At 36.0% G+C, this 136370-nt stretch overlaps 6 protein-coding genes across 12 annotated transcripts; 3 read left to right on the top strand and 3 right to left on the bottom strand.

Annotated features, from left to right (window-relative positions):
- Positions 1–25: 25 nt before the first annotated feature.
- LOC139812807 (translation machinery-associated protein 7 homolog) lies at positions 26–1255 on the bottom strand. Of its 2 annotated transcripts, none has more exons than XM_071777902.1 (2): positions 922–1255; positions 26–407 (listed from the first exon to the last, which is right to left on the bottom strand). In XM_071777902.1, the coding sequence occupies exon 2, from the start codon at positions 404–406 to the stop codon at positions 212–214; it is 195 nt and encodes a 64-aa protein (XP_071634003.1). In that variant the 5' UTR covers position 407; positions 922–1255; the 3' UTR covers positions 26–211. The 2 variants fall into 2 exon arrangements, with proteins under 2 accessions (XP_071634003.1, XP_071634002.1); XM_071777901.1 differs by having other exon boundaries at positions 979–1255.
- Positions 1256–1438: 183 nt separating this feature from the next.
- Positions 1439–5443, top strand: Dhfr (dihydrofolate reductase). Of its 2 annotated transcripts, none has more exons than XM_071777898.1 (6): positions 1439–1706; positions 4035–4155; positions 4226–4381; positions 4455–4572; positions 4818–4927; positions 5009–5443. In XM_071777898.1, exons 1-6 carry the CDS (start codon positions 1670–1672, stop codon positions 5082–5084), a joined length of 618 nt encoding a protein of 205 aa, XP_071633999.1. In that variant the 5' UTR covers positions 1439–1669; the 3' UTR covers positions 5085–5443. The 2 variants fall into 2 exon arrangements, with proteins under 2 accessions (XP_071633999.1, XP_071634000.1); XM_071777899.1 differs by lacking the exon at positions 1439–1706 and adding an exon at positions 3256–3394.
- Hint1 (histidine triad nucleotide binding protein 1) lies at positions 5231–6526 on the bottom strand. Its single transcript, XM_071777900.1, has 2 exons — positions 6200–6526; positions 5231–5656 (listed from the first exon to the last, which is right to left on the bottom strand). Exons 1-2 carry the CDS (start codon positions 6416–6418, stop codon positions 5387–5389), a joined length of 489 nt encoding a protein of 162 aa, XP_071634001.1. The 5' UTR covers positions 6419–6526; the 3' UTR covers positions 5231–5386.
- A 1170-nt stretch (positions 6527–7696) lies between these two features.
- On the bottom strand, positions 7697–23607 carry LOC139812804 (cyclin-dependent kinase 4). 4 transcript variants are annotated; one of them, XM_071777897.1, is made up of 5 exons: positions 23321–23607; positions 9254–9948; positions 8705–9064; positions 8168–8328; positions 7697–8079 (listed from the first exon to the last, which is right to left on the bottom strand). In XM_071777897.1, the coding sequence occupies exons 2-5, from the start codon at positions 9926–9928 to the stop codon at positions 7857–7859; spliced, it is 1419 nt and encodes a 472-aa protein (XP_071633998.1). In that variant the 5' UTR covers positions 9929–9948; positions 23321–23607; the 3' UTR covers positions 7697–7856. The 4 variants fall into 4 exon arrangements, with proteins under 4 accessions (XP_071633998.1, XP_071633996.1, XP_071633994.1 ...); XM_071777895.1 differs by lacking the exon at positions 23321–23607 and adding an exon at positions 20019–20735 and having other exon boundaries at positions 9254–9944; XM_071777893.1 differs by lacking the exon at positions 23321–23607 and adding an exon at positions 20019–20733.
- A 13285-nt stretch (positions 23608–36892) lies between these two features.
- On the top strand, positions 36893–57631 carry Pwn (calcium-binding EGF-like domain-containing protein pawn). The gene is made up of 16 exons (XM_071779168.1): positions 36893–37461; positions 49121–49436; positions 49765–50103; positions 50385–50620; positions 50796–51653; positions 51937–52110; positions 52537–52732; positions 53224–53465; positions 53540–53667; positions 54030–54300; positions 54565–54781; positions 54849–54974; positions 55067–55149; positions 55234–55358; positions 55710–55952; positions 56553–57631. Exons 1-16 carry the CDS (start codon positions 37398–37400, stop codon positions 56658–56660), a joined length of 3726 nt encoding a protein of 1241 aa, XP_071635269.1. The 5' UTR covers positions 36893–37397; the 3' UTR covers positions 56661–57631.
- A 9809-nt stretch (positions 57632–67440) lies between these two features.
- Positions 67441–123880, top strand: LOC139812547 (uncharacterized). Of its 2 annotated transcripts, none has more exons than XM_071777423.1 (10): positions 67441–68071; positions 102174–102247; positions 105444–108711; positions 109162–109351; positions 109665–109790; positions 112858–113025; positions 115298–115540; positions 118633–118899; positions 119221–119535; positions 119784–123880. In XM_071777423.1, the coding sequence occupies exons 2-10, from the start codon at positions 102202–102204 to the stop codon at positions 119835–119837; spliced, it is 4677 nt and encodes a 1558-aa protein (XP_071633524.1). In that variant the 5' UTR covers positions 67441–68071; positions 102174–102201; the 3' UTR covers positions 119838–123880. The 2 variants fall into 2 exon arrangements, with proteins under 2 accessions (XP_071633524.1, XP_071633525.1); XM_071777424.1 differs by having other exon boundaries at positions 67503–68071; positions 109683–109790.
- Positions 123881–136370: the final 12490 nt, after the last annotated feature.

Raw genomic sequence — 136370 nt, 5'->3', positions numbered from 1 at the left:
AAACGCAATTATATAAGACTCGTGGTTAATGCTATAAAAATTTAATGGAAAACATATACATAATATTTACAAGTTTTAAGCATCTCTCGAAATAAAGGATTGTCGAAAAAAAAAAAATTGCAGTCTGGTGTAACGACGGATCAAGTCCAAAATCATAGTTACAATCGGAACATTTATGGGCACAGATCACGTATCTCATTCGTTATTACAATCATTTTTTCCCAGATTTTTTTATACCACCAGTGACCAGAGGACCCTTCTGACTAGCTTTCTTTGCTGCTTCAGCCAGCGCTTTCTGCGCTTCCTTTTGTTTTTGCTTAAACGCTACGTCCTCTTCATCTAAAACCCTGGACTCCTTCTTCGGTGCCTTCAAGGGCTTCTTCTTACCTCCGTCCCGGCCAGACATTCTAAAGTACACAAAAATTCATCACACGTGTCTGATTACACTGTTTAAAAAAAATTATTTTTTTTTAGCACAAGAACGAGAATGATCATTTCTTATAATAACTCATTGAACGCTGAATACGATCCAGCTGTTTGTCAACTGCAATTTTCTCAAAATTATGATGTGATAGAGCAATTTAGCAAACGGAATCATATTCGACATCTAAAAAGCTATAAGAAACGATTATTCTCGTTCTTGTGCATTTTTTTTGTTGAGCAGTATTATCTTTTAGAAATAATACAAAAAAAAAAAATAACTGACAACAAACATTAAATCGATATAACCTCTGCCGAAACGGGAAGCAATCAAATCACAAAAGAGTTCAAATAAAAATTATTCTATAATAAGCTATAAAGGCGTTAATTATAATGTTAACACAAAATTAAATCCACAAGTTATCCAATGTTTAGAGAATACTTCAAAATTATAGATGCGATATATTCATAGAGAGAGCAATACGTATACTACGCGAATACCTCTCTTAATTATGACTACGGGATTCCATTCCATCAGTATTCGAGCTCTCGACTTACTTGCAGCTGTACTAAATTTCCAAACTGGATTGCGAGGTACAAACGATAGATGGTAGATTCGGAAATTCGTTCCGGGTGAAGGTTGACAAAATGTTTACGCGGTACGACGAATTTTTCTCAAGCTGATCGTACAGATTGTGCAGATTGTGCTGCTGCGGGCCGTGAATTCCGAAGCTCGACGACCTCAGATCTGTTCCTTGTAGCTGAATCTTCTGTGTATGTATGTGTACATACATACATACGTAGAGACCCTCAAATACGTATTTTTCTATTCTTTCCTCTTTTATCTTTTTATCTAATCAGAATTCAGGTTGGAATTCTACTTGTCGTAGACTACAAAACGTCTGAAGAATGCACACACAGATATGTTAAAATGTACATACATGTGCAAATGCACAAAATACATGGCAAACCAAATTGTAAATGGAATTCTGTCCTGAAATCTGATGCAATTAAGTAGTGCGGCGCATCATGATGCAAACTATACTTCGTCTAAAGCAAGCTTTGCATGCGACTTTCATCTTAATTCCAGAAAATGTAACATAATTGTAAAGAACAGGCCTACGATGCCTTGTGGCTTTTTTATATAAATAACATCGGATTATTCGGAAAAAACCCGAAGATTCGTCTGATTGCGATACGCGGTTTGTAATAAACAAAAGTCTTATTTGAAATTGGAGGATTCAATACAATGCTGTTCAATCTTATTGTTAGCGGTGGACATGCACGTAAGTTTTATTGTATACATATTTAATAGGTATTATTTTTTATATAACAGCGAATTCGATCGAAGCGGTTTGAACTTGGGAGCAAGTCCTTTTTTCGTCACATTTGATTGATAAATGATATATCCATGTCTCTGAATTAACACTAGACCTAGCAAACACAGAATACACCGAGTGCGTAATTTGCTATTAAATGTGTTTGCTGGGAGAATTATTGGAGATTAAACTATATTTATTTCTTCTAAAGAAATCTTAGAAAAGAAAAAAAGAAAAATTAAAAAAATTAATTGGGGATTTTAATAAAAGTCATGGAAAATTTCAGAAATCAATGTTTTAAAAATTATAATTAGTAATAAATTATTTAAAAATGTCAAACGGATTATTTTGACCTCCTTAGTAGTTCTAGTATTAAAATGCAGAAGTTATAGCGAATTTAGTTGAACGCATTAGTGCGCTGGTGGATATTAAAACCGTTGCATGTACTTTTTATCTAATCTAAAAGTGAAATGCAAATATCTCGACTGATAAAATGCCCAATACATATTTTACCAAACAGCACAGTAAAGGATTGTATTGAGGATTTTACAGTTTAATCCGTTTATATATGTATATTTATATAAACATCTTTACGTCAATTTGTGTACTTTAATGTGCATCAGTGCGCACTAGTGCATCCAACCGAGTTGGCTATTTAGATATTGGGCCAATTCCTTTTAGGGCCAATTTCACCAACCACAGTTAGCTTAACCGATGGTTAAAGTTAGCAGAATTGACCAATAGAAATGAATCCACCCTGCTTTCTATTGGTCAATCCTGCTAACTTTAACCGTCGGTTAAGCTAACTGTGGTTGGTGAAATTGGCCCTTAAGCCCCTTGCACAATGCCAGGCAACAGGCAATAGGAACAGGGAATAGAAATCAGAAATCATGTATAAATGCAGAATAAACAGTGACACAGGCAATAGACACAGAGTTTCCGTCACGTTGGAAATTTTGTGCCTATTGCCTGTTGCCAACCAATCATAGCATTCAAACTTTTTAGGTTGTAATTAACGATTTTTTGGTTATTTCCTGTTCCTATTGCCTGTTGTTTGGCATTGTGCAAGAGGCTTTAGTGACACAAGTCGACACAAACATCATTCTATCCTTTTTGGCATTTAATGAATAATAAAGATAGAACGACACTAGTGTCGACTTGTGTTACTAAAAGGAATTGGCCTATTATTGAGAACATGAGAACGATATTAATATATTCTCTACTCTTCCGTTTTGTCCAGAAGTTCGAGCGTTGGTAGCATTGATGTCATTATAGGAAACCTAAGTCCAATAGTTTAAAAGTTTCTCTCCTATATCTTTTATTATATGCATACATCACACGTGAAAGGTTTTTCTTTCTTCTTCTTACATTTTTCAAGAAGTAAAGAAGTCTATCAAAAAGAATGACTAAAAATATCGGGCATCTTTATGGGAGCGTTTCCTTTAAGAATTACAAAACAGAATGGTGGGGGAAAGATATTCGAATGAATGGCTCAACTCGCTCGACCGTTAGTGTTTGCTAGTTGGTTGGCTTCGCGGTAATCAGTAGAGTGGTGTTAGAGCAAATAGAGCAAGCAAATAAGTTGACTTGAGAAGATCATTGAAAAATTTAATACGTGGCGATCAACATTGAAGCAATTTAGACCTTCCGTTCACGTAACTAACATGATTATTAGTCTATTTAAGAATCTCATACTAGTGAACTATGGAATCTTGATTACAAAACATAATAGGAATTGTGTAAAAGTATTTGTATGCCAACATCTTCTGTAAAAACCAAACGGATTTTTAGTATAACTGAGAAAATATCTGATAGAAAATTAAGAATAGAAGTAAAAATATGCAAATTTTTCTGAAAAATCATAAATTTTAAGGCTCTTGCCTCAAAATATATGATTGCTAAATACAATTTATAAATTCTTTTATAGTTATTATAATATAATTAGAGAGATAAAGCTTATATTTTTTCAAGCAAATTTTCAAGAGACTTCGAGTTATAGCAGTTTTGTCATTGACATTGACAAAGTGAAAGGAATTGTAATTTTCTTGATTGCTTGATAAGATATAAATTAAAGCGACTATGTTATGATTTGTAATCGTATCTGATACATCTGAGTGATTGTCGCTTTTTTAAACTCGTAATTACATTGAAAAATCAATATTAATATTTCGTTTTTTTCCTATACTAAATTAAAAATTTTACTTTAATGGAGTAACAAAACTGCAGATAAAACCTTTTTTGCCATTATGATTTAAAAAAAAAAACGGAATTTAATGATATTATCGCATGGTCCAGGACTGTTGCACCGGATTTACTCGAGAGTGTATCTCAATATGCCACCTAAATTGGAGCTAATCGCTGCAGCATGCGAAAATATGGGCATTGGAGCAAATGGCAATTTACCTTGGCGTTTAAAGTAAGATTGTTAATAAATTATATACGTGACTGAGCTCGAAGAAACATTTAAACCAGGTATTCGTACGTAGGACGGAAATGGCGTTCTTCACGCGCATGACGACTGACACAAAGGACAAAAATAAAAGGAACGTCGTACTTATGGGCCGGCGCACGTGGGAGTGCATCCCCGGGAAGTATCGACCTCTGAAGAACCGCATAAACATGGTGTTGACTTCGCAATTATTGTAATTATAGGTGAAATGAGATATGAAGAAATGTTAATTCTTCAGAAGATAAGAGATCGTATATCAATTTTAGGAATTGCGGAGACGAGGCGATAGTGTGCAAGAGTATACCACACGCTCTTGAAGTGATTTCAGAAATGCAGAATCAAGTAGAAAGGATATGGGTAATAGGAGGAAGTAGCGTGTACAAGGTATTTTGTACAATGAATTAACGTAATTTTGAAAAAAATAGGTCTGTCCTTTTTAAATGCGATGCTATAAATATTTTCTACATTTAACTTAAAACGAGTACTCGCGACTCAAGGACAGAGGAAAGAGAAATAATTTTAAGAAAGTGCGACTAAAAGAACACAAATCTAATACGGTAATGAAGGCGTAAATATTAGCAATATAAATTTAAATTAGATATAACAATTATTGTATAACTTTATATTAGAGCGCTATGGAATCTCCACACTTTGGACGATTGTACCTGACGCGTATAAAGAAAAAATTTGAATGCGATACGTTCTTTCCCCTTATTCCGAATGACTTCGTGTCAATTGAGTAAGTATTAATATTTCTCTGTTGGGTTTTATGTTTCACATTCATATGTCACCGTCTTTCAATAGCTAATAATATTTCCAGGGATCCAGCGGTACCACAAGGTACACAGGAAGAAAATGGAATTGAATTTGTATATGAAGTGTATGAAAGAAGATAAACAACAGAACTACTTCTTCCAATCATTAAAACCATAAATAAATGAGGCCGTTTTTATAAACATATCTTTTGCATCTGTAAAAATAGGATATCGCGAGAAACGCGATTATAATATTAATGATATTGTCAATCATATTCTCTCTAATATATGTATAAGTACATAATAAATACATATTATTGATAATAATACGTATTTTATTATGCAATATCCTTTAATCATGTATTTTTACTTTTATCGATACTTATAACAGAAGATAAAGACTTCATAATGGAAATCAAATTTATGTTCAAATGTATAACACTTTAGCCGGGTGGCCACTGTAACTGCCGACCACCAAGAACATGCAGATGCAGATGGTACACAGACTGCGCACCGTGTTTTCCATCGTTGACAACCAAGCGAAATCCATTCGTCAGACCTTTTTGCTTGGCAACTTTTTGAGCGACGTTCATTAGGTGACCGAGCAAAGGTTCGTCCTCATCTTGAGCTTTCGAGAGCTGCGGAATCGGCTTTCGTGGAATTACCAAAAAGTGCACGGGTGCTTGAGGACTTACATCATCAAACGCAACACACTGTAAATCATAAAACATCTTAATATCAGCGCTCTATTAAATAAAAATAACTGAATATAATTTTTATTAAATAAAAATGTGTTATTTAAACGATTCATTATCGTCGTTCATTAAGCGATTACCAATATATAAAAAAAAAATAGTTCATACATATAACATCTATGACAATATTTCAATCTATAATTTTTCTAACATAACAAGTCAACATCTTTACTATGATAACTCGGTAGACTCGAGCAAGTGTGATTATGTAATAATTTATAGACAGAATAGCAAATCATTTTAGATAATTGGACGCAGAATTTTTGCTGCATACATACGTAAATGCGATATACTTTGCGACTACGACTAGATGACATATAATACAATCACTCGCTTTAGCCACACTTTTTGTATTAAGACAAGCAATATCGCACCAAAATAACGTTTGATATTTTCGATAACAAGCTTAAATGCAAGCGTCTGAATGACGCCGGTAAGTCGGATTTGTCACGTAATTCGACAGAAAGGACGTAAATCTTCGTGTGCTATGCCACTGCTTACCTGGCTGTCCTCGTAAATAAAGTTACATGGGATTTCTTTACGTATTATTTTCCCAAATATCGTGTCACCTTCCGGCGCGGCGGCCTGCGCCTTCTCCACCTCGGTCGCCATTTTTCTGTAACTGGCGGATCCCGCGGTGCCGGCGGTGCAGACCTGCAGGTTACCACCAACTGTCAAATGTTTGCACGCATTTGCGATGACGTTCGATAGCAATCTCATGTCGAAAATCGCTGTCGCGACTACGACAGTCAGTAACGTGCGTATCGTCAGCTTCGCGTTTACGTTTCGATGCCTTATTTACTTTATCTGGATTCCATTTTATTATGGTCCGAAGGTTGCGACGTTCGCGTCCATGCAGCCACGATCGAGATCTCGAGGCGCGAGTTTCAAATCCAGACTACTGCTGAGAACCAACTAAACGCACGCTCTTTCCTTTTTCAACAGATCGCTTTCCACATTTCTTTACGACATTGTAAAAAGTCGGCAAGTTTACAGATGAACATATCACGGGGAGATTACAGACTTACAGGCCAGAGTCCTGCATGTAAAACTATAAAACTTTTATTTCATAGGACAGTCTTCTCTTAATAATGCGCTTATCCATTTTCGACATTCTTAACACAATAATGCACCCTAAGGGCACATAAATATTATTGTTACTTATTGCTTTATACACGTGTCGTCGATATTGTACAGTAATAAAAATACGCTATTAATGATTGCAATGGCTCATATGGTACATACAAAGTATAATGGCAGTGCGCTTTCTGGTTTTCTTCGGAAGATCTTTAAATCATTCCCGTGTCCCTAATGGGTCGCAAAAGGCCCCAGTCTTAGAAAAGTAATTCTACTTATATAAAAAAAATATACATAGCGTTATCTTACAATTAAATTTACACTAATTTCACATCGAATCAAAACTTAAGTTAGGTATGTCATACATATAATCGCTTTTTTGTATCTCTAATAGGATTTGCCGCAACTACGCGTATTTTACGTAACTAATGCAAATGTCGTGCATACAATTAAACTATTAACCGCTAAGTAATAACTGCTGTGAAATAAAAAAAAAAGTTACTGAGAGGTATAATTCATAACGTCATTATAAAAAGACAACTGACTGAAACGTTAAGACATTATTATGTAAATAAATAACATATCAAAAATAATAATAATAATCGTCTCATCTTCACATTGTACATAAAGGTACCTAGGATAAATTAACTTAAATATTATGGAGCTTATTTCTTAAACTTATTAGGTTATTATATATTTACTGTTAATAACTTAATTACGCAAGGCTAGTTGTGTAAAAGTAAGGGATATGTATAATGACTATTTAATACGATATAACAAATTTAAATGCTAATTGAATTTATAATATTGTAGCATTTATATGCACGAGTGATCGTTAATACTCGGATTAGATATTTAATAATCAACGTGTTACTAGTAATTCTACGTGTGTACTATAATATTTTATACTGTTGTAGTAGGTTTAAATGATATATATATATATATATATATATATATATATATATATATATACATAGATACATATACATTATACATATATATATACTTCTCTTCCTGAATATAATTATGTCAGTCTGAGTTTGCCAGATTAATCCAGCAATAAGTCTACATAACTTCACAGTCATTGTACGCCCTCCTCGGAAAAGTATCGGTGTCTTACGGCTTGAGCTGCAGTTATACGACTATGAGGATCAAACATGAGCATATTCCTTATTAAGTCTAATCCATGTTCGCTGAGATCTGGTATTATTGCACCGAGAGGTCTGGGTTGTCTGTATGGGAAAGCTGTCCAACTGAGCGATACATTCTCTGGCCACGCTTGCTGCGACGGAGTACCCAAAACTCTAAAAAACGGAAGGGCGCGAAATGTATAGAAAAATATTGGAAGATGCAAATTTTATTCTGAAAAAAGTATAGAAAAGTGTAACTCACTGGAAAATTCTGTCCAGTTGATCGCCTTCACTGGTACCTGGGAATAACGGTTCCAGCTTGCAAAGTTCTGCCAGTATGCATCCGACAGACCAAACATCTACAGGAGTAGCATAGGAACATCCTAAAAGTACTTCAGGTGCTCGATACCATTGGGTTACAACCTATAGATGTACAAAATATCACAAGGTTTTATTAATAGCGATATTAAATAATACATATATCAAACATTGCTTATTTTCTTTAAACTACAGCTACCAAAGTAAAACACAAAACGGCGATTGTCTTTATACATTATTATTGATAAATTTAATATTTAAAATTAAAAAGTTAAAATATAAATATATGTATAAATCAATAAACCAATATTTTTCGATTGATTTTAAATCACTTTAATCTCATTAAAGAAAAGATTATAATAAATAAGCTCAATTTTAATTTTAAATATTGTAATCAATCAAAATATAATCTGAATTTGTCGAGATATTTGTGGTCGACATAATTTGTAATACGTTGTATATGCTATATCTGTCCACGTACCACGGAAGTTAATCTCATCTCAAAGTCGTAGGTCTTAGCCAGACCGAAATCCGCGATCTTGATTCTCCCTTCCCGCGTTACCAAAAGGTTCTGCGGCTTCAAGTCCCTGTGTATTATTCTATGGCTATGTAGGAACTCTACCCCGCAGAGTATCTCTTTCAACATTTGCCTCACGAGATACGGCGGGATGCCCGATCGTGGCGAGCTATTCCGATGCTGAGCAATGTACGAAGCGAGATCTCTTTCAACGTGTTCAAACACCAACCAGAGGGTGAGACCACGGTCCAGCCTTTCGGATCGTTCACCGTCACCCGACGGTAAATCAAGATAATCTCCTTGGCAGACGTCCAGTAATCTGACCTGGGAAGAGAGCAAACATATATATTGTATTTACGTTACATTTACGTTATTAAGTATTAGGAACATAATTAATGAATAACAATATCCTATTTTTGCTAGAAAATGCAGAATATTGAAGATTTCGCAATATATTCGTGGTACGTAGTTATTTTATTAATAGAGATTATATTGTGATTAAAAGGTACTTACGATATGTGGGTGCTCATATCGCTCGAGCGACTTCAGGGCGGCAATCTCTCTTAGCGTGGACATAGGCAGACCGTCCTCCGTCAAAGGTATCCTGACTTTCTTAAGTGCTACGATTTGACCGCTAGTCTTATCCTTAGCTTTGTACACCGTCCCGTAAGCGCCGTTCCCGATAAGGGACAGGTCCTCGTACGACGCATGTTCGCGCAGTAAGAAACTTTGTATCGTCGTCTCCTCCGATCTTTTCCCGGACGGACCAGAGAGCTCGCCCTGATCGCTGTACTTCATTACAATGGATTTCAGCGTGCCGAGCTGTTCTTCGGGTTCTTCTCTCGAGGTACTCGGGATCGGCGCGGTCTCGCTCTCTCGCTCGGGGAGATCCGTCTCGGTCGATTCCGGGGGGGACGTTTCGCCGATCAAAACCGATTGCTTCGACGTTCCCGCCTGTTCCTCCGTAACATCTGAGAGTCGTTTGTCCCCTTCCCGGACGAGCACAACCTCCGCCTGCAAAGATATCTCACTCGTGGTCGGCGGCGCCTCGGTACTTTCCACTTCCGTTAAGTGCTCCTCTCCAGACGATTCGGACGAGGTTTCGGATTGCTTGGGTCTCTTTGGGGCAGTTGGCGCCGATAAATCTGGTTCGAGCTCTGTGCTCGAACGTCGTGACCTACCAGCCATCACAACATCTCGACTTCTACCTGAAACAAAATTTTTTCTTATTGTCGGCGGAAGTAATAAAATTAAGTAAGGAAACACGGCAATTTCTTCAACAAGAAAAAGAGAAAACCTTGACACTTCTATTTCAATTTTTCTAAGTATCTCCAAATCAATAGAGAGTTCAACAGTTTCGTGTAATAAACGCGGCAAACATAGACATAAATTTCCTAATAGCACAAGAACTGTATGTTTCAATAAGCTTTCAATCTCCCTGCCAGGAATAATTTTACAGAGAGAGAGAGAGAGAGAGAGAGAGAGAGAGAGAGAGAGAGAGAGAGAGAGAGAGAGAGAGAGAGAGAGACCATATTATTCTATATAAATTTTAATATAACTTCTATATAATTTTAATATAATTATATAGAAGTTTAATTTTCGAATGCAAATCGTAAAGAAAAACTTAATCTTCTAATGCAAATCGTAAGAAAAAACTTATATTTAATAAGTAACCATTTAAAACAAAGTAGTTAGAATCCCAGCGTTAAGCCCGAACCTTACGACAGGTCTTACTTCCGCTCGCTGATTCCGATCACTGATTGTTTAGTTTGTCTCTACGAGATCCTCGACATCAGATCCGCATTCAAATCTATGCAGAAATGCGCGAAGACAAGAATGCATGGCGCTGAAACCGTGTGTGCATGCGTGTTTGTACAGTCGCAACACCCGGGTTCGCGTCGTGAGGCAAATATACGGGACCGGCTAGCTTCTCTCTTTCGCTCGCGTTTTATTAAAATTTCGAGAGACGCGGTACCGCAAGCGGGACGTGCGATCGTGGCGGGCCGTCTGCTACGCGACATCTGCACCGACACCTGCGCTCATATAATAGCCCGCTACGCCGGCCTCATCGTCGGCTTTCCAGAACATCTTGTGAACGCAAGGGAGGCCCTAAACCCCACCACCCGGGGTCCTTGCCCTTTGTCTTCTTCGCTCGGGTCCAGTGATAGTAAATTGGTTGCGCGAAAAATATATCGATTGAACCATGGTGATCTTAACAGACTAGCTGTTAAGATCAGTCCGTAACAGACGGAAATCCAAGAAGAAAAAGAAGAAATAGATCAATCGTGTCTCCCCGGATCATTCGGATTCGGCTATTTTCTTTAAGAACTTTAGAACTTTAAAACTTTACTCCTTGAATAGTTCACTATCTTTTGCGATACATAACGATCGGAGAGCAGATATAACTTGGCAAGTGGCTACTTTTTATCATAACGCTTATTTCCAACGTGACACCTGATGCTATCTTCCTTTACGTTCAAAATTGATCTCGAAATTTTCGGCGAACTACGTAAACTATTAATTATGAATGATTCGTATGACGCGGATGCGTAAACTTGGTTTCCGCGGAAAACTGTGATGAACGTGTCGAACAAGAAAGGAAGTTGGAGATATTGAGCGGCGCGAAGAGATACGAATCGAAGCTACGATAGGGGAGATCCGTGTGGCATAATTCAAATGGTTTAAATAGCCGGATGCCGAAAAAAGACGCCCGCCTTCGTCCAGAGGAAATAATAAACTATACGCTGTTATCACTTCGTAATTTCTTAGTGGCACATGGCCGTTAGATGCTAGCTGTGGGAAAAGGCCGGGTATAGATAATACAATGTCATTGATTTAATATCACAAAACATATATTCTTTTATGTCAGGAGAAAATCCTAAACCAATACGTTTAGTCGAATAATGATCATATTAATAAAATATTTTCACTGTATTATGTTAAACAGACATAATGTCGAGTGACCCATATTGGTGGTTTCGGAGAAGAACGCTTCGTAAACGGATGTACTCTCGCGGCTTTGATTAAATTCTTCTATCAACTTCCTCTTACGATAAGAAATTCTAAAGCCGAGCGGAAGGAAGGAAAGAGCGAGATGAACGAACGAAGGAAAAGAAGTTAAACTTTTACATCGTGAAAAATTTTTTTCGTAATATCTGACATCAAACCTATAGAGAAGGAAAAGAAACGGGATGCCCCTAGTGCGTGAAATTTCAAGGGGCTATTGTGGAAAAATTCTGGACGAGATCTGTCGCAAAGTGAAAGAAGCGAAAGGGAAAAAAGGGAAATGTATGGGCGATTCACGGAATTGGAGAAAAACGTGTCTTCGTTCTGGAGGCGAGCAGCAACTTTTTATGTACAGAGCGCGTTTTCATATATGCGGCATTATCTCGAGACCACCTTCCTGGAAGAGGCAGATGTTTCTACGGTTTCGTTGGACACCAAGAAGGAGAAACAGTGAAATTGATGAAGCATATAGTCTAGCAATACTCTTTTAACACGGCGTTTCGAGAAGATGCAGGCCGTGCAGGCGTGTCCTATTTCGTCTGTCTTTGTAATTACTTTTCGTTCATATTCATTTCTATTAGTAGGCGCAACGGTGCGCCAATAATTAATTTTCACTGGTAGTATAGTGCAATGCACTTTTGTAAATAGTATTTACGTACTTTGCACATGGTGTTGGAACACATAGGGGAGACTAAGAGAAATACGTCACTCCATTATCATGTATTATAGTATTAGCAAGTTAGTTTTTATTAGCAAGTAGATAATTTGGATAATCGTACAAATAAGAATATTCTCTTTCTCTTGCAAGTCTCTAAAATTGTGAAACAACATGTTTGATCCTTATTTTATGTTTTATCACTGCAAAGAATTCCATTCACTTTCAACTCCATTTTGCAACACAAGGCCACAATACTTATCGCTGCAACACTTTTCACGGGACTTTTGATAAATTCATCGATCGTATGATCTCCAAAAGTTGCCATTTACGTCGTAAAATATTGCGTACCAGCGAAAGTTTACTGAGCGCAGTATTCTTTGGGCACTTTTGCAGCGTTTGAACGGAACACATACACAACAGACACCTCCTTTCATCCGAAAAGTCTCCGTTTTATTGTCCACAGAATCTTTTCTGTTCTCGCGCTGTCGCGAGGTGCGGGAGAGGATACGATATTCTTCCACATTGTTATATACATCCAGGGTCACGTAAAAAGGACGAGAACGGCCCAAGAAAGTTGACGTAGCAGATAAGCGGTCGGAACGCTTCGCGGGAAAAACTGATAACTCGAAAAGTATTCATGCTAGATAAACAGCTGTGCACGAAAGAGGATACCCCGATGGAGTACGAGAAGAGGTTCAACTAAATTTTGACTTGAACCGTCTTGACTAAACCGAGACGTACGGCGTTGACGTATCGACTCGGCGCGGCGTGGCGTCGAGATGTAAAATCGCGTAATGCTCGTCTTAGAAAAAACACGACTTCCGCTGGTAAATTAGATAACGTAAGAACTTTCGAACGTCGGAATGCCGAATGTCGAGTTACTCAATCTTCTTATCGTATTGCTCGGCAAAGTACACACGATGGATATATACACTCAGCAAAATTTCCATGTATAAATAGATCCGAAATTGAAAAAAAAAAACCATGCAAAAATAGGCAACGTTTTGATTTGTATAATACGATACATGTCAGCGTTATTTTAAATGGTACGAATTGTCTTTCTACGTATATACTTCGGGATGTAAAATGTTAAAAAATAGAAAATAATGCAAAAGCGCAATTAAGAAAAACGAGGCTATTAAAAAATTAATTAAAAGACGGCGATACGAGTCAAGCGCGGTACGTGGTGCGCAACTAGAGAATTAATAGTTACAGAAGTAACGAATTACAATGTATATACGTATATACATATATTCCAACTTAATAAACTGCGCGCCGATTATTTGTCGGACTTGAAACACAGCTATCGTTGGAACATTAATACCCTTCCCTCCCCGGAATTAAATCTATACGATTTAATTATTTAAAAAACTGTAAAGAAATTATTGCGAAAAATATTACCTCAGCCAGGATTCGAACCTGGAACCTCCCTCATTCCGTGAAGGGCGTGGTACCAATTCGATTACCGAGGCATGTGGTAATATTTATCGCAATAACCGCGTTGATAAGTTTAACAAGCGCATGTTTCAGCCTGCGTAAATTCAAATATATCATTAGACTCGTGAAAATGTCAATAAATTAAGTAAAAGACGGCGATACGAGTCAAGCGCGGTACGTGGTGCGCAACTAGAGAATTAATAGTTACAGAAGTAACGAATTACAATGTATATAACGTATATACATATATTCCAACTTAATAATTGACATTTTTCACGAGTCTAATGATATATTTGAATTTACGCAGGCTGAAACATGCGCTTGTTATTAAACTTATCAACGCGGTTATTGCGATAAATATTACCGCATGCCTCGGTAGTCGAATTGGTACAACGCCCTTCACGGAATAAGGGAGGTTCTAGGTTCGAATTCTGGCTGAGGTAATATTTTTCGCAATAATTTCTTTACAGTTTTTTAAATAATTAAAACGTATAGATTTAATTCCGGGGAGGGAAGGGTATTAATGTTCCAACGATAGCTGTGTTTCAAGTCCGACAAATAATCGGCGCGCAGTTTATTAAGTTGGAATATATGTATATACGTATATACATTATTGTAATTCGTTACTTCTGTAACTATTAATTCTCTAGTTGCGCACCACGTACCGCGCTTGACTCGTATCGCCGTTTTTTAATTAATTTATTGACATTTTCACGAGTCTAATGATATATTAAAAAATTGTTTAAAAAAAATTATTTTGCTTCAATTTTCTTTTCTCTCGTCCCAATTTTTGCATATCACGAGAAAAAGAAAAAGGGGGTGCACTGTTAATAATGCCCTCAGTAAATTATTATCGCGTCACATTACTTCATAGGAGGATTGTTTCCCATCGAAGTCGTTTGGTGTTAGGCTCATTAGGTCTCTCGATGACAGAAACGCCGAAATTTTAGGTCGCACGAGCTACTCCGTAAAGTTACACGTGTCACGATTGTTTACGCACTATGTAAGCGCGTAGCGTAAGCGGCGTAGTAAATCACGCGTCGCCGCAATTGCAACATAATTGAAGCACACATTTACGGCCCATTGTTTGCAAAGTCGAGCGTCAACATGCGTATGTCCGTGCTGGATGAATGAACGGCTACATGTGAGTGTAAAACACACTGTGCGCCATTAATTCATGACAAAAATACCGCGCTCCGATATCCACTTTGTTAAAAATCTCAAATCTTGTGTTATCTCACGAAGCGATTCTCGATCGAGTCTTTATTAACTTTGGTCAATCACTCTAAATGCAAGATTATCTTATCTCAATACGGGCATCCGCGCTACAAACTTTGTAGTGAGAGTAAAGATAAAAAAGAATACACAAGATTACTCTTTTACATATCAAACGATTATTTCAAACAAAATGTAAAATTTTGATTGTAGGTAATACGATTTAATTGAATCTATCAATCAGAAAAATAATCACAAACATGAAATGAGTATACAAAAAAATGTGTGAAGTTTCAGAGTTATGCATTTTTGTGTATCAAAAATATTGTTATGCTTTTTAAACTAAAAATGTTTAAACTATAACTATATTGGAAAGCAATAAGTATATATCTTCTTCCTGATGAAGAACTGATGGACAATCGTATTTGTATTATTTTGTATCAATTTGTAATTGTCAATTGGATGGAAAATATCAGAAAGTATTGTATAGAAAAAGGAATTATTATTTTGTCGAAAAGAAAATAAAATGTTATTTGAATTGAAATAATTAACAATCGACAAAGAACGCCGTTCTTTGTGCGGGGAAAACTTCCCTGCGGAGGAATGCAGTGACGGTCTAATTAGGAACTCGAATAATTTACGGGCACTACGCCGGCCCTATTCAATTAAAAACGCTGAAAATACACACGAATCTTTGACAACAATATTCCGGGCTCTCGTTTGCTACGCTAGACTACCGAATCGAGTAAACAGGGCGTTGCTGCTTTCGGATTATTATCCATGGAATTGACACTACTATGTACTCAAGTCTTTCACACAACAAACACCTGCTCAACGCTCTCATTCACTTCTATTTCTAGAACGAAAAGTCGAGCGTAAGCGTACTAGAAGAATACGCACACTCAGTATCGTATATCGCTTCGATGGAGCACCAGGAAGCTGAATACAATCTCTCTATCTTCAAAAAAATAACATCCGTTCTATAGAAAATAATGTTTGTTAGGTCATTCAATAATATTGCTATTCAAAATTAATATTTCTTTTGTAGAAATAATTCGTATGTATATAAGAAAAATTAATATTTTAAACAATTACAAAGTTTTATTTTATAAAAAAATTATTTTTCATTTTTAATTAATTAATAAAGTAGTAAATTTTCCTTATATATATATATATATATATATATATATATATATATATATATATATAATATATTTTCAAATATGCAATATTTTTTTAAATGTATAAATATTTAAATGTTTATAAATATTTTACACAAAATTTAACTTTATTATTTTCTTGAAATTTATAATTTAAAAAAATTGTACTTATATCACTTAAAATAACAAAAGTGTATTTTTACTTCAAGCTATGTTCATTGGAATTTTTATAAATGAAGGAAATTGACGATAATTATTTCGCTGCGAATAGTTTTGTAATTATTGACCGATGTCTGTAAAATTCATATAAATATATAGGTTATCTACAAATGTGCAAGTTCATGCAGTGACGCCTTATCGTGGGAGAATCATCATATTTCTCAGAAGATACAGAACTGCAAGCGTTGCACTTATTATGTGTCAGAACTGCAGATTTGAATGAATGTGAATGCAATGTAGGTTGCGGTTTTCTCGGAATATTGTTCAGCACAAATTATTCATTTAGGAATAAGCCAACAGAATTATTTTCTATGCTAAACGCGTTTCGTTGCTTGAGTAACATGCGCGTGTCAGTAGATAGACAATGAGGAATATGTGAAGAAAATAAAATAAGAGTTATTTCGACGTTTAAACATCCGCGCTGATTTTTTAAATAATTTATCTCTTTTTCATCCACATTAATCAGTATATATTAATTTCCAAAATACAAATCGCTTCTTCTAAGTTGTCGTGCAATAAAAACACCCTAAATATGAAATTTTTATCTACGCGACGAAATGCTGCGATCTAGCTTCTCAAGGATATCCCATGTTAAAGATATCACGTGGTTTCTCTACGCGTTCTCTACGCACACCGTTCGTAAACAAGAAGGACGCACAATAGCGGCGGGAGCAGGGCAAACCAACCCCGTCGCCAAGCTGTCGCTTCTTGTCTTATCTTCACACACGCTGAAGCATTCCACACACTCGTCTTGCGTTTCATAGATATGCTATCCGTAATCCCATTGAAGTGCATTTCTCACGATGTATATTACGAAACACGGTGATAAATGAAGACCGTATGTCTTGCGTGAGAAGAGAGAGAAGTAGGAATTATTTCTTTAGACTTTGGATATATTCTCTTGTAAAGATTCGTCACGTTTTTGAAAATTTGCGGGTATTTGGATGACACGCAATAAAACAAAATAACAAAACGATGGTATTTATGAGTACTCTTTATGAGTAGGACGAGAATACACCGGTTGTTTATATTTTGAGAAACATAAAAGAAAATCCATAAGGTTTAGATATCGAAGCTGTAACATATTTGAAGCTACAAGAAATAATTCGAGAGAAAGATATAACTTCGGTACATAAATATATATCTCCGTATTGTAATAAAAAAAAAACATTCCGATTTATCAAGAGACACGGTAGAGTCTCGTGCCAAGTACACGCAGAGCGATAGATTTTTCACTCGCGCGCAGAAGACTATCGAATTATCCATCCATGCGTTAAAATCCTCATTACTCAACATAACTCCGCGTTCAAATCATGTCCACCTATCAGATAAGAAATCTACGAGCGATTCGGTTGGTTTGACATTCCGGAATTTCCATTCGTCAGCGAGATCAGCGAGAAAGCCCATTTAAATCGCTCCGACTCTCTCTCACGCGCGATTTTTCATCGGAGCTCCGCGGAGAAGCGATTGACGAACATTCGCCACGAACCGTCTTCGACCAATCGTTACGCGGATTCCGGTACCGGCAGCTTCACCCGCGAGATACACGGTGGATCCCCCGCGTTGGCCGCCAACGCAAAGAGAAGAAAACTACCGAAACCGGCCGCTCATATTTTACCGCGAGCTCTCCTTTCGAGAGGCAATGGAAGGCTCCTCTCTCTCTCTCTCTCTCTCTCTCTCTCTCTTGATCTTTTTCTTTTTCTTTTGGGAGATCGGCATCTACCACGTTCCAGCGGTAGCAACCCCGAGAGAATCCCACATTCCGCACTTACCTACCAACCGACGCTGAGGTGCTGACCTCCCGCGAGAAGAGCGAAACAGCGGAAACCGCTGCGTATACTCCGCGAAAGACGAAGAAGAAGAGAATGAAGATAAAGACGAAGATGATGGTAGTGAAGAAGAAGAAGAAATGAAGAAGAAAATGATGATGATGGTGATGAGCGCACGCAGACGATAGAACGTCAAGAGCTGGACGGACGGGTGGACGGACGAACGGGACGCCGCGCGGCGAGACACACAACACACAACACAACCGAAACTGTATGCACGGTCCCGGCGCGCGCCGGAAACGGTATTAAACGAATGCCCCAGCGTACGCACTCGCTCGTAAGCACTCGCGCGAGACACAACGGGGGTTATGAGCCGCACACAGGAGGCGACGACACGTCACGTATACACCAGCCCGTTCGCCACTCACAATCGTGGCCGGCGCGCGGCCAACGAATCGTCAGGCCGTATCCGGCGTTGAGGCGGCATGGGACCCGGCACAGGCTGAGCTGTGGGTCAGGCCGTAGAACAACCGAGGCTCGTCACGCCGGCCTCAACGGATCCGATCAGTTGACGGCGGGCCCTCGAGCGGGTTGGCCGGTTTCCGAAGAGTTGTTCGTGGCTGCGCGTTCTATGCTAAGGGAGCCGCGACCTCTCTTCTCTCTGCAGCTGCCCGTCCTATTTTCCAGCCCGAGCCACGATCGGATTACCGGAGAGTAAACGCACTCCGTTGCTCCGAAAGAGAGGGATAGGGGAGACCTTCGAAGATAACTTCGAAAACCCTTGCACTTGGAGTGGGTAATAGTTTCGAGTTGGTATCTCGATCCTAAACTTATAATCCCAACTAAATGAAATACAATATTCAATAGGGCTACACTCTTATTCATTGAACAATCCTATGCAGGATTGTTATTTATCGTACTTTGACATCACTATTGAAATATTTACCTAATTGTAAGGCTTTGTCTCAAGTTCGTTATGTTAGAAAGGAAGATATTGATCCTACATCTCTCGGTATCTCTATTTAAATGACTGAAGAGCGTATAGTTTTAATATCAGACCATCTTAAGATCGTTGTATCTGAATATTGCAGATTTCTGTACCCTTGAATTACTCGAGGAATTGTGTTGACACATGATGCTATTTATAGATACACGCCTTTCGCGAGTGAATGCAGACTCGTGTAATCGATAGATAGAGATGATATTTTCAATCTTCCGCGGTGAATGAATTACAGGCGCCAAGTCTAAGCGGTAATTTATAATTTGTCGTTACGCGTTTGTTACGTCAATGACATCGTAATTTAAAACATACAGACTGATGCAGGAAACCAGTTGAAGTCTGTGCATCAACATTATCGATCCATGGTCTATTTTTATTTACCTAAACTAATAGTGGTCACTATATATATTATGTACACACACTATGAAATATATATATAAATAATAAAAAATATGTAAGCAGCAAAATTATTCATAAAATATATATAAAAGCAATAAAAAAAGCATCATTTATGGTCTATCTACTAGAATGTATATGTAAATGTTTACAACAGAAATTAATAAATTCTTTTTCGCTCCGTTTTAAAACAAAAAAATATCTCCCAAAGATTATTAATATTATTAGTAAGCTTCAAATACACATTTAAGATTTCCAATTCTTCCCTTAATATAATCTAGCTTTTCTAATGTTGTATTTTCCTTGCATTATGTTCTAAATAAGTAAAAAAGTGACTGAGAAGAGAGAGAGAAAGAGAAAACAAACTCGTAATATACTGAAGAGCAAACAGAGTCGATATTCGCCCGTATGTACTTACATATTTATAGCCGCAGTAAGTGATCCCTAAAGCGGACGGCGCGTCGTTTAAATAGGCTTTACAAGCGGCGGAGAACGTGTAATTTTTCGTCATCTCGCGGAACCCTAGTTTGGCTGGGTAGAGAAAGGGAGGGCGCACCGCCGCTGCTCCGAAGACTCAGGGTCTCGGTGAGTTGGTGTTTTGAAGGGACGAGAGACGCGCGCCGCCGCAGCCGATGTATACGGTGGCTCGTTCGAGTTACTGAATGGCCGCGCACGCGATACACTACGGAGTTTTATATGAACGGAGCGAGATTATGATTTCCCAGTGAGTACGTTCGCGGAAACGATCATGACGTTTCAGCGTGTACTACCTGCCTATACGGTAGTGGAATGTGATTCACGACGCTCAATCAGCTATCCCGGAGTAACACGTCACTCCGGTTAAAGTTTCGAGCAATATAGTCGCGGGCGATTCTTGGACGATACCCAAGCACGTTGGATGCTGTCGGATTCTCTTCTGGGAAACTGCAAGTTTGCAATCCTGATGGGCGTGGAAATGCGGATTTCAAGCGTTCCGGATAGAGAACCATTTGTCAAATGTCTGCCGATTATTCTCAGTATTATTTTTCTACCACAAGAGCGCAAAAGTTATAATAATCGTAATATAATGTGTTTTGAAGGATAAAATCAACACGAAGAAATATGTATAATATCTCAGAGGATATATATATAAAAATAAATTAAAACAAACTCGAACGTGTTAATCACTAATTGTAAGTTAAATAATCGCTATTTATTGTACTGTATTGTATTGTACTCCAATTATTATTAATAAAGAGAAGATCAATACATTTTTAAGCTATATAAAATGCCAATATATTATTTATATTATAGCAATTGCAATTGAGTTTCCAATGTTTATTTCGTCTGCATAACATAAAAAAATGATACGTTAATCGGCGTACATTTTTAAAACAAATGCAACGTTACACGGGTCAGTGATTCTGAAAATCCCGTTTAGTAATCTGATTTTTTTTTCCCGTTACTTATACAAATTTTTCAGAAAATAGAGTACGTCGTTAACACGACGCCGATTACTGACAATGAATACAGAAACTGATTATTATCGTGGGAATTAATGTACGCTTATTCAATGCAGGATCATGAATATCTCGTTGTTCCGCGAATGATGGTAAAGTCCTGCCGAGTATATGCAAATATCAGCATACAGTCTGAAAATATACACTGGTAATGTGAAATGCTTAACATGGACTCGCTAGTGTATCTAATGTGCTATCTAGTATCTAATGTATCATCCGTTTTCCGAGTCATGGCTTATATAACGAATAATTTGTAGTTTACGAGATGTACTCTGCATTATTCGAAACTACACTATGGAGTACATTGTGCGATTACTGGTCGTCTAATGAAATTCGGGTTTTTATACCGGGATGAAAATAATAATGAGTCCGTCTCGATATTACTTTTGACCTGCTAAGTAAGTGGAAGTCACAGTTTATTGTAACTTTTATATTCCGCTGCGACGTTAAACGATCAGGACGGCCCGTCGTTCGTCGTAGCCGCAAGCTACGGGACTTCGGTATCGTCACACGCCGGCGGAGTCGTATGCATATTCCCGGGAAAATTAGTGGCGCGACATTACACATTCGTCATCCGCGCCTGACACTATCACCCACGGAGGGAAGCAAAGGAAGTGCGGCGGTTTCGACGACCGCGCGCGCGCAACGACCAGGATTCCCCGTCCGTTATTTCAACATCCGTGTCGTCGTAAAAATTGCGAGTCTGTCGCTCCGTCGCGCCGGATCCCGCCGTGCTTTCGGGAGAATCCTGTTGGAGGAGAGCGCCGCGCGCCGCCACCGTGGAGGAATTCTGATGCACGGAGGCTGCGCTGAAACGTTTCTTTCGAAAGGCCTTCCGGAATATCTCTTGTCGAGAGGCATGCATATGTATATATAGATTGGCGATACACGACGGGACTATTACATCGGACGATTTAAAGACGATAATCTTTTATATATATATATATATATATATATATATATATATATATATATGTAGGTCTAGAGGTATGTTCCGGGACTGTTTACGTTTTTTGAAATGTACAGTCCTGGAATATAACGCATATATATGTAATCAGATTCAAAAAATTGTCCCGAAACGTGCCGTAGGACATGAATTTTTTCCAGGACAGTCCTGGAAACTGCCAAATGTCCTGGAATATACCGATGTAAAAAAATAAAAGTCCCGGAACATACTTCCGGACCTACATATATATGTATATACATATACAAAGTGAGAGTATACTGGGGAGTTCAACAGCCGCGTTAGCATGCGGAGGATGCGCGATGGTTATGCGCTCTGGAGACGAAGAAAGTCTCGGGGTGACGGTCGGTTACGAGCTCCACGGTCCGTTTTGCTAAATAAATAAGATTATTTACAATAGCGCCGCCGGCCTTTGCGATTCACCGGTGCCGGTGAATGATTTTAAATCGGCCGAAAACAGATATGATAGAGATCAAAATATGTAGCCCGATATTGGAGAGATAATTCGCGGACTGAGTCATATTACCGATTACGGTTTTATCGGACGCGACAGTGCCGATACGCGATTTTAACGTGGAAATAATATAAGATTATGCTGTTCCGCTAATTACATTACATAATTACATTCCGCGGTCGCGACAAAGGTCGCGCGATCTGAAGTTCAATCGCGAAATTTCTTTTAATTCCGCCCGCAAAACGAGATCCGGGAATCTCCAGACAACACAATGTTCAAAATCGGGACATAAGACGTCTTAAAGACGTCTTATATTTCTTAATGATGTCTTTAAGACGTCATATCATAAGTCGACTTGAAGGCCCGATTTTGGACACTGTGTTATCTGGAACTACACGTTGGCCACTCGGAAAATCGAGAAGAGCGGGAGATTTCCATGGCATTCTAATCGGCGCCGACGCCGACAGGACAGACATCTCTCGCTGAACGTTCTACCATTCTAAACCACTCCGTCTTTATCAGTAGCACAAACATCGTGATAAACCTCTTAATCAAGCCGTTATATTTACAGACACCCAATTCTCTCTCTATCTCGAACTAAAAGTGAGATAATACGCCGCGCGTTATTATCTTCACACCTCCCTGATGGACGTTCGCACGGAACTTCTCCGTCAGTATACTATAAAAATATTCCGTCCGTATACCGTTTCTACCCACGATCCTCGCGAAACGCGCGCAGGACGAAAAAGCGGTGTAAAGAAGAGAAAGAAGAGCAGAAGAAGAAGGTAAACAAAAGAACGCACCAGTGCAGCTTCACTGCATCCCCGAGACCCGAACACACTCAGCGCGGTGCCCATCAGACAATAACGCAGGACCACGTGCTAGCAGGCGTTGTTGGACGCGCTTGCAGGTCGGATGGCTGACGTTCCTGGCGAACCCGTCGATCGTCATCACGGCCGTCATCACGGCCCGTCCGTCGCTGAAGGCGGCCCACCAAGTAGCGAGGAGACCCTGCGCTTCTCCTCGCGGCACGGCGGGATCCCGAACGACCCTCACTTTCTCGTGGCCTTTTCTCTCTCTCTCTCACACGACGCGGTGACGAGCGTGTTGCGCGCTCCGAGACATGAATGGAATGCTTACTCCGGCGGGCGATGCACGCGAGAGACGACTACGGCTCCGGAATGGAATGGAATGGGCCGAGAGGCTCCAGCACGGGTCTGGCCCCAGGAGTGGGGCCGGCTCTCGTCGGGCCCTTTGCAGGGCTCGCTTTAGCATCAGGGCTGTAACTACTGTTTTCTGTGTCGAGTCGCATGTTCGAGCGTGGACGTGAAGTGTCGAAAATGCTGGAAATAAAACCTTCCCACTTGTTGCCGAGTGAAGTGATAAAATAACGAGAATGTAGAGAGAAGCTCCGATCGTGAACATAATGACAGAATCGATGGATATCTTCTTTTTTTTTTAATTTAGATCGTGATACTTCATTCCAATGTGCTCGCATTGTCTTTCCGATAAGATAAATTGATTGTTTTATTAACGAGTGAATCGATGAAAGCTATCCGCTTGCTAAAAATTGCTAATTACAAGTCATTTGATCGCGTATATAATTATTAGGTTTTTAAAATGACTATTTTTTTCCAAATATAGCAGTATTTTTATAATTCTTTTCAGAATATTAATTCCGTTATCGTTGACGATGTAAAGAAGCATGTCGGCGGAGTAGAGAAAGGCCCTCGCTAATTTCTGAAATTTATGGCGGAACGTTCCTTCTGCTTGGAATTCCGGAGCACTTCGATCGCTTCTTTTATACTTCATTTTACAACCACGGCTTTAAAGAAGTCGCCACGCGGAGCGTGCAAGCATATATAGGCACAATATTTAATTGGACCTGTATTTTTGTTAGTTCTTCATTTGTGTTTGAATTTCCGGCGTAGGAAAGTATGTCGTTGCATCCTGTCTTCACGTGATCGGAATTTGGTGCTGGTATAAGGGCAAGGCGTTCGGCGTCGAAGGTATAGAATTAAAGAGTCCTACATGCGTCGTATTATTGATTGACCTAAATGTGTTTGATTTCTTGATAATTTCACTCAAGTGTTTCTTTTCCTTCGTATTCTATGTCAACGATCACAATAGAAGATATTATCACGAGCAATACTTTACTTTTTAAAATATATTTTAAATATAATCTTGCAGAAATTCTGTACGTTTTGCAAAAATATTGCAAATAGCATAATTATACGTTCTTCTAAATTCAAAATTTCCTTAAATTATTAGACAAAAGTTACAATTTTGTAAAATATTCATCTAAAACCGCGTAATTTTTGTACGCGTACCGATGTGAGGATAACTCGAGTTCTTTGGCCTGAAGTCAAGAACACACTATAAATGGTCAAGAAAATTATTCTGTTTTATATATCTGCGAATGACTAACGTTGGCGCCCGCGGATGATGATTAGGAGACTTTTCATAAGCGTCACTCGGTTATTCGAGCAGCTTGCGCGGAATTATCTCGTGTGACGAACCAGTGATGCATCTAACGCTGCTTGTTTCTACATATAAGTGCAGTAACGCAGTGACGCATACTGTAGCCAGATGATGTATATGAATCAATGACCATTATTGCCGCCCGACGAGCTATACTGTCCTTTACGCTGTTTCACTTAGTTACAAATCCAGCAAGTCGATTGATAATCAATAGAAATCCAAATAAACGCGTGTAGAAGATACTCGATCCCTTGTCATTTACGTTCACAAATTATTATTATCATTATTGTTATTTCTTTTCTTATTATTAATCGATGAGATATTGTAATTAATAACAAATAATTAATTTAAAAATCGTATCTATTTTTGGCGTGGTCCTTTCAGTTCAATTATCATATTGTATCAAGAAATACAATGGAAACTTTGCTATTCATTAATGAGAGTGTCGCATTTTTGTAGGGTAATTAAGGCAGGGAAAATTAGATGGCGAGTCTTCGTAACAATAGATGCTGCTGCGCGCGACACATTCCACGTAGAAAAATACCTGGCGACTCTGGAAATAGAGGAGGATTGAGTTCCGTTACGTGCTGTATAATGAGGACCCGGTGCACCGACAAAGTAACTATTTTTTTTTGCCGCAATGGGTTCTCATTAAATTATTCAAGCCACTTAGAAGGAGAACGCACATTTTACTTGTAGATCGTTTCTAGGAATGCACACAGTGGGAACGTGGATCTAAATGTACTTTTCGTTTCTGAATGGAGAGAGAGTTAATTTTCGGTTTAATCTTCAGGCCTATCGTTTTCATTTAATCGACAATTGAAAATCGAAGGAATAATTAATAATTACTATTCTTACACACTGCCAGATAACTATATATATTAGATATCTGATTGATCGACACAGAGAGATCAGGTTTGAAGTATTTTATTTGACACAGTGAAATAGCCGACTGAACAATTTCCAAAAATACATCATCAGGATACTTTCAAGCAAAAATAATGAAGACGATAATGCCAGGGTTGTCTTGACGTTGCACTGAGAAACACCTGGAGACCGTCTACACCTGGTTGCTTATAGAGGTCCTTTTATCGCATTTTAGTGTGCTACTTCGAGAGGGACGGAGAAAGTACAATGAACCGACTGTACGTAGTCCTGGGAACATGTCGATATTGCACTTCAGCTTCTTATCGTGCGTTGAAACGTCGCGGCTAGCACTTCTTCTAGCGTTTCACGTTGGCTAGCGGACTATTCGCGCGACTAAAGCGACTAAAACACGATGTTGTCTGTTAAAATATCTCACGCTAAGAAAATATAAAACTTCGTCAGCCAAGACTGTCTACATCCTAAGACTTGGGGAGTAGGAGTCGAGCCAGTCGTACGGAGGAATGTCAGCGGGCGTATCGAGCTAATAAAAAATATATCCGTATATACTCTAGCGCAGCAAAAGGCAAAAACTTTTTTGACGATCTGACGAAATAAGAAACCGTCTAGATTACTACCCGCCCGCGCTCACTTCTTTGGCGTCTTGACCTTGCACCTATCTCGTACCAACGTACACCAATTTGACACGGGGGCCGAGCGTGTGCTCGTTGGCACTGCCGGTGTTTTCCTATACAACGTACGCGAATAGGACGCGGTTAGCGATTCCTTTATTTTTCGTTCCAGCGCGGACCGAACAATGGGGGATCTAAATTGGGCAAAAACCAGTCCGACGTCTAGTTTGGTGAGGTCGGAGGCATTCTGGTGCACAGTGGGACCAGGAGCAGCGCCAGGGGGTTAGTGAGAAGGACAAGAGGCAGGAAGGGAGAAAGAGAGAGACAGAAGGAGGCACGTCGATAGTCTCACAATGCAGCCGAGAGCCGAGTCGGACAAAGCGACCGGGAGGGATCTGCGATCGATCCAGCGCGGGGACCGTTCTGTTCCGATGTCCTCGGAAACCTGCGAGCGACCGGCTTTTGCGGATAAAAGTGGCAATTAACACACAGCGACGACTGTGAAGGAATGTCCCGTGCCTATATACGCCATTCCACTACCCGACTAGTTCGTTGCACCCTCTCGGTCAGTTATGACACGCGAATTTCGTTTTACTTTTTTACCCTTTCTTCTCGTTTGTTTTTTGAACCCGCGCGCGATTCTTTCCCGATACTGTTTACGGCATCGTTTTTTTGTTCGACTCGCCAGCTCGCGCCAATGCAGCTGTTTCTTGGAAGAGTATCCGGGTTGGTCGTCGTTTAGGGATGGACGTGTCGGAATGTGGGCCTTTTCGGAAGAAGGATGCGCCGGTCGGGCGCGTGAGCTATGTGTGTCGGAAACGGCGGATATCTTCGCCGACAAGATTATTCGTCAAATTGATTATGTTGGAAGAGATAAGCGAGGCAATTTACGAAATTAATATATCATTCGAAATGAACCATATGATTCGCGAATATTAATCGCGAGTATTATGATTATGAGAGAAAGCAAATATGAAGATTATTGAAAAGTATGAGATTATAGACTGTCACTTCTATTTCGCGATGCATTTGACAGCTCTATGATATAATTGTAGAAGGTTGTTTTTAATTTTACTTATAAAACACATAAAGGATTAATATGAACATGAAATGTATTGCTAAATTATCATTTAACAAAAAACAGTAAAAATGCGTTTGTTAAATTCAATGTGCATTCTCTCGTCCTCTTTGTTTCTAGAAGCCACCAATTACCCGATAAAAACAGTCACGTCACATCCACGTCGAATCCACGTAATTTCGTCGAATCCACGTCGAATCCACGTAGCAATAACGTGGATTACCACGTACTGTTTTTATCGGGTATTATCAGCGTCCAACAAGATCGCGCTCTTCTACGCGATCCTTTCTTTCTTCTCTTTTTCGAATCTTTTTTTAAACATAATAGCTTCGTCTGGTTGCTTATCTTGCACTTGTCTCGTTTTCTTCCATCTCTGATTCCATGTCCGGATGTTCGTTTTGACTATCATCGATCGGCACAACAACGCTTAAAGGTGCGATTTCATTGACGCTAGAAACCAGCGGCAGCGTCAAGAAAATGTAGTGGGGGAAGAAGTTCCGTTGAATTTTGCGGTACGCTAAAAAGTTGAGACGGTCTGAACTTCTTCCCCCACTACATTTTCTTGACACTGCCGCTGGTTTCTAGCGTCAATGAAATCGCACCTTAAAACGAAGACAGTAATTGCGCGCCTGACGCAGACGACAACGTCGTTTATGCTCCTCTCGCCTCGATTGAGCGTACTTAATAAAATTTTGACGCCTGGTCAATCCTTTATGCTCTACCGTATCGATACTCTCTACAATCCGATTATCCTATTATCTTATAATTATTTACAGATTTTAATAGCATTATTCATTTACGTATATTAATTTTTTGGAATTAATATTAATAAAAATATCGATTATCTCTTTAAGAAATTTTTGCAAATATAAAATATTAGTTGGATATTAAGATTGCATTATTGCAGTTCTTGTTGTATATATACTTTTGGTATATATGGTAATCAATAATAGAATATGTATGTATGTATAAAAGTATTTTTATAAATATACATTTTTTGTAGAGTTCGTATGTTTATATATCTACTGATGGTAGATAAGAAGTTCAACTTGTTAGTTGAGTTCCTAATGTATTTCATATATCATTTAATGTATCGAGTTAAAATGTAGATGTATCAATATTTTATATTTTTCATTATTTGAGATAATTAAGAGTAACTTTCTGTTTACTTCATTTTCAAGAAACGCAAAGATTATTATTATCAGATTTATCGATTGAACGTACGTAACCAAAATATTTTTCGTTGTGTATTAGCTGTGTAGAATTATAAATGGTCTTACAAAATAGAAATATATATATGCCAGCGTATTTTCGCAACTATTTCATACATTAATTGACAGTTAATATAATATTCAACTGTCATCTGCGTCATATTTTCTTTGTATAAAAATTTCTCGAATTAATAGAAATATAAGATTATTGAGAGATGCAAGTGCATGAAAAACACATTACAAAGCTAGAATATGATTTACAGGGGAATAGGAAAGAAGACAAATTCGGAGCACGTGCGTTGTGTAATAAATACAGTAAAGAAAAATAGTAGTATATTCTTGAGTATCGCTCTAAAGGGCGCTGCAATTTTTTTTTACACATAAACGCATTTGAAGACAGTTATATATTAAAAAAAGATAATCATACTATTTAGCCATCATTTCGGAATTTTATGAAGATTTTTAATCTATAATTAGTTATACATTTTTATCGAAATTATTCAATTTATCTATAAGGCTATTATTACTTGTATTTTTATAAAATATACATTTTATTTATTAATAAAAAAAGAAGTATGTGTATGAGTTATTCATTTTCTATATTATCAACTAATGGTCAAAACTAACGAGGAAGCATTCCCAATTGATACTTTCCGATTTTGATGAACTTTATTAACTATAGATACATTAAAATAATAAGAAACAAGTTTTTTTATTCTTAATTGCATGTTAATAGTTTAAAACTTTTGTCCTTAAAGTCAGTCCAAATCGATTAATTTCTAATGCAGATCGTTAGAGATCGTTTAAGGTGAACTTGAGGTGGTTTGGCTGTACGATCACTGGATGGCTCGACTGCCTCGAGGATTGCTAAATTCCAAACTCATAAATATGAGGGAAGAGATAATTTTCAGATTAATTACGAACCATGAAGTTTTTACATGTTTTTAATTTGGTATATACACAACATAGTTTTAAATTAATTAAAAATGTAGATAAACAACATGTACATTTCTAAAATTGAAAATTTCTCCTCTACACCGCACATGCAATTCTGTAAATTTATTTAATTATTACATACATTTATTAATTACAGGAAGTAGAAATTTGATATATGCACTGTAGAAAAATATCCCAGCGAAAATTTCACATGTTTTAAATTTAGCAAGTAAAAATTACGGTTCAACCTGCAGTCCTATAAAATAAAAAATTAATGCAAGATGCTTATTGTTAGTAATAAGCGCAGAGCTTATTTTTTAAATATCGTAAATTGTTATGCCAAAAATCAGCATGCTATATCAACTAGCAATAAGTGCAAATATTTCACTCTAAAATTAAACTTAAAAAATTCAAAATTTAGAATTTAGAAATCTCTTTTTCTTTCTCTCTCATTTTGTTTCAAGGAAATGTTTAAATTTCTTAAAAAATGTGATGTTAAAAATTTATAAATAAATACTTTTTCTTATTTTGTTTTTCTCAATTTGCATTTAAACATACAAGTTAAAATAATGATAGTTACACTGCAATAAAAGTAGTAAAGAATATTATTATGTATCTTACTTAAATATAATTAAATACAATTAAGCTGGGTGATATTGTACGTAATTCTTATAAGTACTATATTTTACGAAATTGGAAACCGCATCTCTTTTCAACAGAAATGATGGATGTGATAGCAAGTAGTTATTATCAAATATTTAACCATTAGAGAACGGGCAGGTTTTTTGAAATAATTTTTAATGATTTTTATTTATAACTTTCATATATGTTATGTATAAAGTATAACTTTCATATGATGTGTTCAGGTGTTATACTACGAAAATAAGTGACTCCCGTGGAGCCTAAAAATAAGCTTCCCGTCTGGTGCATTAACATAAATGGAAAAATTGAATAAAATATTCATATAATTGTAAATTTCAAAAAAATTATTATTTATATTTAATTTTAAATGAGAAATATGGAAATATTTTTTGTAAAATATTGTTATAAAAATATATTTTAAAATTCAGAGCTAAAAAATGCAAACAAATTTATGAGAAAAACTTTGTGAGAAAAAAATTTTATTTACGAGTAAAGGTATTATAGAGTAGAAAAATAGTAAAGGTAGAAGGGACATAGTATTTAAAGGTTTCATAAAAGAGTTCTAACAAGATAAGAATAATCGCTTCAATTCTCAGAATTGGCTATTTTCACTTGTTTCCCTTAGATTTCCTTACAGTTTCCTATCAAAAAAATCTTATATATGATATTTTAGCGCATAAACAGTTTGAAACAGAAAAATAGGCTTCCTGTCCTCTAAAAGATTAAATATGGTGATGTGGGTGAATACATCTAATGAGCAAGACTCTATTTCCACTCACGCAAAGATAATTTTCTTCATATTCTATTCTTCTTCTTTCCAGATGAGAATCAGTTACTGACCGAGCAATTTCATGCGCACTTGGCCAGGAGGCTGCCCGTTACATAGAAAATGCAATTTTAATTCTCCGTGCGCCGTATAGTGCAATGCTGATAATCCCACTAAAGTTCGTGTAGTCGCTTATAGAACCGGGTGTGCCGATACGTGAGGTTAATCGATAAATAGATCCTGATTATTAATGAAAAAGTGAAAAAAATATTTTCCGGTCAAAATAAATATCTTTTTTATTTAAAGCTCGACTTTTTTATCCTGTTTTTATTTAATTGCTCGATATTATTAATTAATGCCTTAAATTTACACTTTTTTAGAAAAAAATTGATTCTAAGGAATTTTTAACAAAAAAGGGTATTATATTTTTATAAAATCCGTGTAATACGTAATGTAATATACAAGTATTATTTCTATATTAAATATGTAAATAACTTCTAAATTACATAAATTTCAGTGATGGCGTTAAATCAATATCATTTAAAATATTCAAAACAACTCCAAACCCGTTTTTGTCGTATTGGGAAAGAGGAAAAAAGAAGATGTGCAATTAAACAGGAAAACACATGGTATTTATATCATTTGCCAGTAAAAATAATACAGAACTACCAGAAAGAAATACAGACGTACGTATGATATACGTCTTGCAGCTGTCAAGCTTTCACAAAATTAGCGAGTCAGAAAAGCAGGCCAGCTAATTCTACATATGAAAGTAATATTCCGTCGAATAATTCCATTTAAGTAACGCGACAAGTATTACGCGAGTAGAAATATTTGAGACAAATAATATGCGTGAGTGTTTCTTAAAGTTACACACACACACACACACACGCAAAACCTACATTATGTAAAATTATAAAATTTCATAATACGTATAAAATTATATGGCAAGCTTTAAGAATTTTTTAACGTAAATAAGTGTATAATTATGACTTTTAAAATATGTTTGGTATACTAAAAATTCAAACAGACTTTTCCAACCAATTAAACTACAATAAAAGGAAAACCTGTTAGGAAAGGATACCTGTTACGAAACGACTTGCCGGATTCGAAGGACAAGATCGAGGATTTTCAGGTTCTTATACACCTACCAGGAATCCACCGATTCATCACGAGAATTTTTAGGGGTGCTCTAATGGCACTTTAGAAATCTAAAGTTACGATATCTCTATCTATATCTCCTTAACCACGTTTTCTGGTTAGCATTATTTATTTCTTACATTTACTTCATATTTTTTTGAGTTTTAGTAAATGCAGTCTGATAATAATTGATTGTATTTGAAGCTTATTTTATCGATTTGAAAATTTAAGAAATAAATGGAGAAAGAGCAATGTTTGAGAAAAGGAATAAAGAGAAAGAGCAATGCTTTAATCTTATCTATATTAATCTATACTAATATATATAAAATTCTTACGGGTGGTGTATGTTTGAACGTTTTTAACTTAAAACTATTGGACCGAATTTTTACCAAAAGTATATAAAATAAGGGTAGAATTTTCCGGGAAGTGCTATAGAGTGTATAGTTTTTCATTATCGATCTTTTTGGGAACCAATATCCGAAATTTTTCCAATTTTTCGGGGAATAATTGACTGAGTTTTAAAGAATTGTATATAAAACAGGGGTTAGAATTTCCCGGGGAATGCTATAAACTGTATAGTTTTTCGTTACCGATCTTTTTTGGAACCGGTATCCGAAATTTTTCGGGAAATAATTGACTGAAATTAAAGAATTGTACCTATATAAAACAGGGGTAGAATTTCCCGCGGAGTGCCATAAAGTGTATAATTTAAAGTGGTATATATAAAATAGAGGTAGAATTTTCCGGGGAGTGCCATGTGTATAGTTTTTTGTCATCGATTTTCTGGAAACTGATTTTTCTAATTTTTTTAATTTTTCGGGAAATAATTGACCGAATTTTAAAGAATTATATATGAAACAGGAGTAGAATTTTCCGGAGAGTGCTATAAAGTGTATAATTTTTCGTTACCGATTTTTTGGAAGCCGGAATAATTTAATTTTACATTAATCTACCGATTTATTGATTTAGTTAAAACCGGTTCGCTTTTGTTGAAACAGGTTCAAAAATTTTAATGATTTAATTTTACATTAATCTATCGATTTATCGATTTAGTTAAAACCGGTTCAAAAATTTTATTAATTGTTCGAGAATGGGTTTAATTGCCAAATTAATTTTTGGGGAGTGCTATAAAGTGTATAATTTTTCGTTACCGATTCTTTGGAAGCCGGAATAAGGATGTTGAAACACAATTGAAGTCGTTTGAAGAAAAACGACGCCCGGGCGAAGCCCGGGTAACCAGCTAGTCATTATCTAAAGATATACAAATTCTAATTATATTTGTACAATTATCTAAATGGTTTAAATATTTATTTAAAAATTACGTATTTAGTGTTTTAAAATAGAAATGAATAATTAATCATAATATAAATATTAAATTAATTAGTTATTTGATAAGTAATTGTTAAATAATAAATAACTTTATATATATATAATGAGACGAAATTATTAAATTATTTATTATTTAAATTACAAATTTACGTTAATGTTGATCAATTTACATGATACGATACTTCGTGACAGTAATCATGCACGATTGTAACACGGACGTTTGTTTGAAGCGTATAAAGAGATGAGGTAACGAGTATGAGCACGCGATTTATCATAACAACGGGAGAAATAGTAAGGCATCGGTACATCTTGTATTTACTGAATGCAGAAAAATATGCCTGTGCGTGCGAGATGCAATGTACTTGCGAGATTCAGTTATGTTGCACTGACCACTTCTCAGTTTACGTTATATTCATTAATAAAGCAAAATGCACACGGATCCCGTGCACTCGCTACATTTTGAGCAGCGGTAAAATGAGAAGTAGATTCTACAATACGATTTAAGCTGTATTAATTTGTTTAAAAGTGTTAAAACGTGTTCCATTATTCGTAAAAATACGTTAATGTACCTTTTAATTGTTTAATTTTTCAGCAAAAAAAAATGTTAAAAACTCTTTATTTTTCTTTTTTAAAATATATAAATCAAGCTACAATAAATAATGAACTGCATAGAGTAAAATTTTGATCAAATTTTCTTTGGAATGTAACATGTACCATATGTTTATTCCTCAGTTTATTACATTAATTACGTGTATTTTAAGCGTTAAAATTTAGTGTTAGAATTAGAGCTTTACTTTCTTCTCAATAATAGAGATTTAATATTTTATAAATTATTATTCTGTATATTACTGTACTTCGCACTTTTTGTTAAAAAAGTTAAACAAAAAAGAAAGAAAAATACGCAGAGGCTTACATAAAATTTCAATTTTTGTAACAACTTGGGAAGGAAGTAACATTAATGACATTTTGATGCAATTGAGGCTCCCATGCTCACGATGCATCGAAGTCCCGTTAACAATATATGTGCGCGACTTTGCGCACGTTACACAATTACTTACAATTACTTGATTGTACATGAAGTAGAATTTTAACGACATTTCTGAAGATAATAATCTTAAATTGCAGTACATTGTTTCTTATTTCCATTTTTCGTAACATTTTATTCCATTTTGTGTAATTTGTAATGCTTCAAAAGAATTTGCTAATAAAGAACAGATGGCACATTGCAAAATTAACATAAATTGTAAAGAATTATTGTTAATAAAGCATAGTAATTATCGGAATAGTATTTCAGAATAGATCGTAAGTGTTACGTACTCTATCGTCTTTTACAATCACAAACACTATTGAAATAATCAGTTTTACTGTAAGTATGGAACATAGCACAGCAGAAGTTACTGAGCGGATAGATATAATAGTGTACACTTAGCAGCTCTTGGCAGCTCTTAATGAGAAAAATAGTTCAGTGTTGACAATTATGTAATTAAAACTATACGACTGAAATAATTGATAATATCATATAATTCCATTTTATTATCACTGTTATTATTTTTTAGTTATAACTGACTTGAATGTGAAAGTATAGTAAAAGCTTTATTGTTTTCACTTTTAAATCTTGTTCTATTAATGAAGTATGTTTTTATTAAACAATAACATGTATTAACAATAAAGGTCTTCTGAAAGATGCCTGAGATCTTTCCCAACAAAATATTCAGTAATAATTATCCAGTTTATCACATCGTAACTATAATTTTACATGTTAAATGAGTAAAACTAGAAAGTCTCGAAAAACGAGGTAGAAACCAGGCAATTCCGCCTAGCGCTAAACATGTTATTTAGTGTGAATAGCGTGAAACACGAGGAATACTCGGTACAGTTTACTTTTCGTAGTCTTATTTAAAATAGTTATTAACAAATACTTTATAAAACTTTTGATAGCGGTTATTTATTAAGACTTTTCCTATCACAAGATACTCTAATTTCCTGAACTTTAAAAAAAAGAGCGTCAGCTAATTTTGATTTCCATCGTAAAATTTTAGAGTCTCAGTCTTGTGGTTTTCAAGTTTTATTGCATCTAAGAATTTTTTAAGAGAGAAGAATGTGATATAGCTTAAAATATATCAGTTTAAAATGATGAAAAGATGTATTCTCAGATTTGAAGGGTTCAGTCCCACTTTGGCTTTCTATTTCAGTTTTCCGTTTCTCATCGTCGAAAGCATATACCAGTTTCGGTTCAGAAAACTGGATACACATACCATGGGTAGAAGTTATATAGTACTATACGACTATACCAGCCGTGCAGGTAGACACGCTTCGCCGCAGAAAATGTTGGGAGAAAGAGAGAAAGATTCATGGGAGTGGGGATGGGGAAAAGGACTGCTTTAGAGAGCGGGAATAGTGGTAGAGAGCCACGGCATGGTGGAAGTCAGCCAAGAAGACGTGACGTACATACTCGGCGGTGTACAGTGTACCCATAGCTATGGCATAGTTAAAGTGGGAGAAACCGTGTATGACCGTCCTCAGCCTGAGCCAGTCTCGTGTGAACGACCGTGAAGTGAACCTCGGATGGTGCACGCTCAAGGACCTTGAGTTCTTTTTTCGCGCTGGAACTCCGGAGCTTCGGGATAACCAGTGGCTGCTAGTTGACGGAAGTGGACTGATCGTCAGTGCGCTTTTCCGTGCTCGAATTTTGACAGAACGAAAAAAACGAAGGGGACCGAGCTCCCGCTGTCATTGATGATTTGTTCCCCAGAAGAAATTCGTGTTGCTCCAAATACTTCGTGAACCGTATTCATTGTGTCTTACGGATGTCTTTGGTGTGAACCGAGTGCTCGGATATTGTACCGAGGTATTTTAAATGTGAGATATAACATTGAAAAAACCTTGTTGTTTGAATGATATTTAATTTGTTGACTGACTTGTTATTCCGCATTGAATTGTGAACATTGCTTGCAAAATCTTGACCATCATTTTGCAAACTTACTGCCTTGTCATATTATTCAATATAAAAGGTACTTTATATTTTGATCAATCTGTGAAATATTTAAATTTCTACACGACTTCATCATAATCGTGAGATTGAAAAATTAGTTAACCGACGTTTTCTAAAAGAAGCGATACCTATTACTGAAACCACCTTGTTAAATATAATTGTCAAACAGTCTTGTATTTTGAAAAATTTATAAGCAATTTATTTTGGAGTAGTAATTAAAAAATGTTTTCTCTTTGAGAATCAAAAGAAAGTTGTCTGAGAAGAATTTTTGACAAAAAATAAAATTCTTTAAAGCGCAATTCAAAGCAAAATAGCAAGATAAAATAAATCTTATGACAACGGAATACAGTCAGTTTTGTAAAACGGGCTCCTATCTCATCGGATATTAAGTTAAAGTCCGGCGCGGCACATTGGCCAAAAACCTGACGTGTACACCGGTCTGATCCGCCGCCAAGTAGGTCAACCGGCGTGTGCGAGAGTGCGAGACTGAACAAGAGAAAAAAAGAAACACCACGAGTGGCAGGATAAGGGGTGGAGGGAGAAAAAGAGAGAGAGGCGAGAAAAAAAGAAAGAATGGCGTGCCGCAGGCATCGCCCGTGAAGTCGGCTCTCCCGATGTCCAGCGGCTCGTTGTGTAGGCTTGTGATTCAAAATGGCGGACATTGGTAGGCACCACAGCTCGCTTCGAATCGACGACGACCGATCCGGATGCGCGGAATCCTGAAGAAGGGATCCCACGCGACATCGCGTCCTTGACATTAGCAGTCCTTGATCTTGCTAGGAAAAGCGCGGGGGTTGCGAGAGCAGTCGATGATCATGGCGGGACCAGTTGGGTCGAAGGTCCTCGTGACCTTGACGATCCTTGCACTGTCCGGTAAGTCCGGGAGAGGAAAGGTTGGGATAGGGTAGTGAGCCAGGAGGTGGAGATGAAACTATTAAACATGGAGTTATTTGTGTTAAATGCGATGGACTCCTAAAGCGTAATGGAATTTATATTAAAAAATTCAACGAAATATTAACTGTATCTCATTTTAATTGTGAGTCTCTATTTATTAATCGGAGCAGCAAAATTATATATATTCGAGCGTGTAATTTGATCCATGATTATAATTCCGTTGATTGTAAAAAATAATAAAGTACAATTTAAAATATAGTTAGTGAGAGATAAATTTTCTATTTAGTTACTAATACATCCCGCCTAACTCGTGCGCATTATAAAGAATTATGACAGAGCGCAAGATTCGGTGGAGATATCAACGATCGCAATGTAATGTCGTCACGGTGACATTAACGCTCAGCTTAAGTATGTCGGCGTCACGTCATTTACTCGCGAGATAATTAGTATAATTTACAAAAAAATGCGATCTCTTGAAACGTATCTCGAACCTGTCCGATAGGTTTTTAAGCCAGCGGCGTGTCGGCATATTCGAAACCGGTATCTTGACCTCCACCGAAAAATTCGGCGGGCTCAAGAATGCTATAGAATCGAGACGCTTCATCGAATCGCACGTGGCTATTAAGTAATTAAGAAATACTTTATCACTTCCCCGTTGGACGTAATGTTCTGTGAACGTCTACGAGGGTACCGCCAGGATAATTATACTTATGCATGATGAATATTGATTTCCATTTTTTTTCGAGGAGCATGTCAAGAATTTATGCAAATACGGTGCGACTGCGTAAATAGAAATACGTCCGGTTTCGCAGCGGTGTACGCGTCAATGCTACCTGGAGGAGATAAGCGCTCCGGCATCCGTGTCGTGCCACTGCACGTCTGGTTTCGATACCACGTAAATCCCATCCTGTGTAAAATCATCAGGCTCGCAAATTTACACACACACACACACACACACACACACAATCCACAGAATATATACACGCTTATAAAGCACATACGGATGGCGAATTCAAAACAGAGATATTAAATCAGAATTTTATTAATTAATATCTCGAATTAATATTATAATTAATATTTCGTTACACATCGCAACGAAAACAGCTACGCAAAAAGATAATTGCACCGACACCACTCCTCTCAAGAATTGAAACATTCGGAGGTCTTTACATTTCAGATTAAAAAGCTGGCTACGCGGTTACGAAACGCGTACACGCATACGCAAAATTTGTCAATATAGTTTTAAGACCCGCATAAAATTGTAGGAATCGAATAAGTGATATGGCCCATATTTTCTCTATTCGTCTCTCACCACCTGTATCCATATCAAACGGAAACAAACGGAGGAAACGTGTAACACTCTTTTTACCAGATTTGTAGTCTACACGAGGCAAGTGTTCAATATTCACGAGTTATTTTAAATTCCTAAATGCGTTGTTTAAATATTGATTATTATCTATATATATAAAAGAAGATGTCCTGACTCACTGACTCACTCATCAACGCCCAGCCCAAACCCCTGAACCGAATTTTTACCAAAAGTATATGAAATAGGGGTAGAATTTCCCGGGGAGTGCTATAAAGCATATAATTTTTCGTTACCGATTTTTTAAAAACCGGTTTTTTTAATTTTTTCAATTTTTCGGGAAATAATTGATTGAATCTCAAAGAATTATACATGAAGTAAGGGTAGAATTTCCCGGAGAGTGCTATAAAATGTATTATTTTTTGTTACCGATATTTTTGAAAATCGGTTCCGGAAGGGGGAGGGGGAGGGGGAGAGAGAGAGACTATTTGCGTGTCTTAATACACATGTTCTTCGGGGCGAAGCCCGACGGGGCATGCTAGTCTTGCATATTACGATTAATTGTGTTTCTAATAAATAGACCGCAAAAGTTTAGAAAGTTTATAGATATATCTTGTTTCTTTCATTAATTTTATTATTTCAAAACCACTGGAGTATAAAACAGACATTTCGGTATGTCAAAAATATTTAATCATCGCTGAAAATTTATGCAAATCTTATGGATTTAATTTTGTACATTTTGACACTCGATAAGCGCAAGTCATTAAAGCTATGTGACCATTATTGCATTTCACGTATTTTCGCTAATTAGCGTTTACACTCTGTAGCATTAATATTGGATTCCGCGGCGCGTCTCTTCACGTACATATTAATGACTGACATATTGCAATCCATTTCGCGCTCATATAATTAACAATGATGTATAGAATTATGAGCTAATATATTCTCAAAATGTTGAAATATCGAATTGGCATCGTTATCAATTTACTGCGCAATATCGATACCCTTGACGCTCGATGCCGTAAGAGCATTCTTTTTCACCAATGAAAGAGTCATCGACTGACGCATCACTCCCGTAGCTTTCGTGAGTTTTACCGTCGTTATATCGGGCTTCCCTTTTGCGCAAGGAAAGATATTTGCATGAAGCTACTAACGTCATCGGGTGTGCACGCGCGGGAGCAACGACACCGCGAGACGTATATCCGGCATAGAGTTTCATCACTCCCTGACTTTCGCCCAACCGCACAAACCGTGAAAGTGTCACGAAATCGCTGCCTGTGCAGTAGAACAGAAACAGAAGACTATAGTTCAGGCTGCTCGGAGAATCGCTATTTCGAAGATCGACCGAGATAAGAATCCGTTTATCTGCTGAATTTTTACAAAAGCGAAAGTCGAAAGTCGAATTTTAAGCGAGAGTGAACTTTACGGCACGAAAGATGGAAAAGTGAACTATAACACTTGAATTGAAAGCAGGATAATGCTATTCATTATATTATAATATTTGAAATAAAGTTGAAAAATAGTAAAAACAATTGTTGATTTGAATCATTAGTCGCGAAAGATTGTAACACTCTTAAAGCGCAATTTAAAGTTTTGCTAATCTTTTGCCTCGCGGATAACGTGAGAATTATTTCACGGTTGACATTTATGGACTATCTCGCGCGGATATACGGAATCGCGTGCGCTCTCGTCACGTCACGACTACCAGCTTTTGTAAAGCAATCCATACTCTTTTGCGGTATAGTGTCACTTTCACGTGACACGTCGATTTGCGTGTGCGCAACATCGATTTTACAGCTCCGCATAATGTCGAATCGCACCGCGCGGATACGAAATGTCGCGTTTACCGGCGAAAAGAATAAATATTGGGCTGGAATGGGATACCGTTAAGTCTGCCGTTACCGCCTCGAGAGACGGCACATAGCACGGTACACACGTACACGGGTAACCTCTGTCAGGTTTCTTTCCTGTCCCTTTATGGTTGCGTTAGATGAAGCTTATCGACGACAAGTCAGTCCAAAGAAAAAAAAACAATAAAGAATTGGAAAAAAACAATAAAACAGAGTGTACAATATTTAAAAAAATATTAATATATTTCGTTTGTCTCATTTTGTTATTCGCCGTTAATTTAAATATGTGTCAATTGTAAATCGGGGAACCAAAATAGTGTGTCGAAAGAGTGGCGCAATAGTGGTACTCGAATTAACTCCGCTCCGCGAACAATAAGAGATGATTACTCGAGATTTAACGTAAGAACTATTATCGCGCGCGCGCATTATGGGAAATTCGTCGGGGCCGTGCGAACCGGATCGATCTTTTGAATTAGATAGGACAGGTCGGAGACTCCCATGCTTAATCGGCCACCTGCACCGCTTCTTGAAGTCACCCGTGCGCCTAATGTCGCGCTAATACCGGTTTCGGGTTAGTATCATTATCGCCGATAACAAGAAGGTATTTGTGAGATCGGTAATATTTTTACGTTTGCTCCTCACTCCCTCTCCGTCTCGCGCGGACACGATGTAGCGATTTCGCCGTTTTGAAAAAGGCGTTTCTATCTTCTCGTGAAAAGAACGTCCGTCGTCCTCTCTTGAAAATATGCGTTACCGCCGAACAATTACCTTGTTTTTCAGCATTCAGTTCTTTACCTACAAACCGTTTGTCGTGCTAACCCTGGTAATCTGCGGTTTCTACAAGTAACTATAAAAATCTTATCTTTATAGTTCTGTTTATACCCTGCCGTTGTCTTTTACACCATTGCGCTTTTCTGTACTGCTAACAATAAACTGCTGACGGAAACTGTTGGCTAATATTGATTTTCAACTTTTTTTTTAAGACAAAAGTTTATCACATGAAATATTCAACGTATATATGTAAAATTTTTGAAAACTAAGTACCTATAAGCTAATAGAATATGGGTATATTCTACACTTTCTCGAAGTGGAAGTCGCATAATCTCATGCACATATATTTCTCTATTTTGAACATTATCATATATCTCCTATATTATAGGCATAATACCGTTTTCATTCCTTGAAACAATTTCAATTCCTCTATTCGCGTTCTCGGACCGAGCGCGTCAGCGTAAGAAACGTTCTGCAAGAAGCTAATTAACGAAGTAAAAGTACCGCTGAAGAATCGTTGCGCCGCGTAGGTACTCTCTCGCACATCTTGCCCACTAATTATTTCGAGTACGATTGCATGCGGGCGACGCGACGTTTCGTCTCGCCCGGCCGAGAGGCGAGAATCGCGCGGTTTCCCGTGTTCCCGTCGAAGATGCAGAATATTCCGGTCCCCGCGAGAGGCTCGGCGGGACTGCATTCCGTTCGTTACGACGGCGCGGCGGCGGCGGAGCTCGCTATGCGATTCACCTACATTCTCACGGCTTCCCCGGCTTGCATTAGAAGAGATCGTAGTGCCCGTGAACTCCGTTACTTGTTTACAGCGCGCAAAACTGTAAAAATATTCTCCATTAATGCGCGCCGATAAAACGGCCGCTTCGCTGCGTGGAACGACCGACTGAAATTTTAAATAGACCTCAGACCGTTTCAACAAACTTATTCTGATCAATGTCGTCGGGTCACTTTGATTAGGCTTTTTCGTAGGAAATTCTCAAGAAGCCTTTATCTCTTTTGAAATTAATTGTTAACAAATTGTTATTAATTGTTAATTGTTTTTTCTTACATTAAAAGTGCTTAAATAACGATTTATCTTGTATGGCTGTAGTGATATTGATAATATAAGCAACTATTGATGTATTTATTTGATACCCAATATTGTAATAACAATTGCGTAATGGAGCATCTCCGATTGATCCTTTGTCTACGTGCGTGTCCAACATTTTTATGATTTGACACACTTTCGGAGAGATAACTGTGTAGCAGTCGAGAATCTTATTTACGCGCGCACACGTTGGGCATTGTATTTTAATCAGAACTAAAATTACACTCTCCCGCGCGCATGCACGACCAATTGTCAGCTCCTCCGTACAACCCAGGAGCGCTCGCTTGCAATTACGGTGTATTATCCTGTTACGCGGAATGTCCTACTATTGTGAGCATTAGGCTTGCAGCTGCAGCCGTATCTCGAGTTGCAGTGGATAGTTTGTAATGCATATATTACGCTGGATGCCATTGAGGGAGGATACCGTGAGAATCGAGGAAAATTGTATAGTCGTCGTTATTCCGAGAATGTCCCGTAGAGTCTGATAACTTCTATCAGTACACGCGGAAGAAAGCGCGGAGAGCGCGCGCCGTGAGCTTTTCCAGAATTTCTGCCGACAGCCACACGTTTGAATAATGTTCGAGCTTCGTGCGGAAAGGAAGCCGCGCGAAGGAATCTTATCATTAAGTACATCCACTTCCGCATCTTTTTTCTCACACATCTGAGATTGCAGTAATATCTGTATATATAAAATAAATAATAATTTTGTAACAGCATTTACATCAAATTAACTACATTAACGAAAGGAAGGTAACGTCGGCGACTTCTTTGCTGCAATCGACGCATTATTATCTCTTATCGAGAGGTTTCATCAAGAGAATTCACCAGACAATTCATCATACGGAATTTAAGATTTCCATTCTCCAATGAGAATTCCATTGAAAGTCTTAAGCTGTATATGCACATAATAATTTTGCACGTAACACGACCTTCTTAGAAAAAGGACAACGATATTCATTTACACGTAAAGGAACAAGCTCAAAGTACTTCAATGAGAGTTAATTTAGCGTACTTCATCTCACTCGTGATTTATCGTATCCTAGTACCATCAGTCGTTTTATCATTCCTTCGCATCAGCCTTTAGTTGATTTAATTAACGATAACAGAGCATTGTGCGCGCAGCAACGGTGTAGCGTAATGGAAAAGAAGTCTACATCGTGAACGCGCTGAATGCAATCCCAATCGTCCTCTTAGAAAGGGGCTTCGCATTCAAAATCGCGGCGTGTCGCACGTCGTTCAATGATTAATTGGGAATAGAGACGATGCGTGGCGGAAGTGAGGCCTCGCGGAAGAATAATACTCGCAAACTAGCCGCGGCGAACCGATTCGCGGAGGCACAAATGTGCTTTTTACCTGAACGATCGGGCACCTTCGCTAATGAATAATTAATAGTTGACGCGGCGGTCAGTCAGCGATGCGAACGGCTTTATCCGCTCGGCTGGATCGCATGCCCCCGCAAGAACATTAAGGTTCTTGTGCCCCCTCCCCCCCGGAGACATGAGGCTTAGCTTCCTATTATTTTACAGTACCGCCTGGACAATGAGTGCTGATCGTCTTCATGTTTTATCAATTTCCACTTTTGCGATACGCTGGATGTGCGATACGTGATCGTAATGACGACATGAAATGTAATTTTCTTCATATATGCCTGTCTTTCATGATAGGTACCTTGTCTTGTAATTTATCTCGTTGAAGGAATAATTCACCGGAACCTAGTAACGCAAGTAACAAATCGATTGCTATTATCTAATTTTCCAGCATTGCCTGGTAATCATCTCATCGATTCACAAACTTCTGCTTTCATTGTACGATCGCGGTATCAGTAATCACTGTAAATAACATGAAATTGAATCTTCTGCTAGCGTTTTTTTTTTTGTATTGAATTATCTCTTATAATTTCTATCATTAGGATTTCTGCTTGGAATAATTGAATAGCGGAGGATACGCGCTATTCAGAAAGACGTCGCGAATCTTGATACTGTCAATCTCGTTTCGTGCCATTGTCGTCAACGGTGAAAGTCGCGACAAGAGGGAAAGGCTCGTGAAAAAAAAATGGTTCTCTAATATGCACACTTTCTACGCGATAAGTCCAGATGCGATCGATGGACGCGTCTCGCCAGGGGTGCGAAGATATATTTACGTGGTCATGTATGTACATACGTTCCGCGGGATAGGCGCAATTAATTGTTTCAACCGATATATATTCCATATTTATGGACGATATTCAGGTCGGCCGTGGCCATTATCGAAACGTCGTGATCTAGGTATGCCGCGGCGCGTCTTAGTTTCACTTAAATTGCTTCGCGCGTCGTTGCATCCCCGCGCGGGGATACGCCATTGTCCGACACGTGTACGAAATGCAACGCGCGGTTAGTATTATATCCTCGGGAGAGATCCTGCTATCCGAGAGTCGAATGTAAACCAGTTGATTTGAAAGTAAAGTAAAACTAGATGCTATATTATGCGCGCGTTCAGACAAATAAATTATATTAATTATATCCGATAAGAAATTATAACTAGCCGACAGATTACATCACGGATGCGAAATAAAAAATCTCTGTTTGGTTACGGTTAGAGTTCGATAAGACAAGCTAGTGGATGTTCCGGTTTCGGTTTCGATTTCTTGATTAAAGAAAAAACCGGAACCGTTTAAATTACGGTACTTCTCAATTACAGTTACGATATCTTTAGTTCTTTTTTTCTGACGTTTTCGTCTTTTAAGTAAACAACGTAAGTTTTCTTTCTATTCCTTCTATATAATATTCGTTAATTCTGCTCTTTAATGCAATTTTTAATTTCTTATACGTATTAATTTTTATGATAACACTGTTCAACAAAAAAATGCACAGGAATGAGAACAATTATTTCTCATAGTTTTGTGAACGTTGAATGCAACGATCCCGTTTACTAAATTGCTCTATCACGTTACAATTCTGAGAAATTTGTAATTAAATTGTAAAAAAGGATTATTTTAGTGTATTTTGGCATATTATAACTACCAGAGATGTGCATTATTTGAAATAGATGCATTTTAAATGGAAATACAAAATGTAAAATGCCTATTTTGTATTTTGCATTTAAAATACTTTGTATTTTGTATTTTGCATTTAAAATACATTTTTTCAGAAACTACTTTACATTTCCATTTAAATAATTTTTATCTACCTATTTTCTATTTTTCAAATTTATTTTTCTTGCAAACTAAAAATTAATCGCGATATCAATAACACTGTTTAACAACAACAAAAAATGCACAAGAACGAGAATAATCATTTGCCATAGTTTTTTGGACGCTGAATACGATCCCGCTTATTAAACTGTTTTGTCACTTCACAATTTTGAGAAATTTGCAGTTAAAATTGCAAAATGGATTATTTTAGTGTATTTTGGCATATTATTATAACTATGATATGAGACGTGCAGAAGTCTATTAAAATCAAAATTAAGTATGTTGTTAAGACTTTTAGCCCTTAAAAAGAATTTGTTGTGTCGATTATGATTAAAAAGATATTGATGATTAACGATAGAGTCTATTTCGTCAAAGTTGCGATCATTGGGATCTATAAAATATTTTTTAATTATGTTATTTAAACTCTTAAGAATTTTTAAGTTGCTAAATACTAATCTGATGTCAAAATTGATAAATCCAATATGGCAGATATAAAAATTTAAAAGGTCGAATTTTTTTAGCAAAAATAGAGCAATTTGATAAACTGGATCATATTTAAGTCCAAGATTTTTTTTATTTTATTTTATATATTATTATAAGAAACGTTATTCTCGTTCTTGTGCTCGAAAAAAAAGTAATTTTTTGTTAAACAGGGTAGTTATAGAATTTTTATATACACTTAATTACCTAGTTTAGTAGATGGAGAAACATTATAATCATCGAATTTGAGTTTGATTTTATAATCGGGAATGTTGCGTTATTTACGTAACACGTATAAAAATTTTCGTTACATAAAACGAAAATGCGTTATATACAATTTTCCTGCAGAAGCAGGAGTATATAATTACGGAACAGAAAAGATCGAACGTTGCTTCCATTGTATTCGTTTTCACCCTTTTTGGTGCTTTTATTATGTAATTATGACATTAAAGAAGTAAAGCCTAGAAAATTACGAGACAGACAGACATTTCATTTGCAGTGCATTTCTGTGTGAAACAGATAAGCGTGTTACGATAATATTAAATGCGTTATCATCAATCGTATGGGAAAGATCTCACGGAAACAATTCAACGCGGCTGTCTTACCCTCCTTTACGCGATAAATTAGTTACTGAACGCGCGTTATTTGTTCATCCCTTGAATTATACAATTAACCTGCGCTAATTTCTTAATTCTTCTACAATTTTGGTGTTATTTGTATACATCATGTGCAGTTTTTAATTAGATATACTAGTTTTTTTAAGTTAGAATGCAAGACAAGAGTTCAATTCTTAGGAGCGTCTTGTATTCAAAATCCAACTACACTGCTACCGTTATAACGATTTCTCATTCTCTTTTTTTATAGATCTTTATTTTTTTGTGTGTCATTTCTGGATGTTGACTTTAAGGCACGGAAAATTCCGTATCTTCAGGTACGGAATTTTGCAAGCCATCGACAGCAACGTGCGAACGTTCACCTTCGCCAACTGTTTCTATATAATTCTATAACGTTCAATAAATGTTTTATTTTTTTTGCTGCATATCTATTACATTATAGCCAAGTTGAGACTCGCGACTGAGAGCAGTCAACAAGAATTAAACGGCCATTAAAGTCGCTTGAACAAGTGTCTGCCTGATCTTCTAAACAAAATCGATTTTGCTCCTTTCGGCTCGGCAACAAAACTAAATCGCGAGTAAAATCGAGACAAGTGGCCGACCGTGGTAGCCACTTCCGTCTATTCCTTGATTGGCTTTCCTATCGAGAGGCGATCTCAGACTGCCGATCGATTTCGATGCGGCGAATCGCCGACGATGCGCTCGATGCCGTCCGTCGATGTCAATGAACCTTTTTACCTTCGATCGAAAGGCGCAAGGTGCTATCGAGGTGCACGAGAAGGAGAGGAGAGGTGAGCAGAGGCCGAGGAAGCTGGTGAGGTGAACAGAGCGCAATCGTAATTTCATACCCGTCACGTTCGCGATTGGTCAAACGAGGCTCGATACCGGCCTCGAGAATGTCAACCGCTCGAGTACCGTTCGTCTACCGGCGCGGCGGATCGACCATGGAACTCGACTGTTGGACCTTTTTTACAACGGCCATGGATCGTCGCGCTGGCTGATCCACCCTTTCGCGAGAAGGAGAACGCTGAGATCACCTGACTAGTCGAGGGCAGGGTCACGGATACAGCCTCTCGATGGTCTCGAAAGTTCCCGCTCGCTCGGCCCAACGCGACATACGTGTTAAAGAATTTTTCCTCAGCCGGAGAACGGTGTTTCCTCTATTTTCTAATTGTTTACACAAATATTCTACTTCAATTTTTAACCGTCATGGTAACGTAGTGACTTTTTTTTATTAAAATATTTTCTTACAGTTTTTTTTTTACACATAACTTCCTTGAATTTATAAAAGAATAAAATTTACCGTAAAATTTCCTTGTTGTATAAAAATGTACAAACCTCAGAAGAATTATGTGTGAGAAAGAACATTTACATTATGCGAAATTAATTTGTTGAGGAAATGAGACTATTTACGGTACGACAGGGCAATCAGAATTACAGTAAATTTTCGCTACCCCGCGTACACAAAGGGCTATTCGCTGCGTATCTTCAGCATCGTGCGAATTTAACAGTTCCTTCCGGAATGAGGAACCTTTCTCGTTTAATAGGGCCGAGAGGTGCGAATCGACGATAGATACCGTAAAGTACCTTTTCAGTGTACCGTTTGAGTGCGAAATTATTTCATCTGTGTCTCGATCAAAGAAGTGCACGAGATCTTTCTCACGCGAGCATGGCAGGGCTAATTACGCCCTAACGACGATATAATTATACAATTTTTTTACGCGGCGAAATGAGGAAGTGACCATTGCAATTTAGCATGGTTTCTTTTTTCTTTTCATCCGCTGCAACAATCATTCCCGAGCGGCCCTCTTGCCCAGCCTCTTTATTTCTTACGCGCCGACACGACGCAACGATCTGAAGATATGCAATTTGGCCTTTTGTGAACAGCCGCGTTGATGCAATATGCACGAAAAAGGTTCATCAACCTTATACGCAAGATATTATATACCGCAAGTACCTCGAGCATGGCGAATATTCCTTATATGACCGTAGGTCTAATAGTCTTCACTTCAGTGGTTTACCGTTTTAATATTCGCGTAAAGTACGAGCGTGCATTATATTTAGGTTTATCGCCCTCGCGTATGAGATCTGCAATATAATCGAGCATAAAGCGTGATTTCCTGTAGCGTCCTATTATCGAGATCTCGATGGTGGAAAATCCTAGCTTGAAACTCGAACTAACAATTAAAAGCGCGCTACGTTACATATGTTAATTATAATATGTAACATTAATAGAATATTTTATGATAAACTATTCTTTCTTTCATATTGTGGAAAACGTCGAATATTGTTGGAAACGTTTTGATGGAATGTGCGAAAAAGGTGACACTGGCTTTCGTTCATTTGCAGGGGTGTCGGCCATACAGAACGATAAAACGTCCTCTCGAGTGTCCCGGGATAATATCGTGTTGAGCGCGAACGCTTACACCGGTCCCGAAAAAACATCCAGCGGGAGTCAGCCGGACGAGTCCCGGACTTTCCAACGGACCGTTCCAGCGTTTCAGCTGGAAAGCTCGAAAAACGTCAACGATTACGACAGGGAGGAGACCAGGCTCGTATTCAAAGATACGAGTCGCGACGAGTCTATCGACGAACTAACGTCATCGAAGCACGTGGCCCATATCGACGGTAATAACATCGAGGCGAAAGCCGGCGAGTACTATCAGTAAGTTTCATTTCCGTTTCTATGAATACTAATATAAGGGCGAATTGCACGCGAAGGGTTATATAAACGTAAATGGGTTCTCCGTATTGACAATAGTGTAACTATACGTCCTGCTCCAAGAGATGTCGACATTTATTAAAGTTTCAATTAACTCTGTGTTTTTGCTCTAAATGCGATCCAAATTAAATTAAAGTACTGAATATGTTATATTAACAATTAAGGCACGCGTGAGTTTCGTTTAGTTAGCGTTAATTTTGATTAAAAGCTCCAGTTTCGAAGTACGAAGGCGAATCTTCTAAAATCTAAAATAATCCGTTGTCACAAGCAGCATAGTGCCCACCACCAGCGAGTCGATGTCGGGGGAAGGACAAGGGGCTCCGCTGAGAGTAGATCTCCTGTCGGAGCCCCATCAGCTGGTTGGCGCGCCGAGGCAACAAGCACAGCATTCGCCAGTAACGGATCAGCAGCGGCGAGGTCGTCAAGAGATCCCGAGGATCTATAGCGAGCACGCGCCGCCGCCGCCGATTCTGCAAACCGCCGCGCCAGGTCATAGACAGGCGAACCCCGATATACAGGACATCATTACCGGAATCGTCAAGCTGCTCAATGGCAACGTGAACGTAGCCGCGAACACGGTGAGGCCGTTGAGGCCGATACAAGCCACGAGGTAAGCTAAATATCAATTTTTCTAACAGATATTGTATTTTACATTACAAAATATGACGATGCAATCAGGTTCTTTTAGCATCAGAATCATTACGATAATTTTTGAAAATTTTATGTCATCTACATATTTCCGCGTATATTTATAATATAAAAAAAATACTGAGAAACACTGACAGAGAAAAGTGCCTTTATATAAAAAAATTTGTATCGTATTAATTATACATTATCTGAAAAAAGGCATACAAGTATGTCTCATTATTGGCAATGACATCGAATTTGCAGGATCAACAACAGAGGACCACCCAGAATATCGGATGTGCCACCGTTGCTGACGGACTTTGACACTCCTGGCATGAATCCACCGCCGCCGCCGCCGTCGTCTCATCCTTATCCGTTTGAGAAGCCCCCTGCACCTGACAGACCGCTGTTGCCACCGGAGAGACCCATTAGGCCCTTCATCAGCGGAGTGCCATTACCGGAGCAAGTTGTGCCGCCTTGGAGTTGGGATTCTTCTCACAGTACGTTCTTCATCCGTAAATAATTGTGCACCTAATTAATCATTTATTTTGCATGGCTGCTTTAACACAACGGGACGTGAATATATAAAACAAAGTAATTTTCCGGGTAATTTTAGTAAAATGAGAATTATTTTATCATGATTATCCGGAAAATTAATCTGTTTTTTTTTTTAAGATGGAAACAGACGACCGGCACCACCTTACAAACCCTCGCTACCGTCGCTGGATTCCTCCTTCCATCGCGACAAAAACCTTTCGACGACGGAGAACTCGCAGTATGATTTAAAACCGGAATCCGAAACGCCCGACGAGAGCTCCACGATAAAGAAAGATGCCAGTCATCGAGAGACACTTATCGAAGACGACGATACTAAGAATCACACGGGCAATTCTAGTAAAGTCAGTAAAGATCGAGTCGAATTCACGGTGGCGACCGATGATTCAGCTATCCAGAACACGACGAAGAAACCGGAACTCGAAGAGTCCACCAAGAAGCACCATGTTACAATTCATAAGTATCATACACCATCGAAGGAAAACAAGATCAACGGCGACGAGACACTGATCCTCGGTCTCGCCACGGACGTCATTCCGACTCACTCGACGCGACATTCGGAGTCCTCGGTAGTGCCTTCGAACGGTCAGAGCAAAGTTACGAAATCTTCGAAGAGCGAAGAAAAAATTTCCGCGACGTCCAAGGGGGAAAAACCAATCGAGAAAACCACCTCGACCGCCACGAAGACTTTCTCGACCAGCACTTTGAATATCGAGACCAGTTCGTCGGTCCAAGTGATCGAATCTATGTCGACTAAAATTCTTCTTCAACCGACCGCGACTACCGTGAAATCAAGCGTCGATGCCAAGTTTGGTGTGAGTTTGGAGCCTAGCAGCGCATCAGACATTGAGTACATAGAACCGACGTCCAGCATCTCGACGCCGACTGATGGTCTGCCTACGACTTACTTGAAGAGCTCGGCCACGATGGAGAAGAGCGTCGTTCATCCCACCATTTCGATTTTCACGAAAAATACAGGCACGTAAAAAATTAAATAGAAACATATGTACATAAATATATCCCAGTTAACAAGGTGACGTTTAAGGACGTCTTAATGATATATTATTGACGTTAGAGACGTCATTAAGACGGTATTAATACGTTATTTGACGTCACCTTGTTAACTGGGATATTATTACGTTATTGTTATAAGAGTGTGTTTGTGCACCATTGTGATTATATGCATACTGATGCGTAATTCATAATTGATATCGTTTATTTATTAAAAATTAATAAATAATCTATAAAATAATTGTAATAGGATCCACTGAACGTTATCGTCCACGACCTGGAATTGTCTTGGATGATACTTTAGATTATACGGGAGCGCAAGGAATGCCAAGTCAGAGGCCTTACGCACCTTCGAGACATCCATCCCCCGGTGACGTCTTTGACGTAACAGTTTCGGCAATTCAGGGACCCGGAGGAAGTTCCGGTAATTTTTATGTCATTTTTTAATCCACGATCTACAATTCACGTCAGAATTCACGATAAAATATTATTTTATGTATCGTGTGCAATATGTGAGAACCATTTATAGAATTAAAAATACATTACAAGTATAAAATATAATACTAAAACATAAACATACATATCGAAATACATGGTATATAAAATTATAAATAGAATCCTATCGTAAAATCTGACGCGAATTATGGATCGCTTTATGGTATCTTTTTAGTTATACGTGCACATTAAATCATTAATTTAATCAATTTTTTATCAATTTTTTTCCTCAATGTGTGGAAATTTGTGAGTAACATTTTTTTTAACATGTGGACAATTTAATTATAGATTTTCACAAATAATTTTCTTTAAATGACTAGATTTTGACGACTGATCATTTTTTGCTTTAATTTAGGGGAGAGCGTTAGAGTATCCCTAAACTCAGGTGGTGATGTCATATTAACTTCCGCAGTGGGCGGAGAAGGTTTCGTGAGTATTGACGGTAAAAGAACGTATCTGAATCTGTTTGATAACACGGAACGGACGCCCGGACCCACTCATGTACAACCACAACCAACTAGAACTCAACCGCCACCCATCGTCGGTAGTGGGTATGTCTCGATTTCGTGATCTTTTTTGAGAATATGTCATCATTCAGAAAAAAATATGACAAGCTTTTTCGACGATTCAAATCTTTTTCTGCCAAATATTAGACGATTTATGAGCAATTCCGTGGTGAAAAATTTTTCCATATTTTCTCAGAAATTTTCTAAGAATTTCTTATATTTTAGATTTATGAAAAAATATGTCAAATTTGTCAGATATTTTCAGAAATAATTAGATGAGGATTTTTAGCGGGAAAAATTTCACATTAATTTGTCTGAGTTTTTCTGAAAAATGTTCCAATTATAAAATTCGTATAAAAAAAATTTGAGACAATCTTAAAATTTTGATGAAGTCTAATGTAAAAAATTCTGAGACATTTTTCCACCAGGGTTTCGTTTTCTGTCTTCGGAAAAAATTTCAGGCTGGCCTCCATAAGATGGACGATTTGATCAAAGATAAAAATGTTGCATGACAAATTTCTATTTCTCTTGCCCAGTCTCGCCATTCCACAACCGGATGCTCCTCCTGCCACTTCTCGTCCGAATGGATCAAATCGGAGGCAGCCACCGTTATATCGAAGACCGACGCAGCCACCTGTCAGAATAGACACTTGTATCGTGGGCGACACGAGCACATGCGATGCAAGTCAACATGAGGCTTGCGCGACGGTTCAAGGGGTATCGGCTTGTCACTGCAAGCCAGGATATGCGAGATTGCAGCATTCGCTGCCATGCAAAAGTTAGTATACGATTGATAATCGCGAGACATGTTGTTACGATCCATAGTTTGTATATTCCATATTTCTTTTTCAGAGATTGTCAGTATCGTAGTGTCAATTAGAGTTGACAAATTTTACGACAAGAAAGTCGTGTGGGATCGAGGACTGGCTGACAAGGACACGGAATCTTATCAAACTCTTGCTTACGAGGCCAATAGAGCCGTAAGTGCAAATTAAATTATTTAATTATTACTCGAAAACTTAATGAAATGTTTGAATAATAATTTCAACTTTTCTTTTAATAAATTATATATATTATAGCTAATAAAGTAATTAAATGGTTTATTAATATGTTTCTGACATACATTGTAAAAATTTTAATGCCGTATCTATATCTAATTAATAAAATAAAGAAATATGTATAAAATGCGCTAGAAACACCTCGACCAGTCACTTAATTACTTAATTAGTCAGAATACAATTTATTAATTGAGAAATTATCTAACCATCTATCTTTCTCCATTTATTAAATATAAATTGAATTATGTTATTTATTTATTACATGTATAATTTGTTCCGTATAGGTGGAGTCTGCCATGTCTATGACACCATTTTCAGACGAATATATGGGGTCGCTGATAAACAACATTTATCAAGGAGACGTAAGTCAAGGACAAGGCGGAGTTTTCGTGAACGCAACTCTAAAACTTACTTATGAGCCGAGAACGATTAGGCCAAGCTTAGCCGGTGAACTTCAAAGACATCTGCTAGGTGTTATTCATAGGAAAAATAACAACATCGGAAACAGTGCTCTGTACGTGGACAGCCCACCGGGATCTATATCAAACTTGCAAGGTAAATGCTCGATCGTTAATTGTAATTAGCAGCTATAACTGGTGCAATTCTAACAAACATCAAGTAACATGCAACTTAATTACATGCAAGCAAGATTGGAAAAGTTACTTTTCTAAAATAACTAGTTACCGATTTAAAAAAAATAACTCGTTCCCATTATCGTTACTAAAAAAGTAACGAATCGTTACTATTTTCGTTACTTTATTTAATTTAAATATATTTTAATAAGAATTTGTAACGTAAAGCATTTCTGGATTTTTATAGATCTGGACGAATGCGCCTCGTCGGAGTTGAACGATTGCCATTCATCCGCCAGCTGTACCAACACCTTCGGCGGTTTCACGTGCTCCTGCCACCCGGGATTGAAGGACCCCCATAAAAACGATCCTAATGAATCCGGCAGAACGTGCTTGTCGTGTCCCTCGACCTATTGCAACAATCGTGGCACCTGCTCTTATCAGGGAGACCAGATGCAGTGCACGTAAGTATAAACACGAATCCTGTGAGTGTTCGTCAAGTGTATTGAAAAATTTCTTCTCCATCTCCAGATGCACCGGCAATTATTACGGCGCGCAATGCGAGGTCGACGGCGAGGTCTTGGGCGTCGCCATAGGCGCGTCTGTGGCCGCATTAATAATCATAGTTTTGACTCTAGTCTGTCTCGTTATGTGGAGGTAATCAACGTTGAAAAAAAATTCGTTTCTTGATACAATTGTTATTACTATACATTAATGTGCGTGAACCCAACTGTACGTATGTTTTGCAGTCGTAAATGGTCTCGTGAACAAAAGTCAGCGGGTTCTCCGGTGTACGGTTATATCCAAGGTGGAATACCCGGTACTCTTCCAGGTAAAAATCAATTAGCAGCTAAATATAAACTTGATCTTTCGCTAGAGGATATATACATTTAAAGATTACGCGAATAATTTATAGGGACCTTAGCGAGGGTCGGCTCTGTGGGCACTCTGGCGTCCGTGAAACAAGGACCGCCGACGAATTTGCCACCTTACATGTGGGCTCATTTTGGGGAGCACATGGCTACAGCAAATCTATATGCGGTATGCATCTACTTTACTAATTAATAGCTATAATAATAAATACCAGAGATGTAATGAGAATTTTGTTATTGAAGAAAATATCGCGTAATTAAAGTTGAATTCAAATAAATGAGAAAAAATAAGAGCACGCATAAAAATAAATTTTAATGTGTTTATAAATAAATGGACGATAGGCGATATAAGCTTTACCACGTAAAGAAATATATGATCGTTATATAAGTCTTATCATGTGCAAGATACTAATTCTTGAATTTGCAAACTGGATGATTTCTACGTAATAAACTATAATTAGTTTTGCTTGTCGGCAATAAGGAACTGATCGAAACTCATGAACATTTTCTTTACTCGAAGACCGAACCCATGGGTCCTACGCGACCAAGCTCGGCGATGTTCGGTTATCCACCTATAAACGTTCACGGAACATTGCCTCCGATCCCATTACCGCGACTTCAGGCCCCATCACGGCCGAGACAGAGACCCCAACCAGATCCGGATAGCTCGGATTCCGAGCCGCAAGATAAGGACAGAGCCGACCTAATTCCTCAGAGCAGTGGTTTTCATGTGCCGAGGCCAAAGTCGAGATCTTCATTAGCGGTGAGTACCATTAACTTAACGAGTATACATATATATTTTATTTCGCGGAAAATAAAAAATTAAAATATATTGTGCGTGTATGTGAAAAGGATTATTTTCAAATTAAATATTTGATGCAGGGGATCAAGGATTAAAAAATGTATCTCCCTAAAGATTTAATAGTGCATTTTATTAAACTTAATAGTGTAATTGAATGGCAAATATGGAATAAAAGAAGAATTCACATTGATATATAACAGTTTTGAATAAAAATTGTATATTAATAAAAGATCCTTATAATCCCTTCACGTTAATTGAAATATAATAAGAGATAGAGATAAAAAGAAATAGAAAAAAATTCAATAATTATAAAGCCAATTCCCAAGACCGAAAGAAATCCAATAATACCGCAGAACAATTTTTAATTAATTTATTTTAAATTGCCATATTTTTGCGCAGATACCTCGTTCTGATTCTTTTCCGATTTTTTCCTTTCCAATATAATTTAAACTCTTCAATTTAATCTTAATCCGATTCATTTGTATTATCGTTTAATTACAACAACAGTAAAAACTAATTGATTGCTATAGTTATATATCGATAAATTGACTTATATTTCAGAATCAAAGCGGTATCTATAACGACGTGGAGTACGATCAGGGTGACGTTCATCATTTGTCGAAGAACAACATCCCGATGTCCACTTACAGGCCGTACTACAGAACGTGAAATGTACATCGCGAGAAGTAATACATTCGCGCACGTGTCAAGGGACGGTGCTAAATAACCCATCGCGAATTTATCGTCTAAAGTGCTCAATAAATAGTGCATTAGGACACGGTGCTGCTGCTGCTGCTGGTGCGACGTAATCCCACGATGGGAAGCTACGAATCCTTCCAGCGTCGTCGTGTGAGCAAACGTACCGTATGTGCGGAAGATTTGCACATGTGGACTGGAAGTGAGCCTATTCGTCTCCGCGCGGGTTAAGCGGATTAGATCTTGCTCGCTGTAAAGTCGTGTTCTTGTAGTCACGCGATATCGTACTTGCGATAGATCAAGTAATTTTTAGCGTAATACGCCGATATTTATTATTCGTTATTTGAGTTCGGATATATTTTGTAAAATCCAAAAATTTGCTTACGTTAGATAGTTTTATTAAGAGAGACGTGTATGCGACGATTGCATATATTTCACTATTTTAACTAACTCGTTATCACTGTTAGCTCAATACTCAGAATAAGAGTAATTTATAAGAGCAGATATATCGACTGTTTATGATTAGAGTTATAATTGTTAAGCAGAAAACTAACTGTTGCGTTATGAGTATTAAACAATTTAGTACAGAATTTAATTTTTATGTTAAATTACTTTAAGAATTTAAGACTATAACTGTATTAATATAATTACAATTAATTTATTAAAATCTTTTTGAAAGAGGTACGCTGAGATTTAAGGGCAGTAAATAATTATTTTCTTACGCATCATAAGATATTAGTATTTTAACTTATTAAGCACTCAATGTAATTATATATTGTAATTATATATTTTTTAGATTGAATACAAATGTCAATATAAAATTTAATTTAGTCTGTTTTTATTTTTTTAACTTGTTAATATCTGCATAAAGTAATAGACAGCAGAAAATTAATAGAACATGTACGAACTGCGAAATTAAAAAGCAATTATAAATAATTTAGCAAGAGCGATTAATTGAAATGTAATTAAAGTTTAATCAAAATATAATTAAAGAAAAAAATTATCATTTTGACATTAATTATTGAACAAAATTATGACAAAAAAAATATAGTTCAAATATAAAATACCAAAAATATAATTCAATATTTTCGCAGAATATATTACAGGTATACGCGATATCGAATTACGTGCAACGAGAGAAATAAAATGAATAATACGGATTTAGCGGACAAAACGTTATTTATTTCCTAGCAATGTGTGAAAATTTAAATGGTTTTAATTTGGTTGTTTCAGCGAGGAAGTCGCGTCGCGCACGTCAAGTGCCATCGATCCGCGTGACACATACGCGGTCGAGACAACATTGCATTGGCGGGAATAAAATATTTAGTCGGGTAAACTACCGACGAATGAACACTAGATACGTGCGTATTGGTATAAGTAGGGGAGGTGAACGACCTCGATCGATTTCCACCGAGAAAGCTGTAGTTGACTGCTCAATGTTTCAAACGTTTTACTCGCTTTTAAGTCAGCGAGCGACAGTCGGAAATCGCGACAGTTTGTTCGGGACAAACTTTCGTTCATGTGTGTGTGTGTGCTCCTAATGTAAATACCGTATTATCTTCCATCACTTTAATTTCGAACCCGATGAGATCAATTTATACGCGCCATTTTTTCGCAGAATCTTAATTTTAATCTTAATGTGATATTTTCCGGTTAGTTTCATCGAAGTGGGGAAGGGAAATGGCTAATTAAATTGCTTTTTTTTCTAGCGGAACTGCGCACTCATTTGGTACTAATAAGCTGGATTTATGTCCAATTAAAATCTTTTAATCAAAAAGAATTAACGGAAGGAACAGAGTGAAGAAACGGCTTGCCGTATTCACGCCAGGGCTTCTATGTGCTTTTTTGGTATTTTTGTTCGCCGCACGCTTTTGAATGCTTAATGGCGCAATTCTTCCAGTCTTTAAAGTAGCCCCAGTAGGGAAATCTCTCATGAATCACTGTCTCGCGGTACAATGCATTTCACTTTGCCTACCTGCGTTTATTGCCCGATATTTTTGCGGACTTATAAAATTGTCTCGTATATTATCATAAAATTACGGAGCTTTCTAGGAATATATATATTATTATAATATATTACATTCTAAAAATTTATATTATTTTAAAAAGAAAAATGGATTATTTGTTATAATGTTACTGCAATTAACAAATCCTCGCAAAACATTTAAAAAATATGATTAACAGTTTTATTTTAATGGCAATTATAAAATAATAATTATCATATTTTATAACTTATTTATATTTGATAATGGTCATGGAATGTAGGGTTCGAACCCTGGCTGGGAAGATACTTTTCGCAATAAATTCTTTACAGTGATTTAATGAGCATGCTTATTAGCATCAAAATTTAAATCGATTATTGATTTAAGTACGTGGATTTACTGTTTCAACAAGGAACTGTGTTTTAAAGATCGATAAAAAATCGGCGCACAATTTATTGAATTTGGAAAAAGTATACAAAAATTCACAATATTATTATTAGGCCAATATATATCTCCAGCGTGGACCATAAATAATATTTTTCTCTTTAACTGATAGTATCTCATAACGGTCCTGTTTCACTTATTATTATTATTATAAAATGATAAATTCACAAAGATAAAATATAAATTCTGTACTTTACATTCACACTGACAATGAGTAATCAAATTTAATCGTCTTGTCAAGATCGAATAAAAAAATAAAAAAACGTGCCAGTTTATTGCGATTGGAAAATACTTGTTACATTGAATCTCGAATTTTTTTTAAAACCGCAATACTTGTTCGTGTAAAAAAGACTGCGGTTTAAAAAAAAAATCGAGATTCAATGTAACAAGTGCATGTGTGTAGGTATGCGCTATGAGTAAAATGTATTTGTTTGTAAAATGTATTCGTTATATTTCATTGCGAGCATTTGGTTGTTCTTTGTACATTTGCACAGTGATATATATGTATACAAAGACGAAAACGCATTTGTATGAGGAGAGAGAGGATTACTTTGAAATATTGCTTTCATTCCTGGCGCTTCACGCTCAACAGTCTCTTTACTTTTAATTTAGTTTCATTGAGCTCGAACAAAATAAAAAATGTTATAAAATAATTCTACTATTTTGCGATATTAATGCAAAACGTTTCATGTTTATCTCTTATCGTTTTTAAAAATGATATGATCGTTACCGATTACTACGTAATAATAACATTTTTGTGTGTGGTATTTATCTTTACGCACCATTTTCTTTACGTTCATGTATTATAGTTAATTAATTTAGCTCTACGATCAACAACGATGCCATAGTTTGAATATGACGTTCGAATATATGAATCGACATATTTTTTGAACCATATATATAGAGTATTGCTTGATATTTCAAGCAGGATGATACGCCCCCGGGATAAATTACAAGTTTTATAGTAATAAACATCGTGTCTGGACTGAAAGTATTGAATTTCTCTATATGTCGCGTCATTTATCGGACAGCAGACGTTAGCAACAGTTGGAATCATGCGATAATGACGTAAATTAATTGGCAGCAGAATATTTTAATGCTTAATTCATGGTTTTTCTTCGAGGGGGCGTATATTAATAATAATATTTATAGTGGGAACACATATTTTTAAAACTTTGCAGCTATGTCTCGGAGGGACAAAATAGATTTTCGCTGTCGTTACGAACTATAACTCAATTAAAGCGCGGACAGCCTGTGTCAAGGAAATTGCCCGGCCGCGTCCTCTATTAACCTTATTGAGGCGAACTGGGCGACAACCTTGCCTTGTAATTCTGTAATCCTATAATATTGCAACTTGATTCATGCCAGTTGCTCCTTCGCCATAGAATTAACCGTGGCTTTAGCCCGATCTCAATCGTCTATCCAGCGCCAAAATGAGAAAAATGAGCGTGCGATATCTTTGCAAAGTGTCTAACTATAGAGAATGCAAAAATGGAGTTTTTATTTTATGCCAGAAATTAACACGACAAAGCGTCTTTGGACTAGCAAAACAATCGTGACAATAAAGACACAATGATTAATGTAAAGTATATCTTTTATATTATTTTCAGAATTGATTCATAAAAATGACCTTGTTTTCAAAAACTCTATTTCCAACTAATCTTTAAAGTAAAAAGTAGCTTATTTAAATATATAATTGTAATATAACATTTCTTAATTTAATATGATCATAATAAGAATAATGTTATAATTAATACACAAATGTTTTATTAAGTAGCATTATTGCAAGAGACAGTAATTTTTCTAAATCAAAATATTAGTTCTTATTACATATTACATATAAACCTCATTTATATCAATTAGAATAATTAACGTGCATTAATTAAGATAACGGTAGAATTAGCATAGGGATTTCTCGAACAATAGTGGTCGGTGCTGGCTCGTATGTCAAGGAAATCCTCTCGGATTTTAACCTCCGCCTCTCTAATGTCAGAAATGGCTAAGCATTGCGATTTCCTGGGAAACCTTGGTCTCGTTTATCGCGAGCGATTAAATGGAACGTGATTTTTGTGAGGACAGAGTGACACATTAATACAATATAGCTTTAAAGTAAAAAAAATACATGAAAAATATGTATAAACATTGTTGATTAGCAAAAAAATAACACTTTTGATTTGGAGTAGATTAAGTTTTGATTTTTACTTTCTAGCGTAAAGTAATGAATTTTAATTTAAAAAAAAATATATATATATATATATATATATATATATATATATATATAGTAATATATACATATATAATTTTGCGCAATTTATTTATATAAAACATGTATTTATATAAAATATATTGTTTTATATATATCGTAATACTCTAAAAATCTATTTCATCCAATTTTTTATTTCTCTTCTCGCTTACCACGAATATATACACGCATGAATTTTCTGTAGAGTTACCATTTTTTTGTACGTCGACGGGTGAATCATGTATAGTGGACATGCATACATTAAACTGTGACATATCTGGTAAATTTTTATCGGTCGGTGTTACCGATAATTCGGTGAGGGGCGTGTGATCGATTTTATTTATAGCGCATACAGTGTATATTACTCTCGCTCTTTTACGATTAACATGCATGTCTTTCTAATATGCTATGTCACAATTATCAAAGATATGCAGAGAAAGTTCGTTTAGATAATCTGCAAATAATTATTTCATGTGTTGCGTAAAATTGGCGTTATGTAATTTATATGTATAAACATTTTATATTTTGCTTATAAAGTCCACTCTTTAGATAATTTGTAATTCCTACCAGATTTCAATTTTATATTTATATAATTTTATATGTATGTATATTTCTCGTTCTTCAAATGTTTTTATAATTTTATTTCAAATTCTGACACAAACTTTAGATCGTTGAAAATGGACTTGGAACTTTTCATTGATTTATTTCGTCAGGGCCGAATGCATCTGCAATGGTATACGCGAACGATAATTAATTAAGTGAGTTGCGAAGCGCAGCGAGGTAGTTAATAATTCCACATAACTTGACGTGCAGGCTCGCATCGATATACCACCTGTGGTTCTCGCGTTTACGCGATATCCCGGTATTAGCTTTAAGAATCCCCAGAGCATAGAAACGAAATACGTTTCGTCAGGCGAACACGCCTCGTCGGAGTTAAATCGAACTCGACTGGTCCAGCTTTCCAGCGATGTGAATTCCCTAACCCGAGTTGTAATCCCGGGAAATTGGATTTGCAAGTTTCATGGGGGGATATACTCGCGCGAATGAAGATCCAAAGTTTATTCGCGAAACATTATAGGCGTAAGAAGGATCGACACAATTGGTGCTTTACAAAAGTCTTTACTACGATACTCAAAAGATCTCAAAAAAATCCAAGAACATTCTGTTGATCCGCGAAATCGCGCTGTTATACATTTTGCACTATCAAAATGTTTAGAGAAAGTCTTGATACCTACGCGCTTATAAATCTTGTATTTGCGCGTTATAAGAGAAATATCTGTTTTACCAAAGAACCTTGTTGTATAAAATTTGAAAACCATACTCTCTTTTGTTGAATTCTGTTTCAAGAATAAAGTATAAATTAAAGAAGTAAAGAAGTATCTGTTTTACATCAAAGAATCTTATTTTGTAAATCTTTTAAATGTTGAAAACTACACTCTCTTTTGTCGAGTTGAAAGGAAGTAATTATAAAAAGTGACATAAAAGATATAATTTACATTATGTAATGAACAGACATCTGTCATTGTCCACTTGATTAATTTGAAAAATCCCTTAAATGAACACCTGCGGCGTATAAACACTGACTCACATGAGTTAATCGGTTGTGCCTACATAAATCAAGTAGCGAGATTGCATAATGAACTGACAATTCGCTCGTCGATGCTCGTCAAACGTCAAACTATTCGCTTCACGATTCATTTCGCGTGATGTATATTGTATAAGTTGAATTTGCGTATCTACTTACGAATCAACAAGCGAACGAATTAGTCTTCTGTTTTTACTTTTTACCATGTAAATTAGCGGCTACTAATTCGAGCTATTCAGTTATTTTTTTGGACTTACTTTAGAAAAGAGAGATCAAACGAAACTCTTATTTTGCTCTGTTGCCTTATGATTGCAGCAATCTTTAAATAAAACTATACAAAAATGTAACTGAGACTGTAATCGGTCAAGTTACATTTTTCATGCTCACCGACGCCGCTTGCATTACAGCTGTCGGTTTAGTTCATAGAAAGTTAGCAAATAGAGCTCACGTAACCTTAGTTAAATACAACAACGAAGTAACAAGTACAGTGAAGTAACAAGCACTGTCACTGTCTTAACATATACGTAAATACTTTAACGTTTTTCTCTGGACGATGTTTCAACTCTCACGAGTCCCTAATGTATAGTTAACAGGATATTTGATGGTTTTGGACTTTTGGAGCATCTTGTGTAACGAGTATAACGAGAAATGTAGTCGCAAAATTGAATTTCATGGGAAAAAGAACCATTAAACTTTTCGCCGACGCGTAATAACCGTAAGAGGAAAGTTTTAGTAGTGTAATAAGAATGATATTTAAAGGTCAAAGGTCGTTTGTAAATTTTTGCGTCGGTGTCAGGCTTCTCAATAGTAACTTATGATGAGCAATAAATATAATGTTTAATGTTGCTTAAATATTAGAATTAGAAAGACTACTGGAAGAAAGAATAGATTATTGTGATCACATTAGTACATTGAGAAGAAAAGCAGTTGCTTCAATTAAAGTGCTATCACGGGGTGCCAAAAACATAAGTAGTTTATTCAATTGTATTATATTAGACCCAATATCCGGATTAAACCGGATTAAACCAATAATTAAATTAAATTATTGGTTTAATAATCCAGATATTAGGTCTAATAATAATACAATTGAATAAACTACTTATGTTTTTGGCACCCCGTGATAGCACTTTAATTGAAGCAACAGCTTTTTTTTCTCAGTGTAGTGTAACATATTAATTTAATTTATTATTATATTTTAATAGTAGTAAAAATAATAGCAATAATAATTTAAAACGCAATAACAATCTAATTTCCGTAATACTAAATAAAATAATACAACAAATGTATATACATGTACTTAAAATTGTAACAATAATAATAATAAGAGCAATAGTAACAAATTTATTAAGTAAATTATAAAGAATTTTTGCGTAACGTTAAAAAGATGTCATACAATAAATATCAAAGACTATATTTTATTAATAGATTGAAGCGCGATATGAAAAAATAAAACAGCACCCACAACCATCACCATAGTTGAGAACGTCTCAGGCAGACAAACGTGATTTTTCGGATTTGCAACTCTTAACCGGGAAGTCATGCATTGTTGCCAATATGCGGCGGATTTTCACGTTTTATCGCGCACACGTACGATAAAGAGTGTGTACATAACAGACGCGCGGAGGGAAAGTACATTCTCTTGCCGTCACACATGAACATCAGCGATATGTGATTTACGCAAAAAATAAAAATCAACAATGGCCTTGCATATCGCCGTCGCGTGAAATGTGTGGAATTCCGTGGAAAATCAAAAACAAACTGAGCAACGATTCGGTGGCAGAGAGAAATTCAGAAAAACTCTCTCTCTTTATAAATTTGTAGATTTCTATCTTCCGAATGTCGCACGGAGAAAAAGTTAGGGTTGCTACAACAGAATAATAATGTTATTTTTCGCTCATCAATACAAAAGGGTTATGAAAACCGTAGTATTCTGGAAGTGATTTTGCGATTGAACTGAACTCTCACAATCAGTGCTATACCGTGCAACTATATCTTATAGATCTATCAACTATACTATTTATACTGCAGATCACTTTAGAAAGAGTACCAATAATAATCCTTTGGTTGAGGTACCTATATGAGAGTATTGTAACCGAATGTTACTTATAGTAAGAACTACGATTATGAGCACCGTATAAATGAGCATATATTAACAGCTACATTTTTAATGTAATCTATATATATCAATATAACTTGAATTCATATAAATTTCTTTTTCAATCATAGAGAATGTTGTTGTAACAACCGTAGCAATTTTCTCCGTGCGCGCTTAATAAAATAAAAATTTTAATTACGTCATTAGCTGGCCAATAAATTAATCATCTGAATTACACATTAATTAAATTGATCATTTTATGACATTATTCACTCTTTTCGTTTCTGCCAAGTTGCGTCAATTTGTCCGGAAAATTCAGAGCACACTGACGTTTTTCCGCTGTCGTTTTGTAGTTCGCTCATATTTAATAACCATGTTCCCGATATACGAAACGAAAAATTTTTTATTAAAGTAATTTATTTAATGGGCAAGTTTAATGTAATTCATGACTTTTGTGCACGCGAAACAGCCATAAGAACGGTCATTGCCGTCCCGCTCGCGGTTTCCGGAGACATACGTGCCAATTTTCGAAGGCGAAGTTCGTAATGAGGGGACAAGCATAACGGTGCACGTCACGCCGACAGCTTTTGTATTTTTTTCGCGGTATCTGCACGTGTATATGTATATCTACTACTCGCAGATAATTACCATCTGCGCCTGCGGAAAAATACTGTGTAATATATGAGCCTCCGTTTCGTCATGCCTCTTTGAAATTATGGGTAGCAACGATTCTTGTGTCAATTCTTGCGTTCTCGAAAGAGAGAATCAATCAATAGAAAAAATATGCGAGCTACGAAACACTATTTGCGCAGCATCGACTATATTCTGTGGCAGTATTTTAATTGAAAATATTATACGTAGATGAAATATGTTATTCTTGATAATACATACTGATGAGGACTGTTTCCATCTTTTTATGCGTTTTTTGGTTACTTAATATGACCAAGAAAAATTATGATTAAATAGTGATAATATTATTGCTATGTTTAAAAGCGTAAATTATTTGAAAATTCTGTTTGGTACGGAAATCTTTTGTTATCTTCGTACTCAAATGTAATCGGTCGTAATCGTTGGCACATTTAAAGGCAGTTATTCAGGAAAATCTGCCAACGAACAATAGGTATTGCGCGGTATATTCGCGGCATTATCATCCTGGCGTGGATTTCCGCCTTTTACTATACCAGAGTTCCATTCCGCTTCGCCACACACTGCAGATTGGTATGCGCGAATACGTAATACGTGTACAACCAATAACATCTTCCCTCCGCATCGATCTTGTCGTCTTCACGTCTCCGCGCCGCGGTAAGTCATGAAAGAACCATGGCTCCCGACCGCAATGTTTACCTGTCATCATCATTTACAAACTTGTAATAAAAAGAGATTGCAAGCGTGTAAATAAAAATTTCAGGAAAAGCTATAATACTGTTCGGTCGTTTCAAGCTTGTTTGAAGGTTTCTTACGAAAAATATTACGTTTTTATTCCTGCCTCTTGCCCTCGTTCAGCAAACAAACGTTAGTGCTTTTGTACGAGCACTGCGTCTATACACGGAGAGAATTTTTCGTTATATTTTACCGTTAAATTCACTGCAAATGTGAGACAACTTGGCAATCAAATATTATCGGTAACAATAGGAATTTTTGAAATATACAAAATATATTTTATACAAACAACGTAATACAAATTACCAAGTACATTGGTAGTTTTTGAAAAATTATTGAAATTTTATTATATATTTTAGTAAAATTAATCAAACACATATTTTATATTTTATTGTAATAGATATTAATATTTTTATTATGCATGGTTATAGATATTAATCAGCTTGCATAGAACTCTTCGTTTATGTTGTCCCACAACTACCATGATTTTCAGGGTAAATTCTAAGAGAAAATTCTCTCTGTGTGGAGATACGATTTTTTTACCTCTAAGGTACAGATAGATGTATAAAGCTATGTTTCAAAAGACTCAAATAGATTTACGCATTAATAAAATTGCCATAAACTGGAGCTCCTTCGCTCGCGCATAAAACTTTATCTGAAACGTTTTTGAATATTCATACACCTTTCATGGATATTAATCACTGTCGATTCATTACTCTCGCAAGTGTCGGTGACGACGAGTAGGCAAAGACATATTTCAAAAAAGCGACGTGGCGTCTTAAACGTCGGCGTTCTATCGGACGTTTTCCGTATCATGTTGTATATCATTCGCGCGATGGAAGCCGGAATTAAGCATAACGCTATTCGCGCACAGGCTGCGCGACGAACGGGTTAAATACCACTCGCCATTGGAGGACGAGCGCATCATTTGCCGACCAAATCCCTCGATCGCCGGTGGTCGCGATCGGTTCGGTTCGGTTCGTCGGCGCCACGCTTGGAGAACGCCGATCGCGTTTTCGCCTTTTACCAGCGACGGCGCATGCGCGCGGCGCCGCTCGGCTCAAAGGCATCAAAGCGTACGTCGCCGCCTGCACCTCGGCTCTCCGCGCGGACGCCGCGGACGGTCAGTTACGCGCCGAGCGTCGTCGTGGAAGGGTGACGTTTTCTTTCTTCTTCTTCTTCTTCTTCTTCTTCCGTCGTTCGCGCTCACTTGGCGCCAAATCGGAGCAAAAGCGGAGCGCGTGTCTCACAAGTTGTAACACCGCCCGGCTGACTCGACCCGGTCGATCGGCGCGGATGAGCGCGGAGTTGGCGTATATACATATTAAAGCAAGTGCGAAAAGAGAACGCGTCGTCATGGGTACCATGTGTTGTGCCCCGCGGGTGTAGAGTGCGGATTTGCGCGCGGTCGGGCGAGGGGGATAAAGGAAAGGGGGCTGGAGAAGCGGACGTGCCGTGGAGGGACCGAGGATACGGACTACGGAGTACCGCGTGGGCTAAACCGCGACCCGCCGAGTCGAAGTCACGTCGTGGAGGTGCGCGAGGGAGATACGGAGCCGGAGGGACGGGGAAAGGTAGAGGCGCTCACGGAGAGACGATAATGCGGAGCCGTTGCTTCCGTCTTCAGCGACAGGACGACGTTCGGATCTGCTCGTAGTAAGTGAAATATACCACCAGAGATGCTTGCGAGGATAACAAACTACGTCGGATTTACGAAGCACGTCGTACTCCAGACATAAGACATCTTAAAGACATCTTTAAAAACATTTGTCTTAAAAAAAAGTCTTACAGTTTTAAAAAATGTTTTTAAAACATCTTTAAGACATTTTTGTAATATGACGTTTTAATAATGTCTTCAAGACGTCTTGGACGACTTTGCCGTTTGGGAGGGGTTGCCCGCCCTCCGAAACTTCGACTCGCGAGTTCCACTCGTGCTCTCGCGATGCGCAAATCGCCTTTAACAATTTGTCATAATTGGTCAGCACGACAGCTATTCTTTCTGACGCGGAAATTTAGTCATTAATTGCGAGAATATCATTTCATACTTTAACGATGCTCTCGCGTCTTTTGTCTTCTTTTATACTATGCATTTCTGACATCTGTTAGATTCACACAAAATGGACGATGATAATATTCTCCTGAAAGTTTAATCCTTTCAAGCACTCGCTTTCCTTTTAATTCAACGAACAATAAGTGAATGGAGATAATGAATAAGAAAGTCGGCGGACACATTTATCACCCAGTAAGAAAATAATCAAAGTTCTGCTTTTTTTTTAAATCCTTCCTGATGCACGCAAATTTTCTGTACATCTTCTTTTAAATTAAATGAGAAATTATATCAAAGGCAGCGCTGCGCGCTGTGTGTGTATGTGTCAGTTCTGTTATGATCAAATATGATATATTTGCCATGTGAACTCGGAGTGCTTGTGGACTACAAAAATTAAAAATATCAAATATAAACGTTTCACTGTTGTAAAAATACGCCGATCATGTATCGGCGAGTTTCATATTTTATAATAACAGCAGTGAACACTCTGCGCCCGTTGTAATAATACCGCTTACGGGAGTATCGAGTTTTGAAGCGAAAACTCTCTTCGTCCGAACGAAAGAAGATTATTACGAATATTACAAAAAGAGAATTATTGATGAATGAAAATATTAAACATACTGAAACGTATTAACGATATTATAGATATTATTGATTTAACTATACATAATTCTACGATATACGTAAGTACACACACACACACACACACACACACACACACACACACACACACACATTATTCAGAACGCAATGACATATAATATCTCAAAATGGGAGTCACTCGAAAGTAATCAATCATTCACGCAACCTTTCGCATTCTTCTTATAATAGGAAAAGATATCAATCATCAGAAAGGAGATGATGCTAAATTTATTCTCTACTTAATTAATAAACTTTCCTAAAGAGTACAGAATCCACGATTATATCGATATTGCACCTCTTTGTAAAGTTCGTACCTTATTATCCAAAGTTAGACGAGATTGATCTTAGCTCGATCAACACCACTCCATATATTCGTGGATTACTTTGCATCTCGAAGGCAGTTGCAACACTTTGTAACATTGGATAGTTATAACTGTTCGTATCGCTTAATTGACTGATCCAGTTTACCGCGAGTGCTATCGCGATCGTAATTCTCATCTTTAATCGAGCGCACGTTTCATCTGCGTCGATCAAAACTATGATGTCGAGCGGCTGAACGCTGCACCATCTCTCGTTGCCCCGATTTTCACGTAAGAACGGCTACGCGTCGGTTCCGTTGATGTTGCTTTAAAGGGTTAAAAATAAGGCGCAGTCGCTTGAGGCGATTGACCGTAAACTAAACGGCACCGTATATATATATATATATATATATATATATATATATATATCCACCAAAGGAAATTCTCTCAAAGTATATGGACTATTATGGACATGACTTCTCAAATGTTGACCTCTTATTGTTAGCAACCGCGACTCACCGGATAATAATACGCGACAGACGTCGTTTATAACATCCCATTCGCGCAGAAGTCGAAAATGTTCGCGAATTAGTCGAGCGGAAACAACAGCGGGACAAACAGTTTGTTGTTGTTACTGTGTTATTGAATTATTTACCGTTGGATAAATTAAATGTAATTGTTGGAGAAATAGAACGATGTGTAGTCCTGTTTGTCGTTTAGCGATTTGTCGCATTTTCGATTAATTGGCTCTTTTTTCTTATTCGCCCATCCGCGCCAATAATTTAAATTGTTCCATTTGTGTCGCGAGTGGAGCTCTGTTAATTGCGTCATTACATGAATATGTAAAACACGATTTATTCGAATTACGACGTGAGAGCGATTCGTATCAGAGATCATTGATGTGTGTTAAAGTACAGCGACAACGTAATACAAGATGAGAAATGTGTTACGAGTTAATATCTGATTACATATTAAAACATTAGCATTAGAAAGGTGTTACTAATTTAACCATCTACTCGTTACATCATAATGATTCTTCTGATTATTTTCGAACGATTATTTCGAAGATTTATTACATGTCTTGAAGTCGCGCGTGAACAAAGAAAGAAGAATAATAGAACTTTCTCCGCTCTGTGTAAATTTCAGGAACTTATGCGGACTCTACCGACAAATTCCTGAGATCTTAATTCGTTGAAAAAGTGACGGATTCGCAAACATCGCGAAATTATCGAGTTTCATCTGGTCGCAATCTTTCGCGATAATTTGATCAAACATCAGAATTTCTATTTCTGGATATATTAGTGTTGTAATGAGAAAACACAATATATCTTATTAATATTTAAAGGTGTTATAATATCTTTAACTGTTACCTGCGCAGCAGATTTAAAAACTGGTTAGTAAAAAACTATAATTTATGACAACATTCGATATAGGCAAGGATATATTGATTTTGTGGTGCATTAGTCGTTAATTGGTCAAATCCGAAAACCGCGCAGTGGCAATCCGACATATTTATACAAAAGCACGTACGATAACTATGCGTCGGCGTTAATTATAAATAATTGCAGTTCGCGAGTGCGGTTAATTTGAATACCTCCGTGCTGCAAGAACGAATCTATATCTCAAAATGTCGCTCATTGAAATGCGCGAGACATTGCACGCTATTCTGCAAACTCTGATAAAGGCTGCAGTTTACTAGCCGCTCTCGAAGTGCGAGATGAAATCAATTTGATTTTCCTTCGTTAATAGGGATTCGATTTGTCGGATAAATTCACGGGGATTTAATGCAGCGTTTCACAGATATATAAGAATCTTCCATTGAAATTGCAGCGCGATTTCAATATGAAAACGGTTTTATTGAGGAAACTATTTTTATCGGAGAACAGAGATAATTGACTTCGCGCGTTCTTTAATTTATATCTCCAATTGAATGAATTTTCTTCTTTATCTTTGTTAAGATATAATTACGGCTTTATAATGCGTAGTGATCAGAATAGAATAGACGATAATTAGTTTTCTGAGGAAAGTTTACGATATTTTATTTAATTTCATTAATTTCACTGCAACTCCGGGTCTTATAAAAGGCCGCATATTCAAGAATCCTTAAAAGCTCGACGAATACTTAGAGTTGCATGTTGTATTATGTAATAATCCTTGACTCGTCGATAAATCAGCTAAAGAAATTTCCTTTGTGTACGCCATTACGCATCTCTCTCATTGCATCACTATTTCTCTTGTAATATTCGCCACGCCGTTTCGCGAAAAGGCGCAATTCTTTTCTTTCCAGCAGTATCACGTAAATCGACATAAATGCATTTCATTTGCATTCTGCTGATTTAATTTGGCATTTAAATAAAATAATTTGACGAATTAAATTTGTATAATGCTATTATAATAAGCTAATTAAATTGAACATAAATTCATTACCTTTTAATCGGCAAGTTTGCGATTTCACAAACACACATGCATTTATTATTTATTCGTTTATTTCAACTTCTGCGTATTTGTATTAACGACTAGACTCAGATATAACACAATTTATCAAGTTACAATGCAATATTCAGCTTGCATGGATATCGGGAAATATAAAGTTAAATGGAACCTCAACATTTATATACGTGTTATACGATATCGCGCTTAATCATTTTGCTTTCGGTTTTAGCGTTGCATTTTGCCATCGCTGGAATATTTCACAGTGATGATACGCGAGCCTCACACGCACTCATTCTTCCGCATCTCATAAATAAAGTGGCGCACACGTGACCGCGAAGAGTTCCCATCGTGCAATTATGCCCATAACTTTTCCTCGCCGCGCTCGTTTATCACCCACGCTTTTCGCACGGGCGATTAGCGGGATGGGAAACGCTTAACACACGATTAACCTTCGGGCATCGATAATATGTTAAGTGATTCCCCGATTGCCCTCCGTTCTTTTTCGAATCACCAAATCACGCGTCCATTCCTCTTCGGAACTCTAACAATAAGTGTGGAGAGACGCGCGTACAATCTTTACGAGCTCCCAAATTCTAAACGACGCTAGAAAGCGTCGAAAACGTCCAACTCACTTGCCCGTGCGTGTGTGTGTGTGTGTGTGTGTGTGTGTGTGTGTGGTGTTCTTATTTTTCCTGGAACGAAGCATCCAAACTCCACAAACGAGGACGATTGCAGATCTAGCTCGCAGATAAATCGTTTCCACCGCGGTCGCAGCAGCGCATGCGCTATATCGTTACTCGAAACGATCAAAGCTTTGTCACGATTAATCAAATAATGAATTCCAACGTTGTGGAATTTACGGCGTAATTTCATTTCGTTATTCGATGATAAAGCGCACCGCGCTGAAATTGCAAATTGCAATCCTGAAACGAGGATGAGATCTGTGTGCCATCAGGTAAAGGACGCACTCCAATAACACAATCGCATAAAATACGCAACGGTACATCGCAACAAACGCCGTTACTTTGACTAAATTCCTCGTATTATATTAGTTCGAATTTACTCCAAGTAATTTTCCGTCCAACAGAATTTTTGTGGCGCGCATTATCGAGAGAGTATAAAGAGGCGTTCTGCGCGCCGAACCTGCAAGAATGACTCAGACGATTTCAGAGGAAGCTTGAGTCATGATTTATGAACAGTTCGAAGATTGCGCGATCGCGCTTGCCAGGTTTTCTCCTCGTTTTTTGTTTTGTTTTTAAGTGCTTCGCCTGTGCTGTCGTGCTGATTATCCGCTTTTAAAGCGTCGAGCTATCGACTAGACTCTGTTAAACATACAAAGCGCTAAGATAGTACTCACGATACGGAGCTCCCGGTCGATATACGGAACAAAAGGAGACACCTTGCAATCCAGCGCTCGTGCGATAATAATGAAGCGACGAAAAAATAATACGCGGTAACGTTGACTTTTCATTCTGTGAGTCACGACGACGCGACGGACGCGGAACGGCGCCGCGGCGCGGTGGCGTTGGAACGCGCATGCGAGACACAACGCGAACATGCAAAATTACGTTAACCGAGAGAATGCATCCGCGCTGCATGCTAAGCATTTCGTCGGGCAGATTTTTATCTCTTTTCTCTCTCGTTTTGCTATCGGGTAATCTCAGCAACTGCGAATTTCGGATTAACGCAATATGCGGGTCATTCCCGTTTTTCACGCTGCATGTCAATACTCAAAGTAAATTGTGTCTGAATCACGAAAGCCGTGACACTAATAACATTTAAATTGAATATTTATGGAAGTTGCTATGCGTTTTAATTTCAAACGAGCTTTATATAAAATATATAGTGAAATCTTTTATTTCAAAGCTAGTTTCGAAGCCTTCAATAAGATTTCCATTTAAAGATTAATGTTGCAGACATCTTCCGTGTGTTTTCATTAAGACGAACTCAGCTCCAAATTGGTCAAAGAAATCGTAGATGAGAGAAATCTAGGACACTACGTATAGTCCATCTGTATATAACCAAGCTTCGAAACACTATGCTTATCAAATAATAGTGGAATATTACGGTCGTCTTTGGCGCAACAATTCTAATCTAAACTGCGATAGGGATTAGCCAACGCGATTATCTGCATTTTCAGACTGTTAATCAGGTTACAATCATAATATATCACGATCGTGCGTTTCTGCCATTTGAATTTACAATGAGCGCTGGTAGGAGAACCGAGGTTCTCAGCTACGACGCGGATCGAATGCCGATCGATTTGCATATGCGTCAATGCGAGAAACAATCTTTCCTTTTCTCTCTCTCTCTCTCTCTCTCTCTCTCTCTCTCTCTCTCTCTAGTGCGCAGCTTACTTTTTATCGGATTATTCTGCATGTCGAATAGCGAGGCACCTCGATGGGACGAATCCGAAATCTTACGGTATCCGAATGCGCGAGTGTGGTGCGCGCTCGTGTACGAGGGCACACGCGAGATGTCCCGTTTTAATCTCCGGCGTTGATAAATATCTCGCAGAGCGCGATATATATTTCGGCTGGCTCGGGAAGGATATTACGCAGTTGAATTTCTGTTCGGATTTTTTTGCCCGTCGCTTTTATATCGAGCCGAATACACACAGGCGCGCGTTTTTTTGCAAAGCAGTATGCGATGTTGATACTGCGACGTGAATTTATATTAAAAATGTTCTGCGTCGCGCGTTGGAAACTGCAATCTGAGAAACTCGGACATTTGAATATTGTGGAATGTTTCACGCGCTACGACACACCTCGAAATTTCGTTTCCCGATGTAGGAGCAATGTAAAATTTATCAAATGCTTTTGATTATTCATTTTTTGAATTTTTGTTCTTAATATTATTTAATAAAGAATAATCGAATATGTGTGTGGATGCCTTTTTAAAATTAAATAATGATGCAAGATATATTTAAAGGTATGAAAATAATTTATTTTTTTAAATTCTACTTTATGAAATCCTTCCTTCACGTTAAGTTGTTTTGTAATCGATTTAAGCTACTTATTCTTTAGAGTGAGTTTGGAGAATAAGTAATTTCGTGCTCGAAAACTTCAAAAAATGTTTTCTTCTTTTTAAATTCTCTCGTTATTCTACCCATGAAATTATGTATTTCTTTTAAACATTTTTTTTCTTTAAAAGAAGATTAATGGAAGATTTAGACTTTTTAGAAGTAAATTGAAAGGCGGCCGCGTTCACGTTTACGATCGCAAGAATCTCATAAGTATCACATCGGTTGCCACTCGTGACGCTGCTTAACAATCGGAAGAATGAAACATCTTGTACACAAAGTCGTAGCAGACGACTCGTCAGTAAAAAGCAATGCGTGGAATGTACACCGCCGTCTTTCACGGAACCTCTTCTTCTACGTTGTGTTGAAGAACGAAGCGCAAGCATGCGATGTTATACTTCGCGGTGGGAAACGCAATTGCCGTGATCCCTTTTCCTTAGAAAAGTAAATGTTATCTGGCACACCATCGGATTTATTAATAAACGCACGTCGCGATGTTGCTACAAAAATGTAACGTCGTACTCATCGTAAAGTATTTATACCTCGCGGTTCGTTGGTCTCATTATTTTATTTTCCTTTCCATTAAGGCCAGCATTTAGGCCAACAGCTTTTTACGTCAATAATTATCGATTAATACGAGCAAAAATTGTGAGTTGAATATGTAGAACAAAACACGCCTCGAAAACATTTTTTATATTTTTATGCTTTTCATATATTTTAAAGACATTTAATAATACTTGCCGTTACTAAAACACTTAACGATGCTTTAAATATTTTGATTTTGTAATTTTCTTGACTTTAAAATGGCTCTATAAGAGCTAGGCAACCTCAAAATTAATTTACGCTAGTTTGCGAGCACTTTAATCGCCTCGAGTAGTTTATTCTGTACCGATATCGATCAATTTTTACGGCAACGTTTATATAGGAGCTTTTTCTACAAATTAAGGAACTTTATCTACTTGTCGCCCTCGGCTTACACGGCTTCTCACGAGCTTCCACAGCCTATTTTCCTTCGCATGCCTTCGCGTACGCATGCCTCCACGTCATGACGTGATACTCTCTTCACGAGCGCACGCAACGCGAGCACCATTATGATTTTTAATTCGTGTCCCCGTAGGACACCGATGCTAAGTAAGTGCCCCCGGGCCCTTAGCGCGCAACACGAAAACGCAATAATCTCTCACGGGCTGTGGGAGCCCGCCTGTAATTTATGCAAACAGAGTCACGAGAGAAAAACGACGTTCGTGGAAGACAATAATGATCGGTGATAGTAAATGATTAATGCATGAGTCTTCAGCTTTATGAATGATTTTGTTGTTTACAATATTCAGCCTTTTCAGGCTCAATATTAAAACGTTATTAAAATATAATATCCCTCATATCGTAATCCCGTGTTTATACGTTAATATGTTTTTAATTACAAAATGCTTCCGACTGTTGTCAAAATCTGTCCAAATTTAAAAAAATCCATGACACGTTGATATATTTTTATTAATCATGCGAATACTTTTCAAGAAATCTGTGTGAAATGAGGGGGAGGGGAGAAGAGTAAAGATGGGAATGTGATCAAAACGATATCGAAATGATAATATGGAAAAATTTATATTACGCAATAATTTTTTACGAATTTGTTTGACGCAAGGTTTTGATATCTTTTAATACTATTACTTTTATAGTACTTTTATAGAAAAAAAAAAAAACAAATTTAAACAAGTGAAAAATATACTTCAAAATATCATCTTTTACTTAAAATTATTTTATTTATTTATTCTGGAAACATTCGCGAGAGAACACTTCGTTCGCATTTCTTCGTTTATCATACGAGTGCGGTATATTATTTTTACGTCTCTGTTATTTTAAACGCGCGCTCTCTCGATGCCATTGTTTGTGTAATGCCGGGCACAATGAGTCATTTCATTTTACGATCAGATGGGCTATTCCGTCGCATTGCCGACAGGGGATCGGAATTAATATCTATGACGACACATACATATATGCATAGTATGTGCCACAACACATACATATATCTATATATGTATATAATCTACATACATCTATATATATATAATTCATACATACATATATATTATATATATACACATATACATACACATACACACGTGTCTGATTGAGCTCAAAACCAATTTCGAACCAATCAAAGTTGCGGTCGTACGTTACCTGCGCTACGTAAGGGATATGGAGATGTAGCCTATTGTGGGGCACAGTGCGCACCGACTTGATCACGTCCAGCAATGGAAACCTTGCAAATTGGAGCAACTTTCGCTATTACATATAGTAGGTACGTCTTCGAATCACGGGATATGTTCCTCTTTCATATGTGGTTTCGGATAGTTTGGGCAGACTCTAAAGACGGATGAACCGTTGAAATTTGCGTTTTCATAGAGGTAAGTGATTATATGACTTTGCTGATATCTTATCGAGCTAATTGAAACGGCTTCTTAGTCATTGATTAGCACAACTTGCACATTGTTATATACATGCGCCAAGCAATAATATTTTAGGAAGCGCAGATATATTTTGTTTTTTTAAATATTCTTTATATAAATTTAATTATTGTTTGAAACATTTTTATAAAGTTTATATTAAATTATTGTAAGTATGAAAAATTTAGTGTCTGAGACTATATTTAAGATACGCGTTTGATTTTAACGTTTCATATACGTATTATCAAGTGTTATACAAACATTTTATGATACCAGTATATGAAATGTATAGACGGTCACGAACAACTGTGCAAAATATTCAAAGAAAAATTCTGCTTTCCATGCGATCCATGGACACACATGAATTATTAACAAGGGGATCGAACACGAACGATCGCGAAAGCGCGTATTTCAATAAATAATTTTACGGTTGCTCTCTTTCGGGTGCTGAAACTTCGGAAAGTAGAGCTGGCAGTTCTTTATACATTTGATATCTAGCCTTGATGAGTCACATCGACGTCAATAATATTCCAGCCGCCTGGCAATCAATGAAATGTTTGAGTTAATATGTCACCAGACGTCGTAAAGAGTACGTCGCGTTGACACGCGATGCGACAATCGATTCATTCTCATGATAGTAAGTGCTACACGAAAATCTTTTAATATTTTATACACGGTACTTTTACCACGAACTATTTAACCCGTCACTTCTTGCATCAAGCATCTAATGTCAATTATCGTGATAGAGACGCTGGTTCATCACGTAGTACATCGATCAGGCAAGCTTGGGAGCGACGATATATAATGCATCAAACGCTTTTCGTGGACAGGCGAGATCATAAATAATTCCCATTGAAATGGAAGACGAGGATAGGGTAGCGGTCTACGTCGTGAAATATCGACGGGAGAAATTCTGCCTGTTGAACGAAAGATGTTATAGACTCGAACCGCACCAACTTGAGCACTAATTCCGGGCGATTCGAGTCTTTCCGTTATTGTCCGTCTATAACATCAAAGCGTAGGAAGAGAGAAATGGAGGGAGAAAGATCGGTGGCTCAGAATTAGCTAATCCAGACGAGAAAATACGATCGAGTGCATGAATGATGCAGTGGTAAAGGAGGAGCGAGATTGGAGAGAAGTATACTCTTCAACGACCGAGTAGTGGATGAATCCAGATAAAGGTGGTTCGGATGGAGCTCGCAATCGTCGGGCAGACTCCGAGATCGCGTAAATGTTACGGCACTCCGCTAATGGCACTCCGGTTACGCGTCACTTAACAGGCGTAATGAGCGTTTGCTTTCGTAATAAAATGATAACGGACCGACGAACGAAATTTGCATTTATAACGGGCTACGAAGAGCGATCGTTTTACAGCGGGGGTATATTAGCATAAACGTTATTTATTGCGACAAGGCGTCTTCGCGAGAGCGACGAAATGTGATCTCGTGTGTGCCGATCATTGATCTGTCCCTCTGAGGGCGTAAGACCCTATTGTGATTCATAAAAGATCCCATGAGTTATGATTGCAGAAGACATGAGAAGAACAACAACGCGCTTATTGTTATTTCCGCATACTGATGATTTATTTATCGCGCCGGTTTACTTATTTTATGTTTTATATCTGTTTTATATTTTATATTATATGTACATATTACAACGTATATTTTTTTAACGAAATTGATGGCATCTTACTTATTTCTCCACTTTTTTTATCCAATTTATTCAATTTGCTAAAAAAAATGGTTAGATGAATAAATAATTTCACGATATTTTCTAATTTATTTATTTTGTGTCGCTTATAATCTATCTCATGCAAATCGAGGGATATAATTGCATCCTTTTTATCTCAAATAATCTAGAATCGAATTGTAAGGCGTGTACGTTTTACGGTAAGTATGTGATATGCAAAAGTCTATCTGTTCCAAATGCATACCAATGTATATATTCGTTCTCCGTAATACATCACGGTTTTTTTTTACTATTCATGAGCGAGGTGTTAATCGAGGCGATGAATCGATATGCGCATACATACGTGTGAGCGATAAAATAGATCGCCCTTGCGTACCGAGGGAATGCAAGAAAGTCGCAACCTTTGGAATAAGTCAGCGCGCGATCGTCATTATGTTTCTCGTTTAACGATACGTATATATATGTATACGTGTATATCAGGCCTTGTTTTCTTCCATTTACACCGTCATCTCGGTAAATAGGCATCTGCGCCGAGCGGATAAAGAGTAACGAGTAGCCGCGACTTGTGTAATGGCATTAAATGTCAGGTCAAGTGACTGGCGAAGCCAGCCGAGTCTGTGTGCGAACCGTAGTCTCTCCGTGTGTTTTATTTCCACCCGCAAATATAACATACCTACGAACGGCGCGGCGCGCCTATACTCCCATTCTCCATGGGTGCACCCGCGACCGGCGCGTTCAAATTGTTCATTTAGCGGAGCTTTTTATTGCACGCTACGCGGTCAAAGAGAATTTTGCATAGCGCTCGCGTTACGAAATATGCCGTGGGAGTCTTTGCGCCGTGATCACACTTACGTCTCTTTTCTCGTTTGCCCGTAATATGCGGAGATATTACGGAGATAAACAAAAATTTATATATAATTGAATCGATATTCCCCGAAGGGAATTTAAATGCGTTTAAAATAAGAATTAATTTAATCTGAAACAAATAAAATATTAGATATGAGCTTTTTCTTTTTTCTTTAGCTTCAATTGGAAAGCTATTATGGCTATATAACATTAACAATAAGTAATATAAATTTTAACTCAATACAGGATTAATTGATTAAAATTTGTCTTCATATTGTTTTAAGTAGAATACTAATTATAATTGATATTTATAAGTAATATATAAATTTGTTTTATTATTTTTAATTTAAATAAAGTTGAATATTCGTGCGGTGTATGAATTCTCCGAAACATGTTTAATTCGATTTACTATTATTTGGTATAGGTGTATTTTTGTGCACGAATATAAAGCGTAATGGATTTTTCTTTCTTAAAAAAGGATAATAAAAGGATCTTTGTGTAGTATTTTTTTGCCATGAGACGAACGACACTCGACCGAAAGGCTAAGTGAGATATCGGGGAAAAATGTGGGAGGCAAATTGTATCTTTAACAATAGTTTCTATATCGCAACACCTGTTCCATTATGTTCGTAATATCCTATGAACCTTTAACTTTTATGATTCATAGTTCAGCGAAGTAGATATTTCTGTTGTGTATAAAAATAATTCTAGGACGAGACAGTCTCCTTTAATTCATGGAAAATGTCGCATGTACGTATGTATTTATAATATGTATGTACATATTTATGTATTTTTTATATTTACGTATTAAAAAATTGATATTATTAAAAAAAAATTTTTAATCTAAAATACGTTAAATACGATATAGCTGCTTGCAATGTAGGATGATTAGCAAGTAATATACACGATATTTTACATCGACATATTCTTCTCTTTTGTTGAAGAGATCGAATTTAAATGATTAAAGTATTGAAGAATTAAAAAGTAAAGGTATCGAGAATCTCTCGTATGCATAATGTATATGTAGAGAGCGGAATTTCTTTATATCTTATGCAACGAGGTAGTGCTGCATTTTTGCCTGATATTCAAAAGAGGAATTTTCTATAGTGCAATTTCCACAGAAGATTGCATGAGAAATCAGATTGCGCATCTTCCTTCTTATATAAAATTCTTCTCTTTTACATCATGTAAAAGCGGGATAGTTTATCTCGTTATCATTATTTATTTGTGTTATACACAAAAGTCTATATTATGAAAAATATCTTTTATATACATTTGACGTATATTTATGAACATACAGATGTGTGCTCTTCTTCGTCCTATATCTTACTATTGATTTTGCTAAATCGCCGATATCGGGAATTTATTAATAAAAAAAATTATGTGAAGAAGAAAAACAGAAAACGTGAGTTCTCTCATACGACATTCACTATACGTATTCCACTTTGTGCCGGCGAGTTTACGTTATAATGTAATGCTATTTTGTTTGCGTTAATTAAATTTTCTCGTGTGCATATAATCGCATTTGCAAAGCAGCTCTAAACAAAGTTACGCGAGTTGTTTCTCGGATTTCCTCGTTTAAGGATGTCACTTTTAACTTAACGAAAAATTTTCTCTAATGGCAGAGCGATGAGATCGCGCAGAATGTCTTCAGAATTGTTTCTCGTCTCGTTAAGAGATTTCTGCATTTGACGCGTTCTTCATCACCGGTTAATTAAAAATGTCCTGTGTATAATTGCAGTTGCGCAACTAAAGTGGAAGGTGCGATTCTTCAATTTTCCTAAATGAGATTTTCTCCTCTTTGTTTGCAATATTGATGGGAGTTGCACTGCCTTTGGGGAATGTTGACGATCCAACCTTCCTCGAAAATTGTGAAGCATATTTTATTTAAAGCTGAAATAAGCGTGTCCCTTCTTCGACGAGGAAAAGCAGCGAATATTCTTATTTGAAAACTTGTTTGTAAAAATAATCTCCAACATTTTCCTTGATATTGGATATTGGATAAAGTTATTTTTATATACAACATACATATAATAATATTAATGTTTTATAAATAAAGAATATTTTTAATATAATTACCCTTAACAAAAATATCAATTATTGTTACTTTATCATCTTTAATAATGCTGTTTTAATGGATAATTGACACTTGCTTGAGAAACATTTTGCTATGAAAAATTATAATGTTGACTAAATTATAATTATCAGTTAGAAGTAAACGTTTCCCCAGTGGAACATTTGCTACTTTTTTTCTTTTAACGTATCCCTTAAGAGCAACATTTATCCGATTAAAAATATCGAATGGTAATTCGATCGTAAAAATGTAAATAAATAACTGTCCTGTATTGTGTGTTACTTCCATATATGAAATTAAAAGAAAGTTACATAAAGGGAAAAATTCATCGAGAAGAATTCAATACAGAATCACGTGGTATAACAATTTCGCGGAATAATTCATCCTCTCTTCTTTAATTTTCTTCTACTGTTTCTCGAAAAAGTGGTTGGAAATATTCCTACGTGCCTTTTTTTTCTCTCGGGTTAATTGCAACATGTACCTACACGCGGGTTGTGTGACGGGGACCTTTTCTTCGTAGAAGCTTATTTCCGGCGACTTTTTTGAAACCTCTCGAACCTACACTGGATTTTATAGCTCTTTCAGATACACTTTCGCAGGAAAGAGTATCAATACCAAGTTTCCCCGGTACAGTACACGACATACAGCTTATTGAAAATCCCCGATTACAACTTATTGAGAAGAAAGTAGCGACATTTTATTCCGCGAAATTGTTATACCACGTGATTCTGTATTGAATTCTTCTCGATGCATGAATTTTTCCCTTTATGTAACTTTCTTTTAATTTCATATATGGAAGTAACACACAATACAGGACAGTTATTTATTTACATTTTTACGATCGAATTACCATTCGATATTTTTAATCGGATAAATGTTGCTCTTAAGGGATACGTTAAAAGAAAAAAAGTAGCAAATGTTCCACTGGGGAAACGTTTACTTCTAACGTCGCCGATTTATTGAGGGGGTCTGAGTTATCTTGAAGATCGTTGCACCTACGACTTACACGGCTGCTACATTGCACTTTACGAGATTTCGCTACTCGGGAGCGAACGTCAGAACTGCCATGATAAGATAAGCCAATACCATAAATTGCTTTAAGTCACACGTTGCTGATTAGATTATTCGGCGAACTCCGCAAGGACTTCGTCGATCTTGATCGACGTATCTGATGGCAACCATTGCAAATGAAATAGCACGATTTTCTAGAGCTAACATGGAAAAAAGAGAATTTCAGCAACCTAATTCTCTATTGATGCTTATTTAATATGTGCGTGTACGACTACATATATAATTAATTTGTCAAGGTCTACTTATCGAATTATTTAATTACATATTTCACCTGAGTGATTAAAATATCGATTTCAAATGTTTGTCAACGTATACATAAAACTATAAAGCCTTTCCATGTCAAGTAAGTTTATTTTTAATTCCGGAATTTCATTAAGTTTATGTACAGTGTGTATCGAAACGAAGCATGTGAGAAAACGGATGACTGGTATTACTCGGCGGACTTGTCCGTCCGTGTTCGATTTCCGAGCTGCGGTTCGATTTGAAAGTGACTCGCAGCAAGTCGCCGTGGCACACATTACGTGTTATGGCCGGTACGTGTTAAGGAGAAGCCGGAAGCGTCTATTTTCAATCGCACGTCAACCACGTCCGGCAATTCTCTATATTAGTACCGTACTATTCGAAAGATTCCGCCGTGATTTGTCACGTGAATATATGCGCGCGCGCGACGCATTAAATCAAGCACATTGAAGTGGACGGCTATCTCGCTCGCAGATTAACACAATAACGTCGCCAGATAATCCTCTTATTAGGGCGCCAATTTGGTACTCGCCGTCGCGAGGCGGTGGCTATATAGCTAAATCAAAAGTATTGAAATTAAACGGTTGTTCTACAATCGCGAAATAGCTCAGTGCCCGTAACACGTTAATGCAATTAACACAATTTTTTCTAAAAACTTCAGATATTAAATAATATTATTTGCTATAAACCGCTATTAATTAGTAATACATACGGTAATATGTTAAGTATCATGGATGAATATTATTTAACCTTATAACCATCGCTAGCATTAAAATTACAGTTAATTGTATAAAGCTTAATTTTTTAATTAAAAATAAAAATATGTGCCATAGAAAAATATTTTTCTATGCATATAAATTAATTTTTTTAACAAATTGTATTTTGATCACTTATTTCTAATGACATGTAATTTTATCAATACATTTATGTTTTACTAACATTGTTATGATAACAAATAACAATCATATTGGATTCTAAACATTTTGTTAGCAAACATAGTTTATAGAGGAGAAACGAAGGAGCGTATTTATTACAACTTTGTAGAAAAATTGTACGCAATTTATTTTTTTTGAGAATTTTAAATGGTTTGTACTATTGAAATTTGATAAGAGTACTTTTTATATTTTTGGTTTTATATATCGCAGCCCTTAAATGTTTAATATATTATCAAGTCAAAAAAATATTATAAACGTGTTTATTTCTGAAAACTATAAGATCACAAAAATAGTTTCCATTATGTCCATGTATTGATTGTGTCTCACGTTTCGTAGAAAGAAATCACGATTGACAGCGTCGAGATTCCGTTAATTCCTAATTGCATCATCAGTACCGCCGTATTATTATTGCTTTTGTCATTATAATTGTTTGGCTTAATTTCAATGCGGAGACAGAAATGAAATCGCGTCGGAATATCGGTTTCGCCGAGACATCGAAGCTCTACTGCCATTCGATATCTCGTGACGACGAAATGTTTTGCGGTTCATCGGAGTAAACCGGAGATGTACGCCATCGTTGCTATTATCGTTCCGTTTAAGGAACTTCCATTAACGTGATTGAAATAATTCTCTGCAGCATCGCTTTTTTCGTTTATTAATGTAAAAAAACACTCGTATTTTTACAGTAAGAATAATCTATTTCAGCTTTTTTATAAGTTTCCTTCAAACGCCACAATCAATCGCGATTTTTATCGATACGAAATGTTAAACCGATCGAGGCATCTTAATACAAGTGAGCATTGCAAAAGAAACGTTTAAGACGACGATCGAAGGGGGTGAATAAAAGATTTATTATTTAACGAAAAATAACATCGCAACATGTATGTATATATGTATTATGTGTTTACGTATCAATACGATATTTTTGTTTAACCAAGATATTTTGGTAAAAGTAAGCATTGCAAGAAATGTTTAAGCGATAATTGAAGGATTAAATAAAGAATTGATATTTTTAACGAGAAATAACATAACAATATGTATATATATCATGTGTTTACGTATCAATATGATATTTTCGTTTAAACAAGGTCTTTTGGTAAAAGTGAGCATATAGAGTAGAAATAAGGTTTAAACATTGAACGAAGTGTTTACGTTTTTAATCAGAAATAATATCGCAATATACGTACCGTGTGTTTATGTATTCCCTTTGTTCGTCGCATGTGGAAAAATTGACATTAGTCTTTTGAAAGCTTGATTCTAGAATGCAGTTATATACGCGACTATACCGAACAAATTATAAAGCTAATATTTAGTTTGCAAAAAAATAAGACATGATTGCAGCGCACTGATATGAAAAGAATATCAGCAACGGGTGTAATTACGGTGGCTGTAATGACGACCTGTAATTGCTCCTAAAAAATAATTGTGCTCGTACAAATTCTTCCATTTTTTAAATTTAAACTCCTTCCGCTTTATTTGCATCTGTTTGCGAATGTGAGAAAGGTTCGAGTTGGTTTAATTTTTTTCTTTCAGATTCGCCGTATAAATGTAAATGCATCAAACATGGTTAATAATTATGATGTACGTCTGCAAACGGAGAGATGAATTTTTATACTATTTTTACAGCAGCGCAGTGACGTTCCGACATGTATACACGCGATGAATTTCAACGATGAGCTGTATTTCAGGGTAAAGGAAACCAAGGTTTACCTTTCAGAGAACCGTGGCTGCTATCAGCTCCACCGTTGCTCTCTGTCTGTTGTCTTAACCCGGAGTAAAATATTATTTCAGTGTCAGCGTACTCTCTTCTCTCTCATTACGGAGCGATAATATTACGTTATAACATTTATCTACACGGCGGACGTATTCTTGGAATGGTAATGAAGGATGGACTGTTATATAGATGTTATTGTTACAATATTTTATTCAATAGTACCTCTTGCTAAATTTTTTTCAGGAGAGTTAGCATTTAATTTAAAATAATCTTTACACACAATTTGCATTTGTTTATTTCTATATAAATATAAATGCAAATAAAAATAAAAATTATTTTATATAAAATTAAATGAAAAATATATTGTGTAATTTATTGGTCTTGACATTATAGAAATATATAGTATTGCATAATATTTTAGATAAAAACGCGCGCAATTTTTATTCTATACACCCTATATAGTCTTTTCGTATATGTTATTTTTTGTACAAATAAATTTAAAAAATCGCCGTTATAAAAAAAGATATCTGTTATTCGATAAACGTTATTATGTCACATGTTAAATAAAAAACATTCCATAAAATAAAAAGAGATTGTTTTTTTCAGTCCGGAATTTAATAAAAAAATTTAATGTTATTTAAAGAATAAAGATTGAAAATATATAATATTTATAAATATTATTTAGTTATGATTTTTATATGTGTGTTTAATAGATATATATTTTTTTATATTCGATTATTTTTTATATTACCTGCATATATAAATTTATATGTATATATTATGGGCTTAATGGATATGACGTGTGCATTTAATTTTAATGGACTTTTATGCGGAAACAATAAATTGCGCCTGCGGCTGTACGATGAACCTTAATTAATCGACGAGGCAAACATTAGCATTGTGACGGGTACGTAATACTCGCAAACTATTAATAAAGCTTCAATGAAACTATGTACCTACGGATTTTTATTGCGCTGTATAGCCACTGTGTGTTGCGATTAATCCAACTTTCACTACTTCGCAAAAACGAAACTCCGCTTCCGGACAGACTTGCGGATTGCGTGCTCGTCGACTATGCCACACTTTCCTTTGTGTCACTAACATAGCACAACTGTAAAGGAATTGTTTATGTCTTTAACGCCACTTTATATAAAAAACAAACTTAAAACTGATTAAAGAGGAAATACGCATGTGATTCTTGTATAGAACATAATTGCAAAATAATTTCGAAAACTAAACAGATAAAATAAGTTATTTCTTTATATTAATATTAATCTCAATAAGCGGACAATTTTTTAATTGTCAATGTCTCGTTCTTTGTAACAAAGTAATTTGATAATTTGATTAATGTTACAGTTTATCAATTATATTAAAACAAATATTAATCGGTAATTTGTTTTATTTATTTTTAAACATAGTGTTCAATATTCCACTAACAATAAGTGCTTAAATATTTCCTCTAAAAATAGACTTTACCGTGATTTACGACGTTGACTCTAACAATCTTGTTCAACAATTTATAATTGCCAATTGCCTTTTACGTATCCAGCGGGTAGAGGTTGCCGATGAGGCAATAAACACGAATGTCATGCATTATCAAACAAAGGGTACCTAGTGACAATGACGAGACACGTCGCGATTAATCACCCGATTCATGCCTGCGGAAACATCCTGGGAACATTTTCCACGGGAGAAACGTCGTTATGCCGGCCTCGGGCGAACAATGCCCTCCTCGTGACGGTAATTCGCGGTCCCCATCGCTATTTTGCAATTTGCTTTCGCGCGACGCGAGTGACGTTACTCGCCTGTGACACAATGAGCCGGCCTTATGGGAGATCGTATTACGCCGTAGCACTTCTAATTAGCACCGGCACGAGAGAAGCGAAAGAGACGGTGGCAGAGAAAGAGATGCACGAGTACATTCAGTACTAATAGATTGGCGAAACTAAAATCTTTCGTTTTTTAAAGTTAGAAATAATATATAATAGTGCAAATTTTATATATATTATGGATATTTAACTTTTTAATGTTTTTTTTTCATGTCTGACAACTTTTTATACTATAATAATAAATATAAAATAATAAAGATAAAATATACATTAATTTTATGTAATTTATATTCTTTGAAAATATAAAAGATATAAAAATTATCTTTATATATAATTAAACTTGAAATTAGACATAAAATTCTAGCAAGTTTAGTTTGAAGATTATTCTTCTCAAATGCTCAATTTCTCATGTTAACGCTTCAAACGTTTAAAATCCGACTTTTTAAAGTTAGGTACTTGAATATACATATTTGAAGTCCCTCTCTCAAGTTTTTAATATTTGAATTTTTAAAGCTATGTAAGTGTATTATGCGAACATATATATCTGAAATACGTAATTTTCTCTTTTATTGGTTTTTCCTCAGATGATATATCGCGACGGGATTAAAATTGAAATAACGTTACGGGTCATGTGTGTTATAAGAAAATGTAGCTGTAGTATTTATATTATCATAAATAAATATAGATACGTGTTTATTCAATGTGTGTACAAAATCGTAAGTTTTATATCTAAACATGTCCATATCAGTTTCAATTCCTATCTTATCGTTAGAGACGATACGAGCGGACATTTATATACGGAACTGAGATACATTCAGCGTCTAATGTATACGTGATTTGCATAAAAGATTTTGTGTATTTCTCCAACGTGTTTGAAGCAAACATTCTCGCGCGACACAGTATCCAACCGACAGCAAACAAACTAAGAGAGCGTAATGGGACGTCATTGTTCGGCAACGCAAGACAAGGCCGTGACTTGTTATTGGATAATTGAGCACTCGTATTCGCACTGGTTACTCATACTCGTATCTATACGCACGATGCCACCGTTGATGCAAGACTCATCGTGGCGTGATGGGCCTACGAAATGATTCAATCCGCTTAAAGTTCTCGGCAACAAAAGCACCGTATAAACAGGACGATAATACAAAAAAAAAGAAAGAAATGGAACAGCCAAGATATCATTCGGAGCAAATCAGGCTACGTGCGCGGTGCTGATACGTTCCCGCGATATCAGTAATTATCTGATAACGCGATAACATCTATCACGACCATGAATGTATCTTTAATCATAATTCAGCAATGAATATTTCGCATGGATGCTTAAGGCCGCAATTGGAACAGCTATTTGCGATTGGTCGCATGCAATGAAACTATTATTCCATATAGAACCTATAAAGGATTAATTACCTTTCGCGCTAAATCCAATTATTCGGATAGTGTTGCGCTTAATATGGATATGATTCGTGGAAAATGCGATTTCGCTTTTTACTTTTCCGCTTTTAAGCTGTACTTCAACCAATATATTTTGACTAATCGAGGAGATTTATTTACAAATATTATTAATATTTTTGTATTAATCTCATTATTTAAAGTTAGCAAAATTTGATACATTGGTAATGCAGCTGCCGATTTCTCGAATGCGACTTTATTCGACGGAAATGCTGCACTCATAAGGCGTTTCTTGAACTACGTACAAGTGGTTTGGCTCGATAAAAAGCGGGGCATCGCGATAGACTTTTTCATAAGTTTAGAACACCCGTTTAAACGCGGTGCTCGATCAGAAACTTTTTTGGAGCAGTTAACCGGCCACTTGTACTTGCAATCGAGCGTTGCGGCTCGGCTAACTTTAACATGGATTTAGTAGTTTGAACGGAAACAGTGATGCGCCACGGCAGTCGATGCGAAGGCGGTGGGCGCGCTTCTTCGACGTTTCAGGTTTCAGCCAATAAAGAAGATAATTATTACAACGTTTTAGAGTGACGTAATGTGTTTCCCTAGTGGCGTTACCAAACGAACCGGAAAATATCACGACTGCCGTTTCCTCTGCCTAAAGTACGGTCGATAGAAAGCATTCGGTATTTGGTATTGCTTCCAATCGGAGGAAAGTTCTTTCAGTGTTTAATGAAAAAGTTTCTTTGCCTCAAACTTGGAAGATTTAAAGACGGAAATCTAATAAAAAGCACGACAAAATACTTCGCAAATACGATAAAACTTAATTATTTGTTTAAAAAAATAAAAATATTTTTATTAACAAAAGAAAGATATATAATTGTGAAAAAAATGTAAAAATATTTTCTACTGAAAGATATTGATTATTTTTTTACAGCTGATCAAGTAATGTTGAATTAAATATTTATTACCAAATTTAAAATTATATTTAATTTTCATTAATATATTATCCGATCTATTAACGAGCACGCATCAAAATTATTTTACAAAGATTGATTAAGTAATATCCTTTATAAATACGATCGAGATTCTCTTATCCTTGACACATTAATCATTTATATTATTATTATAAGGAGAACTATTAAGCAGCATCTGTGTTCAATTTTTTTCAGCTTGTGTAACACTTACAATTTCAAAGCGCGTCTGCGGATGAATCGATCAAATGTTTCCGCATAACCATATTCATAAAATACGGCGCACGCATAATCGCCTATTAATGTAAATTCGTCGCGACTGGGAGCACAAACGCGGGCGCGCACGGCGAAACAATGGAGGCCGACCGTGAACGAGCGAATCGATATCGGAGTGTCATTCCGTCATCGGTCGACATTCACGTTGCATCACGTTGAATTCGATTGACAACACTTACCGGGCCACTCCCGCCGCGTGCTTCTGTTTCACTGATGCATCACGTAGCGCATCGATGAATTTAACGTAACGGGACGCGACGGACGCGAACAAACGTAACGTGAACTTAAGAAATTACGATCGCCGTAACGTGAAGCAGCGTGCATTTCAGAAATGATTTGACAGCTTGGTGTGAATAGAAGGTTAGAAATTCACGCTGCTTCACGTTACGGCGATCGTAATTTCTTAAGTTCACGTTACGTTACTTCGCGTCCGTCGCGTTCCGTTACGTTAAATTCATCGTAATCCCGGCATAAACAGAACGATCCGGCGTTGACTCAAACTGCCACTGAATTGTCTCGGTGTCGTATTAATCGATATACGACACATATATTGTTTAAAATAACAGAATAATATCTATGCATTAATTAGCAAATCATACATTTTTCTATCTTACGTTGCTCATCAGTTTTTTTTTGTAATTGGATTATGAGAAAAATATTTTATCCCGAAATTGTAATTGAATTGTACGATGTAAAATTAAAAATTCTACACCTCAGTCTCGTGTTTATTTCACGATTTTCAGTTTGTATGCGATTTTATATAATAAACGAGATATATATAAATACATTTTTTCAAATAGCCTTTCTTTATAGAATTAAAATAATCAACAATTTTTTTCCGCCTTATATACGGCAAACTACTCCAGAAAATAATTATATTAAAATTCTAGAACAATTATTAAAGTCTCGGAAATGAAAATGCGTGCACACTTCCTTTAAGATTTCTTTTAATTAACTTGAATTATTTATATTTGAGCAAAACTCATAAGAAGATCGAGTCAAATTATAATCTTCACACTATACAATTTGCTTATAGTAGTTTTCTTTCCCTCTATTATAATATTATATCCAGTCTCTCATTGATATTCTATGATACAGAATGATATTAAAATATAGCAATCGGAAATATAACTACCGAAAGTAACGAAATAGATAATTAAGTTAATATGTGAAGGTTAATACTAACAATATCTTGACAGCTGATTGTATATAAAATGAATTAAATTTTTATATAGGTTACACTCTCTGCTTTAACGCGGATCGCGCTTGCAAATCGAACGTTGCGAAGCGTGTAATTTTATACGATATTAAACACGCGCCTGCTTTGTCTGCTTTTCCCCATCAAAAGTTTCTCGCGATGTACCAATCGCAAGCAAGGTTTTGGGAAAACTCATTCTTGGCAACATTGGATATAATATCTTTTAGAGTATATTTTCGTAATTATAATTAAGAGGTAAATGTAAAAGGTACACCATTTTCAAGTAATAATTTTCAATAAATTTTTTTCGTTCTACAAGTCGGTATTTTATAGAAGTGAAATAAATAACGGAATAATTGATTTAAATTTGACCTATGCAATATTTAAAATAAATTATTTATTTATGTTTGATATATTGCATACACAACATTTAATTAAATAGATATCTATGCCGATATTATTTGTTACCAGCACTAACACTAAATTGTTTTGTAGCAAACATGAATTTTCCGATGAAAGCGAATATAATCACTGTAGCATCAAATATATATTATATATACAGTAATTTTGACGATTAAAATACTGTATACTTATAATTACAGTTAATTAATAATAAATAAATGTGAGAATTATGTCTTCCGGTAATTAAGTTTTAGTACTTACAGTACGCAGTTGTATTACTTATTACTTGCGTTAAAATATCTTCCATAACTTTGTTTAATAGAGTTTTGTTTAAATTATTGTACTTTAATGAAGCAGCTAGAATTAATGCCAGGAAGCAAGTACTCTCGTGCACTTCTCGAGACATCCGAGGGGTCTTTATCTCGCATGCTACATACCTCGCAAATATTAATTGCAAAAAAAAAAACCGTTAGCATCGTTGGCACCGAACTGGTTTTCCTTCGCCCTAGTGTACCCACTCCGCGGTCACGAAGCGCGAAGACGTCGTCGCGACGGACGTTGCAGTTAGTGGAGCGTACAACCGTGTGCACCGTATCCGGCGAAACATCGTGAAACACGAAGAGCCAGCTACGGTCAACAATAAAACACCAAGGGGGAACAGGTGGTCACGCTCCGCTGACCCGCCATCCATACTCGAGACCGAGATGGTTTTTTTCTAAGAGACGCCCGGTCAAACACCCCCCCGGTACGGGAATGTAAATTTACCGGGAAGAGACAGCGTACACGAACCTCCAGTACGGTTTTCTTCGCCATGAGAAAGACAAGATCGAAGTCAGAACAAATATCGGTCTTGTCGTGTTAAAATTAAAAAGAAAGAGGAAAAAAAGATTATTACAGCGCATAATTGTGCACTTAATTGTGTACTTAATTGCAGTTAATTCGTAGATCATAAATAAATATGAAATATCTGTCTTTTATAAATTATTTTTTTAGTACCTACAGTATTCAGTATTGTATTATTTATTATTTGTAGCATATCTTCCGTAATTTCGTACGTAATTTATTAATAACTTCAATTACTGTATTTTAATGAAGCAGTTAAAATTAACATATTTTTAACAGCTTCTCTTGCGTATAGTAAATTCGTCGCGAGTTTGAAATTTTCTATAAAAGCTACAGCCTTTGTTCAAAGTCGCAAAGTGCGGCATTGTCGTGCGTATATAGAGATGAATAAAATTTAATGTTTCTTGAAGTTGCATCAAATATCATTAAGAGCAGAACTTTCCGAAATGACTTTTTTACGATTCTTTTCAATTTCTGCACTTTGCAGCTTTTTTGCAAATCGCGAAATTCGTAGCTCTTGAAATTTTACTGTCTCCATAACGTTTATATTCATCGCGCTCTTGCGCAGAAAGATATTATACCTTCATACACTGCAAATCCACGTGTTATTTTCGCTGAGGCTCTTCTTACACATTTCTTGCCGTTTTAAATCACTTCATTTTCACAATTAAACGTATCAACTTTTAATTTAATGCAATTAGACATGTTAAATGACGTAATTTAACACGCAAGAAACATGTAAGAAAGCTTCAGCCAAATTTGTCATTTTTAGACGTTTATGCGTGTAAAAATAATACTTATACTTGGATTTGCAGTGTAAGCCGACTGCTGCAGCGAGATAGCTGCTAAAAACACGCTGAAGGCGCAATCACCTACCGCGAAATTTTTTTATTGCAAAATGCAAAACGCAAAGTGCTCGCGGCGCATAAGAAGCGAAGGAAAACTCGTGTAATCCTATTTGTCAGACCTGGCGGTAACTGGCTTAAGGTTCGCGAAATTATAACGTGACCCACTTCTAACACGGAAAACGCGCGTCAGTTACCTATCGCGATCCTCGAAAAACCACGAGAAAGCACGCTGCGCGTACGTACGCAAGAAATGCAGCAAAATTTACACGCTCGAGTTACGCGCGAGCCCCTTCGCCCAACAATGAAGTCTTTAACTATCCGCGAGTCGCCGGCAGTTCTATTAGCATGTAAATGAAGGAAGTTGAGTAACGCGAATCCACAGGCGGCTTGTGTGTGCACTTGGGACGCGTTGCGTCTGGAGGAACAAGCAGACGAGGGGGAATTCATGCGCTAGAAATGTGTTTCACTTTTCCGTCAGCCATGGACGATGGATCAACTCGGCGCGCAGCTCGTGGCGCTTCGCGTTCTCGCTTTAGTAAACTGCTTTTCGTACCGCATCGTTCGCCGCGGCTAGGAGAAAGTGCGGCGTTTTCCTACGCCGTTCTTCTCGCCGCTGCAAAATTTCTGCATCTAAATTATTCTAAAACAAAGGACAACGTTTGCGTGGTAATAATTAAACTCCTATAGGGATCCCCGTATATAGTATCCTAATTTTTTAAACTCATTCTATTTTTTTAATAACAACGTTTTCCATCAGTAGAATTAATAATAACGTAGGGATTGCAATTAGGAAAATCGTTAATTGCGAATGAAATCGCCAAAATCACAAGTATCAGTTTTTTTTGCCGTTGAACGAGTTATACAAGAATATAATCGCACTTGAAATCTGAAAATAAGTTTGTTGATTATCTCCAACAGACTTGTTCGCTCAACAGAGAAAGGGAATGTCACAATAGTACACAGATACGTTGCGTCTTCGATACCGCGCGGCGATTTCTTCGACGCGGAGGATATCCGCTACCGTGACTCACAGAGCCCGGCACACAACACATCTAAGCACTTAAAAAATTTATACTAAACTTTCTACTATCTCTCGATACGTTTCACATCCCGGAGAGAGATGGACGCGGGGCGCAGTGGCCCAATTCGCGGCGGAAAAAGGCTTTTCGCGACGGAGTGGCGGAAAAGCGATCCAATCAACGGAAACAAAGGGAGCAAGATTGGTTGAAAATGCATCCTTTATGTATCCCGCTTTTCATGCAATGACTGCCGTTTGAATCGTCACAAAATGGACGCGTGCTATTGCTTTACGAGCTGCGACAGATCAATCCAGCACAATAACGGGGCATTTGCCGTAACCGCGCAAGGGATGGAAGAGAGGAATGCGAGGACTTCTAGTATAGTGTACAAAGTTAAAACATAAAAAAAATTATATAGGTATTAGAAAATGACTAATTGATGTATCATCAATTAGTCATTTTCTTTATCGCATGCGCGTTATTTAAAAAAAAATTTTTTAGAAATATATATTTTCTATATTATGATGTTATATCACTGTGTTATACATATTATCTGCAGAAAATTCTCTGGCATTCTACGCGTAGCATTCGTCAAATGTGATAACAGCTATGCAATGCATATAATACATCTTTTGAACGATATTAATATACCAGGTTGCAATAACGTTGATGATTTTTCTGGAAACGATCGAATATATTCGCTAAATTTTAGAAAAAATTGTATCGCATTATTGGTTCCGTTAAACCCCGTGCAAAATGTAAATAAGATAGCATTTTATACCGATATATGCAAACGATAGTGATGTATAACGCGGGCCGTGAAGCATTATTTGGCTTACAATAACCGGACAGCGCTCCATGTCCGATATTTGGCCTATTTGGGTCACGGTAAACAGCGGGATACGAAGTCCTGGACAAACACATGCAGAATCGGTATTCAAAGCCCCAGCCTGCCCTGTTTGCCGCGCACAAAGAGATCGCGAACGATAACGTACAACGTACGGAACTGTTGCGCGACGAGACTAGATTCCGTTCTCGGGGCAAGTTAACTTGTACTAATCTAATACAAGCCTTGAGGTCAACCTCTTTCTGGTACCGCTGACTGGCTGAATGATCCCCGCAATGCTGCATCATAGACGTCGTAACGAATCCCGCGCACATTGCACGCATATTCCGTGTTCACATAACTAAGAGACCTAAGAGTGCATTTTGATGTTTCTCGCAACTGATGACTTAATCCTTCCACGTGCTAATTAATTGAATAGAGATGTTCGCGATTCTCCATTCAACTCTTCCCTTTTGTATTAAATGTATTCCCTCGTGTATACCGTGCGAAATATATACCGTGTAGTGTTATGGCGGTTATTTCAAGTAAAATGTACAGAACGGAATATTTTCTCGTATATCTCGTTTTGCCAACAAGGAGATGACATATTTTTCTATATTTTTCTATATTTTTCTGTTAAAGAACATCTTCCCTTTTGCGACGGCATCCTTTGCTAATTCTCCAGAAGATTTCAATCTCTTTTGCGTTCTTTCACAGAACACTTTTCTCCTACAGCCTCAAGGCAATACGCTACTGATACACGATTTAACTTCATCCTGACGATAATCACCAGAAAAATATATATAAGTAATCTTATCTTTTTATATTTTTTTAGATTGCTTCACTTTTATCAAATATTATTGTTAGCTTGATCTAAGCTTTAAAGTTGGTTTCAAATGCTTCTAGTTAATTCGATTTATCGTCACCTTAGATTATCTTAACTGAGATCAAATTCAGTTATCAATCAATACAATATGAATAGACTATAAAAGTTTAGAATAAAATTGACGCCTTACAAAAATAAGTAACAATAATTAATAATTAGTAGTTCTTAGATAAAATATCTGGAATGACCAAAATCGTTTTTTTTTTGTTTAAGCTTATAAGACATATATTGAAAGAATTTCCGTATATATTACTTTTTTACACTTTTCCAATTAATATAATAAGTATTTAATCCTGTATGGAAAAAAAATATTTGAGAAGAGGATAGAAGGGCTGTATAGAAATAAAACAACATACTTATTAACTGTATAATCATTTTTTCCCTATTTTCAATAACTATTTATTTTTATTTACTATTTTTTTACTCGTTTAATTTCTTATTATTTATATTATTTATTCTTACTTATATATTTATTTGTATTTACGGAATTATTTGTTAAATGTCACGTAGCTGATGTATCTCGTAATTAGCGTTCTGTTTTATAGGACAACAGAATACGCCAATAAATGGCGCGTCGATAAAATGAGCTCTGTACGCGTGCGACAAATTGATGAGTAATTGCAGATACAGGACATAAATATTTATCCTAATTTGTTCCAGCCTATTCATTTTAATTTAAGTAATGGATCTGTGAGATGTTATATATTTATTTGTATAATATTCTCATAAGCTTTTCAGGTACATCTGACGCAATATTCACGAATCTATTATTTGAAATAAAATTCATAACTTTAAAATAAAATTAATTCATCACTTACCAATACGATGCGCAACAGCGGAGTAATCTATACGCCGCAAATTGCGATGAAACTGTAACATATAAACGTAACAGCCAAATTACAATAACGATCAAAATAGCTAATATAAAAAAAAATTATTGTGTGCATAACATTTTTTATTCATTTTTCAAGTGAATATATTTAACAAAAAAAAAATAATAAAATTTTATATTTTCCAAAAAAAGTTTTCTCTTTCTCTCCCTTCTTAAGTATAACATTCATAAATTTTTATTAAACGAAAATTTTTTTCTTTAATCCTTATTTTTTTGAATTATTCAAATGACAACAATTCAGTTAAAGGAAAATGTGTTAATTTAAAAAAACAATATATAGATATTTAAATACTCACCTTAAGCGAGATTGCTCCGCCTGATGCCTTTTCTAGATCTGCTCCATCTCTCAGTTGACAGGGATTGTTGCACTCACACAACATTCGCAAAGCCATGAGTAATCGCGGATGAACTAATTGTCAAAATATGACTATCGCACGGCACTCTCGAAATTAAAATTTACGATATAATATCTCTTTGCCACTATCTGTTCGTTTGACTGTTGACGCACGAATGATAGCGCGGCGCAACCTTGTATAAATGTATACGCAAGGCTGTGACGACGCGTTGTACATACGTCAGAAAAACAAACAAACAAGGCCGCGCGCCGGCCAGCCGAATTGTCATCCTAAAAAACATTGAAAATGCTTTATGAGATTAATTTATTTCAAATATTCTATTCTTGATACGTCAAATTGAACTCAATTATGGACTAATGCATTAAATGTCATGTTTACGTACTACGCTTGTCCGAAAATACTACTTTACGTACGATTTATCGCTATTGCTTTTTTTGCCAAATATTTCCGCACCGAGAGCAACGAAATCATGACTTTAATCAATCAAAAATATATCTGCGTAATAACTTTTCCGTTTGCAATAGCTATACACGGAGAGAATTTTTCGTTATATTTTACTGTTAAATTCACTACAAATGTGAGACAACTTGGCAACCAATCAAATTTTATCGTAACGATAGAAATTTTTGAAACATACAAAACACATTTTACAACGTAATAAAAATTACCAAGCACATTGGTAATTTTTTAAAAATTATTGAAATTTTACTATATATTTTAATAAAATTAATTAAACATTTTATATTTTATTTTGTAATAGATATTAATATTTTTTATTATACTACAGATATTAATCAATAGCTCGCATAAAATTCTTTGTAATACATGTTGTCTCACAATGTTTTTCAGGATAAATTCTAAGGGAAAATTCTCTCTGTGTATGCAATCAGTTTGATCGATTAAGACGTTTGCTTGAAATGTGTTAAGACATTTGCTCGAAATACGTAAGATGTAATACGACAGACTCGCTACTCATAGGTACACGTCGTTAATTCCATGCACAGTATTGTCCTTATTACGATACTAGGTTAAAACTATGTTACGTCTTCACTCGTGCAACGGAATTACAACTTCCGATTGTCGGCGCCGCTTTATAAAGCGTCGCTTATGCGACTAGTCGACACAGTGTCACAAACTACCTACGGGATTTAATAGATACTTTGGACATGCTCTCTCGGGAGGCGAAATAATAAGGAATATGAGCGAGCTTGCCAGAAAATGACGTGCCCTGAAATAAAGGCTATAAAGCAGAATATGATTCCATGAGGCAAAGCGAGGAAGTTACCATTACGTTCATTCGAGTAATCTTGTGGCAGTTGGATAAGAAATAATGTCTAAAAGAATTATTTCCGTGTTATTAATCCTTCTGCAATTTTAAATTGGCGTGAGATAAAATTTTAGATTTTATGATCATTGTAAAATCATAGCTGAAGAAAGTACACCCTAAAAAAATATTCTATACTCATAAGTGAAGAATTCCTCTAAGCATTTCTTCTAAGCAAAAAATCTTATATGAACCATATTTTTCTTTAAGTAAGCCGTATTACTTTATAAAAGAGTGAATGCGTGAGTTATAATCAAGAGTAAATTCCTCTATAGCAAATTCTACTATAATAATCCAAATAGCCTCTTAAAATAAGAGGATATGCAAGATATTAGTGGCACGCGCGTTTGTTAAAAAACGATTGTCTTATTAGCTACGCGATGCGTACAGCGTACACCACTACACGAGACGATGTCGACGAGCCTGCAGTGGCTGCGTGCGAATTGTATGCACATTGAAGTGTAGTGCTATTTATATAGTATTCTTTATTATGAACGGATGAACGAGATGAACAAGTTTTTGATGGAAGCACATTTAGGCGACTACTGGCCCGCATTTGAGAGTGAGTATTTTTTCCTATTTTAGTAGTTTCTGTTTAAAGTTAAAAGCTAGATCTACAATGAGACGTAAATCGTAGTTGCATGATTAGGGCCAAAGCATATAGATAACATGGCGTAGCGATATACGACAGTCATAATCAGTGGACGTAAGTAACACACAAGCTTTGACGTATCCTGACTGTTAATACACCAAAGCTTGTGCGTTACTTACGTCTACTGACTATAACTGTATATATCGCTACGCCATGTTATCTATATGCTTTGGCCCTAATCATGCAACTACGATTTACGTCTCATTGTAAATCTGGCTTTTAACTTTAAACAGAAATTACTAGAATAAGATTTTTCTTATTATACTCACTCTCAAATGGGGGCCAGTAGTCGCCTAAATGTGCTTCCATCAAAAACTTTTTTACCTCGTTCATGTTATATGCTTTGACACAGAAAGAAGTTTTCTCTCACAATCAGTCAACATATGATAATCGGATATAAGTTATGCTTAATAAGATTGAATAAAGAATATTCGTTTTTTTTTTAAGTATTATTATAAATGCTATAAATAAGATTATTATTTGATTTGTGAGAAGAGGAGATTCCTCTAGCATTAAGAGGACTGCAATCTTAAGTGTCTCATGGTTAGAGGATATTCCTCTAGATTTTAAAATATCTTCTTGAAACCGTATTTCAGAGGAAAATCCTCTAAAATCAAGCGGAAGCCACTAAACAACAGAATATTTTTTTGGGGGTGTAAAATTACATTGGGTACATTCCAAAACTTCTTGAATATTTGAATTATATCTGCTAAACATCCGAAGAAAACTTTAAATGTTTAAATTTCAAAGTTTACTTATTAGAATCAAAAGGTTAAATTAATTGCAGATTTAATTTATGTGAATTTACTGGTGCAACATGAAAACTGTGTTTTAAAACTGACAAACCATCGGCGTGCAATTTGATGAGTAGAAAAAAGTATACATATATATATATATATATATATATATATATATATATATATTCACACAGAATATTATCAAATATACTACAAAGGTTCGACCGAAAATGGCATTCTCTCTATTTAATGGCATTTTTTTTTCTAGGATTCATATGTCGGTCAAGTTTTACTTATTACTGTTTAAATTTAGAGCTTTTATTTGATATTTGACTTGTTAATATTATGAGTTAATTATACTGACTGAATTTCTCTCTGTACCCCTCTAATATGAAACATATTTCTACATTGAAAAAAAGATTCGGTAATAATCATATCTATCCTGACCACAGTTACTAACACAAGTGCTTTAGTGAAATAGTTTCAACTCAATCTTTAAGTGAATATACTCAAATAATTTGGTAAATATTTCAAATAATCATAGCAAGGTTTGGCGATTATTACTAATTTATTACATATCACTAAAAAACAATTTTTTTACATAAATGCTATGGTAATCATCAAATTATTTGGTAATTATTACCAAAGTATTTAGCATTACTTACTAAACCATTTAATTGTTTCAAGTGTTTCAACTGTATAAAAAATATGTCTTGTTAACTATTTTGTAATTATTATCAACCGCTTGGTAACAATTACCATATTTGTTACTACTTATCAAATAATGCGCTAAAACGCACAACCAAATGCGTTTTAAGTATTACAAGACTTTTTTCTCTGTGTTCAATGCGGCATAATCGATACGTCACGAACGTTTAAAAAGCTGATCTTTTGTTAGCTCTTAGGACATGCGCGCAGTCTCTACATGCATTAGCGACAAACTGATAATTGTACTTTCTACGATTACTTTCTACAATTAGAGTCACCGGTATGCGTTCAGTGAACGATACTACCTGCACGCTACCGCAGCAAGCGCGTTCGTACAGCAAACGAGGCGTTGAATAGCGGAGTAATACCAGCCTTACATATTATGGAAATTGAGTAATTGCGATCGGACTTTGGCACGACTTCGTTCCATTCACACCATCGAATCGAAATTGCTTTCGTGAAATCTGAAAATATATCTCGCGCCTGCATTCCTTACCACTTGAATGTACTAAGCACTAAGCAGTTTCTAAAAAATAATTTATTTTCCCCAAGTTTCTATTATTTTTTTTACAAAATTGGATACGAATGGTATTGAACTATTTCAGCGCACAGTCGGGTAAATAACAAAAAGATTGCGCAAAGATCTGCACGTTTGATCATCCTTGACCGACTATACCGGATCTTCGCACAATGTTGCTAACGCAGGATGAAAACTTTTAATAAAGCTCTCTCGTGCTGCATTGCGGACTGGAGTTTTATGTTATACTCCCTAAGGTGAACAGGCTCGTAAACGAGGTCATCTTCAGCACAATGTTGAAAATTATGTTTGGATGTAGGTATATAGCGAGCTGTATTCCATTCCCAAGCTTTCGGTCGATACGTGTTTTCTTGAATATCAATCGGCAGCATACTGATATTGTTGACTTGCAATATTCATATACGATTACTTCTTTTTCATAACTTTTATTTGCATTTATTGTTATAAATATTCTGTACTTTTATACCTTAACGAAAAACTAACATTTTATTTATAAATACAAAACAATCAGAAGCCAAGGCTAATTTCTATTTATTTACAAGCTTTGTACTTTTATTGCAATAGTATGCATTTTTGTAACGATATTGTGCTTTTTGTTGCAGATCGAGCGGGAAGATCTAACGGTCAGAAATGACGCGCAGAAGAACGTTTATCTTCGTATTGGGAGTATGTACAGGTGAGTTCTATAGTTGCAAAAAAATTCAATTCTTTCTATTTTTCACAGTTATTTCCCATTTACGAAAAACTACAGAATGAACATTAACGCGTTGCCTTGAATTATTCAGAAAAGAAAGGGAGAACGGTTTTCTAAGCGGATTATGTACGTAATTTTTATTTCGAGTCGTACCGCGCGCGCAGTGCGGCGGCGGATTGCCATTCTCGAAGAGAATGGGCTAGCATCTCTCGGCCGCATCCTGTTGCATTGTAAACTCGTGATGTAAAGCTTGCCAATCGAGGTGACTGCACCAAGTACTGTTAGGTCTACTGCAACGAGCATGCCTGCAAGAGTTAACTGTAACTTGCAGCTTATCAACAAAATTTTCCGTCCCACCTCGAGACGCGAGATCGTCACCTTTCGGTTTACGGCTTTACGGTGAACGTGAAAGACGCGATCTAAATTCGATTACTTTCAAATATGAGCTAATAAAACTCTGTAATATTTAGTTAAGTTATCTGAAGTAAATATCGCAAATGCATGTTACCCGGATTACGGATGTATATGCGTTAAATATCTTACACACGTGTATCTATTTGCATACAAAACGTATTTGCATTTCTTCAGAAGGAGTTAAAGTCTGACGACGACAGAATTCTCGCGAATTTAATTAATTAGCTGGAATTAACGTCTGTAAGATAAGCCCGGTAATGCAATGGGTAATAAGATAGATAATTATTTTAACGATGTTTCTTTTCCAACGTCGTGGGCTATATATTTCCCACTTATATAGAGAGAAATGAAGAAACTCAAACAATATTGCCTGCCTTTTTTAATGTCATTGCAAAATAAAAAAATCGTACACGCATATATCATTTTATGTACATTTAAATTAACTCTTTTTAAATGTATTGTTGAGCAAAATGCTATGTGATATCAGGGAACAATGTACAAATTCCCAGTAATTACGTTAAAGAAGTCGCGTGTAAACTAACGAATTAAAAGAAACAACTATTATTAAAAAACTTGCGCGCTGCATAAATAAATGCCTCCTTTATTCGAATCATTTTGTTGCGAGACAAGAAATGTTTAATAAATAATTATATAACTTTTACGTGCATCAATATTTGGATGTTCTATAGGTACTGTCCCAATCAAAAGTATGCAGGAAATATTAAAAACTCTGATATTAATTCTCCAGGGATTCAAAGACAAAAAAATGTATATAAATAGTTACGGAACATCTAATAGAATGTAAAAGACGTAGATTTAGTGACTGTAAATAACTGTTACTACTATTTTTTTTTTCAAAAAAAATTTTTCAAACAAAATTGTAAATAGTTTCAAATTTTGTTGCTCTATTTTTGTTTGTTGATAATCTATTTATGTGTAAAATATTATTATATTGGTTACATTTTTTAATGTTTACACTTTAAACCCTTTGTAAAACGGATATTCAAGAATTGATAACTTTTTATCTAAATTGTGAATCGATTTGAAATTTAGCCCAGAACTTCGAAAGAGAATACACAATATGATATTAAATTTTCGTCAACTTCGTTACATTTTAACTAACTCTTCAGAACACCCTTAATTAGTTTATTATTAACCTATATAATTAGTTTAAACAATAATATTATATAATATTACATAATGATAATGGATGAAATGTCTCTTTCATCAATATACCCCGATTATGTATTTCTGCCGTATTTTATTATATAAATATTTCGATATTATATAAATATTATACAATAGCTATTTCCAGAGACGGATATTATTCAATACGAGATTTACACATAAAGAGATACTATTGGCACAACAATCTCTTGACAGGATAATCACATTTAAATGCGTACTTTATGTCGCGTTTTATGCAGAATCTTTATTCCAATTGTATTTTGAAATAAATTTAAAATATAAACTGCTTAAAATATACATTAACTTTTCAGTTTTTACTTTATTAAATGTCCATATGATAGAACTCGCAAATTAAAAATAAAGGAAATATTTGGTTCTTATATGAAAGAGAACTGAACGAGAAAACACGTTTTAAATGTCAAGATACGCGAATCTGGACAGTAGATAAATTATGTATAAGAAAAGAAACAAGGATTTTTTATCTTTTCTTTTAAATAATCAAGTTCGAGAAATCGATACTTTGTCATAAAATCTTCAGCATCCGTCAGAAATGCATATCGAATATGAGTATCGAGGTAGAATCAGGTGGAAAATTCTCCGCGCTGGGAAAATCCGCATCAATAAAATAAATATTTATCTCAGCTTCGCGCGACGTTCACGGTGAGGACTAGTCGTCTCTCGTATCGACGTAAATCAGCAAAACACGAGGACACACTCGAAGCCCCCTGCATAATTCCGAAGGTCTGTTTAATATTCAAACGCACGCTCTCGACGCGCGATCGCGCGAATACTTTCAATTTGCAGAGCGCAAACTGTATCGTAGAACCTCTCCTGAATAGTTCCGAAGGAACCCAGGCGGTAATTCCACGGACAACCGGTTTTTCGATCCATTAAACGTCTCGTCTACGCACGCTACATTTTTCTCGCATCGCGCATCTCGGTGAAAACCAGTTGTCGTTATTGTCGATGAGCGCGCAGGAACTTTTGTTTTCGTGCGTCAAGCGAACTTATTACGGATTACTAACCACAATTCACCGATTTATTGTCAAACGTGTGACTTAGATTACATGGAGTAAAAACAATTAACGCGTTACACGTGAGAACCAATTTACTGCTAAAAGCTTTCCCACACAATTTTTAATGAATGTTTTGAAAGCGTAAATCTCTTGTGAATACAGGTTTTAAAATATAGCATATAAATATGTGTGTGTTACATAATTATTTCTATCTTCTCTCTAATTATCTTTGACAGATTGATGAATCAAATCTTGAATTATAGACAATAAAAATAATAAAAAAGGCTATTCACTTTTTAAAGAGTTTTTCTCTGAAGCGTGCTTATTAATTTACAACGATTTAATCCGTAAATAGATCACTCATAATTAGTTTATAAAAACCAATTATTTTTATTACGTGTTATTATTTGTTCCTCGCATTACATGTGTTATTAATTAAAGTACCATACGGTGATCGTAGAACCTTCTATATTTGGAGTAAAAGATAATCGTAAATATTATATAAAATAATAATATCTTCAAAAGAAATAAAGTTGTAAGATCGACCTTTGCTATTTCAGGCACCTTACTACTACTCTTTAACAATGCAGTGGCGGAAGTTACGGAAGCATCGATCGCATCCGAGAAATTTGAGTCCCAAAAACTATCGACTCCCCATGGATCTACGACGATTCTAACCAGAGTCTCTTCGAGCCATCAAAATGGATCATTTGCCGAAAACAATGGAAGAGATATCGAGTTGACGAATCGAAAAACTCACGACACAGAAGATGGATCGCACGACAGTGTCATCAACGGCGCAAATCAGGATGGAGAAAAAGTCGATGTGTCAACACACGCGAATTCGCAGGCGGAAAAATCAAGCAATGATTTCGAAAGTTCATCGTCGGATGGAAACAGGAAGCCGCGGTACGGAGAGATCGTTGAAAGCACCGGGAAAAGCACCAGCACGAAAGTCGTCTCCGAAGATCTCAGACTCTCCAGGAAGAACGAACTAACTGCGGCGACCGCGAAACTGTCTTTCAACGATTCGAAACAGGACAGTAAGAACCCAGAGGATGACACGCTTCAAGAATCTTCCAATCGTGAAAAAATATCCAATGCGACCAAGTTCGTGTCGCCAAATCCGAAGGAAAAAGTTGTCAACGAGAAGTTAATTGCGAACGTTATGGAAACCTCGGAATCTAAAGAGGCGGGAAAGGAGCACTCCGTTAAATATGAAGAAGAAAATAATGTAGCTGCGAATAAACAAGAGATACCGACCGTCAGGTCTATCTTTTCGACGACTCCGAAATCGACGTCGGAAGACACCGTCAGATCCGACGAAAAGAAGGACAAAATTATAAAGCTCGAGCATAAGGAAGTTGTTTCGAGAAAGGACAAGAATACAGTTTTGACTGACTTGAAAGAAGAACTGGAAGATCACACGACGGAGGCTCGTGATCGGGAATTAACCACAGCGCACAGTGAAATTTCCTTGGGATTTAAGAAGAGCGCGAATGTAGGAACGACGGCGTCTGAAGCATTCGATCTAGAGAAGATCGACGAAAAGGGACACGAAGGAACCGTCTCGTTAGTTAACGACACTTACGTGAACTACAATCACTTTTATAAGACTGTGACGGGGAAGGATCCCAAAACTAGCACGGGGAATCGTTCGATTGACGCGAGCGAATCGCGCGAGAAAGGCGACCCGAAAGAAGAGGTGGAGATCGTTAAGAACGTAACTCACCTGCCGGTACAGAGGATCGTGACTATCACGAACGATACAGCGAGGAACGATTCTCACGTTAGTGAACTGAGTAATCAAGAAGGAACCGCTTACGCGAAGAAAGAGGGGACTAGCGCGACAGATGAAAATCATCGTGAGCAAAGCGTAGATTCCTCCATTTCCAATGCAACCGCTAAGAGTACAGATGGTGTGGAAGAATGGAGATCAATAGGGGAGCCTGAGAGCCAGGTGAAGTTGCCCGAGACAATGACTCAGAGCGCGCGACTCGAAGAGCGTACCTCGTCCACTCCTGAAACCACTCCTAGTCCAGTTCCGCAAGGCAGAACTATCGGATTTTCCGGAGTCAATAAGTTTCCGAATATTGAAGTGAAATCTACAGCCTCGACGAAAAGGACCGTCGACGAGGGATCGTCGGTCACTCAAAGCCTGCGAAACAGCACGGCAAAAATAGATCAAAGACCTTATCCGTACCTAAAATCCAACAGGGAGTCGTTTCAGGCAATAACGGAGGCTAGTTCAAAACTGAAAAAGGAAGGTGGTGACGTTACGGAGGAAACTTCCGCTTACGAGAACACGATCGGGAGAGGGGAGTCCGAGAAGAAGCTCGTTGTCACGGAACCTTCGGTCGTGATCGAGAACAGCATCCAACAGCATAAGTCGAATAAGAAAAATGTAAACGAGTCCACGAATTCCACGACAAAGAGTCTCTTCTCTTCGACGCCGGTGACGGCGATTCCGATTGTCTCGGCCGATGTTGGATCAACGAACGAAACTTTGTCGGAAGGATTTAACAGCAGCGCGAAGGTGACGGATATGAAACGCTCGAAGTCGAACGAGAATGACACGTCGGGTACGAAAGAGGCGGAGAAAGTGATTACAGGCAAAGACGAAGGTTACGACGTGACTGGAAACGGAATAACGGAAGTGAGCCTGATGCCGGATGGCAAGGAAGCGAAATCACATTCCGGCGAAGCGACGGAATCGTCAACGTTGCACTCCACGGAAACGAATACGTCTAAAACAGTGTCTCTGAATACCGACGTTCAGATGGAACCGGAAGAAGCTATGATGATCCGCTCGACTTTCGTCGTTACCGAATCGACGAGCATGGTTCCCTTGGACAACGACACGACGACGGAAGCGAACAAGTCCAAAACTTCGACGACTTCGACGTCGGCGGCGGAGATGAATACGATCGCTGCGACGGTTCTCGAAAATTCCACGGAATTGGCGCCGAGGACAAACGTCACGCTGCGATCTTCATCGAATGTTAATCAAACCACCGAATCTCCCTCTGTCACGTTAAATCCCGACGAATCCTCAATCCCGACGACCACGTCCGTCGAGTTCGAGTTCGTCAGTCTCACGGAGGCGATATCTTCGGGAATTAACGCGACCGAGAGGAGCGTCGAAGGACGAACCTTCGAGGAGCAAACAACGCTTTCGAGGGCGACGACGATTCAAGATCCGTCCGTGACGAGCAATTCGACGGAGGACGCGGTCACTACGATGAAACCGGAAAAATCCACCGAACTTCCGGTGACGACCGAAGGCGGAACTCCGACGACGGATCAAGTGTCGGGTGTGCATCACGCGGACAACGAAACTACTAGAGATCCTCAAGATACTCCGACCACTTCTGAGAGCCAAAGTAATCGCACGGAGTTCACGAGGAGCGAAGTTACTGTAAGCGTTATCGATCTCACCAGCGTCACCGCCGCTGATGCCACGGCAGCCTCCGGCGTTACGGAGGATCCTCTAAAGTCTATAAAGGATTCAAGTTTCAATGCGAACATCACCGAGACGTCTGCTCCAGGCGCGACGGAACTTCCGCCGAACATAGGCGTCGCAACAACGACGAACGTCACAAAGAGCCCTTCGGCTACGAGTACTTTGGAGCCGATAGCACCCTGGAACACAGCGGGTTTCACGGAATCGCCTGAGGAGGAGGTAACGGAAAGTATTCAGACTCTGTCATCGGATGAAATCACGTTGCTAGTTAAAATAATCATCGAGGGCACCTTACACGAAGTCTGTCCTCGGCTGGAGGATCTAAAGAAGGCGCTCGCGGACGTCCTCAGAGACGGACTGGACAAGTGAGTGATCTGCGAAATTTTTTTTATTTTTCTTTATTTTTCTTTATTGAGTATGAAATATTTTTTTAAAGCTGAATATATATGGATGTACTAATTATTATTATTATTTATTTTTAACTACTATTTTCCATCTAATATTATCTCATAAAAATGTAGTATATCAACATTTTTCACACATTTAGATATTCAAATCTATGCAATTAATAATTTACATACCCATGTATGTTAGAAATAAATAGCTCTTTTGTTATATAGATTACATAATAATAGTAATAAATTAATAGTAAATGCTTCTAAAATTGTTCTAAACTCATACAGAAAGTAAAAGTTTAGATTAATATATAGTAAAATTCTTCTCTTAGCTTAGCACACTCAACTTTCAACTAATTGTAAGATAACTAAAAATGCACTCGTTACATATAATACAGCGTGGAATACTTTATTTTGCAGGCCTGTGGAGTCGAGACAAATTATCATCCGTCAGAATCCTTGTCGCGAGCAGAACTCATCGCCGACACCCACAGAGGTTTCCTTAATCCCGATCCTGATTTACGTTGTCGACGAGGACAACAAGTTCGACGCCGCCATGACGAAGATTCTACCAAGTTTATACAAGGTGTCTCTCAACTTCCCAGTGAGAGTAAGTTGAAAACGGCGGAGAAGGTCTCAGGCGCGGATTAGAACATTGTGGCTGTCGGAACGTCAACACAACTCCATTATAACTCTTGTGTGCTTCGGCACGTCTCGTGAAAATTCAATCTCCCCGATTATCAACTTATCATTATAGACTCATTCACGTCGCTCGCGAGTAATCGCTCGGTTCAAGTTTCTACGAAGCGCCCCTTCTCTCTATTAGCTTTCTCTATTAATCGATCGATGCGCCGTATCAAAGTCATTGATGTTATACGCAATGGCACAGTTATCGAAAGAATATCTCTATTAAATTTCCTTAGGTTATTCATTCTTTCCAGATACACAAATTTCTTCTGGTATCGGAAGCGGATTCCGGTAACGCCATAGCGGTCGTCGTAGTCTCCTCCGTAGCCTTCATTTGCCTGGTTCTTTTAGCCGGCCTTCTGGTAAGCGTTTTAATATCTGCGCATCATATTTAATTTATGACGGACATTGGCGCTTGACATTCGAAGCTTTTACGCAAACGTGCACGTGAAATAAAAGACGCATCATATAAATTGTTCGGCATGTCACTTATCACATATAAGATTGACTTTATTTTTTTTTTTTTTCGCTATCTTCGCGAAGCGAGGATAATCGCGAGAATTTTCAAGCTTGAATCGTTCTACTTTATCTCGGTCGTTTTTTTTTTAGAATATAAATGTGTGTCGCATGCATTTTTTTGTCTGCCGTTCTCACACATCATGCGGCACATTACTGAGAAATCGAAGCAGGAAATACTAATATTTCAAGATGACAGTTGCGCAGGTCCGCGAAAATCTATGCTCGCTGACGTAATCCTCTGCTGCTAAAAGTCGCGCTTGCGATAAACCTCCGTTCACGGGAGGTTTACGTTACATGTGTACAGTTCATCTCCGTCCATTCGCCCGTCCATCTGTCCACACTCATAATTCTCTTCTAGTGTACGTAATACGCTCATTATAACATGTCTGTATACATATATATATATATATATGTTTTCATCTAGGAGGTGAGAGAAAGGATGTTCTCTCGTCTTCGTCGCGCGGATGACGAAGATAATGCGCTCTGCACGCGCATAATATTTCGCGGCACGAACGAGTTTTTTTTCCTCCTACTTTTGCGCTTATAATTAGATATAATGGCAGCTTATTATATGGTTCTTTTTTTCAGTTGCGCTTATCTCCACGTTCCGTTTATTCGTATAATAATACGCGTGCACACGCGCGGTTGCGGTTCACGTGGAATGCAAGTTGATCGCTTCACGAGAAATCAAGAAGCTTGCAAATTATACTCGTGTAATAGATATTTTATTCATATGTATAAGAATTAATAGGAAAAAATTTGAGTCTATTAGATGTTGGCAACATCATTAAACGCGAAAAATGATAGTTACATTAATATTGCTCGTATTATATAACTTTAATATTGGAACATGTTCTGTTATTATATCGATAATAGCATCGCTATGAGATCTACTACGTTTTCTTCGACCATCAGTAACATTAATACCGTGCTGCTTGCACAGCGTGCAACAATTAATTTTAATGAACGTATACCGCCAAGCGGAATCTGAACTAACCAAATTTAACGAATCAATTAATATTGAAGAGAAAGAAAATTACTGGTGGCCTCAGGAAATACAAAACGGTACTATCTCATTTTCGAAACTGTACTCGTGTACAAAAGCAATTTTACTTAATGAGTAGGCCAGATAACTGTATTAAACAAACAAATTTTGCGTGAAAAAATGTTTTACGACGTAAAAAGAAAACCAAGCGCATTTTTAGAAAGCTTATTATAATTTTTATAAGCTTTCTAAAAGTACGCCTTTAATTATACAAATTGGTAATATCGTAAAATATTAAAAATAGTAATGATCACGGAACACGAATAACGATGATTATAATATGGTATTAAATCGCGGAATTAAAATCGATACGGTTTATTTTGAAAAGCGCTTAATCGAACGCGCAAACATGCGTGGGGCAATACTGTGAAGCGTATATATGTATTTGCAGTAACGTGTAATTAACGATATAGGAGAATTGACGTCGCGCGTCTTCTTACCGGAAGAAATGGAATGTCATTTGCACACGCGATTGTCCAGCCTTGAATGGCTGATTATAGGCCAGTCAAATTAGACCAAAAAAGGCTTCTGGTATGAAAGTGATCCGAACTTTTTTATTCCTTTTTAGACGTGTTGGGGGTGTTTAGAAAAGCTTATTTTTGAGTTGTCGTATCTCAGGAGCGAAAAAGTCGTTTCTCAGGAGTCGTTTCTCAGGAGCGAAAAAGTGCTATCTATTAATCGAAACGAGATAAATGCAAAAAACCGCGAAAAATTTATTTTTCGGGGAAACCAAAATTTTCGTTCAGCTTCAGCTACAAAATGAGGGGTTAGTCATTCATTCTTTATCGACATTCGCCGAGTTACTGCGAAAAAACGAAAATTTTGGTTCCCCCGAAAAATAAATTTTTCGCGGTTTTTTGCATTTATCTCGTTTCGATTAATAGATAGCACTTTTTCGCTCCTGAGAAAGTTGTAGGGCTTGAAAAAACGAAGAAAATGAGCGGTGACTCGTTCCGATTCGTCAAAAATTGGTTCCCCCCCCCTCAAAAAACTCTGGGTCTCATAATACGACAACTCAAAAATAAGCTTTTCTAAACACCCCCAACACGCCTAAAAAGGAATAAAAAAGTTCGCATCACTTTCATACCAGAATGTCTAATTTGACTGGCCTATTAGATTGACTGGCAAACGGCGTTCCACACTTCATCAGCGTCGCTGCGCCGTGGTTTTTGTCGGGCATGCGAATGACGATGTCGAAATGGCTCGGCCGGCTACGTTTATTCTATTTTGCTGACCGTCGCGAGATTTCCTCGATCTCTTTTCAGATATGTCGGTCATGTGGCGTAATTGGTAATACAACTCGTTGCTTAATTGCAATGAAAAGGACTTATCAGAATGCGTGATTTACAATTATAATTGTTGCATTCGATCGACGCTGACGGCCAATCATTATATCTATTTAAAGCAGCATCACTTTTTTCGCTTTATAAATTATATTTAAAAACGTAAGGGAATTACGTGAAAATAATTTGCATCAGATAGTTGATCTGACTGATAATATAATTGATCTTCTTATACAATCATTTTTTGTTAAAGATGAAATAAGAGAAACACGTAATTATACAATAATTCTCCAATATACCGATTTGCTTAAATCGAAATTATAATTAATCTATAAGTGGCACACCTTTATCGTTTGTAAATATATTTTGCACGCTGGCGAACTCTGCAGTTTTTGATTCAGTGCATGGCCACTAAATTAACCGCCACCGCATTTCGGGATATTGTGAGTATTTGTAGACGAGTTGTACTGTTATACAGAGCGGAGTTGCAAAGTTGCGTACAGTAGAAGGTCGCTATATCAGCTTTTGCTTTTCGTTTCGTCGAACGTAACGGCCGCTAACCTTAGGTGTATCTACTTGCAGTTCATAATGAGAAAGAGGCAAACGAGGTTCAATTACGGTGAACGGTGCCGGCCGGTATCCTTGGACGCCTACAGCCTCGACAGCGTTTCGGCGTACAATAGCGTAAGGCGCAAAGGTGCGGCAAGATCCTCCAAGAGAAGTTACGGCAACCCGACTTTCGAAGATTCGGTAAGTTCGAGAAAATTAATCGTAGAAGCCTTCAAGACTTCAAGTTTGAATTTCTCGTGCTATTAGGAATTTAATCTTGTGTCTAATCGATGATTATATAGTGTACCTACTATATCAGAGATATTTAGCATATGTACCTTAGCTACATTAAGTTAATAAGTTATATAAATTAATTTAAAGATATTTTCTTGTGAGAAATACAAACTGGCGTCATTAAATATATCGATTATTATGATAACAGAGAAATTGTTTTTCTTTATAATAGAGATTTTTTTATATTGTTTTGAGAACATGCTTATGGCACATTTATATAAAGAGACAACATTTTTCTTCCAACAATGCATTTTTAGTAACATATAGTTATATATTTTCTATTACATTACAGCAATAATTTTCCTTTCTTTATAGCTGTTACGTGTTACGAAAGTATAGATCTAAATTAATCGTTCAGGTAAACGATTGTGCAATGCAATAATATTGCCTGTATCCAAGTAGCAAAAGAGTAGCAGTATTCAGGCTAGCTTGGCAGTAGATTCGATCGGCACATTAAAGTAAATAAACTATGTTGGCGCTTTGTTTGATTTCCGCCGTTAGGTTGCCGTTAGTTGACTTAGCAATTGTTCCAAGCCAGTTGTTGGTAAATCAATAGTATAGTTAAATCATGTGTCTATCTTTGTTTAATTTAAAGAAAATACAAAAACATATATATATAATTTAACTATTAGTTAGTTTACTAACAAGTTAGAGCAACCGACCCTTAGATTCTTATCAGAATTTTGCAGACGTTATTGAATAAATACAGCAGATCCTGCGTCAATTTTATTTACAATTAATATCTATGTTCTAGAACAAATTTAATTTTATCTGGGTACCATGTACTTGTTTAATTATAAAATGACACGTATTAACCCTAGAGAGCATATCATAATTTTCTCATACGTTTTTACGTCGTTAGTCTTTTGACTAACCGGAGTAATAAATTACCCCAAACTTGTACCGCGTGTATAATGTTTCCATTTGTTGTTAGAAGACTTTGTAATAGATAATTTTGTTTGTTCTTTAATAGGGAAGACGATAGTAGTCATCAATTTGTGGTAGTAAAAAAAAACAGTAGTTTTTCATAAAATTCACCGATTTTTAAAATTTCAACGGATTTTGAAAGACGAATAGACAACCTTCAAGGGCATGTAAGCGACTTTTTCGTTTCTTAAAAAAAAACATATTTCTTTGAACGTCTGAAGTAGAGGAAATGATGAAAAACTGTCGGGTGGGAAAAATCGCAAGAAATGGAAAGTAAAACAGATTTTGTCGATTATTATTTATTTGAAAGGTAGTCAAAAGTTATAAAATTATATGGAAACAGTAAAATTAACTCCATAAAAACTTTACAAAGTTTTAATCAGTTGCTGTGTAAGAACAGCAAAAATGAAATAATTGACCGAATCTTAAAGAATTATATATGAAATAGGGGTAGAATTTTCCGGGGAGTGCTATAAAATGTATAATTTTTCGTTACCAATTTTCACAAAAAATCTGAAATATACTTTACTGTGGTAAATGTCGAGCGTAAACGACCGACTGGGGTAATACGTTACCCCAAACGATTTTCTTTTTCGGTCACAGCTGCTGCACGGATCTAACGCACTCGCTGAATGACGGAGGTCGACTGCCGGATGACTAAACTGAATTATGGTTAGGGTCTCGGTATGAAAACTAACCTTCCTAAATCAGGGGAATTTGAATTTCGCGTGGGGTAACGTAATACCCCACATATGCTGTCTAGGGTTAATAAAATATTACCTGAAAAGCATCTAGTTGCTTTGAACAGTAGCTAGCTTTTAACCAGTTAATTCCACAAAGAATTATTTGCACATCTGTTAGGTGAATCTTAGGCCGATATTCATTCGGTTTTTATATCTAAGATCATCTCAAGTACAATCTTAAGATATCATAAACCAATCACATATATTATCAATATTTCCAAATGTATTTTGATTTATTGCACTTCACTAAAGTTGAAGGTCGAACTTTCCCCAACTTAATATATATACAATATATATATATATATATATTAAAAAGGTGTGTATATATATATATATATATACCTTTTTACTTAATTCAATTTAGAAAATTTGCAAATTTGAAGTATTTTTCAATCGATATCGAGTTATTTCCTACGTAGCGCTCGGTCAAAGGAAGTAAGACAGCGTTCTCTTTTGCACGAGCAAAGCTACGAGCAAACCTTTCTATGAGAGGTATTCTCTTATTTCAGAGCGCCATTCCCTCTCATCCCCTCAACTTCGCTGGGCTTTCATCTTTCTGTAACGACGTTAACGCAATCAACGAAGAGTTCGCGGGCATACCCCAGGTTTCGGCGAAAATAGACGAGCTGCCACCGGGCGCGGAGGTGAAGAACAGGTACGCAAATGTGATACCGCTTCCGGAGACGAGGGTACCGTTGCAGAGGCTGAACAATGACGCCTTGACCGAGTACATCAACGCTAGTTACGTGCGGGTAAGTGAAACATTTTGTTTGAGCTGATTTTCGCGGGCGTGTATGTCCCTCGAATTATTATACGTATCGCGTTGTCCACAAGGGACATGTCTTTGTCGCTGCACGCGCGTTATTGCTGTTAAAGGCGTTTACGACGTGAGAAACATAAAACCTTAAACCCGAGCTCGAATTCGAGCATAATTTACACCTAGGTTCCTGAATTACGGGTTCACATTTCCGCGTAATGTGAATTAATTAATTTGCAAATCAATAGCGAGCAACACGTCGAGTGAAAAATAAATCCGATCTACCTATACTCCGTTTTACTTTTATGTGGACCATGGGAGAATTGCATAATTATCTATCTATGTCATTAGGATAATAAGTGTTTATATGCGAGATCAGATTACGTCAGCCACGTCATCACAGTGAATGCTAAAGTGTTAAAGAGTAGCAAAGCGTTTTTGCGGTTGTGGGAAAGGAATATTACGTAACACGCATCGCCACGGGAAAGTGAGTGCATTGTATCGCGCAAGCTGGGAACTCAGATGCGGAAGCGTTAAGAATTGTTTACGGAATATAACTAGTTCATTTTCTGTAGCCTCAAAAGCTTCACAAAACGGAGTCAAAGAGGTCTAATCATCTCGCGTGCACAAGGTTACGAGAATACATTTGTCCTGAAATATATACGTACGCTTCTCGTACATTTTAAAGGATTAGAAATCCCTGAAAAGCAGACGAGCTTCGCAATTTCATAAAGAGATTAAAGAAATTAAAATGATGATTTTTTATACATTCCCTCTCTAAAATATATGATGAAATATATTGTACATAGGATGACCAACCATCCCGAATTTTTCGGAACATTCCGATTTTCAGCTTTCATTAAAAGCATCCCAAAAGAACCGTAGACGGGACGTTATTTACCCCGATTTTTCATATAACAAAATAAATAATATAAAATATAATAATAGATCGCATTAAAATTCAGGTCCGTTGAATTGAAAACATAATACTCAGCCAATCTGCAGTGATGGTGGAAAGGCTTTTCTTTGGTAGAAATAAAGCGCGGACCATACGCATATATATAAGCAAGAGAACCGCATGTATGTACTGTTTTTTCTGCGCGATAATGATTATTTATATTAGAAAATATAAGAAAATTGACAAATGATCAAATGAATCACAACAGTCCTCTTCAAGAAACAGTATAATAAGTTTCATTATAACAAAATATCATAAACGTAATTGCGTTATAGTTATCTCACAATTCAAAAAATTGAATTTTTTTCCTCTCTCCTAAAAAATGTGAATTTTTTAGTTGTGACAGTATTCCTCTCGGGATGCGTTAATATTACAAGGTATTTTTTAATCTGATGTACCAATAAAAATGTCCCGATTATTTTAAATTGATATCCCGAAATTGGCTGATCGAGAATTGGTCTAAAAAGATACTAATAATACAATAATTCACATAGAAAGTTTTTTCGCAGCGCACGCTTTGGGCGATCTATGATATATATAATTTCTAGACATAATTCTATTTCAATTCCATCTCCAGTTATAAATCATCTAAAGAAGTTTAAATATTGATACGATTAAGTTTAAGGATAGCTTTCAATAATGTTGTCTTAAAATAAAAAAGGTAAAAAATGTTTTGAATCACATAAAGGTGTTAGAAAATCGCCTTTCTAAAATTCTTTCAGTTTACCTTTCACCAATATATATTTCTTTAGTTCGAGAGTACAATGTTTTATTTTAACTGTATAACTTTATTGAGATAGTCACTGATTTTTGAACTATCTCGCATTAATATTAATTAAATTCATCTTACAATTAGTAAAACGCACCGCAATTGTTTAGTTCACGAAATAATTTCGATAGCGGCAATCTGCAATAAAAGTAATACTCGAAGAAAAACCTGCGCACACGCGTAATCTCCTTCATTGCATAAATCGCAGGAGGATGTCGCGAATGTGTTATGTGTGCACGGTGCCGTAACGATTTACGCGACGAACAATTTTATCCAATAAAGTCAAGATGCGCGACGACTGAGCAATTTTCAATTTATTGCTTGGGAAATTTTTCTATAATTTATTGTCCTACAATATATTTTCGTACAAGAAACAAAAGGCCAGAGGAAAAAGTGTAGAAACACGCAAGAGAATCGTGCTTCTTTTTCTTCTCCCAAGTATCATCTCCTGCGGCGCCCGGCAGCAATCCCCATTTATCTCGTATCCGTTAAGACGCGCTTCCGTGTGGGATTCGACGTGGCAACGGACCAGATTTCTATATTAGGAACGAATCGATCGATGAATAAGCGTACCCGAGCATATCGCTTCCGCCTTTGGATTGCTTCATATCGCGGATACAATCGAGCCGGCATTCGTATACGCTTCCACCTTGTATATACACCACCGTATACAACGTGTATAGCGTACATCTTGCAATTACGGAGCGTGCAGGCATTAATGCGCGCCGAATGTGGTCGATGGAACGCAGCCTGACGTGTAATTAATTTCGCTCCACTGTCGATAAAGTCGCGTAATACTCCGGAAACACAATTGCACGTCTGAATAGAGCGTGATTGGTCGCGCACGACAATTATCTATAAAAAAAATTCTGCCGTTCTTAAAAATATAATATCATTAACTAAGATTGCTTTATGTGAACGTCCCGTAATGTTAGATTAATCGTAGCCAATGAACGAGTGAGTTTTAATTTAAAATGCTCAAATAAAAGATGCGAGATAAATTACATTTCTTTGATATCTACAGACACGTTAGGTTGAAGTTTCCGGTAAAGTAAAGAAAAGTAATTTCGTGTTTTAATTGATAATTTTATGAGTAACGTGTTATATATTAGGTTCCCAGTCAAAATGTCTCTCCTAAATAAATGATCTCATATTAATATTAACATTAGTGATTAAATATTAGTAATTATAAATTGAAGAGAAAAATAAAGCAGTTAATTCCTCATTTTCTTATTTTTAGACACAACGTATTGAAACTCGATAAAGAAGAAAAAGATGTTTAGTTTTACTGTTAGAAGATATCTAGAAATAATTACAGATACTCTTGGATGTGATTTAAAAACGCACGTCTTTTTCTCAGGGGCCTAAGAACGCCACAAAGTACTATATCGCGTGCCAAGCGCCAATCGAGTCGACCGTTACCGACTTTTGGCGAATGATCTGGGAGCAACAGTGCAAGGTGATTATCATGCTGACCGATCTCGTCGAGAACGAAGTGGAGAAGTGTACAGAATACATTCCACCTTCGGAGGTAACGGACTGTCATCGGCTTTACGGTGACTTCCAAGTCACCCTGAAAAAGCGGGAAGCCAAGGAGAAATACGCTATCTCTACACTTCATCTGAAGGTAAAGAACATTCCTAGTTACGAACCACTTGGTGATAAACCTCTTTGGAATCTAATCACTAACGTGTATTATTTTATGAACTCAATTATTAATTATATTTTCTCAATATTATTATTAAATTTTCTTCGCTTCAGTTTAATTATAATTAAATATCGAATACAAAGTAAATAATGTTCTTAATGAAATTCAAAGTATAATATACCGCAAGAGAGATCTCTGTGAAAATGATTCAATTATAACTCCAGCGGTAGCTGTATAGCAGTTCAAATATTCAAAGATAATCTTTTCAAGCGGCAGCAATTAATTAAATATGTTTTGCAGAACCTGGAGAACAATACGTTCCGAGAGGTATTCCACATCTGGTACCTATGGCCGGTGAGTGGCGTCCAATCAGACGGTACAGGCCTAATAGCGGTGCTCCTCGAGGCGAGAGCACTCCAGCGAGGTGGCCCTGGGCCCATCGTGGTCCATTGTAGTCCTGGCACAGGCCGCACTGGCACGTTAATAGCCCTCGACCTAGGAATTAGACAATATGAAATTACGAGGACCGTGGATGTGCCGAGGGTCGTTTACACCATCAGGAGAGACCGGGCTGGCGCAGTTCAGACCAAGGAGCAATATGCTTTCATATACAAGGTGATGCTCGATGCTATCAATCGCTACACGAGGACACGTGTCTTGCTAAAATAGAATGCGCGTATTCCTCAAACCTAATTTAACCACACGAATTTAATAATTTGTTTGATAGCCTATTTTTTTTAAGTATAAAAAGTAAAATTTATAAGAAATAAAATTATAGAGTTTTTATCAAATTTAGATAGAATATATATAACACCGTTTTAAAGTTGTCACCGTAGTCTAAAATAAAACTTTCTGTTTTACAGGCACTAAACTTGTACGCGACAAAACTCGCCGGCGGCGTATTAGAGTCAACGTGAAGCAGAAGTTCTGCGAAGATCTGCAAAAATGGACGTCAATTGACGAGGGTCGGTTGTTTGGTTAGCGAATAGTGTGTGCATGCGAAAATGAAAGGATCTTTATCCAAAAAAGGTTTTCGCACGGACAGATAGCTGTGCAGGTTGCTGGCTGAAGAAAATCAACTACGAAGATGCCAAATGTCGTCTGATTTAAGGACAGAGGTATTCTAATATTACTCTTTAGAAAAAGAAAACACAGAACTTTGTCGAAGTTATAGACAAAATGGTGATCACGAAATAAATACAAAACAGGGTGTATGTGTATTTTGTTAGAACGCTGAATGTTACGTAATGATACGTCGATCGGATTGTGAAGATTGTTGGAAGAATTAAACGTTATATATGCCTAAGGTAGAGCGTGAAATTAATTTGTGATATGTGAACTCTTAGATTACTTGTAAGTTTACTGATATTGACACAATTCATTTCGTTGCTGATTTGTGATTGGCGCAGAATTTTAAGGATTCTCAAGAATTTCTCTTATTAAAAAAGAAAATAAGTTTTCGCTACTTTTCATAAGTAGACCAACGTCGGATAATTTAGATATATTTAAATTGTATTTGCATACGTATACTATTTTTTTAATTAGAATTTGTTTGCATAACAAGAATAAAATATATAAATAAAATAAAAATTACTTTAAAAAATTAATTAAAATCTAATTTTACGATTATTTAATCGATGTTTAAAGAGAGAAATCTTTTTTCAAATTCCCTAAACAAAGGTATTATTTTTGGGCATCCCTAAGATTATAATAAGATATTATGTTGATATTATTCGCGTGCCTGCGCGCTCGGTGTGACTCGCAATGTATATGTGGAATATCGAAGACCAAAACTGGAGGAGAGACGAGTTTGGTTGGAATTTTTATATTGAGATTAATAAATTTTCTTATTTTTAAATAATTTTATATGAATGTGATGCGTTTAAGTCGTCTTCAAAAAATTTGGGAATATTTTTAAGTAATTTGGGAATTATTTAAAATAACATCCCAAATTATTGATTAACGTCGTTTTAAAGAAGTTTTAAACTCCTGTTTAAAAATAAACTTTTAAGGCAAATTTTATGAAAATTTTGTAAAGAATATAATTGGATATTGTGTATAGTAGTTTGAGATTTAACGTATACATTTGTTTATAAACTTCCAAATTTCTATTACTTAATATTTTTAACGTTAAAAGTTTTATTCTATAATAAAACGCACACCCTGTTTTAAAAGACGCTTCTTGATAGCAAATGCAATTTGAAGATCTCAACTCATTTGAAGAAAAAAAAGAACTTTTTTTATCTGCATGTGTCGCTACTGTTCATATAAAAAAATGATGACATTTTAGGAAACAAAGTTTGAATTTTACTCTTGTCGTCGAAAAAATAGAAATTTTTAATATTTTGATTTGAATCAGGTAAAGACGATAAAGAGATATTTTTCAAACGTGCATGCAAAAATAAAAATAAAAATTGATTAGTACAGAGTTGTGTATTAAATATCATGTATATCTTCGTAATTGTAAAAGGTGTATCTTATAAAATAATTATCTTATATGATAATTATATAATAATTATCATTGGTAACGCAACAGTTACTTTTGTAATAATACCCAGGCAGAATGATTTCTGATTTTTTTCTCAAATCAGATATTTTATTGTTGTTATTGTTATTATTGTTGTTATCATTGTACAGAATATATCTCAATTCCGTGGCACGTCGCTCTCTATAATTGTAAATATGTAGCATGTGAACGATTATTCCGACAATTGCGTTGATTAATCGACTTGAGAGATTTTATTTATACATAGGAACTGTTAATCATCGATTTCTAGGCCGAGAAATACCATGCGTTCTTTTCCTGGCGAGCCTAACTGTACGGACTTGAAGCAAATGTCCGTCCATAAGTGCAATGTACCAAGTGTATTTAAAGATTAGTATAGTTATGTTAGTTATTACTAAGGAAGTTTAGTCTGGATTATAATCCCTAGTAATAATTAGGACGAGACATGACGGAATCGACTTTAATTTTTCGAATGCAAGTGAATTATTAAGCGATTAATTGACAATCCAGTGAATTTTATTTACCTGAGTTTATTGGAAATTAATTTTAATTGTTCGACTCTTCGGTGATGCTAAAGGATGTTTTACGTAGGCCACAATTTTAATTTGGACATTTAATTTAATAAATGAGTGTTTTGATGTCATTCGTGTTCATGGTCAATTGCTGTGTTCTCAAAAAGAAGCATGAAAATATCTTTTAATATTACAATATAAAAACATCACAGTTAATTTCTAACGTGATCAAGTGTGTAGTAAAACTCATAAGTCAGATTTATAGAGAGAGATACATTTTTACGTCTTTCAAATATTACATATACAAATGACGAATTGTATGAATAATATAATTGTATTATCTATTATTATATGAATAATGATACCGCGATATTGCTAATTAGTTTATGACGGCCGTGTCTGCGATTGTGTATTGTGATTTATAACTGCAATTATCGACTGATGTGAGAATAAAAGTAATAGTTATGTAAAAATGCCCGATAACGTTGCAATATTGATGAATTATGGAAATATGAAAATTAATAGGCTAGCATCACGTTGTATCTAGAGTCAAAGGACATAACAGGATTTACAAGTGATATTTATCTAACAGCAAATCCTTTTAAGGATATATACATATCTTGGACCACGATATGATAGATAATATTGCGATAATATTACGAAAACTATCGGAATTTTATGTATACAATATTTATCGGTATATACCAAGCCAAGTCGAGGATGTAAGCTTACAATCATAAGCTTATATTTTCAAATCATAAACTTATGTTTCCAAATATACAAATTATATTCAATCAATAAGTTTATTATTAAATAATAAAATGTCTGAATAAATAATGTTATATTGTAATTATACATATATGCATGCTCCAGACGTGATTGTAAGATATGAAATAGACGCAGTGTATATAATCATCTAATTGTAAGTTTTATCTACAAAAATAGAGTTCATGTTATTATGGGAAAACCAGATTTTTTGCACTTTATACTATACAAAGTATTACTTTATTACTAAAAAACATGAAATAGAGGCAGTATATAATTACATTTTATCTATAAAACTTTATCGCGGGAAAACCCAGACTTCCTACGTACCTTATATTATTTAAAATATTATTTTATTATATTTCTGAAAAATATTGACAATTGTGCAGATTAAAACAAAAATCATCTTATTGTGTTTTACTAACGTTTAAATTTAGACACTTCGTACGTGCGACTAAAATTTGGTAACATAATATTTATAATTGTTATTGGATCGATTATTCTATTAAGTATTTATTATTATCCTACTTGGTAACTATATACAGTAAAATATTTTTAACTCAATAATCTTACTGCAAATTTCTTTTTGTGAATGTATGACGTATATTTAAAAAAGCACGGAAAGGTTCTAATGCACATCATTTTGACTTTTCTGTTCTTCTTGGAAAAAGTGACGCTAAAATTTACGTTTGCGGTCTTTTGAATTGCGATCAAGTTGCAGTCTATATATATAGGTGCAGTACGTCGTATTTTTAATATGTCGTGATTTGAGTCAGGGGGATGTAGAATTGCGCATTAATAATATTCTAGAAATACGACGTGGTGCGCAAACGTTTGCAAAAAGTATTTTTTCGCAATTGTGTAAGTCAGTTCATACAGATTAGGTTTCACCTACTTTATCCTTATGGTAAACATTGGTATGTGCCTGAACCACGTGTAGCTCCATCGATCGATTACGACTCTTTCTTCGCAACGGGCATGACCCCATTCGGTGTACTTCTTATATGACGTATTCCGTCGGAAGCTTCCACGCCTTTTTTTTTAAGACGACGGAATAAGTAGTCGCGAATACGGCACGTGTAAGAGATACCGAGTACCTACAGGTATCTCACGAATGTCATAACGGATTGAAACCGATTGGACGTTAATTGTCACAATAAAAGTTGATTAGAAAATTTTCTTATCTTGTTTATATCATGTAGATCCAATTGATTTCTTTTAAAACATTGTTAGAGAAAATTAAATTATTATAAACTAAATTTTTTTATTAAAAGTTATTTTTGAAACATTTTTGTATAAAAGAGCATAAAGTATTTTAAATAAAGATTTATAAATTTGAGGAAATCTTCTGTAGTCCTTTTAAGAATTATTTTATGATTCTTTTATTCAAAAAAATATATAATAAAATTATTGCAAAAATTTTTTTATAATAATTATTCAATTATTATAGCAAAGGAAGACAAGAATGCAAAAAGGAACAACTGACCAAAAATACGACTACATACATATTAGATACGGAAAATTATTATTATTACCATCATAGTTGCGACAGTTTAGATTAATTTTAATTCTTCTTTTTTATGTAATCATTATACTAAATAGCGCATTTAGTCATTATCCTTGGAGCTGCGTTTTATACAAGTGAGGACAAGCGCTTCGGAATCCCAAACCTTGTGGCATTCCAGATGGTCTACCAGATCGGCTGGATTCGACTGGCTTTAACTGGATCGTGGCTGTTGGATCTCGAGATGTCCGGGCTTGTTCGCGCCTATGCCAGTTGCGCATATTCAAGAAATAATTGTATTTGCAGAGAACAGAGGCGGAGAGACGTGACGGGGTTTCTGTCGAAGAGGTGATGGTTTTGTTTTCAGAAAAAAGTAAGTTTTGCGGGTAGAAAAACGGATCGAAAATTGAAATACAAAACAATTGTTTGACTACTGACTAGCTGTCTATTGTGTCGATTGATAAACTACTTTTGCAAAATAGTATCGTTTGTGTTACCAGCAATTTAAAACAAAAGAATTTCGAATGGTCTTAGTACTTATTTTCTTTGAGAAAATAGTTGAATCTTTTTATTTTGTACATCCTTTTCAAGTCACTGAAGTCACTATCTAATATTACTAATGCAATAAAACAAATACAACAACGTTTCATAAAACAAAAAAGAGTTTACAATTTGATGATGATAAAGTTTTAAACCTGACAAAATTGATAATACAAATATAATCTTTAAATGATCCAAGAATACGTTTGGATATAATCTTGGATCTTCGGATAATTAAGTATAATGTGATTTTAATTAGGATTATTTCGATCCCATATGAGACATTGAAAACATATTCCCACAAGAGACATTGAAATCATATTGTGTTAGATTCTTATATCTTAGATATAAGAATCTAACGCAATCTTTCGAGCAGAGAGGGTGTATCCAATATAATAAGCTTTGTCCAGTGTTTCAGACAATTCTTCTTAAAAAAGATTTAAAAAATAATACATAAAGAAAGCATTTAAACTTGTGTGCACAAGTTTACGTATAAAAGTCTACAAAAATTAATATAACTTAAAAAAAAATGCTTTCGAAGTAGGAACTATTTAAGGCAGATATGACGACAGGCCACGACGATGGATACTCATTGTCTTCGTGGAGACACCAATTACAGGCAGAAGTTCGTGGAATCGATCGCAATATCCATCCACCACGATTGAGAGCTAAGCAGGGGCGGAATGGCACTTGGCCTCATTGAAAAGATTATCCCCTTTGCTATTTAATCGCAGATGTACCATCGATTTTCCACACGAGCCTATGCCTCGAGCGCGTGTACTTGAAGCTATCTTATAGCCGCCTACGGATTTCCTACGGGATTATAATAATTTAAGTATCTCGCACGTGTTCGAGACCGACGATGACAAACAGTAGGTGAATCTAATTTTCGTTCAATTATGTGCAGAATTCAGGTGAATAATATCTAGACAGATTGAATAATTGCAGCGGTTTATTTGAAAGCTCCTGAGTCTTCTGTATCGTCATCATGCAAAATCAGTTGTGTAATAATAATCACTGTGCACATCATAATCTGCGCGAAAGATCTCGTGTTGTAGATTTCTTCTACACAAATCCAGCCAAGTAGAATTCTAATTATCGGTACGTGATTTTGCAAGTTTAACAAATTGAGTTGCTCGCAGACCTCGATCTTATCTCGAAATCCATGAAACGGTTCATTGATGAACGGACTCGGCGGGCTTTCGAAGTAAAGGCTGATATTTGCGGTAAATAAATAGACGGACGTTGAAAGCCCGTAGCGGCCAAGTTTGACAGGACGTCGGTACACTCGAGTGTACACCCGGGCAATCCGCCAGTATCATACTAGCCGTGATAATGAAGTAACATGTTGAAATTGACAAAGAGTCCTATATTGACGTCATAAAAATTAGGCGATTGACATACATTCTGATTTGTCAGATCAAACAATGCCTTTGCCATATCTCTGCGAATAAATTCTTTTTATGAATTAGAAAAAGACGAATCATAATCTTCGCCTCTTTCTTTGTGTAGAAAATCCACAAATAAACCTTTCAGTATTCTTATCATTTATATTAGTCATCAAATATTGACTGAGATAGGATATATGAGTAAACTAGGGAACAAAAATTTGTACAAAAATATGTCTTTTTTTTACCAATTCCTTGTGTATTCTTACGTCGAGGCGATATATTTGCGAAGTTACTTGAAAAATGCAGCAAGCGAGCTGTCAATAGATGTTAATAGGAGCCATTATCTTGACGTGGCGTATACCTTTTAGTTAACAAGTTGTAACCTCGAGAGACGCATGAAGTTCAAAGAAATACCAACCGACGCCGTTTGAAGACAATCATACATGTCGCGCTTGTATGGTCGATGATTAGCATTTAATGAGAGCGAACGAAGAATGTATAGTCTCATTCATTCAATTCAGTACAATTTATTGCGTTAAACAACGGATTATTAATGAATATAAGTTGAATCAAATATACAGCGGCAAAACAATCATTATTTAATCAAAATTGATTAATTTTTTTATATAGATGTGATATAGATTTTAAATTTTATTTTATAATTATCGCGTTATAACTTCAAAGCGCAGGAAGCTTAAAAGATTAATATTAGAAGTCATTTCTATATTACTGCAAATAAAAAATGCATTTAAGACTGTGTCACTAAATTAAGATATTAAATTAATCTAACTCCACTTCGATATAACCCTAATGAATAAATTTCATATACTTTCTCAGAAATTTTGTAAGAATTGAAACTTACGAAAAATCCTGAAAAAATATATGAAATTTCTCAGATGCTTTCAGAAATAATTGGATGAAGATTTTTGGAATATTTCAGTATCCATATATATATGAAAATTTCTGATAAATTACACAGATTTTCTCATATTTATTCAGATTTCTACAAAGATGTGTTGACGGAAAAAATCTGAAATATTTTATTATTTTGGCTGACTTTTCTGAAAAACTAATTTGTATAAAACATCTGAAGAATTCTGAGCATTCTGAGAAAGTCTGAAAATTTTTATAGAAATTCTGATTAATAATATAAAAAATTCCGAGACATTTTTCCACCAGGGAACAGAGCTGAAGGTGTTAAGTTATAGATATCGAGAATGTATTCTGTCGAGCAAAGAATGAAATTGCGTGTATATTCTTATTTTTTAACGTATATTCCAAACAGCATCGCAGAAGATGCCTTACTGGTTTTGGTACAATATGTTTTATCTGGCAACGTTGTATGGACATAAGTACTTATCATCAGTGTACACACACGAGAAGCGTCACCATCTGGCAGGCCGTGAAGGAAGGAACTGACCTAATGAATTCCGCCTGCTTTATTTAGAATCCCCTCGAAAACGCATAAAATGTGTACCGTATATCTCGGCGGCCATGTGTACGCCGCAAAACGGACGTAAACTTGAAGAGGCTTGCGAACGTTTATTCGCATTTCCTGTCCCAATTCCAATCGGGTCGGATAGTATACTTCTCTTGCTTCCAAATTGTTGATGAAAGTTAGTTTGCGATATCCACGATAAATACATAATTCATAACCCACGATTTTCGTATGAATTGGTATGCATAATATAGAAACAATTTGCTTTTTTTAAGTGGGTTTTCCCAGCAGCAAAAATAATTTATCTATATAAAAACGATTATTTTCATCCACAAAATTGTGCTTTTTTAAAATAAAAATTTTATTTAGATTTTTTTAACTCCATATAAATCATCGATTACGAGTTATTGCATAATATTGTAATAAAAAAGTATTGACTTTTATATTTAGCAAATGTATTTTATGTAATTTCATAGTTGATTCAGCAAAATTTTAATTTTTTGATACATATCAGCATTATTTTTATTGTTTCGTACTTCTGTTGCAGTACAAGGACTAATTTTTAGGAAAAATTGTTAATAAGAAGTAAGTAACATTTACGTATAAAATAATGAATCTTAGAATTGCATTTGTTACTGGATTACAATTTCATTATCACACGAGAACAATCTTTAACACATATAAAAGTCAAATAAAAATTCCAGGGGAACGACGTAATGTGTTATGAGTTAATTGTTACACATGTGACATAATGTTAAAGCGCATGAGCTATTCGTGTTATAGCAAGATTCTATGCAACGTTAACATACAAAAGAAGTAACGATGCAAAAGATAAGAATTCATTAAATTATCAACTTCCTTCGAATCATGATATGTAGATAATTTTTTCTCGTTGTGATTTTGTTCTATTGTTTCATTCCACGCAATACCGTGATTTATTTTTTATTATTTGTGCAATAAATATTATAATAATTTACTAATGTAAAGTCTTATATCCGTTTCTACTAATGCAGATTAAATTTGATCTTGGTTTAATTCACCTTTTATCTGTCTCTAATTTTAAGAACTAGAAAAAGATAAAAAGTAAGTTAAATCGCGATTAAAATGAATCTACATTGATAGAAATGGACATTATTGGCTGCAAAATTTTTTAATTGTTTTAGAAAATGAATATTTTCTTCAATTGCGCCTTTACCTGTTCTCTCTCGCATTCAGTTTACGGCGTACCGATTTAATAATCATTACGGTAATTGCAAATAGGCAATTTCGAAGGCGACGCAGTTACGCAATTACGGTATGTAGTGCATGAGAGACGTGATCGATAAATGTAGGGCTTCATTCGATCATATACCTTTTTGACATGTATCAAGCTCATTCTGACATGCATATTCCAAATTGAATGATAAAATAGACTAACTCATAACTGTTAATTTTAATTATTTTGGATTTTACGCAATAAACAAAATATAAGTACTTGTGTGTTTCTTTTATTTTTTCGGCTTTAAACACAATCACAAAAAAAAGTTAATATATTAATTCTAAAATCTTTCTAAAACAAGTACTGGTACCCTTTAGTTTAAGTGTATATAATTAACAATGTTGTTTTATTACATGTATAGGTAACAAATCTTTTAATAAATCGATATTCAAGATATTTTATTACATTTCCAACTGTTCTCTGTCTCAATGTCAACTACAAAGAAATAAAAACTGCTTTTTCTCATAATTTTAGCTAAGGAGCTCTGCAATCTGCTGTAAAATGTTTTCTCATATAAATCATGATTGTCACGCGATAAAATAAAGTAATCAAAAAATCATTGAGCGACGTATGCATGTGATTTCGCAATTTGGTCGTTAATTTGGATTTCCGCGCAAGTCTGGTACCACGCGAGCTATAACTAGCCTTCCTGGTAGATTACGTGCTCACACAGAACACTTATACTGTTGATTTTTACACTTTCACACGCGGCACTCTGCACGGTTCTTCCCCCGCAATAAGGATATGCGACCGATTATATGACGTTAAAAGACCTAAAAAGTTTTAAAAAGTTGTAAATTTCTTATAATTTAATCTAATATTTTGCGCAATAATTGTGTTTAATTCACAAAATCAACTGAAAATTTTAAAACAATTCAAATATTGACCTTTAAATTAGTTTTGTCGGTACTAGATCACGTTGAAATTTTTAGTTATAACCAATTGATATAAATCAGTTCATTATAAGTAAAGAACAGTAATGTTTCCTTTTGGCAAAGTTTGTCTCTACATTTTTGGCGAGAAGGATTTCGACGGATAACGATAGATAAATCAGTCGCATAATTTTTTATTTATATATATCAAGTCCTAATATATTCTCGCATATATTCGCTTATGATATATATATATATATATATATAAATAATCTAAAATAAATCTGAGAAGCAGCATTACGTACAAATAGCTTCAGAAAATATGGCATATGTATATAACAAGGTTCCCGAGTGACAAAATTTCATCGAATGGTCGGGGTGATGAACCATTCTGCGATGAATCATCGTGGTATCTTTTGCCAAACATAAACTGGATTCCACGCGATCACACAACAGTCATGCCAGTTTTGGAGCAGTTGATTTTTGCAGCGGCACGGTATAGTGAATCACATATGCCTGTGAGATGATATATTACTTCGATTTATTCGCCACCAAAATTTGTATCGTGCCAGTTATGCGCGGAATTTCAAGTATTGCCAGTTTGTCAAACTTCCCGTTCCTTTTCGACGAAGTCGACCCCTAGTAACTCAACCTCTTGCACGTGCAACAATTTCAAAGCCACATTATTTAAATATGCGATTCTTTAAAATTCGCATTAAATTTTTTTTTGATATTTTAGAATATTCCAGATATTTTTGAAAAGATTGATTCCTATTTCTAATTTTAAATATTCATGTACTTTTCGTTTAACAAAAAGATGATAAATTATTAAAAAGTTTCTATTTTCAGAAAAGCTATTTTAATCAATATATTAATTTAAGTTATTTTAAATAATAATTAAAAATGATATTTTTTTCTTAACAGATATCAATATTATTAAATTATTATTAAATTATTATTAAATTAAATATCAATATTATTAAATCAATATTATTAATATTAAAAATTTATAAAGTAAAATGTAATCATGTACAAACGATACTCTCTTTGATATTAAATTTCTATATAAAGAACCTTCATGTTTTTAAAATGTCATATATATTTTTTATATTATTTTATTATTAGTATTAAATATAAGATTTTGATAAATTTTCTTTATTAAGATTGTTGTAATAATTTTCTTGTAATAGATATAGCATATTATATATTTTTTAACGAGTATTTCAACGAGTTTTGTTAAATTCATAAGTTTTAACTCGTTTTGTTGAAATTGCAAACGAAAATTATTCATTGCTACACTGTACTTCGAGTATAGTATAAAAATAAAATGCACATATGCAACGTGTGCGCAAATGCGCTCTGAATAATATCTGATACTCCCACAAAACGCGGAAGTTATGTATAATGCAACTGCGACACCAGGATCAATTATATGCAATTAAAGTGTATGAGAAATAATATAACGATTTTCTACTGACTGTTACATTATTCTCCATAAAGATTGATATCTAGAATATAAATAAGATTAAGCTTAGCCGAGCTAAGATAAAAGAATTTACCAGCTATCCGCGTATAATTGCCGTAGTTTTAACTAGTAACATACTTGCCTATATCAGTTTAATCCGGTAAAGTATTTGAGCACGCGTTATATAGTACCTGACGCAAGACGGATATATAGTATACATGATAACCAAACGACACACAGAGAACATGGCTAACTATCGAAATTCCGCTGATGTAATTATATCAACGTCAAATGTATGAACACGGAAACATTAAAGCCTTTTGCACAATGCCAGGCAACAGGCAATAGGAACAGGGAATAGAAATAAGAAATCATGTATAAATGCAGAATAAACAGTGACACAGGCAATAGACACAGAGTTTCCGTCACGTTGGAAATTCTGTGCCTATTGATGCCTGTTGCCAACCAATCATAGCATTCGAATTTTTTAGGTTGTAATTAACGATTTTTTGGTTATTTCCTGTTCCTATTGCCTGTTGTCTGGCATTGTGCAAGGGGCTTAAGCCTGACTATTCTTCTTTTTGGCTTGAGTTTACATCAAATTGACATATGTCAAGTTCGAAGAGATGATTTCATCAGGCAATTAAAACGTCAGAGAATAAATGCTCTAGCTAGCTAAGTCATCAAAATTAAATCGTAAAAAGTAGCAAATTGCGAAAGATTTAAAATTTTTGTTAAAATTTTGTTCAAGCACTCATTTTTGCATTCTAATATCGTTTTCAGAAAAATGCGATATTTTCGAATTCATGAAAAGGATAAGTAAGCGAATGAGGAGGATGAGGATTTTTATTTTAACCTTATTTTTTCGGCAAATTTGCACTTTTGCAGAAACAGTGATTATATATTGACAGATAATATAATTATAATATTCTCTCTCTTGATTACACAGGCACACAAAAAAAATGTGCGGAGCCAAAAAAGCGACCTATATAGCATTGTCGAGCATAGTCGAAATCCAAATTTTTGGAATTTTCTGCTTACCAGTTTTTTTTTATTTGACCTTGAATTTTGGGTTTAGGTTGAATTCTTCCAAGTTGGCTACTAAACTCGTTTTTTTGAGCTGTAAAGTGGATTTTGTTATAGCTTTTATGTTAAAAAAGATTTTCCCGAGTTTCGGTCGCGAAAAAAATTTTTTCGCAAAAGTTATTAACAATAAAAGTATAATGTTACAACACGATCAACATTTTTCTCGTAAACGGCTAAACGGATTTTAACAATTCTGACGTCAATTTTTTTCATTTATAAACGTACATTCTAGAAATATGCTTTTGGATATACAAACATCGAGTTTGTTTATAAAAATATTAAAAATATTAATTGTTTATAAACAAATTAAAATTTGTTTACCTAAAAAAATTTTTTTACTGCACGTCGTTCTACATTTTTCCTGGAGAGAAATGCTAAAAGAAATACTATGTAATTCCTATCATCACACCTCACATAAATTTTTCAGTGTGACGCGAGCACTCAGAACATGTGCGTCAGTCTTTTCAAAAGGATAGTTATTTTCCTCTCGAAACACTAATTTGGAAGTAGATACACATGTATATTGAATTATATAGCTTTTATATATATGAATATAAAAGCTATATAATTCAATATACATGTGTATCGTCTACTTGTACAAATTATACAACATGTATTAGAATACAATTTTATTTATACACTTCTATTAAAATAAACAAGGATTAATTAAAACTGTTACTAAATGATTCTGCGAAAATTCAATAAATGTATAAAAGATGTTACTGCATGCATTTTTCCGTTTCTTTACTAGTTTCTATAATTAACTAGTGACTCAAATGGTATGCGTCGTGCGAGTTTAACTTTGAAATTATAACGTACTTTTCCTGATAAACGAAATTTGCACATACAGTTACAATTGTCATCGTCACACACACACACAATTATTTCTATAAAAGAATTTTTAAACTAGCCTTTTTTTTGTACATCAAAACTCTTAAATTATAAATATTGCATTGTGTGTGCGTTTATATAATTAAATTTTTACTTTTTAAATAATTAAAACAAAAAAATTTATGCTTTTTTGCTATGTACATATATAATTTTTGCTATAATTTATGTAAAATCTTATATAATTGCACCTGTGCAGCTGTGATTTGTTATTACCATATTTTGACTCTTTTACAATTACGTATTGACAGCCGTCACATTCTACATTGTTTATATAAGACATACCTGTCATGTCAGCGAAAGATCTTCTTTCGACAAGATTTCTGATTACACATATGTAACTAATCCTCTCTTACTCACGCGAAAAAGTTTGTTATAAAATTCTTTATTTCTTTTAGAATGCGAAAGTTACTAACTAGACTATAAAGAAATCAATTTATTTTAAAAAATATATAATTATATAATTATAATAATGAATTATGTACCTTTTTAAGTATATTAGAAAATATTTATTCAATATCTTATAATATGCATGTAACACAGATGTAGCAAAAGATAATTTACATGAAAATTAGATAATAATTCTAATTAGTTGCTCTCGGATATTAACTTTAGCTTCCCATACTGGAGACACTGAAGGGCCTGTAACCCCAGGTAAAATTCTCTAGTTTGCTACTTCGAGAATTTACCTTTTTTTTACGAGCAAATATTTTCCAAACTACTGTCTTTTTCATATTTTCTTATTCATAGGCATATTCCTTGATGTCTGGCGTATCGATGGAAAAAAAGTGACTTAAAATCAGTTGATTTTTTCATATAGTTTTAGCTAAATATACGACGTGGGATAGCTTGTACCCCAGGGTGGGAAGCCCGTAAAAATTTGGAAGTGTGTGAAGGTAGGGTTAATATGTAGGGGAGACCGGGGCAAAGTCGTCACTACGTTTTCGGTGCCCATTTTTTAACAACAAAACAAATAATTTTAGTAAAATGTGGTATACCGTTGTAAAGAGTGAACCCTTGACTACAAAATTTATACGGATATTTTTGGTCTACGTCGCTTTGTTCAACTGATATACGAATGAAAACAACAAAGGTGCAAAAATTGAAATGTGCAAAATTGCCGGGGTCGGAGTCGTCACTCCATTCTCAGACTAAATTTTAAATGAAAATTCATAATTCCGATCATAAAAAATGATAGGATACGTTTTATTAATTATTTTTTAATAGAAAAAATGGAAACATTAATTAAAAACACGATGGCGGAAAATAATTACAAGAAAAGCGCACACACTTATGTGCCCTATGCTTATCGTCAGCTCTATTCTGTCATCTCTGAGCACACGCAGCACATATTATCCAAGTTCTCGCCGGAATCCGACCACTGCTGCTTCTTTGACTTTGATTTTCGCCGGAAGCCTCCATGATATGACTTGGTGACGACTTCGCCCCGGATACAAGTTTCAAATTTGGTCGCTTATAAAATATTAGAAATCAATGAAAAAATAAAAAAACTTCACTGGATTCGTGTTCAGCATACATTACTCTTTAGAATCACTTACTTTGAGATTCGGAGACACAATAATATTTAAGATATTACAAATTTACGCGCAAAATATTTTACTTTCAACGTGGGCACCATAAGCCGCGTTTACAGTATTAATGGCGAGTTCACACAACATACAGATTTCGAGATAATTGCAATAACGACTCCGCCCCGGTGACGACTTCGCCCCGGTCTCCCCTGTAGCTCCAGATTATACAAATTATGTTATTATTAACAAAATACTTTGACGAACAAAAAAATGTAAAAACTTTTTATTGTGTAAATTGCTTCTTTATGACGTTAAAGTTATCGCACGATATACGCAAAAGTCTGTGTTGGCATGTTAAGCTCGCGTCGTGTCGTTCCTCTTAAGGAAATCAGCATATTCATGCCAACTCGTTAAAAAGATGTTAAAAAAAGACGCATCCACCGCTTATATCATTCCAACGTCGTGCAGCAGTGGATTTGATTATCAGCCTGGCACACACCTGGCAGTAAACTGTTGTTAGCGTAACACAATGCCGTTAGCAATACAACTCGTGTTGTCTTAGGTATTTTTTATGTATTTAAAAGTCGTTGATACATAGACACATAACAATAAATAATGTATTTATTCGTCTTAAAACAATCTTCAATATTTTGAGTCTATTTAATTGCGTTACTTTTGAAACTAGTATCTGATATCTTTTAAATTAAAAACAGAGATTTTTATGAAGTAAAACATTTTGTATATAGAAAAGTATACGAATTAAAAATGGTTTGGCAGGGGTTGATTGATGGAAATTTTGTATCCATTTGCAATTTTTAAAAAATTGGAGCATCTCTTTCAATCTATTTTAAATAACAATAAAATCACTAATAGACACATATCTGACGTTAAATTCGTTTTCTTTTCATTCTACTGAATATTTTTATATTTTTTATTCTTGGAATATATAAATACATCTGCACTTTAGAAAAAGGAACAAAATAGATTGTTAGATATGGTTCAGAAAGACAAGCAATCCATTGTCTAACATTAGCTACGACATTTTTTGTTCAATGTACATGCAAATTCATAAATCATTGCTTCCTTGACGATAGATTAAGCGTGATAAACGAAGCGTGAAACCCCGCACATGTAGCAAAGTGTTTGCGATATCGTTTGCGAGCAAACGAGATAATCATTGATTTAACTACTTATCAATTATCGATTACTACTACTTGTTGAACAGAAAAATTGATATTAATCGTAGATAAGAAAATACCGATGTAATTGCTGTGGTAAGTTTCATCCTTTTTTAAAATAATATAGCACATCATACAACAATATTCGTAATTTGAATCAGTACGATGATAACTGCTTCTAAAATTTTTGATTGGTCACCTGCATTAAAGAATTTTTTGTATAATTTTTATATATTAAAAATACAAAGAAATACACGTATAAATGCATATACATCTACATATATTTTTAGAAAACTTTATCTTAATCAAAATTAAATTTTATAATAATGTGATATCACACATTCAACTTTTATCTTCAAGTTTTTGATCGGTTATTAACTGTTAACTCAATGAAAAAACAATTCTGGAATCGAGCAAATTATATCTATGAAGTTTGTCACTGTAATACGTACTATTAAAAAACTGTATTTATTATTAAAATAATTTTATACAAAACAAGAATATAGATAGAATAT

This window comes from Temnothorax longispinosus, chromosome 5, assembly GCF_030848805.1.
Source record: "Temnothorax longispinosus isolate EJ_2023e chromosome 5, Tlon_JGU_v1, whole genome shotgun sequence".
Classification (NCBI taxonomy): Eukaryota; Metazoa; Arthropoda; class Insecta; order Hymenoptera; family Formicidae; genus Temnothorax; species Temnothorax longispinosus.
Note: the sequence above shows the minus strand (reverse complement) of the source record. Positions and strands in the feature narration are given on the sequence as shown.

Bases quoted from the DNA above. Each gene is read 5' to 3' on its own strand.
- Dhfr (XM_071777898.1), top strand. From the start codon at position 1,670: ATGCTGTTCAATCTTATTGTTAGCGGTGGACATGCAC. The intron at 4,156-4,225 runs GTAAGATTGTTA...ATTCGTACGTAG, and splicing joins AATTTACCTTGGCGTTTAAA to GACGGAAATGGCGTTCTTCA. The intron at 4,382-4,454 runs GTAATTATAGGT...TATCAATTTTAG, and splicing joins GTGTTGACTTCGCAATTATT to GAATTGCGGAGACGAGGCGA.
- LOC139812547 (XM_071777423.1), top strand. From the start codon at position 102,202: ATGACGCGCAGAAGAACGTTTATCTTCGTATTGGGAGTATGTACAG. The intron at 108,712-109,161 runs GTGAGTGATCTG...TTTATTTTGCAG, and splicing joins CTCAGAGACGGACTGGACAA to GCCTGTGGAGTCGAGACAAA. The intron at 113,026-115,297 runs GTAAGTTCGAGA...CTCTTATTTCAG, and splicing joins ACCCGACTTTCGAAGATTCG to AGCGCCATTCCCTCTCATCC.
- Hint1 (XM_071777900.1), bottom strand. From the start codon at position 6,418: ATGAGATTGCTATCGAACGTCATCGCAAATGCGTGCAAACATTTGACA. The intron at 5,657-6,199 runs GTAAGCAGTGGC...TATGATTTACAG, and splicing joins TTATTTACGAGGACAGCCAG to TGTGTTGCGTTTGATGATGT.
- Pwn (XM_071779168.1), top strand. From the start codon at position 37,398: ATGATCATGGCGGGACCAGTTGGGTCGAAGGTCCTCGTGACCTTGACG. The intron at 53,466-53,539 runs GTTAGTATACGA...TTTCTTTTTCAG, and splicing joins GCATTCGCTGCCATGCAAAA to AGATTGTCAGTATCGTAGTG. The intron at 54,975-55,066 runs GTAATCAACGTT...TATGTTTTGCAG, and splicing joins GTCTGTCTCGTTATGTGGAG to TCGTAAATGGTCTCGTGAAC.
- LOC139812804 (XM_071777897.1), bottom strand. From the start codon at position 9,928: ATGGCTGGTAGGTCACGACGTTCGAGCACAGAGCTCGAACCAGATTTA. The intron at 8,329-8,704 runs GTACGTGGACAG...GTACATCTATAG, and splicing joins AGATGAGATTAACTTCCGTG to GTTGTAACCCAATGGTATCG. The intron at 8,080-8,167 runs GTGAGTTACACT...TCCGTTTTTTAG, and splicing joins CAACTGGACAGAATTTTCCA to AGTTTTGGGTACTCCGTCGC.
- LOC139812807 (XM_071777902.1), bottom strand. From the start codon at position 406: ATGTCTGGCCGGGACGGAGGTAAGAAGAAGCCCTTGAAGGCACCGAAG.